This window comes from Pararge aegeria, chromosome 13 (assembly GCF_905163445.1).
Source record: "Pararge aegeria chromosome 13, ilParAegt1.1, whole genome shotgun sequence".
Taxonomy (NCBI): domain Eukaryota; kingdom Metazoa; phylum Arthropoda; class Insecta; order Lepidoptera; family Nymphalidae; genus Pararge; species Pararge aegeria.
This window is the reverse complement of record NC_053192.1, coordinates 1612488-1744389: the sequence shown is the minus strand read 5'-3', so window position 1 is coordinate 1744389 and position 131902 is coordinate 1612488. Positions and strand designations below refer to the sequence as shown.

The 131902-nt window shown below is 35.6% G+C and overlaps 1 protein-coding gene across 1 annotated transcript; it reads left to right on the top strand.

Moving 5' to 3' along the window:
- Positions 1–10410: 10410 nt before the first annotated feature.
- Positions 10411–99012, top strand: LOC120628748. The gene is made up of 6 exons (XM_039897354.1): positions 10411–10737; positions 44653–45478; positions 52666–52771; positions 64296–64392; positions 95963–96076; positions 97927–99012. Exons 2-6 carry the CDS (start codon positions 44779–44781, stop codon positions 98911–98913), a joined length of 2004 nt encoding a protein of 667 aa, XP_039753288.1. The 5' UTR covers positions 10411–10737; positions 44653–44778; the 3' UTR covers positions 98914–99012.
- The last annotated feature ends 32890 nt before the right edge of the window (positions 99013–131902 follow it).

The following is a 131902-nucleotide window of genomic DNA, read 5'->3' as shown; positions in this document are numbered from 1 at the left end:
TAATTTGGCTCTAGGATCCTTAGCCAAATCTTCAACAGGCGTCTGTACTGTGGTGTACAACTGTCCATAAAAGTTCTCAACCTCACCCAAGATCTCAGGTTTGGAAGAGACAAGACTACCATTATTGGTCTTCAGTCGCATCAACTGGCTCTGACCGATAGACAGATCTCTAGCGAACACTTTAGAGCCTCTGTTTTGCTCGATGGCATTTTTAATACGCTCTGTATTGAAGTGCCGCATATCACGAGTCTGTGATTTAGAGATCTGCCTATTAATCCGCCGGTAAGCGGACATTTATATTACAATATTTAAAATAAATGTCACGTATGTGCCCACCCAGTGTGGGCACAGCCATTTTTTAAACTCAAATTATTTATCGATTTAAAAACAAAGCAAACCGTTCCGCTGTCATCTCAAACAAGATAGAACAGTGATTAATAAATTGTCAAATGATGTTGGAAAAGAGCAACTGCGCAGTTTCTTGCTTCTTCTCGGTAGTATCTGCCTTCCGAACCGGTGGTAGAGTCACTACAAACAGACAGACTTGACATAAAAACCTAATTGGCCTACTTGAAATAAATGAATTTTGAATTTTGATTTTTTTTAGAATTTTTATGTGTTGGAATCTTGAGTAGTGGTTACCAGAGACTTCGCGAACTAAAGTGGCGATCAACAACATCCGATGCAAGGTGTCGCACCGCACAATGTCAGCACCAATTCAGAGTAACGACTCGTGTCGGAAGGCATATAAATCTCTATTAAGGTGAAGCAGCGAACATGGTCAAGGGCAAATCTTCTGTTCTGTTGTTACGGTTAATACATGTTTTTTATGAGGTGGCTAGTGTTGATGCAGTCTAAGATGGTAGCGGGCTAACCTGTCAGGAAGTATAGTAGTTATACCCCTAATAGGTGTCTGCGCGACATCACACCGGAACATTACACTTGGCCATTTTTTATTCGTTTTTCTGTACTGACATATTAACCGAAAGTTGACGATTGCACTGACAAAATCATTCCCAAGGAGCGGTTTGTGTCAAAACTAAAACGTCAAGTCTTTCTTCAAGTTTGAAGAAGATCCTATTATATATATATCTGACGGCCGATTGGCGACCCTGCTTTCTGAGTCCAAGGCCGTGGGTTTGATTCCCACAACTGGAAAATGTTTGTGTGATGAACATGATTGTTTTTCAGTGTCTGGGTGTTTATATGTACATCATAAGTATTTATGTATACTATTCATAGAAATATTCATCAGTTATCTTAGTAGCTAGTCCCAAATTAAGCGTAGCTTGTGTTAGGGGTAATACAAGCTACGCTTAATTTGGGACTAGATGGCGGTGTGTGTATTGTCGTAGTATATTTATTTTATCCCATATACCGTGTCTTCATCACCTTTGTGCGTGACCGCTTTCACGTAGCTCTACTTAGAGATGGACTAATGTACAATATATTTTTTCTTAAATTACTCTGGACCCCCAAAGTAGGATATCCCGTGTCTTGGGGGTCAGTGTCTTCCCATATGTGAAACGAGATTAGAGAAAAATTTGTTGTCTGTAACGTCAGCTTACTGACGATAGTTGAACGTGACAACGTCGTAAGAATATACTGATGGAATGGTTGCATTTTTCAAAAGAAAATTTTATAGATAGTATCGTTGCTATAAATAATTGACACCACATTCACTTTTCACTGCACTTCATACTTGCCGAAAACATGTAAATGTATTATTGTATAGCAGCTGTCCACGCGGACGCATCGCTCACTCAAGTAGAAGAGAGACAGATGTCGAACACGGAGGCCGACTGTGCCTATTTGTCGTTCATTCCGCGCTCTCGCTTGCACTTCAAGCCTTGGGTGGAACGCCTCAGAGCGAGGTAACGCCGCATACGTCATGTTTTTTCGTGCGTGCAGCCATCGAATCATAAGACGTTGTCACGTCAAAAACAGACAGAATACATATTAAGCATACACGTAGCTCTACCTAGGGATAGACCAATGTGTACGTGTGTTACTGTGAGGACGAAGTGCCAACTTATAACAGTACTTTATCGCAGTCATTTGCAGTTCTTGCCACGCGACTATGGAATTCTCTTCCATACAATATTCTATGTGATAACCCATCCCTGAGTGTGTTTCAGTCAAGGCTGAAGAAGCACTATCTGACTAATATACATAATTAGTTTATATCTCTACATAATTAGTTTATCTCTATATACTAAAAGGCAAAGTTGACTGACTGACTGACTGATCTATCATCGCACAGTTCTAACCATTTGACGGATCTGGAAAATGTTTGTGTAATAAACATAAATGTTTTTCAGTGTCTGGGTGTTCATATGTATACTATAAGTATTTATGTAAATCATTCATCAGTCATCATAGTACCCATAACACGACGCATGCTTTGGGACTAGATGGCGATGCGTGTATTGTCGTAGTATATATATATTTATTTGAGTACTTTAAAACCACACAGTTTTAAATGAATGAACGCCATTACTCTAGGCTAAAAAAAAATTTTCCGATAGACAAAACATAGATAGAACTAGTAGAGGTTTTTTGTGACAGAGATCGTCCGGGGAAGTACTATCGCCATGTTTTATTTCTGCCGCTAAGCAGCATTATTGCAATGCTGTGTTCCGGTCTGAAAGTCGTGGTTGCTGGTGTAACTACCGGCTCATGAGGCTTAACATCTACGCCTCAAATTGATGGACACAGGGCGGCATGTTGCAGGATGTCCTCCTTGCATGCCCTGTGAAGTTCTGCTACTTTTATAGGCGATGGTTCTCTACTAACCATCAGATGCGCCATATGCTTTGTCCGTCAATTATTACTTAAAAAAAAAAGACAAATTTTATCTAACATCATCAATCGAACCCATTTTTTTTTTTTTGTCATGTTGGAAAAGCTTTATGGCTACCTCTGTCCTTTTGGGCAGGACAGAGGTTATGTAGGACTCGTTTACCCGAACTAAAAACCACCACGGCATGTCCCTCTCGTTGGCTTTATTGGACGTCCGGGGAACCCGTTGTATACTTCCCAGACGTCTACCAACACCCCCAACTGATTGCCAGGGCTACTACGCTAAGGAGGAGGGTTTCAGGACAGCTTGACCCCCCCTCAGACAGTAGGGAGACTCATATAGGGACGGGTAGCTAGCCCAATAACTACCCGCCGCCTCCCATAGTCAAATGTGCCAACCATTGAATCAACAAAAAAATCTTTTTTCATATAGGCCTATCACAGGCACTTATGAAGCGTTGATACAAATACGTTTACATAATTGTAAGGGGATGGTGATAACTACGTTCGCCAACTTAAACCTAAAGCTGCGATGGTTCCAAACGCGCCCAGGTCTAAGAAGAGCCAACAACAAACTAAGCCGGGTATTTTTTTGTTCTCACCATCTCACAGTTAATTAATATTTAGCTATGAAGTTAGAGCAATTCATACCCATGCTTTTTTGTCGCTTAAGTAATATATAAAGTAAAAAGAGTTTATTTGTTTGTTTCCTTGAACGCGATGATCTCAGGAACAACAGCATTTGAAAAATTATTTCCTTGTTGGATAGCCCGTTTATCAAGGATATTATCACGCTAAGGACCAATCGGAACATTGCTCCAATGAAGAAATGTCACAAAATCGGAGTTTTGTTTTCCTTTTCAGAGCTTTCGTGGCGTGCGCATATAGAGTTAAAGTTTCGTTAAAATTGAGTATAACAAAGTTGTTCTCCCTTTAAAAGCATATGTCTATCTTTCAAGGTTGACTTATAGGCAGACGAAGTCGCGAGAGACCGCTAGTCCTTGATATGAGGCAGCTACGTATGCGTTTTGAAATATAAGAATTTTATATTTGAATACTGCGATTTGTTTGAAAAGCCCCGAGCACAAGTGAACTTTCCCCAGCAGTCAGAGGGGGAATCTTAAAAACTAGGTTAGTTTAAGCATTGTAAAGAATTATTGCGCCCCTCATTCCTTCCTAGTAGCCTGGTACCGCGTCTCGTACACGAGTTATTAAGTTTTGTTTTGTTTTAAAAATATCTTTATTAATTAAATATTTGTAATACAGTTCATATCCTAGTGACTAGCCTAGGTTAAACCAATAAATAATATACTAGCGGAGCCCAGCGCCATATGTCGGGCTGATTTGTGAATCTAAACCATCCAGGGTGCCACCCAAACGCATACCAAAAATTCATTCAAATCGGTCCAGCCGTTTAGGAGGAGTTCAGTGACATGCACAAGCGCACAAAAATATATATACATATATATATAAAGATTACTTACAGTTTAGCACGTTTCAACACACAGAATATTGAGCCACATACAGGTGATAATAACTTGTTTTACGTAGAACTTAGTACAGACACACGTTTATTGACATACTTACAATGTGCCATGTTGTGACGGCATATCAGAATACAGTTGTCACCACCCCTTGTCTTCTCGCGGGTGTCGTACGAGGTGACTAAGGGAATATTCCCTTAGTCGCCTCGTACGACACCCGCGTAGCAACAGAGAATGGGTAGCTTAGTCCTCTGTGCTACTACTACCATTTACTGCTGCTAAACCCTCCTCGTTGACATAGTCCTCTAGTCCACTAGTGGACTGTCATAGGCTATTTATGAAAGTCGCGCAGGCGATCTAAGAAATTCCTTTCTACCGGAAAATAAATAAAATAAAATAAATAAAAATAAAATAAAAATAAAAAAGCCTTTTAATTCTTGCTTATATCAAAAGAATAAGTAAAACATACACCATTTATTAATTAACACCAATATGCAGGTAAGTATAATAATGTTCTTTTAGCAGGAGTTATGCTAATACATATTTATAGAATGCAATTGATATATCTGAACATTACAATAAATAGGACGGTACAGGATTAACCGTTTGTAGGACTACAAAATCCAAACTGCTGCAGGCTCAATACGAACGGTAATCTGTTATTAAATAATCCTTAATACAATACCGAGGTTACTTATATTTTTCCAAATACGATTACAACATTTGCATGCATGCGGCCAACTGAATAGAAAAAGCTACCGCCTTCCCGCCATTTTTCCAGCCGTCGTACCACCCGTTTTTCGTTTAAGCCCGCGCCGAGCGCGCCGCTAGTCCAATGCTGCCACCCACGTGACCACAGATAACGCACAATATCCATGGACGACAACACTTACAATACATAGATTACATTGCATTTGGGAGGAGACCCGTGCCCTGTGGGCCGGTAAAGGTATGATGGTGATAAATAAGACCCTGACTGCAAATCAGCTCTTGAAATTGATAAATTTAAGGATTTGAGCATGTTCCGGTGTTGGTGCGAAACGTGCGTAGAGAGTACATTGCGGTTTGCGGATGATCGGTTTGGTGTGGAGTATTTGAGGATATAATTATAAAATAAACCGTACACACTCGCCTGCTTTTCGGGACGTGGGTTCACACTACAGCCTCGGAGGCGTGCGAACTAATCGCCGTTCGAAACCCTCCAATCGTTGCCTGAGCCTGGTTCGGCTTCACATGAGGCGCCCTAAGGCCAACGCTTCCTTCGCTTCTTCAAGCCCTAGGGTCCTAACTCTTCCTGGCAGAGCCTCATTCCGAGGTTTGCCAACAAGCACGCGTTGCGCCTTTTAAATCATTAGGTTACACACGAGCCGAAAAAAAGGGGTTATGGAAAATTAAGCTAATGTTGAGGGTAATAATTTTTGCAATTAGCTTACCAATAATTAAAATAAAACAAAATGATAGTTGTTATTTTAAACATATTATAATTTATACTGTAATTAATGAAGATTTTAGCTTAAAACTTTAAATAATTATAAAATTTATGTAGGCATTAGGTAACCAAAAAGTATTTTTATGTGCTTACATCATCGGCCTACATTTTATTTATAGACGTAGATTGTCTATTACAAAAATAGTACAGTATGAGATGAGAGGCGGTTCAGACTGTTCTCTTTTGATTTTTTTTTATTTACAATTGGGTGTTTTCCGCCCGCAGTTAAATGCCATTTTTCCGAACTGAACTAATGAATTTTATTATTGAAGTGAAACTTCTTTATCGGGGTTGGAAAAAAATTTAGTGTAACATTTTTCAGTTACGCGTCACATTTTTTCGTTACGCGCCGTCTTTTTCAATCCAACCACGGTTGATTCGAGTTTATTCGAACTTCAAATGCATTGCAAAATTTAAACGGCTGAAGACGTAAGCATATATCATAATACTAATGATGTTGTTAACATTGTAACTTCATCAATAGATTTTTCTGTTCTTTCTCCTGACTTATGTATGGCTCAATACCAAATGGAAAATAGGATGAATATTTTGATTGTTGCACTTTATATATCTCCAAATCAGAAGTTGGACGATATTATTAATTTTTTTCTTCCTCCTCCCTCTTCGTGCCTCTTTACTCGGTTGCAATTATGATAAAAAATCGATCTGCATCAGGGAAATCTTTGAAGCTAGTTGAATTTTTGAAAGATTATTTGAATTTCATATATTATTAAAAAAAAGTCCTCAAACATTAACAACAAGATCAGGCACTAAAATTGCTGGAGTTTTTATGGAATGTAAACAATATTTGACGGCCGACTGGCGCAGTGGGCAGCGACCCTGCTTTCTGAGTCCAAGGCCGTGGGTTCGATTCCCACAACGGGAAAATGTTTGTGTGATAAACATAAGTGTTTTTCAGTGTCTGGGTGTTTATATGTATATTATAAGTATTTTATTTATATTACCTATTCATAAAAATATTCTTCAGTCATCTTAGTACGCATAACACAAGCTTACTTTAGGGCTAGATGGCGATGTGTGTATTGTCGTAGTATATTTATAATAATAATATTACAATTAAATTGAAGCTGTAATAATCTTAGTAGTAATAAAGTAAAATGACATAATTGTATTATTTGTATTCATGTCCATGATAATAAAAGCCTTTTGTTAAACTTTATCTAATTTAACTTTATTTAACCAGTGTCTGTAAAGTTGCAGTAGATCATTTTTCAAAAAATAAGGTCTTTAAGAAGTTTCACTTTTTACGTGCGTACACTAGTACACGCACACATTTTTTTTTGTTAGTGTTTTTACCTACACTTGGAGGAATTATCAATTTTATAAATTTAAAATGCATATAAAATTTTTCGGCATCGGCGGTAGGAGAGCCGTAGCTTAATTGGAGAAAGCGCTCAGGCCGCGATTGCCAGAGAGTCGCAGGTTCAAAACCTGACGGTTCCGAAAATTTTTATATGCATTTTAAATTTATAAAATTGAAAGAATAAAAACATTCTGATATTGGAAAAGAGCAACTGCTAAATTTCTTTGTAGAATCTGCCTTCTGAATAATATAAAAAAGTAAATTCTCTACTAGTGCCTACGAGTACTACTGCGATCGCAAAACCATCAGCTCAGCGTATAGTGATTGTGGGAAAACCCTCCGTTGGCAGAGGCGTTTAGTCCAGTAGTGAATTTGATTTAACCAAACCATTGATGAAATGAAATATAAAATCTCAGTCGAGAATGAATTTTCTTCTGAATTAAGTACCGTATAAAACAAAGTGTAGTACCCTCGAATATTATAATTTTGGTGAATACTCTCTTGAAACTACCGAAATGAATATAATTTCCGCACAGTCTTTAATAACCATTGAATAAACATGGTTTATTCAAATTAAGAACTTAAATTTTTTGCGCTAATTGAATGTCCGTATTATATATATAAAAAAAAATTCTCATATCTGCAACTTGGCGCAGTCATTAAACTTTTTTTAAACGACTTCAAATAAGCTGGATGCTCTATATTCGGTGCATTTTTGGTACTCGTATGTACACCAATTTCTCAGACGTTGCAAGGTCCATTTTGTGTGATCCTCGGGAGATGTTGACTTCACAGTGAATATTAATAATTCGTTGTAAAGTCGACATCACCTGAGGATGCTCCTGTGTCTGAGCGAATCGTGCTAAGATATATAAGATATAAATTATATTAGTCTCATAACTCTAATCGGTTTATACGCGGCATCGTATCTAAATGTTAAATCCCCCGACGGCATGTCGTTTTCCGTGGTTAGAAACTAGTCAAAGCCAAGCCTACGAGACTCGACCAGTGAAATTTAGAAATGATAAATACCCGATTTGCTGCTGCACAGGATTGAAACCGTGACCTCCACTTATCAGGATTTCCACTTATCAGACTACAACTCACATCACTGAGTCGGGATGCGCAAGAGGGGGTCCCGCAATGTCTATGGTAAATTTCATGAGAGTCGTTTTTAATTTGTACACAAATATATATAGGTACATTTACTATGAACGATTCGGTTTATGGATTTTTCGTTTAATTTTGCTATAAAGATTATTCAAGGTTAGCAGAAAGAACTCGAAAAAAAAGTTTTGGTTCATTTTCAAGTGTTCAAATATGCGCCATAAACATCTTTATCTTTTGATTGCGTTTAGTTTACAATTTTTATTGTTTACAGCAGTTTCAGACCCGATATTAAATTTAATTTGGATCCCGTTCCTGAAAAGATATTGTCCAAGAGACAGAATTACAAACAGATGGACAAATCACTGATTTTATTTATTTTTTCGCCTTTCCAGGGAAACAAACAGTACTTTTACACATGAGAGTAGTATATTTTTTATAATCTCGGAAACCAATAAATTTGCCATAACTTAGTCACATATTAACAAAATTAAAATGAATTTGCTACATATAAAGGTTCTTTTTTATTTTCTAAAAGTCCGGTATCCTAAACTCATTTATCTGGTTGTTGCGGATTGTAGCAAGTTAAGCTTTATGTTCGTATTAAATACGTTTTAAATTTAAGATAAGGACGCTCGGTGCGTGAGTTTATTCGTACTCGGCCGGAATTTTTAAACATTTCGGTTACGTCCCTAGTGAATAATATACTCGTAATTCAGATTTTGTTCCAACGTTCGCATTTTATGCGAAGTTTTATAAAAGTTTCGAAGCGAGTAACGAATGAGTTCTTTGTAACTTTGTTCTTTACATTTAATTCTGTCTGAATCGGTTCAGGCGAACTGGTATTCCATCTTGATAAGTGTGTTTAATGTTTGATTTTTATCAAAAGTTAACTTAGGCCTATTTATATTGAGAGAAGCGGTAGGCGGAGATTACCTAGTATTATGTGTTAGGAACATCGTTAGGAAACCTGCACACAAAAATGTCCTCCATAATGTTCCTTGGCCAGCGTAGTCAACTACGGCAAGAACCCTTCTCACTCTGAGCAAAGATTTGAATATTGTAACGTTAAAAAAATTACTGTTTATTTTCTTTCTCAGGATAAACTTCTGCACTGCTGCATCTGTCTTTATAGAGTTGTAAGATTCGGAAGTACCTACTGTCTAGGCTTTATTTTTCCAAGATAAAAATTTAACCGTTTTCGATGAATTTTAAGGGAAAAACATGGTCCTTTAGGAAGTAGTTAACAATGAGTGTTTAAGTCTACTCAATATAACGAGAAACTGTAAAACTAAAATTGTGTACGGTCGGAATCATAAATACCTAAATTTTAAACCTTTATTTGGCTTGTATATATCTTAAACTTTTATTAATTTATAACTTCTTTAATAACATTTAAAGCACAGATTCCATAAACTCACTTAGCTTTATTACTTAAAGTATATTTAAAATGCAAAACCTATTAGAAGATTCATTATTAAAGATAAGATACCAATATACTCGCATGATAATTTTGATTTCTTGTTTCAGCACCTGGCTTATTTAAAATATAACAAGTAATATGATATTTTTTCAGGTACACCTGTTACGAACAAAGAGACAATAGACAACCTTTTATTCTTTAAAAGCAAAATGCGAAAAAACTGTTGCAATAAAGACGTCTTTTTAAAATTCGAACGTGCCTAGACAACAAATTGAGTGGATTATATGCAGTCACTTCCAATTGCAGTTGTCTCTTTCGTTTATAGGTGTTAAATGTTACCCTCTCGCTCCAATTTTCCAGTTGACGCTTGCGCTATGAGGCTTTTCCCGAAAGATGTGGGTCGGTCGAAGCTGCGTAGGCTGTTCGATTTTAGAAAAAAAAAACACTTTTTCCTTAAAATCCTATCTATACATTTATTTAATTTTGGCTGAAATCTTCAACGGTTAAATAACTTGTATTATATTTCACATAATTATATTACTTTACCAATCTGGTTCTAATATTTAAATACGAATTATAAATGTAATATTTTTTACTTAAATGGATAACATATGAAACATTTCCAGTAAGTCTACATTTAGTATGTATAAAACGTTACACGACCCGTGATCCCGTGGAATTATCTAATTTGTAACAATTGTTACGCAAGAGACTGCGCAGTCTACGAAGCTTCGAGCGACCGGCTCGAGTCAGCCTCTGGAACTCGGCGAACGTCCCGGGCATCGGGGCAGCCTGTGACGTGAATTTCCCTGCGCGAAAATTCGATACCTAATTTTAATCCGATAATAACTCTGTGAGACATTATTTTTAAGAATTAACTCTGTGCTATGGTATTTCCGAACGAAAGCTCTGTACTTTTTAAATTTGGAACGATTACTTTTTTTCGTGGGAAGGTCTGTGAATGAAGGCATTCAGCTTGCCAGCCAGCGTGTGTGGATTTTACGGACGTGTTAAACTTGACAGTTCTTTTGTGTCCTATTAATTATATACAGAGCTCGTACCATGAAGAGTAGTCGCTGCGGATTTTTTCTCTATGACGAAGGAATTGGTAAGTAAATTAGTTAAATGCTTATTTAAAAATATATATTATGGTGTAGAAATATTTTTTATCGTAAAAAATCTATGTTGGCTTTACATCATTTTGTTTTGAAACGACTAATTTTTAATTATTCAATAAAATTGCTATAGATATTCCCACAGAAATAGAAATAGGTAGGTATTTATTTTTCTGTGATATCCTCATACCTGCGACATATTTTTAAACAATCTATACTTTTTGTTAGAACTATCCTTTTTTGAAGTAAAAAAAATGTTAGTAGGTAGGTAACTCAATTTAACATAATATCATGTTATAAGGTGATTAGAAAAAAAAAATACAAAATTTTCTTCAAATGAGGCAGTATAGTTCTGGATCTTTGCTTTTCAGGAGGGAAAATGTCAAATACCATAAACACCATTTAAAAAACAACAATAAATAAAGATACTCCTGTATTTTTCTAAGTATACCGTAGTTTTACATTTATCTGTACCTATTTATCTAGATTAAATACTTTCAGTTATTGTGATATTTGTCAAGAAATTATCAATCGGTATCGGCCCGGAACAAGGTTTTTTTTTGTCTATCCCTGTAACCTTGAAGAGGAACTTTCGTGCCTGGTTATTATCCCTTAACTCCGCTGACCCGAATTGATAGCCTGGGTTAAGCTCTAAAACCTTCATCATATGAAGGCACAACCGTGGAACATTAATACGCAGATAAATATGACGATAAGGAATCTAAGTGATCTGTCTGATTTTCAATTTGGGATTCGAGACCTGGGGATGAATGAATGAATATACTTTACTAATTATTGTATACCACACAGAAAACCGTGATAAATTAATATGCAGAGAATCGTGATGATAAGGAATCTTAGTAATCTGTCTGATATTCAATTTAAAATTCGAGACATGGTGATGCATGAATGAATTAATGAATGAATATACTTTTAATGTACACAAAACAGAAAACCGAATATGGTTATGTGATTTACATAATTAAGTAAAGTTTCTCGAGAGAAATAAATATTCAAATAAATGTCGAAGTTGTCTTAAACGAAAATTTGCAGTAAAGTTTTCTAAGCTATTTATTGCAATTTTGGAATAAAATAAAATCTACTACATAGGGAGAGATTATTGTCTATTTTTGTTATATAGTAATTAGTAAGTTTAAGTGAATAAATTGCAAAAAAAAAGTGAAAATGGAAAGTCGTTCTTCGTAGCATTAACGTGGTTTAATTTCGTTTGTTGCGTTTTGAATGACGTCAACTTATGTCAAATAGAATACTTTAATTTTAAAATAACACACACTGCTTTATAAAAACTAAGCTTTATTTGCTATAATCCGCGAAAAGCAGGTGAATCTGTATGGCATAATTTATAATGTATTCAATCTTTATACTCCCATTAAGTATAAAGATTGAAGAGATTATAAATTACGCCATAAAGATTCTCCTGGTTTTCTCGGAGTATAGCGAATAAAGCTTAATTTTCATAATATACTAGCTATTGCCCGCAACTTCGTCTGCGTTTGATTTTGTTTTTAAAGTATTCAGTATCACTAAGCCTTAAATGAGTATAGTAGTATATATATATATATATATATATATATATATATATATATATATATATATATATATATATATATAACATGTGACTGTCAATTAATTATAGACAAATATTTTGCAATAAAATAAAATTGCGACTATAATTAAAGATCTAAGCTATCCTATCTCTTAAGTTGGACCAGAATGCTGACGGTGTGCCAATTTAATTTAATATCGGTTAAGTAGTTTAGGAGTCCATCGCGGACAAACATCGTGACAGGAGATTTATATATATTAAGATATTGGGCTTCCGCAAAGTAACGCCTATTTATATCCAATACACAATGCTTTAAGCGATGGTAATACGCCTACAGTTTAATAACACGCGATTTATGAATAATTAATTATTATGTACGACATGAAGGTACGTTAAAGCGATTGTACATCACAGCCTTTATGCTTTCAATTGGAATTGATTAATGATTTCAATGAATAATATTATACATTATTATCATAATGCTTATTCAAATAACATGTTTCAACAGCGAGATTAATAATTTCGGTATAATATACTAGTACTAATCTTACAACCGTGTACTTCTCATGTAATTTACGCATCAAAAGTGCCAGCTATGGGCCTACTTGATAAATAATATACTACATGTCGATGTGGCGCTGGGAGCCGCTGGTAACAAGCGGCCCGGGGCCGTGGTACTGAGTCTAGGCGGTCAAAATTTTCCGGACGAAGTCGCAGGCTATAGCTAGTATAATTATAATAATAAATAATAAATATAGTTCAACGGGTACATACCACAATAATATTTATGGATTTGTCGATATTTCGATCCATGCAACTAGGTCAAAATATCGACAAATCCAAAAATATTATCTTGGTATGTACCCGTTCAACTATATTTAAGAAATGTAGATAAACCACGAAAATCTTAGTTTAAAATTTTAGTAAATAATAATTTTAATGAATCCTTAATGGTAAAAATATTACAAATACCAATTTTATATAATTTATGATATAATTATAGCTATATTTTTCCGGAAATTTCCTGATAGGTTCAAATTCAAAGTCAAAGTCAAAAATATCTTTATTCAAGTAGGCCCATAGGTGGCACTTTTGATGCGTACATAAGAATTATACGGTAGTGAGATGATGGCGATAACCACATTCGTAAACTTAAAACTAAAGCTACGAGGGTTCCAAACGCGTCCTGGTCTAAGAAGAAGCCCACCACAAACTTAGCCGGGTGTTTTTTTTGTTATCACCATCTCACAATGTCATTTTAAATTATTAGAAGAGCAACCTGGTTAGAGCAATAATTTACACCCAAGCTTTTTTATCGATTACGTAGTCCTTTATACTATAATAGGACTTTTCTATAAGCTTACGTTTAATACAAACTTTGAAAACGTTCAGTAAACAGTTACGAAAGAGAGCATGTTTGTAACATTATAAAAGAATGAATTTTGCTCCTTTTTTCTTTCTTCTCTTTCTAGTTAGTGTGTATACCTCCGCCAGGTGTAACTTTCACTGGAAACACCAACAGTGTGAGAGTGTAGTTCTCAAGTTCTCAAGTGCGCACTCTTGAGCACGTATAATTAACGAGGGCGGTTCTTGGTGTCTGACGAGCTGAGTATAGCATCATTATATTTCGTTAAGTTGCCTTACCACGGGCTTACCAATGACTGTTAAGATTTAATCAGTCATACATTTGCTCAGAAAGTACTATAATATGTATAAAAATGTAAACTTCTGTGTATGAATGCTTCTTCATCACATCAACATATTACCGGACAACTGCAGAGCACGGGTCTCCGCCAACAATGAGAAGGGTTAAAGGTCGTAGTCCACCACGCTGGCACAGTGCGGATTGCTGGACTCCACACACCTTTGAGAAAATTATGTAGAACTCTCAGGTCACGCAGGTTTCCTCACGATGTTTTCCTTCAACATGATATTTCAATTGCTTAAAAACACACATAACTTAGAATTTTGAAAAATAATTTTGAGTAAAGAATTTTGAATTTTGAATTTGTCGAAGGAAAGTTACCGCTTTTTATATTTCCTCGAGCGTGGTATATTTCTATTTATTTCTTTTACTCATTAATAGCCAATGTGAATGTCTAATGTGTAAATATACTACGACAATACACACATCGCCACCTAGCCCCAAAGTAAGCGTAGCTTGTGTTCTGGGTACTAAGATAGCTGAGGAATATTTTTTACTTATAATATACAGATAAACACCCAGACACTGAAAAACAATTATGTTCATCAACATTTTCCAGTTGTGGGAATCGAACCCACGACCTTGGACTCAGAAAACAGGGTCGCTGCCCACTGCGCCACTCGGCCGTCTAAAATAAAGCAATAAAGTTAGAGATTCAAAGTATATGCCATGCTGTGTAGAGCTAGCTTCGTAGCACAAAATACAATTCTTTTATTTGCATAAAACATTGTAGGTACACCTATTTAGTCATAATCTATGACATGTAAATCTTTATTTAAACAAATTCATGTGTATAATAACTAAAAAAACCTTCAAAATAATCAAAATATGTCGGCTGAATATGATAAAAATGTCATTAATTTTACCGTATGGAATAATAAATTTATAATCATGGAACGTCACTTAAAAATAACTTATAAATTAAATTAGTACCTAAAATAAATTATTAACTAAATTTCAGCTAACCTGGGCACTATGTTAGACCACACCACTCTGTCGGTGGTGATTGGTCTTAGGCTTGGCGCCTCTATAGTTCAGCCTCATTGCCATTGCGGTGACAGCGTTGACACCTACGGTCACCATGGACTCTCCTATTCAAGAAGCGCTGGTCGCTTCTCTCGCCATAGCACCATCAAAGACATCATCTGACGATCTCTTGCTACCGCTCACGTACCAGCTGTATCAGAACCTATTGGTTTGGGGCGGAGCGATGGCAAGAGACCTGATGGTATGACGCTCATACCTTGGCTGAGGGCTGGGATAGGCTGGGAAGGTCACTTGTGTGGGATGCAACTTGTGTCGATACCCTAGCTGCATCACACATCTAGGCCACCTCGTCAATGGTGGGTGCGGCTGCTACCAGTGCCGAGCAGGTCAAGAGGCGTAAATATGAAAACCTGGAAAGCAGAAAAGTCAGTTCCTTGGCCAACCAATTTGTTTGGCCATCCAAAGGGGCAATGCTGCCAGCATCTTAGGAACTGCGGTGGTTTCGAAGACGTATTAGATTTTATTTAGTTTAAATAGTTTATTTTAGGTTATATTTATAAAACAATTATTTTAAAGAATAAATAGATAAAGTACCTAAATCTTAATATATATAAATCTCCTGTCACGATGTTTGTCCGCGATAGACTCCTAAACTACTTAACCGATTTTGAATTAAATTGGCACACCGTGAGCAGTCTGGTCCAACTTAAGAGATAGGATAGCTTAAATCTTTAATTATAGTCGCAATTTTATTTTATTGCAAATTATTTGTCTATAATTAATTGACAGTCACATGTTATACATATATATATATATATATATATACTACTATACTCATTCAAGGCTTAGCGATACTGAATACTTTAAAAACAAAATCAAACGCAGACGAAGTCGCGGGCAACAGCTAGTAAATTATATTTTAGTATCCAAGAACTCTCTTACGTCACGTAATTTTGCCTTGAATTTCAAAAATGATTAATCTTTAAAAGCTATAGGCAATTTGTTGTTCACACAGTTCTAGTTCAGACGCAGCCTTACTTGCCCTGGTGGAATGTAATTATGGTTTAGCCTGACATCACATTCTGCGCAGTAACGACCGTCCAATCTGTCATGTTTAAAACTTTTTAATTAAAAAAAAAAAAACTCTAGATTTTGCTCATCACGGAGCGAAGGCTGTATATGCGTTTGGAGGTCGTCGTTAAGCCAGGATGTATTCAATAGATTTTGAATACAGTCTGTAAATCGGGCTTTTAGTATGAAACGCTTTTAAAAGTTGTATATTCTTATTGCGTTTGTAATTTTTACAGCAATACAATCGACTAGTATTTAGAATACATTTTAACTTGTTATCTATTACTATTCGGCTGACGGCCGAATGGCGCAGTTTGCAGCGACCCTGCTTTCTGAGCCCAAGGCCGTGGGTTCGATTCCCACTAGTGGAAATGGTTTGTGTGATGAGCATGAATGTTTTTCAGTGTCTGGGTGTTAATATGTATATTCTAAGTATTTATGTATATAATTCATCAAAATATACATCAGGCATCTTAGTACCCATAACACAAGCTACGCTTACTTTGGGGCTAGATGGCGATGTGTGTATTTTCGTAGTATATTTATTTATTTATCTATTTACTATAATTTAATTTTTATTGCCGCATTGTTCTCAGCAAGTGTGTTAAAACCTTGTCCTTTATTTTATTTTTTAATATTTTACTATTTTCGACATTATTTAAACCGGCTGTTTATTACCGAGTTATGCCTGAACCACAGAATTAAGAACATACAGAAACCGTGTACACTCTACTTTAGAAGTGTTTCTCGAAGGAGTCTACCATTCAGCAATTGACAGTAATTATTTTACCTCTAATGTTCTAAACGTATTCCAGAAAATGGGAAAATGGGAAAATGGCTAGATGAGGAATTTGTATTTTTCTTAATTCTTTGTCCCGAACATATATAAAAACCCTCTCCTTTTTGTAGTTGTTTAAAAAAGTTTTAAACTAAAAACAATTAATTCTATCATTCAAAAAGTATAATTATTTTTGAAATATTTAAACCGTCTATATATTATGAAATAATGCCCGAACATACATAAAATAACCTTTTCCTTTTTGGAGCAGTTAATGTACAACTATTGTATAATAAGGGGTGTCACATTTAGGGTATTTTAATACCTTATTATAAACAGTTGCATACAAGACTGTTTCTACTCCCGTGCTTTAAGAACTTGAATCGCTCTATTTTTGGAAACAAAACAAACTAAAAAAAAGAGGGAAAATAAATTAGCGAAACGCGCGTGAATGACTGTTTGTTTTTTAAATTCATTAAGATACCACGGATCGAGCAGTAATAATTTGGTTGTCTGTACAGTAAATCCTTTGCGCAGAAGGGATTAAAACAAAAACGAGTGTTTTTATGAAATTCAGTATAACATTGGATCATTCAAAAACTAAATATACAAAAGTTTACTCAAAAACCTAATAGTTTTTGAGTAAACCACTGCTATACTGAAATAAATCAGATACAGCCCAGCCCTAACTTCACATGTAAAATTTAAATCATGAGACTCCTGTCACTTTATTAGTTACGCGTCGCATAACGCTACTATGCGCGTGTCGGTCCTCCATCTTCACAGGGTTGTCATAAGTAAACACTTAAAAAGTTTTGAATTCGTTTGTATGGAAAAATAAATATGATACTTTTGATTTAATATTTTTACAGGGTGTTTCCTTATGAAATATACTTATGAATCCTTCAATATTATTTCGTAATTACGTTACACGTTGTATATATATATATATGTTTCTTACTTAACTAAAGGTGGTGTTTTTTTATATGTCGCTTATGTATGTTAAAAAAAAAAACTCATGTTAGCTCTAGCACAGACATTGGTATAATTGAGCTGCATTTTCCAAAACGCTAGCAATGAAATAGCGAGTGCTTGGATTTTATCAGGTTTTGAATGGTGTTCAGTTTGGACAGCCGATTGGCGCAGTTTGCAGCGACCCTGCTGTCTGAGTCCAAGGCCGTGGGTTCGATTCCCACAACTGGAAAATGTTTGTGTGATGAGCATGAATGTTTTTCAGTGGCTGGCTTATATAAATTTATAAGTATAAACACCCAGATATATATAAGTATTTATGTATATTATTCATAATAATATTCACTAGTCATCTCAGTACCCATAACACAAGCTACGCTTACTTTGGGGCTAGATGGCGATGTGTGCGTTGTAGTAGTATATAAAGTATATAAATAAAATATATATTGAAAATAAAAACAAATAAATATCAGTCAAATTTTTTTTATGAACGCTTCCGATACGGCATTCCACTCGCGGGAAGCAAGCTGAAAGGCGTGATTCAAAGAACGTGATCGCGTGTCGAGTGGGACTGGATCGTTTTACGATCAACGAGAGACCGAGTAGCGCTATCGATGTAATCAAGCTGAAGATGGTAGATTGATTTTTCCTTTAATTAAGTTATCCTACCGTGTCAGTGCTAGGCTTGTTTATTTTGCGTACTTTCATAGTGTAATGTCGTATGGGATCTTGTTATGGGGCAGAGCTGCTGATATAGAAACTATATTTATAATACAGAAAAGAGCTGTGCGATCGATATATGAACTAAGATCACGCGAATCCCTTCGTACCAAATTTAAAGAAATAGGTATACTTACAGTAGCCTCGCAATATATTTATAATAATATTATCTTTATTAAACAAAACATAAGTAATTATAAACAAAAAGTCGATATAAACAGTCGACTAACTAGAAACGGACATAAATTAGTGATATCTGCATATCGTCTGAGAAAAGTACAGAAATCCTTTGTGGGGATGGGTATATGCTTTTATAACATGATACCTAAGGTAATATTAGATCTACCTTTACCTAAGTTTAAACAATATATTAAAACACATTTAATAAATCGTGGTTACTACACGATTGATGAAGCGGAGTGGCCTGCTTCCAAGCAGGCTCCCATCTCTCACAAAACAGAAAAATTCTAAAGATTGTTAAACTTTAAAATTATGTTGGAAAAAAGCAATCTGCTGAGTTTCTTGCCGGCTCTTCTCAGTGGAATCTGCCTTCCGAACCGGTGGTAGAGTCACTACAAACAGACTTGACGTTTAATAAGTGCTTATTAATTAGGCCTACTTGAAATAAATGAATTTTGAATTTTGAATTTTGAATTTTTGAGTGAAAATACTTTTTAGCACACTTTGCCGATCTCTGTGGCGCAGTGGTGATGCCCTATGATCTTACCGGGAGGTTACAGGAAATTTGTACGCTTTTATAACGCAATTCCGAATGTTATTTTGAACCTACCAATGCATAAGTTTAACAATGTATTACATTAACTTAATGATTGCTTGGAAGCAGCTACGCTCTCATCTTCCGCAAAATAAAAATAATATTGTAAAATATTGATGTTGGAAAAGAAAAAGTTTTTTAACATGCATAAGCGACATATAAAAAAAACACCACCTTTAGTTAAGTAAGAAACATATATATATATATATATATATATATATACAACGTGTAACGTAATTACGAAATAATATTGAAGGATGCATAAGAAATGAGTTTCTTGCAGGCTTCTTCTCAGTGGAACCTGCCTTCCTAACCGGTGGAGTTAATATATACAGACCGACTTGACGTTTCGAAGGTGCTTATAAAAAAGGGCTATTAGAAATGAATGAAGTTGTTTATTTTAATATGAATGTTCTCCGGTTAACAATAAATATTTTTGGTCGCGGCAAAAATACGTGTGACTTTATGTCAATGTGATTATCATAAACGCCTCTGCTCGGAAGCGTTCACCCATCCGCGAAAACAACCCACACATATTATGTGAAATGTAGTAGGTATCTTGCTTATATATTATTATAAATAATGCAATAAAATAAAATTATAAATGATTCACGAGAGACACCAGTGAGATTTTTTAGCACAAATCGCCTGCGGGTGTTTTGTGAAAGTTTTTATCATTTTTGTCCGTCTGTCTTACCGTGAGATTTCCGGGGGGGGGGGGGCCCTCCCCGCCTCGCCCTGGGTTCGCCGATGAATACATGTATCACAAACATACATATCAAGAGTTCCAACGAAAGTGTGCCTGTTTTTTACTTACTATGTTAAAAACACATTTCAGCAAAATATATGTTCTATTCTATTCAAAATTTAGACTTTTGTAACGTCAAGTCTGTCTGTTAACCGGTAAGTAGCCTTAGACAAGATTTACTAGCTAGCAATCGAGGAGTCGTTTTCTTTATATCGCCTGTTATTTTCATTTTTGTTTTACAGCGTTTTGTCAAAAGCCCGACCTAAAGAATTGTAGGCAAATTTGTGCTTTAATGCCATGCAGATAAGATCCCATTACTGCGATGTTGAAGAATTTCTATACTCGAGAACGACTCTTCGATAGCGAAGGAGCAAATCTTGAACTAGGTTCCACATCAGGTTCCTTATATATATAGCTTGCATCCTGGATATTTCTGTAAGCACCAGATAACATTACCGCGGTATTTTTAAATAGTTTTTAAAGGCGCAATGTTTCCCGATTCTGATAGCCCGGATGCCGAAACATGTTTTGGTGAAATCATAGAGATTAACATCGTACGGACGGACATAGAATAATTTGAATCCCAAGAATTAAAATTGGTTTTCGCGAAATTAAAAAAATAAAGAAATAAACAGCTAGTACCTTATCTAAGATAGTTTATTATTAAATTATTGTTGTCAATACTGCTATTCATAATTGTCTTAACTAAACTAAATAGATACGTCTAAAAACAGTGTCCTCCCAGAGGGCAAAGTATAATAAGGACAACACTACTTTTATAACTGACACTTTAATCTAGCTAAAAGATTAGTGCAGGAAAGAATTAACTCCACTGCCACAATCAATATTTAAAAAAAATGTACACGTGGTTAAAAGGTTTGCCTTTCCTGAGTTGTATGTAACCCAGTTGTTTCAGATAACAACACTAGCGTACGTTAAACTAAAAGCTTTCACCCAGATATTTATGCTGGAGTTTTCCCTTCAGCCTAAGGTTATACGGTACAGCTTCTATTTATAGCGTGGAAAGCTTGTTTTCCATGTTTAACAGCCAGTAAAATTGCTGTATAAACGGAAGTTAATAAAAACTTTTAATAAAAATTGTTCTTTACATTTTATATTAAAAGTGAGAGGTGTTTTTTTTAATGCAAATATTTTTTATTATGAATGTCTATTTTTTCATAAGCAATTGAAACATCAAGTTTGTCTGTTCGTGGTGATACTCTCGGTGTGAGTATCACCACGAACGGCGAAAGGCAATTTCTACAAAGAAGGAACTGGTACGATACTCAGCATTTGGTCTCTTAAAACAACAAAATTTTACAATTTTATAAATTGTGCCATTACCATATCTTTTGCAAGATGCTACCAAGCAACCTTTACGTCAAGAAATTCTTTAATTTATAGTAAGTTTAGGTGTATCATGTATAGGTTTAATAAAATTTTATAACAGGTTAGCCCACTACCAACCTGGCGTCGTCAAACCCCGTGCTTTGAAGAGCAAGCCGTCGGTGATGATTATTATCACTGACTTTTGATAAAAGTTGTCAACACCCATGAAACTGGGTTGGAGTAGCGTGGTGGGTCTGTGCTCCAAAGCCCCCTGGGAGCGAGGCCAGTGCTCATACTTGGTACATTCACAGGCCGAGGATGAATCTATAACGACATTACCAACTTCACGCAATCAATAGCTAATATTATCTGCCGAATTTATTCAGCTTATACGATCTCGTTGTATTGAGTAGAAGCAAGAGGGCATCTTCAGAAACAACTTGTTTGATTTCCAAATGGCTTCGCTTAACGCCATTCCGCACTCTGCTTCAAAATGGAAAGCGATTGCCTTTGAAAAGATTTCATTTCAACTTGGCAATGGCTAAGGGAAATTGTAAAGGTTTCGCGGAAAATTGCCGGAAAATAGCAAATGGTCTAGGAAATTTTGAGCGTGAATGAAATGTAGTTTATGATTAGATTTTCTGTGTGGCTTGGGTTGATTGAGTCAACTTGATAGATAATAAGTAAATGGTGTGGTCTAGTGGGAGACTTAGTCCGTGGCTAGTTACTACCCCACCGAGCTATTCAAGCGATTTAGCGTTCCTGTACGATACTGCGGTTTAATATAACCGTGTGTATGTGTTGTGGTGACGGCCGATCAGAATATAGTTATCACCACCCCCCCTCTTTCCGCGGGTGTAGCAGTAATACGTGTTACTACCATTTTCTGCAATCAACAACCCGTCTGGCCAGCGTGGTGATTATCAGCAAACCCTCCCGTTGGGAGAGGCCATCAGTTAGCCATCGGACTGATATTAATGATAAATCTATACTTATTACTTATAATAAAACTGTAACTGGAAGATTTCTGTACATTTAATATGTTTAGAAATTTTTTACCGGGGGATGCTTTATAATCGATACTGAGTCCAAAATAGATTTTTATTTAATTTTTGTCTGTCTGTCTGTCCGGGCATCACGTGAATACTACTGAATGAATTTAAATAAAATTTGGTATAGTGTTAGCTGATATTCCGGGTCAATAAGTTTCTCCGGGACTGATTTTTTTTACCGGGGGATGCTTTATAATCGATACTGAGTCCAAAACAGATTTTTATTGAATTTTTGTCTGTCTGTCTGTCTATCTGACATAGACAGATCCAACTACTGAATGGATTTAAATAAAGTTTGGTAAAGTGTTAGCTGATCTTCCGGGTCAATAAGTTTCCTCCGGGAAATGGGAAGAAATTTTATATCTATTTCCCTTTATAGCTCCGTTAACTTTGAACCGATTTTAATAATCCTTTTTTTATTTGAAAGTGAATACTATCAAACATGCATTGTCTAATTTTAATGAATTTCTAATAAGAAAAATTTCTAAATTTCTCGGAGATGAGGGCCAAAACTCTTCACAAATAACAAGAGGTAGCAAGGCATATGGGACAACAATCGAATGCATTCGTACCACCCTACTAATATTATAAATGCGAAAGAGAGGATGGATGTATGAATCAATATATCAACTAAAATAATGACAACTTTAGTAAGTTCAACTCAGTATACCACGTAAAATAGTAGTAGGTACATAGCTAGCTACGAATATTATGACGTTAACATCAAATCTATTTTAGCTTCTCGTTCGACTCATACGCGGACGAAGTCGCGAGGGTCCGCTTTTGTTAAATATACTCGTAACTTCACCTTACCATCTTAGATATTACTGCATCATAACATACCACCAGGTCCCTCTAGTGGGAAACTAACGCACGAAGCAACGCAAAAAGCAACAAACAACACAGTTGGCAAGAAACACGTCCTACATAGTGCCATCCTGTGTCCTTAGGTGCATGGGTGTTAAGTTTTTGTGCCTTTGATTACATCGGCAACCATTTCCTTCAAATCGGAACACAGCAATGCTGCTTGGCAAAATTCAAATTCAAATTCAAAATTCATTTATTTCAAGTAGGCCTAACATAAGCACTTTTGAAACGTCAAGTCTGTCTGTGTGTAGTGACTCTACCACCGGTTCGGAAGGCAGATTCTACTGAGAAGCCGGCAAGAAACTCAGCAGTTGCTCTTTTCCCATATCAACAATTTACATTTTAAAATTCATTCTTTCTTATGAGAGATGAAAGTGGAGCAGGATGCTTCCAAGCAACCTTGTCATTAAGAAATTCATCAATTGTATAGTAACCTCGCTGTAATTAATGTGTTTCAACACATTCTTTTAACTTATGCATTGGTAGGTCCAAAATTACCTTAGGAATCATATTATAAAAGCGTATACTCAATCCCACAAATGATTTCTGCACTTTTCGCAGACGATATGCAGACTGGCGGCAGAAATAATCATGGTTATAGGTAGTTGGTTCCCGGACGAGCTGCCTCGAAAACGGTTCTACTACAAACTAACTAGAAAACTAGGTTTTGGGGCTTCGGAGAACTAACGGTATATAGTTCCCAGTACACCAGGTAGGTCATCAAAACTGGTGGTGGTTTTACTAGTAGTTCTTATTTCGAAAAAAAAGCAGAAGTCTCGACTCCCCGACCGAGACTTCTGATGTTAATATAAGGGTGAGGAGTAGTGGCGTGCATAGAGGGTATGCACAGGGTATGCAGATGATATAAGATGAAGGAAATCTCCAGTACGAGTTATAAATATTAATCTTTTTATAACTCTTACATTGCCTATCGTCAAGTTTTTTATAACTCGTACTGGAGATTTCATTCATTTTATGTCATCTGCATACCCTGTGCATACCCTCTATGCACGCCACTACTCCTCACCCTTATATTAACATCAATATCATACAAATAGTACACGTTTGTTTACGTACTGTACTGTACTTAACGCTACGTATTAGCATAATGAGGTCGCAACCCAATTTAAATTATACTTTACATTTAACACGGGTCGGAAGTACCGGGAAATACGCCCCGTTTAAATTTTGCACATACCACGAGTTTTACCGAGCCGAGATGCGTTGGCTATACATTTGGATCCTGACTGAAAATCAGCGTTGCTGTATTTCTTTGCACGTACCTACTGCTTTGATACTGCCATTGACCACACCGACGCAAAGTACTTCTTAATTATTGTTTGTTTTTCCTTATCATTATTTTATATTTATTTGTATTTTGTTGTTAGGTTATATTAAATTAAATTATCGAATTTCTTCCCCTGCGGGAAGAAGATTACCCGTTATAATGGGAGATATATTTTATTAAATGTGCATTACAGAACCAAATTAGGAAAATTGTCCCCTATACCTCGTATCTCGGATTGCTATAATAAGTGTGTGACTAAGCTTAATGATTTAGACATTTTTCATGACAGTTACAACGAAAAGTTATAGATATTTGTTCTACTAATTAACCTGACTTACATTTTAGTTAGCTAAGTTTAAGTTTAATTTTATTTTTTAATTTTTAAGACATCAATATTAATTATTTTAATCCGCTTTAATTCATTTTTGTTTTGTTTTGTCTCCTAATAATTGATTAAGTTAAATTTTTCATTGTAATTTAGCTTTAAATATTTATACTTTTAAAGGTTTATATTAACTGACTAGTAATTAATTGTAAATAATTTATAAGAATGACTTTTTACATTTTAATGCATGCTGTGATAACCTGTAAATAGTTGAACATTTACTATGTGACTCATTCCAAAAAAAAGCAAGTTTTAATGTATCTACTGTTGGTTGTTCATTATAAATAAATAAATAAAAAAAAAAAAAATAAATGAAGCACTCCAGGCTGGGGTTTGTGGGCCTAAGAATTCCGAGAAATCTTTTTAAATGAAATTAAAAGGTTTGCATTTTTAACTGCCCGTTTTCACTAACAACAGACTAGGCTATGCTTAAGAAGGTAACCAAAGAAGATTCCTAGGCTTACATTTAACTTTCGCCCATCGATTTTCACTAGGCAACTCAAAGGCATGTTTAGTGTACAGTGGCGTGCATTGGGTTTCTTACCAGGGTATGCATACACCAGGAAAATTGCACAAATTCTCCTCCTATACGAGTCCAAGGTCGCTGACCAACAGCGGCCTCACCCCTTCTTATTCTGAGAGGATACCCATGCTTTGTAGTGGGGCGGTAATGGGTTGCTATTGGTGACAATGACGATCACATACTCCTAGTAACACAAATGATGAGACCAAGCGCAAACTTTTCAAGGAAAAAAAGAGCAGATTTTTCGTTTCACAATCTTAGACCGTGCATTTGAGGTTTTATGGGACGCGGCACCGGCAACGTAAACTTTTAAGCCCCTTATCGGAATGAACTTCGGAGCTTTCTCGAAATTAACCTACAAAGTTGAGAATTTTAGTAGCTTTTATATACAACTTGAGTATTTCTGTGTAGCGAGGGAAGTCTTTAAGGGTGTGCAGAGTACTATGATATGCTATGTATAATATAGATACACCAAAGTCAGGGTGCTGTTATTTTTTTTTGACTTCTGATGTGGGTGGATATAAACACAGCGAAGTAAAAGAACCGGGAACTACATATACACAAATATTTCGGTTTTAGTTCCATGAGAGCTAAGAAAAGACTTAAATTGAAAACATTCAAGTTGGCCCAGTTTATATGGACATTTGAACCGTCAAGTCAGTCTGTTTGTAGTGATTCTACCACCGGTTCGCAAGGCGGATTCCACCGAGAAGAGCCGGCAAGAAACTCAGCAGATTGCTCTTTTTCAATATCATTTTACAGCTTACAATTTTTACAACTTTCTTTCTTGTGAGAGATAAGAGCGGAGCCTGCTTCCAAGCACCCTAGTCCTTCTTGTTAAGAAATTCATCAATCGTATGTCAACCACGGTTTATTAAATATGTTCCAACACATTGTTTAAACTTATGCATAGGTCCTACTAGGTCCAAAATTACCTTGGGAATTATGTTATGAAAGCATATACCAAATCCCACAAATGACTTCTGCACCTTTCGCAAAAGATATGAAGATGACACTAACTTATCACTTAGGTCCATTTCGAGTAAATCGGTTGTTTATATTCAATTTTCGTTTATAAAGAGTTTTTGTCTCAGGTTGTTTATATCTACTTTTCGTTTATAAAGAGTAATCTTTTGCCTTACAAATACTGTATTGTTATAAATATATTGTGAAGCTATCGTAAGCTATATATATAAAAGAAAGTTGTGTTAGTTACACCATTTATAACTCAAGAACGGCTGGAACAATTTTTATTATACCTATTTCATTTTTTGGATTTCTCTTAGTCCGGAATAGGATAATAAGTACTAAAATATAACATCCATAAAAATAAAAATCCGCGGTACGAAGTTTGCCGGGACAGCTAGTGTTTAATAAACTCGTAAATTGATCTTAGATCTAAGATAAAATAATAACTTGATCTAAGGTCTAAAGTAAATGGCTAACCTGACTTGTGGGGTAGAAGAGTTGCGGAACCCTAACTAAAGCGAAATATCGCGGTTCTATTGCCAGAAGCAGTTGCCGCGATCCACTGGGTCGGAAGCAAACAACGGAGGCACTATCGTTCGCCACACCAATAAATATTTGCTTTGTTTTTCCCATGGGGAATTCTGTTTATTGTTTTCCCATTTAAGCCCACTTCAATAAACGGAAAGGGTGTTTTTTTTATATAAAATCTATTAGTGCGCCTTGGCTACAAAATCGAACGACATGCAGTCACGGCAAATGATACTGCAATTACCTCTTCTGTATTTTTTTATATTTTTAATTTTCTTTAAAGGTTTGTTGTTTTTTACTTATAACGTTACAATAAAACTTATTATTAATTTAATTACTGTAAAGGTCATGGTCGCCTGGAATGGTTCCAAAAATTCTGACTGCATTTCCGACATTTGAATCAGCCAGGCTGATTCTGTGCGCAAAAAAAGAGACAGCCTTTATGTGGGGATACCAGATGAGGCAATATAATTCTATAATTAATATACCTATTAAAATAATACAAAAAAAAATATTAATGTAACTCTTATTTTTTTTAATTAATTTTTACCATGATGTTTGACAGTGGGCGGGAGCACCGTGCCAGCGACCTTTTTTTTCTTCCTTAAATATGAGTTATACAGTGCTTAATTTGCTACACTCCGCAAAGCTCGAGAATCTGTGTGGTGTAATTTATAATTTCTTCAATATTTATTCGTAGTGAGATGTTTATCTATGTTTACTTTTAGACTGCATGAGGATTAACTGCGGAAAGTGCGCCATCTAGTCAAAATACTGTGAAACAGTATTGTTACAAATGGCGATATAGGTAGATGGGATAGGAAATCTCACACTACGCACCTTGGGCCCTGTTATGGGTGTAGGGTGGCCAGATCGATTCTTCCTCTTATCGGGATCAATAACCGATTTTTCGGAATTTTAGGGCATTTAGTTGGGAGAAATAAAAAAATAAGTGAATAATATTAATTATACATAATGTATTTAGTAAACAAACATATTTTTGCATAGCACTGTAGATATAAGAAATAAAAACATAGTAGGTATTCGTGACACATAAGATAAGAACCGAATGAGCATGTTTATTGCTTTTGTTCTTGCCATAAGTATTCGTAATTTTTTCTTGTGTGTTGTTTGCAAGTTCCGTTTGACGAAAATGTCAACTTAAAATTATCGAACTTATTTTTCGGGAGATTATTTGCTTTGTCGGGAGTCGGGAGGACATACAAATATTCGGGAGAATCCCGCAAATTCCCAACCGTCTGGCAACCCTATATGGGTGTCTTGTAGTGCTTACTAGCTTTTAGTGTCAGAGCTCGTCTATAAAGTACTAACGCCGTGCTTATTTCTGCCGCGAAGAAATTCAAAATTCTAAATTCTAAAAAAAAATCGGCCATGAAGGCCGATTGGCGCAGTGGGCAGCAACATATGCCGTGGGTTCGATTCCCACAACTGGAAAATGTTTGTGTGACGAACAGGATTGTCTTTCAGTGTCTGATGTTTATATGTATTTTATAAGTATTTATGTTTTTTTTAATTTATCAATTATAACAGTTACATTAAAATGGTTAGTATAAAAGCACCGAAAAAAACCGCAGAGGTTTGTCTTTGGTGCCTATCTGCAACGATTACCTTAGGTGTTATTCAGAAGAATAAAGCCAGTTGTGGGAAAAAACATACTGCTTAATTGTAGAACGATAGAAACTAAGTGAGCCTGTAAATTTTAATTTTAATAGTAGTTGAATAAATGAATATAAACTATACGAGATACAAAAGAGTCCGCCAACCAACCTCGCTAAAAGTATTCTTTGAGTTTACGCTAAATGTTTTTAATATTTACATTTTGGATCGACGTTGAAGGTAGTTCGTTCATGAATCGCGGAACTAAAAAGGCGGTCGTTCGCTCACCGTATGTATTGTTAACGTGTGTATATTATTCATAAAAAAATATTCATTAGTCGATAGCACCCATTACACAAGCTACGCTTACTTTGGGGCTAGATGGCGATGTGTGTATTGTCGTTGTATATTTATTTATTATATTTATAACAGCCTCAGGTTGATAAACTTTTGGTGGCACTTTGCAGGACGACCTTGCATGCCTTGCAAAGTGTTTATCTGCTTATAGGTGATGGTTTTAAAACCAAGTATTTAAAAAGAATATTTATTGGTTTTAGTTATTTGCACACCACTCAGAAAAACGACAGAAAAGAAAAGAACAAACACATGAAGAATGAAGCATAGAATATAATAGTTTATTACAAAACATTAACTTTTTTTGGAACTACCCGTAATTTTTTGTATGTAGCTTTAAAATACTTTACCTACTTATAATTCCGAGCGCTTAACGATGAATACCGGTGTACGGATAAACCCGACTGGGTTTTTGTTACGCCGTAACAGATATTGTTATGTTAACATAAAAAAATGTATATTTTTCATTAAATAATAAATAAATAATAACTTGGCAACTCATACGTTACCTGCGGCCGTTATATTAGGCAAAGCAATGTTTATTATTAAGCACAGCCTGTCTCTCATTAAACATGCATATTGCCCGGCTAATGGAGCGACACTCAGAGATGAGGCGTTTGAACAATAAGCCTTATCCCAGTACAACTTACATTTCAGTAAATAAATAATACTTAATTCAGCTTAAGCACTCTTTTGTTGAAGGAGTGTTCGAGCTGAATTAAATATTATTTAAACTCCAATAAACATGGTTTTATGGAAGGAGCGAACAGATTTTAATAAATAATAATAATAAATATATTACGACAATACACACACCGCCGTCTAGTCCCTAAGTAAGCGTAGCTTGTGTTATGGGTACTAAGATAGCTGATGAATATTTTTATGAATTGTATACATAAATACTTATAATACATATAAACATTCAAACATATACAAACATATAAACCCAGACACTGAAAAACATCCATGTTGATCACACAAACATTTTCCAGTTGTGGGAATCGAACTCACGGCCTTGGACTCAGAAAGCAGGGTCACTGCCCACTGCGCTAATCGGCCGTCAATCATTTTAATCGTACCCAGCACTCTTTACTTTTTGCAAGTGGTGACAAGTGGCTTCGGCTTCCCTTTCGGTGGACCGAGTTTGATCTCCAGCACGCATCTTTAACTTTTTGGAGTAATGTGCGTTTTTTATTTAAGGAATTGTTCTAACGGTGAAGGAAAACATTGTGGGGAAACCTGCATGCCTGGCCTATGTTACATTCTCAAATTCGTGTGTAGTCTACCAATTGTGTTACCTGTGTAATTGTGTTACTCGCCCAGTGTGATTGGTGGACTGTAATGGCCTGATTGTGAATTAATCTTGATCATCATGTTGAAGAACGTGTGGATAGGACTTGGAATAATACTATTTTGCACTCTTTACACTTGACATATAATCGAGCAGAGTTTCCCCCTACAACTACTTGAATGAATCCTTGAGAAGGTAATGCTTCTACTTTTATACGGCTCAAGTACCGTTTACAATGTTAACAACAAAAATAACCAATAATAATATTTTACGATATTAGTTTCCGGTAAGTTATTTCACAAAATATATCGTTATTATTCTATTTGAAAAACATTAAATATTTACACAAGTATTATTACGAATTATATAAAGCAAAATAGAACTATTTAATCAATTCTGTATTAATGAATCTTGTAGTGACGTCACAACATGTTTATGGCGTAGCGCAGGTATCAACCAGGGGGAGCAACCGCTTACATTCATCAATTGCTGGTTTCCTAACGGTGTAGGAAAATATCATTAGGACACCTGCATGCCTGAGGGCTATGCACAATGTTCTCCAAGTCGTGTGAAGTCTACGAATGCCCATTTGGCCAGCGTGGTCGAATATGGCATAAGCCTTTTTCCGAGAAGAGATACTGCTGTAGACTGTTAATGAAGATGATGATGACGATAAATATTCTTGGCACAGTAGAAGAATCTGCAACGAGAGATGCTGAAGTTAGTTCCAAGATGAGTGCTTGATAGGGCAGGTGGTTCCATGATCTCTTACCGCGAGTCGTTAAATAAATTAGTAAATTCGGGACTCGCGAAATTCTTTGAGTCTGGCGCAAATACCGACAGCGATGAGAAGTCACCCAAGGTGAAACGAGGCCGCACGAAGAGAATCGACGTACCTCTCAACACTATAAAGCTGTGAGAAAATTAAAGAAACAGATATACTTACTGTAGCTTCACAATATATTTTTATAGTAGGTATTTGAAATCAAAATATTAATTTTTATAAACAAAAAGTGGATATAGACAATCGACTTATAAGAAATGGTCATAAATTAGTGTCATCTGCATATCGTCTGCAATACAGAGGTCATATTTCGTGGGATTGAGTATACACTTTTATAATATGATTGTTATGGTAATTTTGGACCTATAAATGTATAAATTTTAAGAATGTGTTAAGACACATTTATTACAGCGAGGTTACTGTACTGATGAATTTCTTAACGACAAGGTTGCTTGGAAGCATCCGGCTCCGTTTTCATCTCTCTCAAAATAGGAAAATGTAAAATGTAAATTTTTGATGTTGAGTTTCTTGTCGGCTTCCTCTCGGTAGAATCTGCCTTGCTGCAATCAGTCACTACAACCAGACTGACTTGACGTTTTAAAAGTTCTTTTAACCTAGGCCTACTAGAAATAAATGAACTTTGTATGTTGAATCCTTGAAGCGGTGATAGCTCAGTCGGTAGGACTTCGACTTCACTTTCGTGGGACCGAGTTCGAATCCCAGCACGCCACCACTTTTCAAAGTTATGTGCGTTTAAAACAATTCAAATATCACTTGCTACACCGGTGAAGGAAACCTGCATGCCTGAGTGTTCTAAATAATGTTTTCAAAGGTGTGTGGAGTCCACCAATCCGCTCTGGTGCAGCGTGGTGGACTACGACCTTAAGCCCTTCTCATTGTGGGAGGAGACCGGTGATGGGTTGATATGATGATGATGCTGAATATTCCCCTCGCCTAGTTTCGAACTACTACGCGAGCAGTGTTTGGCGTTTTAAACAAAGCAGTACTGCATACCTACTTATAACATATAGTTGGCATGACGTAATAATGAGCACCAAATTTGCATGATGAGGCCGCAGCCCGGTTTAAATAACATTTATCGGTGCATTTAGAGGATTTAGGTGAAATCTGCTGGAGTTAGAAACGGGGTGTTTATTCAAATTGTGCTATTCTCATCTCAGAATGAGTGGGAGTATAAGCAGTAGTCTACCAGGCTGGCCAAATGAGAATCGGCAGTCTTCACATGCCTTTGAAAACACTATGAAATCTGTGGTTGACTACGGCCTAAACACTTCTCATTCTAAAAACTGTGCTAATAATAATCTTTAATTACAGACATTACATCTTTTTTAATAAATAAATAAATAAATAAATATACTACGACAACACACACATCACAATCTAGCCCCAAAGTAAGCGTAGCTTGTGTTATGGTTACTAAGATGACTGATGAATATTTTTATGAATAATATACATATAAACAGCCAGACACTGAAAAACACTTATGTTCATCACACAAACATTTTTCCAGTTGTGGGAATCGAACCCACGGCCTTGGACTCAGAAAGCAGGGTCGCTGCCCACTGCGCCAGTCGGCCGTCGGCTTGGATGAATTGTCTGTAAATAAAGATAAAAAAATATAAATGTTTATAAAGAATATGAGACGTTTTAACTCAGGGGTAATTCTGTTTTCGCCGCTGCCTTAACCTTGGTCGTAATCGGGATTTATCGTAACAACGGGCTCCCGGCTCCAATAACTTATGCCATTGCATTATCCCCATGTTGAGCAATCTTTTAGATAACCATTAGTTGTGTGCAAGGTTAACTTGCCTTCCTTCATAATCAGTTAAAGTACGTTCAATTACTCCCTGCAGTAGCTTTTAGAAAATGAGGTTAGAAAAAAGCAAATTGCCTCGTTACAGATTTGTCCAATTTACCAGTACATGTTTCCATTCGCTCGCGTGACCCTCGCCTCGCCTGGAAACTATAGAGTTGGGTAACTTTTATCTATAATTCGATAATAAGGCTGAAATACACTTACGAGCGAACTTACCTACACTTGGAGAAAATATCTAAAGTATACGACAACATTTGAACCTGCGACACTGAGTCAATCGCGGTCTTTTTTTCTTAAGGTTCTTAATAATAATAATTATAAAATATTTATTTTAGACGTGCTCCATAATATGTTAGTAATAGATCTTGACCTCTGTACTCGTATCATAAACTTGAAAATAACTTAAAACTTACTAGAGCCCTCCCTGGCACCTTGTCCCAGCAACACCAGAGTGATCTATCCAGCCTGCAGACGAATGTACTGAGAAGGGTTGGTGCTGCTCAAAACAGGGCAATTTAATTTGAGACACATAATTTAGTCTCGGAACTCTTAAGTCTGAGTAAAGTACATTCTATAGATTTCAGCTAAGCAACTGTTTGTTTTAAGCTTTTAAACTCCCGAAAAGCTGAAATAATTTTAATATCTTTATTAGAATGGAAAAAGGAATAGTATAAGTTCGTATCAAATATTTACTTGTACCTACTAAATGGCTGTTTGTTCTTTTTCAAAATTCAAAATCCATATATTTCAAGTAGGCCTAGTTTATGAGCTTTTTTGAAACGTCAAGACAGTCTGTTTATCGTGACTCTTTCTCAGAAGAAGACGTCAGAAGACTTTGACTTAGATTTTTTTGTGTGATTGGAATAACACCTTAACTATGTGGGAAAATTCGTCTCGTTTGTAAATACAAATTAAGAAGGCATATAATTTTTTAAATGAAATGAACTTCATGTACTTGAAATGCGTTCATGTGATGAGGTAGCATTCTGCATAGGTCAACTGTACCTGCTCAAACAGCAAGTATTTTTTGTAGTAAAATATCGTTACAATAGAGGAGAGATAAAAAAAATATATACCACACAGTTTTGTCTGCTTGTTGAACGTGACATGAAATTTTTCCTCATACAATATTTTCATTGTTAGATTCTAAGTTTTCTCATTAAAAAAATTGATTTCAAATTGGTAAAATACACAAAATTCTGTAAAAAATATCGATATTTACTCTCACCCCTACACAGTACACATTCGTAGGCAAGTGTGTCAATCAAAAACATCATACAGTAGTCTATGGCAGAGGTATGCAAACTTTTTGTTTCTCGTTTCTATTTTAACGTACAAAATTCACGTGAATGCTATGGAAAAAGACATTGATTAAATAGGGAAAAAGGTGTCAATTAATTCATGTTTTTTCGTTTTAAATTAAATTACTCTTACACTACTAATAATCATTGTGAATGTGTGCTTTAAGCTACATCCTTTTAAAATATAATAATAATAGAAGCGGTGGATAAGTTCTACCCAGTGGGCAGTGGGTAAAACTTTGACTGCACTTTCGGGGGGCCGAATTCGAATCCCAGCACCTCTAACTTTTCTAAGTTATGTGCGTTTTTTAAGCAATTAAAATATCACTTGCTTTAACGATGAAGGAAAACATCGTGAGGAAACCTGCATGCCTGAGAGTTGTACATAATGTTCGCAAAGTTGTTTTGAGTACACCAATCCGCACTGGGCCAGTGTGGTGGACTGCGGCCTTAACCCTTTCTCATTGTTATGGTTTGGTATGATGATGATGGATCATAGAGTCTAATTGTATCGTAGGGAACGAAAAACAATCTGTATCTAAAATAATCGTTCGCACACCTGCGTTTGCACGGCATGGTGGGTCTCAGCTCTATAACCCTCACTTTTGAGTACAGGAAGCCTGATCCCAACATTGGGACGCTGATGATGTTAATCTGAAACCGATTAATGCTATGATCGTTCCGTGAACGGTCAGTTTAAACTCACTTAACTCTCACGTTTAACGAGTTAGGCAAATTGCGCTAACTTTGTCTAGCGGGTTCAGTTATCACTAGTAAAAGTTAAGCTTGTTGAAACAGTTGACCTAATGGCTGGTCTGATCAAATAGAATTTTGACCTAACAAACTACGGAATCTGATGGCCTTATTTGAATTGCGAGTTAAGTCTTTGAAGCGAAATATGAGACATATTTTGCGTACTTTATTTACTACTAGCTGTTTTTATTTTATATTTATGGCCCAAGCAGATGGCGCACCTGATGGTTAGTGGCCTATAAAAGTAGCAGAACATCACAGGGCATGCAAGCAGCACGTCCTGCAACATGCCGACCTGTGTCCATCACAAACAAATATCCACACTTTCACATTTATAATTTTAGTAGGATAGTAGGATTAGAAGGATAATATAAATATGGGTGGTTTTAAGAAAGTTATTAATAACTAAAGGCATGGCAAATGTATATCAGGCTAAACAAACTATGTTTCTGCAAAACATACTTTATCTTTTTTGTTGCCACTTTTGTACCTTATTTGCACGTTGGAAAGCAAAGTTGTATGTTTGTAGTAACTCTACCACCGGTTCGGAATGCGGGTTCTACCGCCTGCGGATTGTTAATTTGCGAGGAACTCTTGCAACTTTTCGCTACTGGAACTTTTTCTTTACCGGTGCACATAAAGACGCCGCTTTTTCAAAAACCAAAACAAATGAGAATGGGATGTTGTAGCAAGTAGTTGAGAATAATAATAAGACATTCGTAGGAGCTTTATGAGGCAAATAGATTTGGCAATTTAAGAGTATTCCCCCGCTATTTATATATCTTTAAGTAGTAGTAGAACTGTTTGTGACCGTCGTCCGGGGAAGTACTCTCGCTCTATGGTCGTTCCTTCAATACTACTACATTTTGCAGGATGTTTTCCCTGCATGCCCTGCGAATTGTTGCTCTGCTTATCCAATTGTCACGATGAAAAAAGGCTTCGTTGGACCTCTGTACTTCAGCATCATCACAAATAGCATACAACAGTCCACTATGACTGTAGGATATATATATATATATATACTAGCTATTGCCCGCGACTTCGTCTGCGTTTGATTTTGATTTCTAATGTAGCATTCAATTTAGTTGTAGTTTTAAAACATATAAAGTATTCAGTATCGCTAAGCCTTAATTGAGGGGTTTGCTGCTGTCCGCTGAGGAGTTCTGTCCTCAATCTCCAACCACATCAATCAGATCTACACAAAGTTTGGGCAAAATTAAACACTTATTATAACCTCTATAGTACAAAAATAATTATTTAAATCGGTTATAATTTGTCGGAGCTATGGTGTAAAATCATCAAATACTTTCATCCCCTCTCCCAAATGATAACAGCTTAATGTCGGAATAAAAAGTATCCTATATTAATTCTAACACTTCCAAGAATATGTGTACGATCCTCATGAAAAGTTTCATGAGGATCGGTTAAGTAGTTTTTGCGTAAAAGCGTAACAAACAAACTTATATTCACATTTATAATATTACTAGGGATAGGGATAGGGATAGGGATGTATGGCCTTAAAGATAGAGTGACTATGGGCAAAATTACAAGCTGGACAGACGGGTTGACGGGATCACAATAATTCATTATTTAAAATATTGAACACAAAGTTAGGTACTCTTACTTAAATTTTAACCGTAATTATAACATTACTTAAACTATATTATATTCATCTTGGCTTGAGATACAGGTTCTACCTAGTTCAAGCATCAGTCCCCAAATTATAAATGTGTAACAAAATAGCCCGTAAGCAACATTATATTGTACTTACTTATACTTATAAGTAATGTGGAGAAATAAATAAATCATTCATTCATTCAAAATAGAAGTAGCATGATATAGTCTATAGAGTACACCAAAATGCCCCTTCCCCGCACCTCACCCTGGCGTGTACCTAGGAAGCTACTCGAATAAGCATAAATTATTTTTAGTTACGTTCAAGACCCGGTGCGCGAAGCACGAGCCATATAGGTCCGTGCTACTTTCGAATTCGTACTTACAAAACCCGAACGATATTACTGTCATTTATTAAAACTGAACACGGACTCTCATTGAAGAAACTTTCCCGACAGTATTTATTTATTAGGAAACAATGCATACAATTATTTTAAATAATAACTTTTGATATATGGACACATTTAACAATTGTTTTATTTTGTTTATTTTGTGCACACTCCGCTTAAAGGCTAACCCAGCGTGTATAACATTGAAAAACACTCTTTGTTTAAATCTTAAAACTAAATATGTACTGACATAACAAACAACGATAAAGATAAAAGCTATGATTTAGTAATTTAAAGAAAAATTTAACCTCTTTTTGAAAAATATCCAAGCTGTTAATCAAATTGTATTAGGTGACATTTTTCGGACAGGCGTGAGAATCTGCCTTATTTATTAATAATAATAAATAAATAAATACACTAGAACAATACACACATCTCCATCTAGCCCCAAAGATAAAGTACACATAATGGCTACTAAGATAACTGATGAATATAACTTGTAATATACAGATAAACACCTGTGGGTGTTGACCACACCACTGAATAACATTCATGTTCATCACACAAACATTTTCCAGTTGTGGGAATCGAGCCCACGGCCTTGGACTCAGAAAGCAGGTTCGCTAGCCACTGCGCCAATCGGCCGTCAAGATTTGAGCCGTATATATATTTCCCATAGCCGCCAAGAAATATCCTGTTAAAAAAATTGTAAAATCCCATTTTAATATATCATAAGCTCTAACTTTAACGCTAAACACTTTGACGGCCGACTGGCGCAGTGGGCAGCGACCCTGCTTTCTGAGTCCAAGGCCGTGGGTTCGATTCCCACAACTGGAAAATGTTTGTGTGATGAGCATTAAGTGTTTTTCAGTGTCTGGGTGTTTATATGTATTTTCTAAGTATTTATGTATATATAATTCATAAAAATATTCATCAGTCATCTTAGTACCCATAACACAAGCTACGCTTACTTTGGGGCTAGGTGGCGATGTGTGTATTGTCGTAGTATATTTATTTATTTATTTATTTATTTATTTAAACATTAATTTGTCTGAGATGGTGATAACAAAAAAACCCGGCTTCATTTGTCGCGGGCTCTCTTTAGAAGCCTTCTTAGGCGTTTCGAACTCTCCTAGCTTTAGTTTTAAGTTAAAGAATACAATTATCACCTTACATTAACGGTAACATGTTATATGAATGAACGCTTCATAAGTACCTGTGATAAGGTCTACATGAATAAAAAAATTGTGAATTTGAATTTTCCTTGTACGACACCCTCTAAATGAAGTGACAATCATAATCATATTTATCTAGTCTAGTTAACAAGTGCTTTTGGACTAACTTTTTTCAGCAGTCTCCGAAAATTATGATCGCGGTGTCATTCGCTTTGGAATGACATCTAGATGATTTTTGAAAATATAAATAAAGATTTTTCAAAACTGAAAAAAGGATAAAAAAATAGGATAAAATTTCCTAAAAAATATTTTTAATTTTCAGAATATCATTTTGAGAATATTTATAATTTTCCCAAAGAAATGAAAATACGGCTGAAAAAGGGTACTCTGGCTTGGGCAAGCTGCGCCCACTTTGGACACTCTAACAATAAAAATGATTTAAACATACTAAATATGAAAATAAAATATTTTAAAAAATGCAGACACTAACTGAACAGATGAATAGACAATAATCCGCTTGAAAAAGATCATAATTTTCGGAGACTGCTGGAAATAGTTGGTCAAAAAAGCACTTGTTGGTGAGACTAATATACAGACTATCCTTATTATATAGATATTAGTACAAATCTGCAGTAGAGGAGTTAAAAACAAAACATTTCCTGCCACTGCAAATGGCCGGCGGCGTATTGTGCAGTCTTAATTGTGGTGAAAAGCTATTAATGCTCGCAAAAACTTCACTAAGCGAAGTGCGGAATTTATCTCTAATAAGTTTAATTAATTTGCAAAAGCGCTATCTTTTTCGATAACTAAGCAGGTGTTTTTAATAGGCTAGAGCGGGGATTAAAGAGTATCATTTATATCACTTGATCTGAAGAAATCAATCAAAAATTCTTTAGTCAAATAAGCCTATACCAGACACCTACATATTTATTTCATTATTGTGAGTTACAGAATGATAATTCATATGGACATGTCACTTACCTATTGTTACGGATGTGATTTGTAAAAATTACGTAAGAATAAAACAATGAGGCTATTATTTCATTATAATGTGTGATCGCCATCGTCACATCAATACATTACCGGACCACGGTGAGACATCGTAGTCCACCACGCTGGCCCAGTGCGGATTGGTGGACTCCGCACACCTTTCAGAGCATTATGCAGAACTTTCAAGCGTGCAGGCTTCCTCGTGTTGTTTACCTTCACCCTTGAAGCAAGTGATATTTTAATTACTTACACATAACTTAGAGAAGTTAGAGGCGCGTGCTGGGATTCGAATTCGGGCCCCCGAAAGTGAAGTCGTGCACTAATGTGCTATCACCGCTTCTTTATAATGCGTAATTTTAAAAAATGATAAAATATTTTAACATTTCGAAGCTTTAAAACATTTAACGAATCTTAACACAATATTCCAAGATGTTATAAAATTTTCAGTTTTTAACCTTAATTTAGGATAAGTATGATGATGAAATTCCCTAACCGACCCGAGCGGGAATCGAACCTAAGAAGTAAAAAAGATCTCTGATGATAAACGACGACACATTACTCGTATATTAATCGTGAAAAAGAGGCCCGAGTTGATTTACTTCTGCCGATCAGATGACCGGGGAAAAATGTAAGAAAGCAATAGCCGAAATAAGACTGATTTACGAGGAAACCGGGCGAAGTTCAATCCGCCTTTGCGTATTAATGTGTATTTTGTTCATTTTATTAGTGCCTTTTTGGTCCAAGCATGTATGCATGAGTGTGTGTGTTTGTTTGTGGCATCGTAGGTCTCAAACGGATAAACCTATTTTGGTTTTTTTTTTGTTTGAAAAGTAAATTAAATTGAAGTGTTCTTAGCTATATTTTATGGATATCCATCGAAAATAGCCGAGATCGAGCGGAAGAAGAATTATTTAAATCTGTTAACATTTTACGGAGTTATTGTGTAAAGTTGTCAAACACTTTCATCCCCACAGGGATTTAGCTGAATTTTGGGATAAAAAGTATCCTTTGCCCTACCTCTTAGTTAAAGCTAAAATCGTGCAAATTTTCATTTGAATTTATTCAGTACTTACAGCGAGATGCGCGGCCCAGATGACGACGAGACGCGAATGAAAACCAAAATTTTGAATTTGAATTTGAATTTATAAATGCACTTATTTACGTCTTACTCACATTAGAGGGAAGCTTTTTAATAATTAAAATATTTTGTTTCAAAATATTTTTCTACGAGAGCAATACAAATTAAATAAAAAATGTTGAAAGTCGGGGGGTTTTTAATTTGTATTTATATTACTAAATATTTTTTCTGATATTCCTAAGAGCGGAAGTCGTGTGACAGGTTCCCATAAATCACTAATACAATACAATACATACTATCACAAATTCCAAATCCAAACTGGAAAAACTCCCTCACAATGGGTACCAAGAAAGGGCTAGACTAGTAGAATAATGTACATATGCTGAAAGTGGGGGGCTTTTAATTTTTAATTAACATACAACGTGCAACAGAATTACGAAATAATATTGGAGGATTCAAATTTATATTTCATAAGGAAACACCCAGCAAAAATATTAAATCAAAAGAAGCATATTTATTTTTCCATACAAATGAATTAAAAACATTATACGTGTTTACTACGTGTTTACTACGTGTTTACTAAAAGACCGAGACGCCCATAGTACCCACGTTACGCGACGCGTACCTAATAAAGTGACAGAAGTCACATGATTTTAATTTTGTATGTGATGTAAGGGATGTACCTGATTTACTCAACAACTATTCGGTTTTCGGTTACACGGATAAGTCTCAGAGACAGTACATAATGTACCTCTAAAGCCTGTGAAGTATTATTTCGGTTTACATTCACACGTTGTGTTGTAAATGTAAACCGACAACAACTTTTCGGTTTTCGGTTACACGGATAAGTCTCAGAGACAGTACATAATGTACCTCTAAAGCCTGTGAAGTATTATTTCGGTTTACATTCACACGTTGTGTTGTAAATGTACACCGACAACAACTTTTCGGTTTTCGGTTACACGGATAAGTCTCAGAGACAGTACATAATGTACCTCTAAAGCCCGTGAAGTATTATTTCGGTTTACATTTACACGTTGTGTTGTAAATATTTTTCCCTATACTCCTAAGAGCGGACGTCGTGTGACAAGCTCCCATAAATCAGCCTATCACAATAAATATTGAGTTATAGTCAGTTATCAGCCGCGATCCGCATCGCCTTATTTGCGATACGGTTTTATTATATTTTGATGCCCTCCACTTTGCCTGATTATGATTTATAGCCCTGTTGACGTCTTCCCGCGTTGGGTTCAGTTTAACTACGGATCACGAGGACCTATGCTCGAATCCTGGGTCGGACCAATCATCATCATAACATCAATCCATTACCGACCCACTACAGCACGAGTCTCCTCCCACAATGAGAAAGGGTTAAGGCCACCACGCTGGCCCATCGGTACGCACTGGCGGATTGGTGGACACAACACTTTTTAGAACATTATGTAGAACTCTCAGGCATGCAGGTTTCCTCACGATGTTTTTCTTCACAGTTGAAGCAAGTCATATTTTAATAACTCAATGAAAACGTACTTAACTTAGAAAAGTTATAGCTGCGTGCCTCGAACTCGGCTCCCCGAAGGTGAAGTCTAGCTTCTATGCAATACGCTATGACCGCTTCAATACCGTAGGTCAGACCAATACTTATTAGGTATTGGGTTCTTCGCTTAGAAAATTCTCAGTACCAGCTTGTAGTGAGGAAAATGGCGGTGTCAACCCCCGTGCCTTGGAGAGCACGTAAAGCCGTCGTTCTCGGTTATTATAGCTAACTTGTGATAATACTTTTTTCTCTTTTCTTTTCTTTTCTTGGGCCTGGCTCCGTACTTGGTTGGCCGATGATGTGGCTTCTCTTGATAATACTCGGAAGCATACTAGCAATACGTGCTTTGAAAAAACAATACATATCAAGATGATAGATTCGAAGTCGGATAGAGAAGAAACTCTGACAGATATACTCTTCAGACCTCTGTCTGAGTATGCCGCGTACAAGAGTTCAGGGCAGAGTTCAAATCTAGGCGAGTTACGCCTAGATTTGAACTCTTGATCGCGACCAAAATTAATGGTAGTTAACGGTACATTCAAAGATAGTGTATTCAGTATTAAAAGATTAAGTCAAAACAAGTCAACAGTCAGTTTCTTTATTCAAATTGGCTCATATATGACACTTTTGATGCGTTGATTATGTACAAAATGTATACATAGCAGTGAGTAGTGATGGCGATAACTGCATTCGTTAACTTAAAACTATGACTACGAGGGTTCCAAATACGCCCTAGTACGGTGTTATTTTTGTTATCACCATCTCACATTGTAATTTGAAAATATTAGGAAGTAACCTGGTTAGAACATAGAACATAGACCAAGCTTTTTTATCTGTGATAGATAAGAGATATAGGAATAGGCGTCGGTCCCGGTTATAATAGCTAACTTGTGATAATACTCGTCAAAGCCCACAAATCTGCATTGGACCAGTGTGGTGGATCTATGCTCTAAAGATATCCTTTTTAAGGCAATTTTGACGGCCGATTGGCGCAGTGTGCAGCGACCCTGCTTTCTGAGCCCAAGGCCGTGGGTTCGATTCCCACTACTGGAAAATGTTTGTGTGATGAGCATAAATGTTTTTGTGTCTGGGTGTTTATGTGTATTTTCGAAGTATTTATGTATATAATTCATAAAAATACTTATCTTAGTACCCATAACACAAGCTATGGCTTACTTTGGGGCTTACTTTGGGGCTAGATGGCGATGTGTTGATTGTATTTTTTATATTTATTTATTTATTTAATTAACAGGCTAAGGGTGACGACTTCTCTGGCACAGTAGTAACAGCTGTGATCTGTAAGTGAAAGGCCCCATTCGGTACTCGATGGGGTCTAATTTTAGTTATAAAGGATGCATGTGTGTATTGTAACCTAGTGGTTAAAATGTTTAACAACGGCTCAGGAGGTACTGAGTTCGCTGTTTCACGTTAGATCATTTGTGAAGTTCTCTGGTGGTGAGGGTATCTGATCTGGTTTTGGTGAGAGGCTTCGGCCGTGGCTAGTTACCACCACACTTATAAAAAATTTCTAGTATGGTGCTGCTTAGAAACGGGTTAGGGGTACGGGTTTAAAATAATTGCAATACCATGAACTGGTGGGCCCGCTACTCTGTTAAACAATCGTAAGGTGGGATGACTGACCTTGACTTCACCAAGGTCTAATAAAACGTCATAATGTCCATGATTCGTGAAACGTCTAAAAATAAAAGACTAAAGTTTCAATTTAACAAACCAACAATAAAAACAGAATGAACGTATAAAAATAAAATTCTAGAGAATTACTTCATTTTTGCAAGTTCAAACAAATTCACAGCTCTAGAAATAATATTTATGAAAGACTTAAAAAATTCACGTTAAAATTTTCCGTAACCTTTTTTCGCGGCTACAAATAATTACAACATTTTCAGCCCAAAAGTATACAGATTATGATAATGCTGTTTGGGGTAAACGTAGCGTGGAAGGGACACTTAAGGGTTGGGTTTTTAAGACTTTCTGTTTTTCGAGTAGTTTAACCCGTTTCTCATCGGCTTATTATTCCACTACGGGAGGGTATCTGTTTATGAGAGAATTAAAGTTCTAGTTTAATCTCGCCCCTACTAGTGATAAATGGCGTATCGATTAAAAACAAACATGTGTGTACTTATGTACAAGCCTTAGAATTTATACTTCTATGGCATAACAAGGTAAAAACTTTTCAAACATTTTATCTTTCGCCTTATATACGTTTGTAGAAATAACGACACTAACAATAGAAAAAGGGTATTTAATACATTGAAAGTTTAATAATAACGCATTATCTAGTTATCTCATTATAGGACAACCAAGTTTCAATCAACATTAAAATTTGAGATTTTTGTACAATTGATTCGATGAAATCACCGGAATGAGCCCGCAGACTTTGACAATAGAAAGTGTACACCGTCAAACCTTTTTAAAAAAACTAAAATTTTGAACATAGTTTACTTTAGGGTGTCGGTTTTTTGGTGACGGTGTGCGCGCGCATCGCAAAAATTTACACTCATCATTTTTTTCTAACGCGCCAAAAGAAGTATAAGAAATTAGGGTTTGCATTGCCCAAAATTTTTTTCAGACTAAGATAAAACTTAAATTTGTTTAATTACACCGTTACTTAATTTTCTCCAAAATATTTATTCATTTTAATATGTATTATGCTCTAAAGCTCTCATTTTAATACAATACTTATTCAAATGAATAAATATTTTGCAGAAAATTTGTTTCGTATAACACAAACTTTATATCTTGTAAAATGGCCATCGCTACGCAAAATACGCTACGACTTAAAAATTTCCTCCTCCTTTCAAAGTTTAAGTTATTAATGAAGTTACAAAAGTGTCTATTTTAGAAACTTTACCGTTAAAATCTGATTATAAACTTGCATAGTTAATAGTTTCCTTTGTTCGCAGATTGGGTGCACGGCTACGATGAAATGAAAATGGAGCTACAAAACTAGAACAACCTCGAGCTTTTTCTGCTTAAGCAAAAAAAATGGCAAAAAACATTTGACTAAAGACGTAAGAGCCCGAGGAAATATGACGAATGTGAAATTAAAGCTAATGTTCTACCTACTGAACGCACTATTATCGGCGGATTTAGTACATTCCAGGCCGTATTCAGATTTCAATTCAACAGATAGAGTATCGAGTTTTTCTAATCGCAGTCGATTTAACATACCAGTAGATTCTAATTCTGATACTCTCATAGTAGCAAATGAGGATGAAACGCCGGAAGAAACTCATAAAAACTCACAAACTAACATGGAAGCTATAGTGACCGCTGAGCAGGATAGAGATGAGGCGTTCTCGAGAAATAACAAACAAGACCAAATTAGCATACTAGAAATACCGAACAACGAAGCGGGTGCTTTCGAAAAACAATTAAACATATCAAGTCCTTTACTAGAAGAGATGATAGATTCGGAGTCGGATAGAGAAGAAACTCTGACAGATATACTCTTCAGACCTCAATCTGAGTTTGTTAGCTCGCCTAGATTTGAATTCTTGATCGCGGCCAAAATTAATGGCAGTGAAAACGGTACATTCAAAGATAGTGCATTCAGTATTAATAATTTAGATAAGAGATATAGGAATAGCACGGATGTTTTGAGGAAAGTTGACTATGTTGAGTTGGTTGAGGTTCTGAAGCCTTCGAATACCAATGAAAATAAGAGTGCATATAATCTAGCCAATATAACAGCTCATAATGTTGAAAATGATGTGGCTCCAGACACAAGTGAGTAGACACTCTTCCAACTGTCTTTTTAAATTGTAGAACTATTTGTTCAAACTTATTTTTATATTTTATTAGATCATTAAACTGGTAACAATCAATGAAATTATCATGAGAATATCATAAATAAAAGATAAATACACGAGAAACCTCTAGAAGGTTTCAATCTCCTGTCTTTCTCTTGCACACAGCACAGCATGCTTAATTAAAATAATCTAAAATCTATTCAATTAACAAAGCAAAATTTAAAACTGAATACCTGCAATAGTATACAAAGAAAAAGGATGATAAAAAGTAAAACAAAATATTTATTTTCCATAAATTTAAGTTATGTAAGTACATGTTTGACATGTTTTTTGAATGAGGTCAAAGAACTACTAAAGATGTCACAGTTGTTTCTCTGACACTATTGTAACTTATAGTAGTAACTTATCTATTGTTATTGCTTTTCCTACATATTAAAAAAAAACCAGTGTGCAATTCACACATGGCAGAAGTGAAACTTCTGAAAAGTAGCCTACGACAGATTGATATCGAGTATTAGAAGTATAAGAAAAATATAAGGTTAATTATTTTTACCAAGCTTAAACATTATTCAATATTTTAGTGTAAAGAACAAAACAAAATGTGTGATGTATTGCATCTTATTTTCTCCTATACATTTAGTGTTTGTTTCTTTATCTACCAGATTCCATGGTAACATACATTTATGTGTTTCTTTTTTATCGTGACGTATTTTCAAATCACTACGATTTTAAAGAAGTCTCACTTCAAAAAGATCAAATCTGTCATACCGTTTCTGAGTTTTACGGAGACCAGGGAAAACAATTAATTGTTATAGATAGATAACATAAGATAGATTAGGAATTCGCAAGTTATGACAAGCATTATAATATGCAAACGATATTACGCGAATATCCCAAATGCGGGACATTTCCCGGCAAGAATTCGAGAATTTGTTTCATCAAATATGTATTCCAACATACTGGCCATAAATAAGGGCGGGTATCACGACTGCGGGTCATTTTTGTTTAGGGTCGAGTTAATTCGGTGTTAAGGGCGTCACCTGCCACGTTTGAATGAATTCATTACTTAAGCACTTGTGGCATGCGCGTGTGGTTAACCATCAATTATGAACAAGCAGTTTGTGTCGACCTTTCGGGTACAGTATTGAGTGCTGTGGTTCTACTAGTGGAAGATCCCCAGTTCAATCGCTGACTAGGGAAATTTGCAATTTCTAAATTTTCTTTGTGGTATGCTTGGAGGCTTCGATCGTGGCTCAATCAGCTACAGACAAAGTTGTTAATTAAAGTCTTTGGTTGCTTGAAACTCTTAGAAGAGATCTCTATGTATACTTGTTTTCTGTTACATTTTCTTTGTGCCGTGTACAATAAAAGTGTATTGTAACGAAGGAACTAACCAATATGCACTCCATATAAGATTTAATGCAACGGATTACTGTGGGATAGTGACAACAGATGGCAACACTAGTCTTATACCTCACGCTATCGTTTGTCCCTTGCCAAAAGTATAAGTACCGGGCGTAACACAATTTTTTAATGTTATTGGTTAGGAGCTTAGGTCGAAGTAACAGGTGTGAAGTAACACATTTATGAAGAACCTTGCAGATATACAGACGTACAGTCCATTACGAAAATTTCCTACACTAAATTTGGAGCCTCGCTTCACTCGCTCCAATTATCCAATTACAGTATTAATTGCGTTTGTTCAGAAGAGCGTGTTTACGAGGTGTTTACCCATCGGGTGCCCAAAACCGCTCGATTGAACCTTTTTGAGATATTAACGAGTGGCACAATTTATGGTGGACCCTTGTTTTTTGGGGGATTTGTATTCGGGCTCATCCTTAGGTCTGTGAACCAAGTCAAAAGCGACAGCGTGCAAACATCAGTTTTATTTGAAAACGCTTGTCTTTGGAAAAATCAAAATTTGGCTTAGTGAACCACCCATCAAAAAATAAGTAAATAATATACTGAGGCAATTTTAGGTAAAAAAAAGGAGAGGGATCAGTAAGAGTCCCCGCACACGGCCCACTGAGCACAACCACAGAACGCAGCAACCGACATATTTTCTGTAGTGAGCAGCATCGAGTCTAGTAGTAGTAGAGCTTTTTTGTGACCGAGCTCGTCCGGGGAAGTATGATCGCTGCTTATTTCTGCCGCTAAGCAGCATTGGCATGATTGCCCGTGTAATTACATACACATGAGGCTTAACACCTACGTCTCAAATTGATGGTCACAGGGCGGCATGTTGCAGTAAGTGCTCCTTGCATGCCCTGTGAAATGTTGCTCTGTTAATAGGAGATAGTTTTCCACTTACCATCAAGTGGGCCATCTGTTTTGTCCGTCAATTATATTATAAAGTTATCTCCATCAACTCACTTCTATGTCATATTTTACATGTAATGTACGCATCAAAAGTGCCTCTTTGGATAAAGAAATATTTGACTTTGACTTTGAGAGAAAAGCGACAGTTTGTATCGTGTGACCACCAGTGAGTCCATATAAAATGGATGAAATTCCCATGTGTGGGGACACTTTTGCCCTCCATTGCAAATACACGATTAGGATGAATAAACGTCACTGATTGTCACCGACCAAAACTGTCTTGATAGCTGAATAAAACAAAAGTAAAATAAAGCAGATATACGAGTATTTACTATTAAATATCAAGAATAGTTCCTTTATCTGACTAAATAAGTTTCTGAGTGAACCGGCTAAAGACACATATGAACATCCCGTGAAAGTATGAAAAACAATGGTTTAATAGACATCGAGTTAAATCGCTTAGTCCTATCCCTTAGACCACACACCATAACTACCAGAAGCATCGATACACAAACAATAATGAGTAGCACAGCCCCCGCAGCCATTAAATATGCTATATCTGATAGGAATACTGTTATAGGTTCTTCTAAATCGATTTACTGAGACTTATCTTGCATTGGCATGCCACGGTTATTAAGCAAAGATTTCGTAGCTGATGGAGATAAGACATGATACGAAAACCTGTCCACTGCTGGACTAAATGAATGTTTTTCAGTGTTTGGGTGTTTATCTATACTAATATATAAATCTATAGAGTTTTTTACGGTTGTTCCGTTAAAACTATAAAACTGTACATCCTACTGATTGAATTGAAATTTTGCATCCATGTTGAGGATACATTGACTTAATGGATAGGCTAGCTTTCTTATAAGTGTTAAATCTCCGAAGTGTATAGCGGGGGCGTTAATGATTAGAAAAAATCATAAAAAACTAAATTTTGAATTTTAACTCTTTTAGACATGAAATTTGGACAGAAATTTTTTTGGGCTATGTGATGCAAACAAGAATGTATTGAATTAAGTTTAAATCACAAAATCGGTTACGGGGGTGCTAATGAATAAAAATGAAAATTTTATACTAAAATTCCCACAGACTTAAAATTTAATAAAAGTTTCATGTTTGTTAAATTAAGGTCACTTACTATCAGATTTCGAAAAATTTTAGCCCTAGAGTTGTATGTGAGAGTTAAATTATTTATATAATTATAATTGTTGATAACATCCTAAAGGTTTTTTATAGTAATAAACGGAACGCAGCTTAGCAGCTTAAATAGGCATGGGGGCAGTAGGGACTTCCCTGGACAAGCTTGGCCACAAAATGATTTCATAGGTGCTACTACTAAAACTTTAAGTGCGGAAGAGTCTATGTAAGATTTGCAGTCAATGATTGCAACTACAGTGGACCCCCGGTAGTCCGGCCCCTGTCTAATCCGGCGCCCCCTGTAATCCGACATGGTCTATTATTTATTATTGAATACGTATTCGCTAAGCATGATTTAACAAGTTACAACTTGTACGCACCATCACTATTGTGGTCGGATTACAAGGTACTCTTTTGTAAAAAATCCGGACTATAGGGGGTCTTAGGCAGTACTCTATAATCCGACGAATTCGATAGTTCGACACTGCCCTGCAAAATGTTTGTCGGACTACCGGGGGTCCACACTCTAAAAAAAAATTGGTTATTCCTAACAAGATAGTGATTGTTGTGATCAAGCATATTCCATACGAGCCTAACAAGAACATAGATACATCAAATAAGATGATAATGATTGTTTATCATAATTCAATGGGCTGATCAACTGTATTGCTCCTATTATTGTTACTTAACTAAGGCATATTCTTAACTGATTCAATTTACGTACTTGTTTAAGCTAAATAATTAAAAATGATCTAATCATACAAAGAAGTAAATAATAATAGAAACAACGTATTTATTTGTTAGAATCAATGAACATACCTACATTGTTAGCTCGATCTATAATGAACTTGCTGCTATAACTAATCAGCTTTTGTTGTTATGTTTATTATCATAATTATTATAATTTATATAACGTCAACTAAGAGAAAATCTCTCTTAGTTGGCTTTCTTTTTTAGAGTGCACTATATCTATAATTTCCAAATAATACCGGTTGCCTCTGGAAGTAGGAAGGACATCTTTAGTACTAAAACGCTTGTGAACGCTTTAAAAAACTCAAAAAGTATTGCAATGATCGGGCTGAAATTTTAGCATGAAGGATTGTTTTTATCTATTTTACTCAACCATTCAATCACAATATGCCACAGCGAAGCGTAGCAGGGTTCAACTAGTCTGTATATAAGTTTTTATGTGTATAAAATTCATAAAAATATTCATCAGCTATCTTAGTACTCATAACACAAGCTACGCTTACTTTGGGGCTAGATGGCGATGTGAGAGTGTATTGATGATGTAGATGTGTATTGTCATCGTATATTTATTTGCTATACGCCGCGAAAAGATCTTCCGCGCAATTCTTTTACGCGTAATCAGCGAATACGATTCGGTGTTCTTATTACTATTTTTCTATAGTCATTTGGACCACACTCCCAATAGCACGGACAGCCGATAAAAACGAATAGCACCCGCGGCCTTCGCAGCCATAAAATCTGTTCACCCTGATGGAAATACCGCTATACCTACTTCGCTAAACCGATTTACCGAGTAATATCTAAACGGCACGGGCGCCGCATTTAGGTAGAAACGTACCCAGCAAAGCCGTATCGCCGGGCTATTTAGGTCATGTAGAAACCAATTAGACTTATTAAACGGAAACAGGTGAGCCCCTACAGAATAACTGTATAAAGGTAGCACAAAACCAAAAGGTTGGAGGTTCAATCTTTTGTGTATTATATTTGTGTATAGACATTGAAGCGGTGATAGCCTATTGGGTAGGTGCTCTAGACATTACATTCGGGAGGCCGAATTCGAATCCCAGTACAAGCTTCTAACTTTTCTATTTTTTATACTTATTTAATGGGTATACTGTTTTTAATGCTTTTCTAGGCCTTGTCAACTGCATTGACGGACTACTGGAGCAGTAGGCAGCGACCCTGCTTTCGGAGTCCATGGCCGTGGGTTCGATTCCCACAACTGGAACATGTCTGTGTGATGAACACGGATGTTTTTCAGTGTCTGGCTATTTATATGAATATTACAAGTATTTATGTATAAGTATTATTCATAAAAATATACATCAGTCATATATACCAATAATATAAACCATGGAAATACGCAAAGTAACACCAGTGTTTGTCGGTCTGCCCGATTTAAAGAGACAGCTAGAATGCTGCATAGGCTAAAATTTACTCCTAAAGCAATGCAATGGGGTTTGAAAGATGTATGAAATTCTCGTTCCGATATTTAAAACATTCAGTTAATCTAACTGACAGTTAAATATACCATAATTCCGCCGGGGCTTATCATTATCGTGCTTTATTCCTTAGACGTTAAGTCTTTGTAGCGGGTAATTACGTAATTGCGTCGCTAGATTATCCCAACATTAGTGTGAGCTTCGTATCTTACTGCGCAATAAGGTTTAGCCTTGCAATATTTACGCCCCTATGTGTTCCGGCTCCCAATACATCGTCAATACCCGAGAGACGTGCTGGGGGTTTTATTGGAAGTAGTAATTAACGCTGATCACACATTAACTACTATCACGAACGTTAGTCGCTGAATCGCTTTTACCCGTATCCATTAACAATCCTACGAGTATATTTCGTAGCTATTCAACTTTTATTAAATGAGGAATACAATAGCGAAGAGCGAGACAGTTAATGAGGTAAATAAATAAAACTAGTCAAAATGTCAACTAATTTCAAAAAAAAAAGGTGTGTACTTAAGTACACGCGTAAGAAGTTACACTACTTTGGCGTAACAAGATAAAAATCATTTCAAAATTTTATCTTTCGCCTTATTCTACGTTTGTAGCAAAAACGACACTAACAATAGGAAAAAGGTATTTAATACATTGACAGTTTTATTATAACGCATTATCTAGTTATCTCAATATCGGACAACCAAGTTTCACTCTAGTACATTAAAATTTGAGATTTGTTTACAATTAAATCGCCGGAATGAGCCCGCAGACTTTGACAATTGGAAGTGTGACTTTAGCTAACTTCATGGTGTCGGTTTTTGTGACGGTGTGCGCGCGCATCGTAAAAATTTAATAAGTATAACTTTAAAAATATAAATATTAAATTGTAGATTCATTTTCCTAATTAAAATAATTATATTGTTAAAAGTTGCCATAGTAAACCGGATCGTTTTAAGAAATTTTACTGCGCCTGTTGAAATTATGCCGCAATTAATTTAAAAGACGTGTTTGCTTTATTTATTAGAATTCTTAGCAACTCAAAAATTATAATTTTGTGAACCGTATTAAGACTTACGAATGAATGTATTCTTAAGAAACGATTATTTTTAAATTCAACCTACTGAGGCACTAACCTCTATAATGAATTATTATTCTAATTTACTTGCAACCTGCCAACGTTCATTATGGAAAAGAGCAACTTTCAACTTAAAGACCAACAATAGAATCTTCCTGCCGATCTGGTGGAAGAGTTACAAATAGACAGACTTTACTTTTCAAAAGTTTTAAAAACTGATGGTAGATTCACCAAATACAGACTTGACCTTTCAAAAATGATTTTTATGAAGAAAGCCAATTAGAAATGAATGAATTTAGAATGTTGATATTCAAATATGCTCTTAGGTCGATATTATTTCAAGCATGTTACATGTATCATAGAGGTTAGTGAAGTGAACCCTCAAACGCGTGCCCAATAGGCAGCATGTAGGCATGTGACCTGTCGCAGTTCTATCCATGTTTTCAGGTTTCACGGACATGCAGACTCTGTTCCTGGCATGCTTCGCAACCTTCCTGCCACTACTGACGGTTCTCTTCGCGACGCTTCTTATCAGGTGAGACTTGAATCATTTTCATTTACCTACAATATAATTTGTCACCCATCCCTCAGCCACTGATGGGTAAAAGCCTCCTCTCTCATTGGAGCGACGTTCTTTTAAGTTTTTTATTTCATCAGGAAAAAAGCCCGTATAAGAATCCAATCAATCAATCAAGCCCGTTCAATCCTTATACGCCACATAAAACAGATGTCGGCTACATTGCCGAAGATCTGATGTACGCATGTTTCGCTCCGAAACCGGACCATCCTCAGGAGATGTTGACTTTGTAATGACTTTGTTCTATAGTTTTATGTACATATAAAATATTATTTAAAAAAAACAAGATATGATGGTTGAGAAACAGCAAATAGGTACACCATCATCAATGGTCTGTAATAGTCCACTAGCTGGACTAAATAAATAAATTAAAAAAAAAAAAAATATACTACACACACCGCCATCTAGCCCCAAAGTAAGCGTAGCTTGTGTTAAGGGTGCTAAGATGACTGATGAATATTTTTTCAATGAATAATATACATAAATACTGATAAAATACATATAAACACCCAGACACTGAAAAAAAATTCCTGTTCATCACACAAACATTTTCCAGTTGTGGGAATCGAACCCACGGCCTTTGACTCGGAAAGTAGGGTCGCTGCCCTCTGCGCCAATAGGCCGTCAAACTAAACTAACTAAAGGCCTCTCTCTTCTTCTTTTGCCCATAATCACCACGCTGGGTCGACGGATTTGTGATCGCAGTAGATGGAACTACCAACACAGAGGACGCTACTGTCCGTTCTCCGTTATATTGCCTTAGTCACCTCGTACGACCCCCGCGGGAAGAGTCGGAGTGGTGACAACAGTATCCTGTACATACAATTATTATAATGAGGATTAATATAAATGAGGAGTTTGCTGTTGTCCGCTGAGGAGTTCTGTCCTCTATCTCTGACCACATTAATCAGATCTAAGTACACAAAGTTTGGGCAAAATTCCTATCTTAATATATATAAATCTCCTGTCACGATGTTTGTCCGCGATGGACTCCTAAACAACTTAACCGATTTTAAATTAAATTGACACACCGTGAGCAGTCTGGTCCAACTTAAGAGATAGGATAGCTTAGATCTTTAATTAAAGTCGCAATTTTATTTTATTGCAAATTATTTGTCTATAATTAATTGACAGTCACATGTTATATATATACTACTATACTCATTTAAGGCTTAGCGATACTGAATACTTTAAAAACAATATCAAACGCAGACGAAGTCGCGGGCAACAGCTAGTACCTATATATATTCCAAAACATCTATAGTACAAAAATAATTATTTGAATCGGTTATAATTTGTCGGAGTTATGGTGTAAAATCGTCAAACACGGGATGTCGGGATACTATTTATATTACTTCTAACACTTCCAAAAATATGTGTACAAAGTTTCATGAGAATCGGTTAAGTAGTTTTTGCGTGAAAGCGTAACAAACAAACTTACATTGACATTTATAATATTAGTAGGGAAGTAGGGATGTACTGTATATACTAACCTATCAAGTATCACCTACCTACCACCTACTTACCACCTATAATATAACAACTAGTCTGGTTTGGTTTATTATTTATTGGCACAGTAAAGTTATAATAAGCGACTTTAACCCCTTCTCATTGTGGAGGGAGACCCTTGCTATGTCGTGGGCCAATAATGGGTTTACATGATGGTGATGATGAAGCGACGGTTTAAGTGCTCTCCGAGTTACAGAGGTAGACGACGCCAATTATCAAACTCCATACTGGTTCTGACCATTCTTAACAGTAAAACTCAACACCAAAATTTGTTGACCCAACCAGGTAATCAAACCCGAGGCAGTCTACAATGTTAGGTTATTTATATTCACGTCGCACAGCTCTTTCACCGTTGTAATAATACTTCCTCGTAAAGTTGCAAAGAAACTATACTTGCTGTACAAAAACTTTTGTGTCTAAGAATTGGTGTTTGGAAATATGTCTCTTTTGGCTTCATTCCAAAAGAGAACGACAATTACTATGGAGATATTTGTGAGGCTCCAAAACACACTATTGTGATCCCAGAGGTGGAATGTCAACTCATGAATGCCCCACGACTGGGTACAGTTTATCCTGCACGCTTGAGAGTTCTCCATAATGCTCTCAAAGGCGTGTGAAGTCTACCAATCTGCACTTGGCCAGCGTGGTAGACAAAGCCCTTCTCATTCTGAGACGAGACCTGTGCCCTTTAGTGGCCCGATAATGTGTTGACGATGTGTTGGAAAATATTTGTTACATTTATTTTGAACAATAAATTAAATTAAAAAAAAAACCTTATAGTATACATATAAGCACCCAGGCACTGAAAAACATTCATGTTCATCGCACAGACATTTTTCAGTTGTGGGAATCGAACCGACGGCCTTGGACTCAGAAAGCAGGGTCGCTGCCCACTGCGCCTGTCAGCCGTCAAATTTATTCATCATCAGTCATTTATTGGAGTCATGATTGGTCATTTCTACTAGTTTTTTTTAAGTTCTCTAAGAGAAATCAATTCCACGGTAAATTGGCTCGGACTAGATCCATTAACCGGCACCGTAGAGCATATACGGTCGTGCCGAGCGGTCTATTGAGTTATCCGTTCAGTCGCTCACTCGCCTGGACCACTGGTCGTTCGAATATGAACCCTGTTCGGATATACTTTGAGTGATTATTTGCCTGAGAGATTGTAATTGGTGACTCTATTGCTTCTACAAGATGAACCATCTCGATTGACGCCAAATTCGATTTGATTGGTTGACATTGGTTAAGTGCAGTAGTACTTAACGCAAATAAAGACAGAATCATAGTAGGATGGATGTCTAGTTTCAAACCAACTAAGGATAGTTATGTTAAATAGCTTCGATGTCCACTACATACATGTATGACAAAAAAGCTTGGGTATGAATTGCTCTAACTTCATAGCCAAACATTAACTCGACTGTGAGATGGTGATAACAAAAAAAAACCTAGCTAAGTTTGTTGTGAGCTTTTAGACAAATAGGGCTAGCACAGGCAGGAGACAAAAATTATATCCCCCGTATCCCCTGACAAGGGGTATAATTAACTTTCCACCTGCTAAAGTCCGGGAACATAGAATAGGAGAAGCTTACCCCCGTTTTTTTTTGTCTATCATTTATTATTTTTCTTTTTTTTTTTTTTTTAAATTATTAACAATGCTTAAGAATAAATTAAAAAACACTATTAAAAATTTATAAAAAAAAAAACTTCCACCCTCCGCTTGAGGGGCTTTTGAATGCCCAAGCAACCGGTGGTCAGGGCTCCAGAGTGAGAAACCTCCTCACAATACGCGACGTTTCAAGGACTACTGCTTTCTGTATCCGACCCTTGATCCAACAACCAAGCGAAAGCTTCTTGAGATGTTGGTCGAAGCTTTTCGCGAGAAGACCATTGACTGAAACGACTATCGGAACAACAACGGTCGACTCAACATATAATAAATAAACATATAAACATATAAACAACATATAAACCCCCGTTTATTATTACAAATATATTATTTAGATATTATTTCCACTGGTGACTCAGAGCTCTGAGAGTTTATAAAATACTTTATAGTGTTGACATGTTCAATGTATGAACGCTTCATAAGAGCCTTTGATAAGGTCTACATGAATAAAACATTTTCGTATTTGAATTCTGAATTTAGTTTTTTGTTTTTATTATTAGTTATTTTATTTATTAAGGCCGTAGCGGACTTCTTGGTGGACTACGGCCTTAACCCCTTCTCTTTGTGGGAGGAGACCCGTGCCCTGTCCCTGTCCTGGTCTGTAATGAGTTGATATGACGATGATGATGTAGGATATGCAATGAATGCTACAAGTCATCCTGCCTGGTCAACTGTAGGGTCTACAATCCTTTTACTTAGAGGTATTAAGAAAAAAGTATCGTAAATAAAAAAGTATCGGAGTTTGAAGTTAAAAAGCGCGCAGAGCAAGATGCTAGACGTAATGTGAGAAAGGCCAGACCATCGCAGGCCATATAATACAATATAATTGGTGGAGTACTGACGTGCTGTCAATGTGATCGCACATTTAAAACAAAGAGTGATTGTGCCAGTCACTTGAGAGCACACCAGGTACGCTCATAATAGCTAGAAGGAGTCGCTGTGGTCGGATACGGCCAGGAGGTATATATAAGAGCAATTATGGGTACCATTGCTCCGGCCAGTCTAGAACACGTTGTTCTCAAACTAGTTAAAATTGTTAATTTAATTAAGCTAACTAAAAATTGCAAAAAATTGTCGTAATGGGAATATGTACAATACGCACAGCGGCGTTCTAGAATTGTAACCGGTCATGCTGCGCTCTTTAAGAAGACAGAATAATTCCACTCTACGATTTCGCACGGTGTGTGGCGGAAACCCAATTACCAGTACAATATCCATTACCCTCGTGACGTCCGGGTATAATGGCGGCGTATCCGGGCATCCGACCCGCTGACTCAGTTATCTGAATGCGGTGTTCAATTGAGTTATGGATTAATTGGACGATGATTTAATGGGATCGCGTGGCTGAGACGCGATAGCGATTCGAAATGCACATTCAATGCAGCTACGAATCCGAGGCGTGGATACCAATCTGACGTGGCTAAAAACATGGCGTTTATTTAATAGCGTGACTAAAAAAAGGAAAAAAAACTGTCTCGAGTTTACGTCTGTTTAAATAGTGAGGTGGAAGAGTCACTACAAAAGTCAGTCAAAAGTGCTTATATTGGGCCTTCTTGAAATAAATGAATTTTGATTTTTTTTTTAATATAGAAATTTAAAATAATTCAAACAAACTGAATACACACAATGACAGCGTAACAAATCCTTACTAATATTGTAAATGCGATAGATAGTGTTTTTCTATTTGTTTCTCCTTCCTCAGGAATGCAAAAGTTTTACACCATTACTTACTCACTACAAAACTAGCTGTTGCCCCCGACTTCGTCTGCGTTTGATTTTGTTTTTCGATGTGGCATTAAATTTAGTTTTTGATCCAAATAAATTAAAGTATTCAGTATCGCTAAGCCTTAAATGAGGGATTTGCTGCTGTCCGCTGAGGAGTTCTGTCCTCTATCTCCAACCACAGTTTGGGTAAAATTAAACACATATTATAACCTCTATAGTACAAAAATAATTATTTAAATCATCCCCTCTCCCAAAGGAACCGAGCTTAATGTCGGGATAAAAAGTATCCTATATTACTTCTAACACTTCCAAGAATATGTATAAAAAGTTTCATGAAGATCGGTTCAGTAGTTTTCGCGTGAAAGCGTAACAAACAAACTTACATTCACATTTATAATATTAGTAGGGATACATTCAAATTCCAGATTCAAAATTCTTTATTGCGACAAATCTTAAAAAAAAACTAATCAATAAATGTAATTTTTAATAATTGTTATAACTAAAACTGTACTACTAATTTCTCACTTCAATTCATAATATTTCTTACTTCTAATAGAACTTATCATTCTAGATATTTTATTAAATTAAATAACATTTTAACAAATGTGCTGATAATTCTTATTTTTTTTAATAAATAGTTTTGAAGAAATAATTAAATTTATATTTGATTTACTGTCGGCCCAATGTCATGAACATTTCATGACATTGTGCCGTGCATTTGCGTCTTGTATGAGACTAAAGACGATGTAAAGATGTAACCTAACGGTGACTTAGTCGTTATCACTACAGTATCTATTCTTTATACTGTAAGATAGTCCCCCAGGCCTTTCAAGCGTCGCAGACAGAATTGGAATTCTATTTCGGCTGGGATATGGGACATAATAGCTTGGAGCGACATATCAAACGATATTCTATACTGTTTTATTGGATTTGGCTTAGCGCGCCCTTCAGCTCTCTCATATAGAGTTAGTGAAAAAATATTCTCAGTGTAAATTCAGAATATACCTTTATCTTATACAACTTATTTAGATTGCTTTTGCAATAAGGCCGCCTTTGCGCTCAACTGTATTTAACTTTTTTATTATTATTTTCTTTAAATTGTTTTAAATTTTACTTATTTTTTTTGTTTTCTTGTGTGTTTCTTGTATTGTTTCTAAGTTTGTGCAATAAAGTATTCTAAATAAATAAATAAAACGTGACATTATATAAATAATTATAGGTAAAAAAAAAATTTCAATTTGTAATATCAATTCTTATAATAAACTAATATAACACGTGGTTATACACATATACATAACCTAAAATCACGGGAATTGCCAGAACTAGGTCGCTTTTTATGGTTGGAGGTGAATCTGAGATGGTATAAAACGTTTAAATGAAAAACGAAATATTACTTCACAGGCATTAGAGGTACATTATTTACTGTCTCTGAGACTTATCCGTGAAACCGAAACGTCAATTGTTTTTGAGTAAACCATTGCCATAGTTTTAAGTGAAAGAAATCAGATACACGACTTGCATCGCATGCAAAATTGAAATCAAGCGACTCCTGTCACTTTATAAGGCGTAGCGTAGGTACTATGCACGTTACGGTCTCTTAATTTTTTTTTAAATTGTTTGTATGGAGAAATAATTTTTTTTACAGCGTGATTCCCCACGACCTGTACACCCTTCAAAAGTATTACGTAATTAATTTACACTTTGTATATGTCAAAGTAAAAGACAAAAATATCTTTATTGAATAAAAATAATTTTGACTTTGGTGGCACTTGCGTACATAAGAATTACACGGTAGTGAGATGATGGCGATAACAACATTCGTAAACTTAAAACTAAAGCTACGAGGGTTTCAAACGCGTCCTGGTCTAAGAAGAAGCCCACAACAAACCCAGGTGTTTTTTTTTGTTATCACCATCTCACAATGTCATTTAAAATTATTAGGAGAGCAACCTTTTCAAGCTTTTTTATCGATTACGTAGTCCTTTATACTATAAGACTTTTCTATAAGCTTACGTTTATAAAGAAATTACAATCGATGAAATCCGAAAGAAACGATATAGATTTAAAAAATGCAATTCTGAAACGTCGCAGCATAAGTGTTTCCAGCATTCGTTCCGATCGCTGGCACTAATTTATACAGTGACGTCCGGAGACTCGGAGCACTGACAGAGCTTGCGTCCGTTAGACCAAACTTCGGAACAATATAGATCCAAATGTACTTCGATAGGGGCCGACCAACGCTGCGTTTACCTGTGCGGGGTCGCCATTCCAGCACCTTGGAACCCCAACATCCATCGGTTCTCTGAGCTATTTGCCCCGCCCATTTCCACTTTAGCTCTGCGACTCGCTGAGCTGTGTCGGTAACTCTGGTTCTTCCAGCTCTCTCCATCACCCGCTGATTGACTCTGAGCCTTCTTATGAGGCCCATATAGATATATATAGAGCCAGACAATAGAAATTTAAAATTACGGAGTGTGATATTGAATCCAATATCTGTAATATTCATATGAACTGGAAACCTCGTGACCCTTTCTGAATGCTGTAGCCTTAGTACAAAATAATCGAGGAGTCGTTTTCGAATATGGAAATACTTGAACATCGGAGTAAAAAGGATCTAAGTTGCATTTCACCAAAGTTCAAATTTGCCTACAATTCTTTAGCCCGGGCTTTTGACAGATTGTTGAAAAACAAAAATCAGAAGTCCAGGATTTGCAATTCTATAACATGTGACATTAGGTTCATTTTACTTTGACGATACAGAGTAAGGTATACATAAACGGCTACTCGATTGCGAGCGGGCAAAGCTTGCACTAAGGCTTCCGAGCTAGGTCTGGTTTCATATAATGCGAAAACTCACTATTTGCACGGTCCCATATCGGGCGCCAATATCTAGTAAGCGAGATCGCATGATGAAATACAAATCTGGTCTATCTTATGAATAAAATTCAATGCGAAATTGATTTTTATGAAGTTTGAAGCGATTCCAATAAAGCAAAAGTTTTTACATTTCGTATAAGTATTTTCTTGTTATTGGAACTATGGACATTTTGTCGGGAATCCTTCTTTACGTCGTAAGATAGTGTTGCAGTAAGTTTATCTAATAGTACCTCAAGTTTGCTATTGCCGTTGTTACTCTCTGGTCTTACTCCTGAATTAATTGAAGGAAAATGAAAAAACCATTGTCTTTAAAACATAATTTACAAGGGGTTAGGGCTTCGATCTACTTTTGGGGGCTGAAGGAATGGGAAGGGGTATAAACGATCCGAGGCCCGCAGCTCTTAACTTTTCAAAGTTATGCGCGTGAAGGAAAACATCGTGAGGAAATCTGCATGCCCGAGAGCTATTCTTAATGTCAAAGGCTTGTGAAGTCTACCATTCCACGGCCAGCGTGGTAGTAAAATAAGTTTGTTTTTCAGAGAATAGCAAATTAAGAATGAGAGCCGTAAGCTTGGTCATAATGCGCTCGGGCCTCGATTGCCAGCGTGCCGCAGATTCAAATCCTGTCGAATCCGAATTTTTTATATGGATTTTAAAATTTAGGAATTTGCTATTCCCTCCAAGTGCACGTTAGACCATAAAAACCAAAAAAAATAATCTGACCGTTTTTATTAGGAATCCTACTATTATAAATGATAGTGATTTTAAAATTTAGGAATTTGATATTTCCTCCAAGTGCAGGTACGACACTAAAAAATAAAGAAATAATCTTACAGTTTTTATTGGGAATCCTACTATTACAAATGACAAAGTGAATAAGTTGGGAAGGGTGATAAATCTAGACGAGCCATACGTGAGATTTGGCTGCGTTCCAGATGGTAGCTGAGGCGGCAGACAGCTTCCGTTTCGAACTTAACTTTGATATACGAGTATCTTTCAAACATTTTAAGTAACATATTGAGGAGGGATTCTAATATAATATTTGCCTGACTCCGATCTCAAATGATGGATTCACATTAAAGTGCCGCGATGTATTCTACATATATGATCTACAGTTTTGCACGTTCAACTACGGACCACAAGGTCTTGGATTCAATTCCCGCGTTTGAGCAAATGAAATTCGGGTTTCTGTCAATAAGTTTTGGTAGGTACTGGGGATGCCCGTGGATAGGACATTATTATTACTTTTACTTTTTATTTATTATTCAGACGTATTTATTTATTCGATTTAGCCACGTAGGTCTTTAAAGACATAAAACACACAATTTTTTTTGTACCTACTTTTTACTACCTAAAATAAATGAATACGACGGCAGTACACACATCGCCATCTAGCCCCAAAGTAAGCGTAGCTAGTGTTATGGGTACTAAGATGACTGATGAATATTTTTATGAATAATATACATAAATACTTTCAATATATATTTAAACACCCAGAAAATGAAAAACATTCATGCTCATCACACAAAATATTTTCCAGTAGGTTTAGTTAGCTCCTTTATCGGGTTCTTCACCACTAGTCTGTGTTATAAGCAATTGTATAAGCACAATATGGTTTTACGTAAAGAGATAAATTAATTAGACACGAACAATATAACTCTGAACATAATCTGTCATGTTAGCAGCACATCAGAGTGGTCTTTAAAAATCATCGTTAAATCATGATATATTATGAAAATTAAGCTTAATTAGCTATACTCGGCGAATAGCAGATGAATTTGTATAGAGTAATTTATAATTATTTCAATCCTTATACTCCACACAAAACAGATCCTCGGCAATGTACCCTCTACGCACAATTAAGTCAACAATTATTAATTGTAAAGTCAAATCTCCTGAGGATGCTCCGGTTTCGGGGCGAAACGTGCGTAGAGGGTACATTGCCGAGCATCTGTTTGGTGTGGAGTATAAGGATTGAAGAAATTATAAATACAAAACATACAGATTCTCCTGCTGGTTGCAAAATATAGCAAATAAAGCTTAATTTTCATAATATATTTTGGATTCCCGCAAAAGTAACGCCTGCTTCTATCCCATACAATTTAAACTTTGAACTTATTAAGAGACATCTTAGGGATTTCATCTGGTAATTTGTTATAAATGGATGTACAATTATGCCTAGTAAACTACACTACAAGTTTATTTTTACTTCTTATACTAATATTATTACAGTCCTCTGCCGTTCCATTTTCTGTTGTCAATCTCCGCTCACTAATTCTTAACGCACATTAATAAGACAGCATTACTATATCAAAAACCAAAAACGTATATTAAATCAAAACCTCTAAGTCCACCATTTGAAAATAATGAATACAAAAGTAGCAACGAGATTGCTTCGAGAATGAATAGGCAATGTATTATTTATCAACTACAACTTGGCCTGCTCGCGTCCGCGCCTCCTCAATGAAAGACCTGTTGAATCATTTGAGTTTATGACACCCTGCTTTATAATGTCTCTTTAACCTATTTTGCCGTTTAAACTGTCGTGAGTGGACTCGGTAATGTTGCACGAGACATTATGTATTCCACGCGTTTTCTATGCGCAGGTAGAACCCGTTATAGTTTCTAAACTAAGGATTTTTCACAACCGACTGGCGCAGTGGGCAGCGACCCTACTCTCTGAGTAATAGCCGTGGGTTCGATTCCCACAAGTGAAACAAGTGCGACGAATACAAAATTTCCTTCTTTAAATGGTTATAAGTATCTCTAGAGTTTAAAAACTATTATATTAAAAAGAAGACAAAAATAAATTTTTGTATATTTTCTTTAAGGACTTTTTGTATATTTTCTGACGGCCGACTGGCGCAGTGGGCAGCGACCATACTTTCTGAGTCCAAGTCCAATTCCCACAACTGGGATATGTTTGTGTGATGAACATAAGTGTTTTTCAGTGTCTGGGTATTTATCTGTATATTATAAGTATTTATATATATTATTCATAAAAATATTCATCATTCATCTTAGTACCCATAGCACAAGCTACGCTTACTTTGGGGCTAGATAGCGATGTGTGTACTGTCGGAGTATGATTACGTAAACTACATTTAAATTTTTTTATTTGGTCGTTTGTCTTAAAATCTTTAATATCAGTTGCAGTTATGCGTACGTTATAATACATAAATTATTTTTAAATTTAAAAAAAAAAACGACTTTATCATACGCCAAGGAACTAAAAAGGATAAAAAAAATTGCTACCTTGAGTTACATTATTGTTGTTTTTTTAATAACCACTCGACCGATTTCAATTAAAATTGTAGTGGTAAACCTGGAAAGTATGTCCTTTAAAACAATGAAATTGTTTAAATCGGTTAAGGCGTCTTCGAGTAATCGGCTATCAAATAAAAAAAAAGATCCCGATGAATTCCTCTTCCTTTTTCAAGTCCGATTAAAAATATAGCTGAAAGGCCTCTGCGACCGTTGACGACTGTTCCACATATAAAGCGTATCTTTTGTGCGGGGTGGAGCAATTATGCAGTTATCCAAAGGTAACTAAAACTAAACTAAAAAAGCAGTCCACAAGCCTAAGCCAGTAAATTGAGATGGTGAGCTTGAATACTAGAGTCCATCTGTGCTAAATTAGGCTAGTGAGTAGGAACATTCAGTTTCATAGCTCTGTTTTAATGTTATTAAATTATTTTAAAGGTGTGCCGTGCGAAGATGGTGCCCAAGTTGGTGTAAAGCAGATACTAGCTCCTCCGCCTCCGTGAGCAGTGATAAGCAGGAAAATAATCATCAACAGGTTAGTCTTATGTTATTAATCTTTATTACTTTAAGCAGTCTAAGTTTCGGCAAAAATGGTAATATTTCTCATTTATATTGCACGTAAAAAAACTGTGTAATTCTTTTGAAAATTTAACAGCAATGTCACATTCATAACATTTGCTTTGTATCTATTCACAGGCGCTAGTCATAACGAAACAAAAAACATTTGCATTCAATTTTATACAGGCGCAAATGATAGTGTCTAGCTTTTTGCGAACTTCATAATATTTGATTTATTACGTTGTTAAAAAAGAGTATTTTGTTGAGTTTCTGGCTGGCTCTTCTTGGTAATTCTGCTTTCCAAACCGATGGTAGAGTCACAGACTTGACGTTTCATAAGAGCTTATAAACTGGGCCTACTTGAAATAAATTAAATTAATTTCTTTTTGTATTTACAATCCAGTTTAATAACAATTTCTTATTGAAATATTACAAACTGTAATAATGCAAAAAAGTCTCTATATTATGACAGGTGTCTAGTTACTGGTATAAATAACCTACACGTAGCGAGGAAAACATTATTTATTCAAATGTGACAAAGTAGGTATCTGTTTTCTAGGTTTATTTCTGTCCGGGGATGCTTTGAATGTATTTGTCGGTATGAGTACTTTTCATACCGTCTCATTACTGGGACGATATTATTTCCTTTGAATAAAACAGCAATCCTTATATTTTTGATATTGCTGGTAGGTATATTTTGTATGTTTCCAAAGTAAAATGTTTTCTTAGGGGTATAGTTCTACTGTTTGTTGATTGGAAGCAAAGAAAGTCCAGGTTTGTTTTTTTTTAAACTTTAATCGTAGTATCGTGAGCCAATTCAATCATTTTTTAATTATTAAAATAGATCACATTTGATAAGTAGGTATAATTATATCATTTTCCATTAATAACTTGGTTATTTAAATTTAATTCCGCTTTTAGAGCCAAGAGTAATCAAAACTAAAGCTTCACAAGGTAACATAAAATTTCTAAGCACGTACCAGTCTAAGAAGAAGCCCGCAAAGCGGGGTATTATTTTTATTAATATCTCCATCGAACCGTATTTTGTGCATGGTCAAAGGAGACGTATCTAAGTAGGTATTTGATCCACCACGTTGCACCAATGCGGTGGGAAACTCATCGTTTTCATTTCGTCTCCAAAGTCTAGTACTTATAATGGAGTTTTATTCACACATATCCAACGACCAACAAGTTTTCCCGACGAGTTTGCCGTTTTGCAGAATTTATGATATCCCCCAAGCGGAAGGCCGTTATTACAAAGTTTTAATGAATTGTATACTTTTTATGGAAAACCCTGAACGATGGAAAGCTTCATCGCATCAGAATAAATTAAAAAAAAACGAATATATAGAAGGCAGAAGGTTTCTAAGGAGGGAAGATCTAAACTGAAAGGGGTACGTCCTACTGCTCGGTACAGGCATTCTCTCTAAAATGAGAGAGAGTTGTATAGCATAGACCCACCACGCTGCTCCAATGCTGGTTGTTGGGCTTTAGCGACGAATATCACAAGTAAGTGATAGTAGACGCGACTATATTCAGGCTTCCTAACTATTTAAGCAACCAAAGAGGAAGATATCAGAGATATGTTCGAAGTTTTGCTTGAAGAACCAGATGGATGCTGGAGGCTTAAGATGCTTAAGATGCAACCCTTTTTCAATTCATTTATTTTTAGTAGGGCTATTTTTACTTACCTACTCTAACGCACTCTGTTATTAGTGACTCTAACACCAGTTCGGAAGGCAGGTTCTAGCGAGAAGAAGCCGGCAAGAAACTCAGCAGTTGCTCTTTATTTCATATAAATAGTTGGTAGACTCTGCGTAACATGGATTGACATCAACCGAGCCAACAATAGCCTTCGACGGTGATAGCCCAGTGGGTAGGAGCTCGACTTCACATTCGGGGGGTCGAGTTCAAATCCCGGCACGCACCTTTAACTTTTCTCTCTTATGTGCGTTTTAAGTAATTTAAATATCACTTGCTTTATTGGTGAAGGAAACCATCGTGGGGAAACCTGCATGCCTGAGAGTTCTCCATAATGTTCTTAATGGTGTGTGGAGTCCACCAATCCGCACTGGGTCAGCGTGGTGGACTACGGCCTTACCCCCTTCTCATTGTGGGAGGAAGCCCGTTCTCTGTAGTGTACATAATCATATCAATCCATTATCCGGTTCAATGGAAAACGAATCGAAAAATTAAAAATATTGTCACAGTCTTCTTCTTCTTTAGGTGCTTCTCTAACTAGGGAAGGTAGTCAGTTTTTAATACTATGCTATTTCTTTCGCGAGGTTAAACAGGTGGATGGCACTCGTAATCCCAGTCCACTCTCTGATGTTGCGAACCATGATTTCCTCTTGCGACCGATGCGTCTGTTTCCAGCAACTTTGCCCATCATTATCAGTTGCAGTAGCCCGTATATGTCATGCTTAAGGACATGTCCGAGCTATAAGCATTTTTTTTTGACTCGTTCCTCAACAACAAGACTTCCTCATTGGCAACCTTAACCATAACTCAAATATTTCTAGACGTTTCCTTAGATCCTCTTTGATGGTCCAGGATTCGCATTCGCAAAGAAATATTGGCCATACGTAACAATCTAGAAGGCATTTAAGTAATGCGATGTTTGGGCGGCATCACATTATCGTCACATTACAAGTCTTTAAAACATTTTATGTCGTCGAAATTATTCATGTACGATGTATTCATAAAATAAATCACCACTAAAGTTTCCTCACCTAATCTGTTCTTGAGTACGTACAAAAAAGAAAACCGAAAAATGCCAAAAAAAATCATCATTGCACCGCCGCTCGCTGCATTTTTGCCTGTAAGTTGTATAGATGTATGCCTATCTCGCTCTAGCTCGCGCGTGGGAGGGAGACAGGTGGGTGCGCTTGACCTATGCGCTTACGCCGCAACGACCGATTTTGGCAGTTTGGCTGAGTGCGGGAGTGCTTAAATTCTTAGTGTACACTCGGCAATATAAAAATCTAAGTAATAATCCGAAAATTCATACAATTAATGTTACTACTATTAAAAACGCGATAGTTTGGATGCCAGAACGGCTGAACGGATTTTACTGAAAATTAAATAAATAAATAAATAAATGTACTACGTTTATAAACCTGTCACCATCTAGCCCCAAAGTAAGCGTAGCTTTTGATGAGGGTTACCAAGATGACTGATGATTATCTTTATGAATAATAAACATAAATACTTATAATAAAATAGATAAACAGCAAGACACATGAACATTTTCCAGTTGTAAGAATTGAACCCACAGCCTTGGACTCAGAAAGCATGGTCGCTGCACACTGCGCCAATCGCTAATGGTTCTCCTACGAGTATATCTCCCTTATGAATTGAGTAATCAAGTTCAAAAAAGATAATTCCAATCCAAAAGACAGAGAAGTTTCAGAGATTAGCATCTTTAACAAAACAATAAAAAAAAACTTCAGCTTTATTATTAGTATAAAAGCAAAGTTTGTTGTGGGCTCCTCTTAGACCAGGGCGCGTTTGGAACCCTCGTAGCTTTAGGTTTAAGTTGGCGAACGAAGCTATCACCATCCCCTTACAATTATTGGAAACTTTACTTAACTTTACTTAATTATGTCAACATAGGTAGATAGATAGAAAATCTTTATTGCACATACAGTAAAAAAAACAAATTGAACAAAACAAAAGGTAAATAAATATATATGCGCAAAGGCGGCCTTATCGCTTGAAACGATCTCTTCCAGACAACCTTTAGTTTATGAAGCATGTTTAGTACAGAAAACGGGATAGTGCAACATTCAATTTAAAAACAAATAATTGATATACAACAACAATTGTAAACATATATGTATGAACGCTTTATAAGTGCCCGTGATAGGCCTACATGAATAAAGAAATTTGAATTTAAATTTGATCTTAAAATGAATCCTTTTCTTCTATGCCATTCGTTAAAGTTTCGTTAAAGTTTTTATGTTTATCCATTTTGAGACGCGAAAAGAAATATACGAGAGATACCTACCCATCAATTAGGAATGGCATTGAAATCACTAATAAACCTTCATTAAAATTTGCTCGATCAAAGATTTTGAGGGTACTTGTTTAATTGAAGACTCAGGAAGCAAGCGATCGTTTGCTCTGTAATTAAACTAACTAGATACCGTCTTTCCAGAGAGGTTGTTTAAAGTTGTTTTGACAACTGTAGTGCCCGAAGATACGCCGTTTTAATCGCACTGCACTTTACGAGACTCTAAGCTGTGTAAACAACACTTCAGTAAAAACTGAAAATAAATAAAAACCTTTCGAATAGGTAGGTACTGCATTATTTTTTTTTTATATTTAATATACTACGACTTTACACACGTCGCTATCTAGTCGCAAAGTAAGCGTAGCTTGTCTTATGGGTACTAAGATGACTGATGAATAATTTTATGAACAATATACATAAATACTTATAATATATTTGTATTATAGCCTAAATATTCAGTAATACGACACAATTATGTCTGACTGTACATCCAAAATCTATACATACACTCGTTCTATCCTCTAGTACTTACGAATAATGATTGCCTTCACGCACACATATGCAGTATTTTAAAAACCTCACACACACAACACTCACTCCTACATACGTATTTCTCATATAAGCGCATTAAAGTACGCCCGAGAAAATACGGTGCTGCTATTGATTATATTACCTATTTCGCGTAGACGACGGACTGAGAAGCTGTTATTTCAAGGTTTCAAGTATTCGATTCATTTTCAGTAGCTTTACGAGTATGTGCGCTGACTTTAACGATATTAAATGGCTGAACTGAAATAGGAAGCAATTGAAATGCAGTTCACCGAATAAGTTTCAACTGAATTGAATGATTACTGTAAAATATATTGCTAACATAAATAAAATAAATAATAAATAAATATAATACGACAATACACACATCGCCACCTAGCCAAAAAGTAAGCGTAGCTTGTGTTATGGGTACTAAGATGACTGATGAATATTTTTATGAATAATGTACATAAATACTTAGAATATACATATAAACACCCAGACACTGAAAAACATTCATGATTCATGATCAATTCCAGTTGTGGGAATCGCACGCACGGCCTTGGACTCAGAAAGCAGGGTCCCTGCAAACTGCGCCAATCGGCCGTCAAACAACATTCAGAATCCGGTGATTGTCTCAAAAACCTGAGAACTTACTTTAAGTTATAAATAACTTGTAGTATTTCTACGCGTACTAATGTTTAATGGTAATATGTGTCGTAGAAAAATTAGACAAATCGCGTCTTCGCTAAAAACCGAATCGTAACCGAACGATTTCATATTTTTTTCTTAAGTTTGTAACCAAAATTTAAAGTGAAAGACATCATCATAATCATCATCATCAATCCATTAACGGCCCACTACACGGGTCTCCTCTCGGAATGAGGAGGGTTTACTTCACACGCCCTTGAGAAAGTTACGGAGAACCCTCAGGGGTGCAGGTTTCCTCACGAAGTTTTCCTTCACCGTTTCAGCAAGTGATATTTAATTGATTTAATTGTTTGTGTTACGTTTTTATATTTTCATAGTTTTTAAATTTATTACTTATAACTAGCATGGATCAATGCGGATTAAAAAATCTGTTTTAGTTAACATTAGTTATCCCCTCCTTTACTATGTTCATCGTAAAAAATCGAAGTTCCATTACCCTATGTCCTAAGTGTCTTCAAGAACAAAAATTCCTTTTACAACTCTATCGTTCGCATGAGCCGCCATTATTTAGATTAGACTATAGTTATTACCCGTTTTGTGTACCTAACTATAAATAAATAAATAAAACATCCTACGACACATGTAGGATGTGACATCACCTGACTATAGACCGTCATACGTATCTTCCAACTGGCATTCCCTTTAAAGAAACCTTCTTTATTTATATTTATGTTAGATAGAACAGGCGCTACTCTGCGGAATTCGATGATATACAATAAAAATTAACTACGTTCCTTATATTAATTTACTTGAATGAACTACTTACGCCAAAGGTCGTCTGAGAGAGATCGCTTTAGCGATAAGAACGCCTTTGCACACCTAAACTAGTTTTTTTATTATTTTTTTATTTGTTTCTCTTTGTATTTTGTTTTTGTGTGTGCAATAAAGAATTCAATAATAATAATAAAATTAAGCTTAATTTCAAATCTTACTTCGATCTTCATACTCCAACCCCAAGCGAATCTTTCAAATTTTTCTCTCTACGCATGATTTGCATCCACAGATGCGACTTCTGTTTTTTTTTGTGTTCTTTATTTTTTTCCTCCGACATGGTGATCGGAGACTGTTTTAGGTCGGTACTATAGTGGGTTTTTTGGTTTTTTTTTACCTGTTTATTCTAATTCTATTGGACTACATACTACTTATTATGAGTGTTACAAATTATCTTTACAAATACCATCTGCTAAACAACACAAGTTTTCTCTTTTTTTGTCTCTTTTCTCTCCTTTACGCATTTTATTTTTTCTTGATATTATATATTTTTTATTGTTTTACAAACATTTACGAGTAATTGTGATACGACTTTTAGTATCTTATCCACTTTCCGATGAATAATGGCTAAGTTAAATTAAAATTATCATGCTTAGCAACTATGCTTTCATTGCATTTTTATTTCTGATTGGTAAAATGACGCGAAGTTGTATTTGCACTCTAATTTAGCGTGTATCGTATGCAACACAAATTATTGCCAAAATTTCCCTTTGCCCTTTGCGCGTGTGTGATGCGCCCGCGCAACCGTGTCTGTGCGCGTAGCTGTTTACGTGTGTGCGTGTCAGCCGGTTCGGTGGAAAGTACATTTAGGGTTCCTATAGTGAAAAGCTATTTATAGATAGGTGGCCATTTTTGGGTACTCGTTTTTGCAACTTTGTTACATCGTGGTCCCTAAATTGAACGATAAAACTTTAAGTGTTATTTGATTTCTGCCTATTATATTAGTATGGGAGTCGTACCATGGGATTCAGAGTTATGGTAGGTGATCGTGGATATACCGATAATAAATCAGAGATTTTTTTTCTCTAATTTTTCCATTATTTTGAAGGCCGATTTGCGCAGTGGGTAGCGACCCTCCTATTTGAGTCCGTTCGTTTCAGTGAGTTCGATTCCCACCACTGGAAAATGTTTGTGTAGTGAACATGAGGGCTTTTCAGTGTCTGGGTATTCATATGTATATTATAAGTATTTATATGTATAATTCATTAAAAAAAATATATTCGTCAGTCTTGTTATTTCCCATAATACAAGCTATGCTTACTTTAGGGCTAGGTGGCGGTGTGTATATTGTCGTAGTATATTTATTTGATATTAATTAGTATTCTACCATTCTAACATCGCACTGCAAGGCACCGGGCGGTTTTTCACCCCTATGTTGTTAATATCCCAAAAACTCGCACGAAGCGATTTCGACGCATCTTCTTTTCTTATACGCATGGCTGGGGTGTGGAACACCCTTCCGAGTTCTTTGTTTCCTTATTCTTACAACCTGGGTATCTTTAAAACAAGAGTGAATAGGCATCTTCTAAACAAGCGTGTCCCATCTTAGGCCACATCTATACTATTTATCAGTTGAGATTGTGGTCAAGCGCTAGTCTATTACAGTTAAAAAAAAGAGCTCGCTTACAATAATACAGTAAAATATTATAGTACTGAAAGTAGGCCCTGATTGTCTATGATTCAAAGCTCGCGCATCCACGTAGGTAGAATGAATACTCTTTTTTATTATCTGTCTTATAATCTTTTCAGAGAAACGTGCTAAACGTGCTAATATGTTAAACATAAAATGGGAAAATGGGTAAAAGTTTGTGAGCTAGCAACGATCCGTGGGTGTGAAATGAGACGTGCGCGGGGCGTTTTCACTGTTTTGGACACACTCTGCATAGAATAATCCCTAAATAAGGATTCTGTATATTCTTAATTCTATGCGTCTATTGATTGATGCAGAATAAAAGTACGCGGAAAGTAAAAATGCTTCCTTCATTTGAGATTTAATGTAAAACCCTTTTTTTTACCCTGGACCCATCCTTTCATATACAGCAAGATTAAAATTTCCCGCTTTCTGTACGGAAAATATAACGACATATTCAGATTATCATAACAAAAAGGTGACTCTTATACACATCCCGATACCATTTTATGCGTCTTTCGGAAAATCAACGAGTTTTTCCTGTTCACCGCGCCATTAACGACACGCACAAGGGTTGGAATACGTGATTCCGATACCTCACACCTGCAATGGCCATAAAAGTAATAAAAACACCCCGTAATATTTTTTTTCCTTTCAAGTACATAGCTTTCAGTACGTGGGTTTTGTCTTGTATCAACCTTATCTGTTAAAACAAAAACATGTCTTCTGCCATTACAGAAAGTACAGAAGTCATTTGTGGGGTTGAGTTTATGTTTATGTATTCATAAGGTAATTTTGAACCCACCGATCTTCATATCATTGTTATCAATTCATTCTCGGCCCACTGCTGGGCGTGGATATCCTCTCAGAATGAAAAAGATGAGTTTAGGCCGCAGTCCACGACGCTGGCTTTGTGCGGATTGGTAGACTTCATACGCATTTGTTGAGAACGTTATGAAGAACCCGTTTTCCTTCAGCGTTAATGTAAAGTAAGAGGTGTGTGCCAGGAATCGAACTCAGTCCTCCCGAAAGGACGATCAGAGTCCTAACCAGTAGGCTATCAACGCTTCACATACCTACGGACCTACTAATAGTTACATAGTAAACATTTTAAACTAAGATTTTAGTGTTTAATCAATATTTCTTAAAAATATGATAATATTATGGAATTGGTTGATATTTCGATGTCAAGTTTGACGTCACGGGCCGAATCTAACCGACCGCTTTCGTGTTCTTTTCATTGGTATTTCACGAACTGTTCGGCATACTACACTGGCAACGTCACTTTTAACTTGAGAAGCTGTACGATGCTTTATAGTTTCTTGCTTTGCATAATTCTACCACTGGATTTCACACACTTGCTAATTTAAAAACGTCCTCACGATTGAAATTCAAATCAATTGAAGATCGAATTTTATATTTTTAAGAAATGTAGAAATACGAATAACTAAGTTAAAATAGTTTGCTTAAATACATATAGGGTGAGGAATGAAGAAATTCATGAATTTCTCAATGATTAGGTTTGTCAGAAATTACGTCCACTCCTATTACACGAGCACGTTAATCTGTCTGTCACGGTAATTGTCACTAACTTCTGACAACTAAAGCCCGCCAATCCACATTCGAACAGCGTGCTGGGTTAATAAAAAAACGTGTTCGTTCTGTAATAGCCGAAATTAGGTAGTTAAAACCGGAAAGCAGAAACCACAATGGAATGATGCTAATTCGATACAAACCCTTTTTTCAAACAAACAAATAAAATCATGTCCCGACACTTTTTATTTTTCTTCGGAAACGAATTTCTCCGTAGTTTCTCGTTAAACTCATTGTCTCTACTTTCAATACGATATTTCCACCAACTTATTTCTACACCTAGCGAAATAAGAATCACGCGAAACTGAGTTTTCAAGTTTTGTAATAAGGTGCTATTTGTTGTTTATAAGCTGCTTTAAGGGTGGCTGTTCAAAACCACAGCATCTTTGTTACCGGCGTTTGTTCGGGACTAACGGTAGATCTGGTTTCGAAAGATATATACCAACCTATTGAGATATATTATGTAGCATACTATGTGTGTATGAGTGTGCCTTGAATGCTAATTCAGAAGAGTATGTGTTGAGTAATGATTTGGCGACATAACACACGGATCTTGGGATTCATTCTTGGAATTTTCTTAACTGACTTCGAACGCAAGAAAGACGAGGAAATTGTTTATTTTCAGCTATTATATGTTGCTTTTTAGACGCGCTATATTGTGTTACTCATAGTTTCGATGGATTTATTTCATTTTATTTGGATCTTTTGAAATATTTTCAACTGGTGTTAATCTTTGTAGATCGGTTACAATAGTATTGTTTTATAAGCAGTGGTGGTCTAGTCGGTAAGGCTTTCCGTTTTGTGATTTATTTCGGAGTTATGTGCGTTTTTATTCTAATCAATTAAAATAGGTACCAATTGTTTTAAACGGTGAAGGTAAACATCGTGAGGAAATCTGTATGCCTAAAAGTTTTCCATTACGTACTCAAGGGCGTGCGAAGTTCACCAATCTGCATTTGGCCAACGTGGTAGACTATGGCCTAGGCACTTCTCATTCTGTGAGACTCGTGCCGTGATCGTAAGGTATCTTTGGATCTACTAATGCATAAGTTTAAAGACTGTGTTAAAATACATTTATTACAGCGAGGTTATTATACAATTGATGAATTTCTTAATGACAAGGTTGCTCGGAAGCATCCGGCACCGCTTTCATCTCTCACAAGATAGAAAAATGAATTATAAAATGTAAAATGTAAATTGTTGATATTGGAAAAGAGCAACTGCTGAGTTTCTAGCCAGCTTCTTTTCGGTAGAATCTGCCTTTTGAACCGGTGGTAGAGTCACTACACACAGACAGACTTGGCGTTTCAAAAGTGCTTATATAAATTAGTGACATCATAGTAATTAGGCCTACGTTAAATAAATGAATTTTGATTTTTTTTTTCTCGGTTCATTTACCGGTTTAGACTAATGTTTAGTATTGGGTTTTTCTATTAAGCAATTCTTAGTACCAGTCCGGAATTTGGAAATAGGAGTGATTCACCCCCGTGCCTCGGAGAGCACGTTAAGCTGTCGGTCCCGCTTCTGATCTCCTACCGGTTGTGACCAAATCGGAATATGAGAGTGAGCGAATAACGAGTGCACCTGTTTGTGCACATACTTGTGCAATATAATTTCTTCTCACTCGTAGTAAATATCTGGAGATGAATTTTAAATGACTATCGTGTCCGAGATCAGCAGTGCTAGCACGGGCGGCAGATAAAAATTATATCCCCCGATTATATCCCAAGGGATATAATTAACGTGCCCACGTGCTAAATCACTGGACTATGGAATAGGAGAAGTTTACCCCCGTTTATTAATACACATTTGGATATTATTTCCACTTGTGTGCCAGTGCTCTAACAGTTGATAAAGCTGTGGGAGAAGATTAATCTATGTCCTTTCCGGGGATATAATTGTCTCCTGCCCATGCTTGCCGTAGGAGAAATTTATATACATTGAATTTCAATGGAATTTATACATTACCAGCCTTTTCCCGCGCATGCCTACGCGGTTTTCAAAATTTTCATGAATCCTGCGGGAATCATATATTTATCCGGGATAAAAAGCAGCCTATATGTTCATCCAGGGTATTATCTATCTCCCTTCCAAAATGCAGTCAAATTTGTTCACTAGTTTTTGCGTGAAAGACTAACTAACATTCAATCATCCATCCATCCACACATACAAACGAACTTTCGCATTTATAATATTAGGAAGTAGGATTAAATTCATTCTAGCTGCAGCGGTTAGCCATTGCCGAAATCAAACTAGACCAAAGAAAATTCATGAATTATGATTTCCCAATCTTGAACCTCGGATCACAGGGAACACCAAGAAAAGTCGGCTAAACCATAATGGCAAAGCATTTTACCAGTCAACCTACGTACGAAAACGCGTGGGAGTGTGCCTAAACAACGTTTTAATTAACCTTATAACAAGCTATATTAAAATATAAAATCCTTCAATAAACTAAAAAAAGGAACATGTTTTAAATTTTTTATTTACATAGAATAATTTACGCATGTTGCATGGCCCTGTGTCCATCAATTTGAGGCATAGAGAAAATAAGAGACAAACTATGTGTTAGACTATACGAAACAAAAACGCGTTTATTTAATTTATTAGCATCGTATTTTTCAAGTAACGTTACTCCCAATACAAAAGGGACCCAGTTACGTCGATACACGCCGGTTTATCGGTGACCTTTTATCTCGCAAGTCGATTCGATATATTCTTGTTAGAGCGTTAACGAGAGAAAGCGGCCGCGCCTGCTTCGTGGAAGCTGCGAGAGCTGTCCATAGATTTCAATGCGCGAGCACTTTGTGTGCGGAGTGAGTAAGAAAGTAATAAGTAACTAACTACAAAGCAAATTCACATAACGGTTTGACGTCTAACGACCTCCCGGCTCCGAAGCGAAACGGTGTTCTATATTACGTCGTTTAAGAGCTTGGTATGATTTCAGGACTTTGCAAAATGAAACGCGACCTTAAATTCTACTTGACCGTTGCGAACACTTTTTAATATGCACTTCAGTATGTTTGAATTTTTAGTTTCAACTATAATTGGTGCAGTAGGTATATCTTTATATATATATATTTCTTGTGTGCGTGTGTATGTCACTGAACTCCTCCTAGACGGCTGGACCGATATGAATGAATTTTTCGGTATGCGTTTGGGTGGCGCCCTGGATGGTTTAGATTTACAAATCAGCCCGACAGATGGCGCTGGGGTCAGCTAGTATATATATATTATTATTAGCCTCAAAATTTTACGCATTAAAACAATGAATTATTATCAATGAATAATTATAAAGAAGCGGCAGACTGTGTAGGACCTCGACTCTATCTTTTCTAAGTTATGTGCGTTTTAAGAAATTGAAATATGACTTACTCAACTGGTAAAGGAAAACATCGTGAGGAAACCTGCATGCATAAGAGTTCTCCATAATGTTCTCGAAGGTCTGTGGGGTCCACCAATCGGCGCTGGGCCAGCGGGTAGGGCTACGGCTTTAATCCCTCATTATGGGAGGCGACCCATGCCCTGGAGGCTGGTTATAGTTGATATGATGATGATGTGGATATATAATAAAATATGTTATTACGTCTATTACGTGTGTTTCTGTGGTTCAACATTAACACAAAATTATTGTTTTACCAGCTTGTTACCAGCGTTTTTCGTCCGCGTTCAATATAATTTTCTACAAATCCCGTCGAAATCGTTTGTTTTCCTGAGATAAAGATTAGCCTTTATTACTCTTCGTTCTTTCAACTAACTTTGTGCCAAAAGTCAAGTCTTAGTTGGTTGCTAAGTTAGGGTGTATTTATAATATTAGTTAGGATGTTTTTGATAATCTGTTAAAGACAAACAGCAAACGGCAGGCGGCACAAGTCATTCGGAGTTAAAAATTGTCGATATAGAACATATACAAATATATAAATAAATAAATAAACAAATAACTCAATACGCACATCGCCATCCAGCCCCAAAGTAACCGTAGCTTGTGTTATGGGTACTAGATTAACTGATATTTTTATGAACAATATAAATTGATAGGTAGAAACTACGGATAGGCCTACATGAATAAAGAAATTTTGAATTTGAAAAAAAAAAAAAAAAAAAAAATTGGATACGCACCCAGATACTGAAAATCATTTATGTTCATCATACAAACATTTTTCAGTTGTGGGAATCGAACCCACAGCCTTGGACTCAGAAAGCCGCATTGGCGCAGTGGATCGCTGCCCACTGCGCAAATAGGCCGTCACATAAAACATAATATACAGGTAAAATGAGGCAAAAGTCAAAGTCTACGGAGTTAAAATTTTTCGATATAATAAAACACATATAAATACATACAACAAAATATGTAACAGGTTAAATGAAAGACCGGACTTACGAAAATAATATTTAATAACTTTCACGAGCACTAACTCATTTGGACTTTCTCAGCGATTTGGCTAAACGTCTGCGCGATCGTTCGCCATTACCACCGCAATGCCTTCCCATTAGTGAAGCTTTAATTGTTTTATACGACTTAAGCTTCTGACTCTGTCTGCTTTAATCAGGAAAGCTTGACTGCGGTGTTCATAAAAAGCATTACGCTTAGTTTTTACACAAATTCCCAAAAACTGCACTCTGAAAACATACCACTGGAATGTATTCAGTGCATTAATAATAACGAAATCTGAGTATATCTCAAATTCAAAATGGCGGCTGTAGGGCGCCATATTAATATGTGATATTCGTACAGAGATCGGCAGACATTTGTGTCTATTTAAAAATAATACGTACATGTTTTTTTAAATTTATTCTTTGGATGACAAGTAGATTTCTTTAAGTAGAACTAGAGTTTTTTATGACAGCTCGTCCGGGGATACCATGCTTGTTTCTGTGACCAAATAGCATTGCTGTGTTCCGGTATAAATGGCATAGTTGCCAGTGTAATTACACGTAACGTTTAACACTTACGCCTCAGTTTAATGGACACAGGGCAGAAATTTCAAGACATGTTCCTAGCATTACCTGCAAAATGTTGCTCTGTTTCTGACGGTCGTTTTTCACCCACTATCAGGTGGGAAATCTGCTTGTCTATCAATTATTACTAGAAACAAAATTACAATTAGCGCTCTGTTTTGTCTGATGGTGCGTAAAGATGAATCTCATATACCTTATGAAAGCGTGTGTATGGAAAAATAATTGTTATAATTAAACATAATGACATGAAATATATAGAGATCACTTACCATCAGGTGACTCACTTGCTCGTTTGCCCGCTATTAATATAAAAAAAAAAAGAAAAAAAAAGAGATTTGGTATTAAGTATGTTATGATTATGAAAGTTAAATAGTACTAGGCCAACCTTATTGTAAATTCCGTCGTAGACCACGAATCCACGTAGCTTTAGTTTCAAGTCCACGAATGTAGTTATTACCTTATAATTCTAAAAATTTGTATATATACTTCAACAGCATCTGTACCAGGTTTGGTTAATTAAAACAGATTTAATTTCATTTGATTTAATCAGTTTCCGCGGGGATTTTATCGATTTTTATTTATAGAATTTAGTAAATTAAAATTAACATCTCTGACGGGCAAATATTGAGTTTATTGGCAAGAAATTAAGGTTGCAGGATCTTTATTTATGTATCCAAACTAATATTATAAATGTTAAAGAGTGTTTGTTTGTCCTTTCTTCACGCAGCGACCCTGCTTTCTGAGTCCAAGGCCCTGGGTTCGATTCCCACAACTGGAAAATGTTTGTGTGATGAACATGAATGTTATTCAGTGTCTGGGTGTTTATATGTATAATATAAGTATGTGCATTACCTATTTGTAAAAATATTCATCAGTCATCTTAGTACCCATAACACAAGCTACGCTTACTTTGGGGCTAGATGGCGATGCATGTTTGTAAAAAAAAAAAAAACAACTTAATTTCGGCGGAGATTTAGTCGAAAGGAAGGAGAGTAACATAGGCTACGTTTTATCCAAGGAAAACACGCAAAAAAAACGTAGTATATGCGGACAACGTACATACGTATACGCGATAACACCTAAAATGCTTATGTAGGTAAAAAACCGGTATAAATTCGGTAGGTGTGTTTGTCACCTAACTCCTCCCAAACGGATAGACTGATTTGGATGATAATATGTGTTTACATTGAAATGAGTTGTCTGGATGGATCCGGTAGGTGGCACTGCTTTAATGGGCAGGAAGACATCCGCCGGGCAGGCTAGTAGATTTATGAAAGGCGGTCGATGTTTTGCTATTTCATTCGCATTATCGCATATCATTAATTTTAATTTTAATTATTATTTAAAAAATATTCGTTAATTAAATAAGAGTTATAAGCGCATTTGTAAAAGTGCTAATGTAAATTTATTAAATTATCTAACTAAAACTTAATACAGTGAAGTAAAAAAAAATTGACACACTGGTGTCCCATGTATAATCCTTATTATGAGTACGTGAAGGTAATTCTTATAAAGTTGTAGTTTTTAAAATAACTAAGGTAAATTAAATTCTAGAGGATGTACATCGGTACTTTTTTATTTTGTAAAAGAATACTCAGGAAATTTTAAAAACTCCTAATCCGATCATAAAACCGTATAAATAATTTCAATAAACGGACATAAGCATGTAATACATCTCTGTATATATGAATACCTTCTGGTTTTTACTCCTGCACGTGTCCTTAATTGAGCAAATGAAATGCTTCTTACTGCAAAGTTCATGGTTCTTAAAAAATGACTGATTTATATGTCGACTGATGATAAGACTTAATAATCGATGTAATGTAACAGCCTCAATACTGACGTCCTTTCTGGCGCAGTGGTGTGGTTTTAACTCTGGATATCCTAGACTCGATTCCCTGTTGGGCAACTTTTCATACAACTTATTTATTTTACATTATTCTGTATCTATATAAAATTCAATATAATAGATCTTTTTTTTATAATATCCATAACATACTGAGTGGAATTTTCTAATGCTACCTGATGGGAAAGTACTCTTGATACCGTATATAGAAAATGTTACTCAAAGAATACATTCCTTTTTTTTTAAATACAAAGAAAATGCATTCAAAGATTTTCGAAAATTCGCTTGCCACACCTGGGAATCGAACCGACTAAAATCTGTTTAAATTATGAATATATATATATATATACCTGTAATTTCATTGCATCGATTATTAAGGTCAATTATAATGAGTCATTGAGAGATATATTTAAAGATTTTAAAATAATGACAGTGTATAGTCAGTGGCTATTTGAATTTAATGTACGTTCATAAAAACATTTCGAAATTTAAGAAAAAATGTGACTGCCATAATTTAAACATTAGAAGTAAGAATAAACTTACAGTGCAATATACTAGTTTACATAAAATTCATAATTCGTTTAAAGAAAATTGCATACAATTCTACAACAAACTACCAATTGACATCTTGGAGATGTCTCTTAAAAAATTTCAAAGTTTGTATTAAACGTAAGCTTATAGAAAAGTCCTATTATAGTATAAAGGACTACGTAATCGATAAACAAGCTTGGGTGTGAATTATTGCTCTAACCAGGTTGCTCTTCTAACAATTTTAAATGACATTGTGAGATGGTGATAGCAAAAAAAAAAAAAACACCCGGCTAAGTTTGTTGTGGGCTTCTTCTTAGACCAGGACGCGTTTGGAACCCTCGCAGCGTTAGTTTTAAGTTTACGAATGTGGTTATCGCCATCATCTCACAACCGTGTAATTCTTATGTACGCATCAAAAGTGCCACCTATGGGCCTACTTGAATAAAGATATTTTTGACTTTGACTTTGACTTTGATGAAATCAGTACAGTATTAAAAGTACTTTCCCTTCAGGTAGCATTACCAAATTCCACCCTGTATTGTTATCATCATCTCTATGATGATGCAAAATTTGTAAAAGATAAACTGAAATGACTGGCTGAGTTTAAAAAACTTTTGCTTCCAAAAATATCAGATTTTCAATTAGGTACATACTTGATATGACATTGCCGCTTGTATCAGCGTCGAATTACGTTAAAATGTTATTTAAGCAGGAATATCAAAGAGTGAGGATTTATTGTGTGAGCATGGAAATGTAAATGTAATGAACACGATATCATATGACATTCAGGATTATTGTTTAATAGGTCAGAGTGAAGGCTTTGCCCTTTAGTATTTTTTTAAACTATAAGCATCGCTTGCCAATCTTAAATAGCTATGGACGGTTCTGGAAGCTTGAAGTTTGATTGTTGATGTTGGAAAAGAGCAACTGCTGAGTATCTTGCCGGCTTCTTTTCGGTAGAAGCTGCGTTCCGAACCGGTCGTAGAGTCACTACAAACAGACAGACTTGACGTACCAAAAGTGCTAATATTAGGCCTACTTGAAATAAATGAATTTTGAATTTGAATTTAAGGAGCCCATAGTGTGATAGAGTGGTAAAATCAAATTAAATATAACAGGTATAAAAATAATATAGTGAAGGTAGCCTAAAATACAAGTTCATAAGGTAACTTGACGAATTTTAGAATTTAGAATTTTGAAGGAAAGATAGACGTTGGAGTTTTAACGTGCATGATTTTCTGCACTGAAAAATATTAACATTTTAAAATCCTTCCTAACTTGGCAGACGATATTAAATCGGTCGTAAAAACCTGGTCAAAAGCAGTCCAAGAAATTTGAGGAACCTAACGAGAGGTCTATGCCCATCGTTTGATATGACTAAGGTTGCCTGGCAGAGATCGCTATTAAGCGATAAGGCCGCCTTTTGTATTACTAATTCTTTCGATGTTTCTGTTTTTGTTATATTTTAAATATGTTAATGTTGTGGTATACAAATAAAGAGTTTAATAATATGATATAATGTACTTTTTAATTATATGATTGATCGCAACAGATTTTGAAATCCTCTGATGGACTTTTGAAAACGGTTGGATTACTTAAACGTTTTTGACGACCTCCCTGGCGCAACGCCGGGCGCTGAGTTTAAGTACGAGGTCCCAGGTTCAATTCCCGGCAGGAGCTATTTGTGAATTTATTATTACGGATTTTCTCTGGTCTAGACTGGTGTGAGTCTTTGGTCTTTGACGGTAACTAGCTACCGTCAAAGACGTGCCGCTAAGGGATTTAGTGTTCCGGTGCGATGTCGCTTCGAAACCAATTAGGGGTATGACTACCATGCTCCCTAACAGGTTAGCCCGCTATCATCTTAGACTACATCATCACTCACCCCCAGGTGAGATTGCAGACAAGGGCTAACTTGCAGTAGAATAAAAAATTAGCAGTTTTTTAAAGAAAAAGATTAATGAAAGCAAGCGGATTCGCTCTAATTTCACAAAATATAGAACATTGATTGTCAAACTTTAAAATATAGACGTAGGAAAAGAGCTGGATTCTTTGCGGGTAGTTATTTGTCTTCCAAACCGTTTGTAGAATTAATGAGAATAGAATCTTCGAAAAATATAAAATCTTTTTCATTGGCCGATTGGCGCAGTTTGCAGCGACCCTGCTTTCTGAGCCCAAGGCCGTGGGTTCGATTCCCACAACTGGAAAATGTTTCCGTGATGAGCATAAATGTTTTTCAGTGTCTGGGTGTTTATATGTATTTTCTAAGTATTTATGTATATAATTAATAAAAATATTCATCAGTCATCTTAGTATCCATAACACAAGCTACGCTTACTTTCGGGCTAGATGACGATGTGTATTGTCTTAGTATATTTATTTATTTATTATTGTATTCATAGCGGAATTAATTATTACATAATTCATTTTTCTATTGATACTGTAATAGCGGATTGAAGCGGTAAAATTAAAGTAGTTACTAAAAAGTAGTTAAAGTAGTTACGGGATTCCGTAGAGTGTCGTAGGCGTAGAACATTGTAGAACACTAGATGAGGAGCTACGATCCCTACGTCTGCAGCTACAACATCTACGAGGTGTCTATGACTATTTTTCGTAAGAAATAGTTGTGTTTTTTTTTCATTAAAAATTACTACTATTTTCAACCAATAATCAAGCGTCTAAGAACTTTTCAGATTTAAATCCAAACAAAAAATGCGATAACGACCTCGCTACAAAGTAAAAGTAAATAAGTTTAGACCTATATTATATACGTGACATCGTAGCGGAACGCGAAATCGCTTAGCCGTACGTCTTTATCAGTTCGGTGGTACCTAGCCTCGGCAAAAGCCAATTGTATATATACCGATCTCACTACAAACCAGACATTGTAGTGAGATGATTGTGATTACATTCTTAAACTTAAAGCTTAAGCTCCGAGGGATCGCGCCCTGTGTACATTAGTTGATATTTTGCAATCAGAATTTGGCTTAGCTTAACGAATAAATTGGCATCACACAAGGCGTAAATTCAAATCACAACGGGTTTAGTGGAGAAGTTGACCAAAACTCGCAATAAAATAATTTAGAATCGCGATCCTGCGCAGTTTACGACGAACACTATAGATACGATCGGCCGTAAATACCCGGCTTTACGACCAACTGCACTGAGCTGCTGTGAAATTTTACATTAGACGTAAGTTTCGATAAGAAAAAAAATATGATTTCCTTTAAGCCACGATTTAATCTTGAATTATTCATACATTTAGTTATCACCATAATGAATTTACTCTAGAAAGTAGCTAAGTTTTTCTCATTTGTTAATATTTTAATTTCATTTAATATGTTAAAGATGTATTAGAATGATTCAGGCCGCAGTCCACAAATCTGGCCGAATGCGGATTGATGGACTCCACACACCTTTGAAAACATTATGATAACTCTCAGGCATGCAGGTTTCCTCACTATATTTTCCTTCACCGATATTTTAATAGCACATACTCTGACAATTTATATTTATAATTCATAAAATAGTTTGTGATTTATAGTTTTTTGTTACTATGGATGCTGGGTTCTTCTCGGTAGACTCTGGCTTCACTACAAACTGATAGACTGGAAGTTTGAAGAATGCAAAAGTAGGCCTACTTTAAATAAATGAATAAGTATTTTATCAATTTAAAATGCATATAAGGCATATACTTATTCCGGCATCAACGGTAAGAGAGCTGTAGCTTAAATGGTTAAAGGCCGCAATTGCCATAAAGTCGCAAGTTCAAATCGTGTCAGTTCCGAAAATTTTATATGCATTTTAAATTTATAAAATTGATAATACCTCCAGGTACTAAGTCACAAAAAACAACACGTTGCAACACCAATGCCGCTAAGACAGTGTTAAGGGATTGTTCTCATTCTTCTTTTTATTTCAATTTGATTTTTGAATTGGTTTATTTGGATTAGATTTAATTTAGTTTTATTTTTTATTATTTTTTTTAAATTTAGTTTTATTTATTTTTGACATGTATTTATTTTAATTGCATTATAATATAATATAATATTAATATAATATTACAGAAATCCAATCGGTACTCACTCTTGAATTCAAAGTGAAAGTTTTGATTCTAAGACCACTAATTTTAATACGCACTTGTCTAAGCGAACTTTGTACGAGCCAAATCGAATACGTTTAAACCAGCAATTTTTGTACCTTTACATTTTATGTTAGTCTCGGAAACGGCTCGGGCGATTTGGAGGGTAACAAATCGATCTAGTTTTGTTTCATTTTTAGATGTCGGTTTATTGTTGTTTTCAGGCAACAAAAAATTTCTTCAATATCATAACAACATGAAGATGATATCTCATCATGTCCAAATCAGAACAATTCCGAGCATAGCTCTCTTTATCGCGCGCTGAGTGACCCTTCGCCTTTTTATAGAGCCCATAAGTGTGATATAATGATAAAAGCCAATTAATATTTAACAAGTAAAAAAATAATATAGTTAGAGTGGAATATCCTAAAATATAAGTTCATAAGGTACATTAAAGTAAGCCGAATATAAAGAGCGAATACCTTCCGGGTGTTGCTTGTGTACCGATCCGACAGAGTTCGATATAATCCAAGGGCTAGTGGCATGTGAGTAGAGATAGTAAAAAAAGCTTTCAGCAAAAACTTTCGCTTAGTACCAGTTTAAATCTTCATTAGTAAAATTAATATGTCATGATTGTACAGGAGTTGTCTTTGATTCATACTATAATCCATACTACGTGTTATAAATTCGAAAGTATGTTTTTTTTATCATTATTCCACTCAATTAATTAAATTATGTAGGTTTTTTTTTAGACAAGGTCGCGTTTCGAACCCTTAAAATTGCTATCGTTAAAAGTTAACGAATATACTTATCACCTCATAACAATGGTAAGATCTGTTAATATGCATCATAGGTGTCTGTTACAGATCGACATGAATATATTGTGCTTTAAAATAAGGTCAACCCTTTATTTATTTATTTAAACACTTTATATGCACACAAAAAATACAGAAGAAGAATAAAAAAAAACACAGACAGAAGCAGTATACAAAAGGCGGCCTTATCGCTTAGTAGCGATATCTACCTTAGGATAAGGAAAACAAAAGAATAACAGACTGCAGGACCACAATCATTAGTTTAGAAACCAAAAAGTTTTTCCATGCATAAATATGCTATTTTAATAACTCTTACAGTTTAAGCACAAAAATTATATTTGTTGTATTAGGAAGCAGGTAGGATTAGTTTGTATTACAAAATTTTTCGCTGATTTTGCAGACGGTACCTTCAAGAACCGCAGGGCCTGTTTTCGCAGCAATTTACTGTTGGAGAATGCGCCGAAAGAAGGAATTATATCTTAATCGGTTGCATAACGCCCATTGTAGGCTTATAGGTGTAGCTTTCGGATATTTCTGGTACCCACTTCATATGAGTGTATAAAACTCTATACATAGTTATATGACATACTGGCTGTGCATCACATAGCATCTATACACGTATTTTTTTTAATTGTAATCACGTTTACAGCCTAAGTTAGTCGCACCAAAACGATTGTTTTAGCTTATTCCCGTACAGTTGAGTTTTTCACAAATGGCGCACCATAGCATCTTTTCCATAGTAAAAATAGCTTGTGTCAGTCAATCTCAATATAAAATTACACTCCACCAATTATATTTTTGCGTTAAAGATTTATTTCGCGTAAATTTATTCTATAATTTTTTTTTAGGTTCACAAATTTTAAATCAATATTATTGGACCGGTAAAAATTGTTAAGACCTTTATGTCAAGTAGAAAATGAGATAGATAGATAAAGTCTTTGTTGCACAAATTAAAAGTGAAAACAGGAAATGTGGAATAACAAAACAATAAAAACATATATATATATAAGATCTGACAACCCTTTATGGTAGAGAATTAGGTTCGGAAAAACGAGATAGTGCAACCAGTGATACAATTAAATTAAATACATATAATTATAATATATACTTACATATGAATATAATATATATATATATATAAATATAAATATATAACATGGATATATAAACATACAAAACAACATATAATATTAGATAAATAAAATTCTTTTAGACGATCTTTAAATATGTTTACTGTCTGTGACTGTCTTATATCTCTCGGCAATTCATTCCACAGATTTACCACTTTTACAGTAAATTATGAGATAATGATGTTTGTCTGAACAGTGGGCTAGGTTGTGTGTGGTCGATCAATAATAAAATATCCAAACAAAAAAAGAAAGCTGTATATTGATTAAAATATGCTGTGCAACAAATAGTCAAAGAAGTTATAGAAGCATGCTTACGATCAGAGTGTTTAGTGCACGCTTTTTTCTGAAATAATTCGTTGTGAAACTTATGGTAACAATGTGAAAATGAGTGAAAAGTAACAGAATAAGCACATCCGATACAAGCTTGCAGAGTGTACCGATGGAATTTTCATTTTTTTTCAATATGTCTGATAGTAATAAACTTGTTTCAATTTCATTTGTTTTCATTACCACTTTTTGTCATTATAATTATAGTCGACTAATAACTCATTATTGTAATAGCAGATTTGGGGATGAGACCTTCTTAAATTGAAATCGCATCAAAATTGGTAAATTCGTTTGGGAGCTACGTTGCAACAGATAGACATACAATGTCACATGTTAAACTTATGGCATCCGGTGTTCTGTGTTTTAAGGTGAAAAAAGGAATGTTTTAGTTCAAACACTTTAGTTATATACTTTACTTTAGTCAAACACGTTATATATAATGTTTTAGTTTCCGCTTTAAGGTTTCATATTTAATTTCTTTCGTCAGTAAAAATTGTGTGCTATGCCAGAACTCTCACTGCAATGACTTATAAATCTGATATCGCTTCACAATAAAACCTCTTTAGAGTCAAAGCATATATAAATGAAAGAATGCAAAAACCACTCTAAAAAGGACTAACGTTTTTTTGAACGTAAACCTAATAAAATTTCATTTTAACACAAAGAAAATCTGAAGCCTATCGAATAATGTGAAGGGAGAAAAAAGGCCTAAGTCGTCAAAAACTCATAAAAGAATTCGGCTGAGGCATGCGGGGGAGCAGGCGCGGCAGGGCGGGGGGAGGGCTGCCAAAAATCTAGTCTGACTGGCTTGTGTAGTGCAATGTACTGTGCAACGAATTTGGGCGGCACAGAGGTTGCATGGAGCAGCTTTGGCTGTCCAATTTTTCAAGTGGTAATACATCATATGATTGTGCTGAATTAAGCCATCAAATCATTATGATTAATTAACCTGTCATAAATTAGATTACTGTACCCAGGCTTCAAATATCCTACTGCTGGATTAACAGAGAAGACCAATTTTTTAAGATTTTTTTATGCCACTAAAAGTTAGCCCTTGAATGCAATCTTACCTGCAGTGATGATGCAGTCTAAGATGGTAGCGGGCTAACGTGTCAGGGAATATGGCTGTTATATTTAATCCATACACCTAATCGGTTTCTACGCAACACCGGACCGCTAAATGGTGGTAAAGTGGCACGTCAAAGCCTCCAATCAGACCGGACCAAAGAAAATTCCAAAATAATAAATTCCCAAATCTCCCCTGACTGGACTCGAATCTAGGACCTCCAAATTAAAACCTCAGTAGTCACTGCTGCGCCAAATTGCGTCTCGTCGACAAAATCTATCAAACACACATTTCATTGGATAGAAGCAGGCTTTACTTAACCGTGTTCCAGAATATTCAATAAACATTTACCATATTTGCGACAGTCAGCAAAAGCCAGGCAAATTTGCACGGTGCCATTCAAACTTCTTTAACCTGTACACCCTACATACCAAAATCTTTCGACTCTTCTCTTCGATCTTTCAAAATGAACTAGGGTACATTTTAATGTGCATTCAATTTGATTTGTAATGACGTTTTTTTAAATATTTTCCTTTACAGAAGCCTTACTGTTTACTTACTATTTGTGAACTCGCTATCCTTACATAAACTGTTTCGTTTATAACGATGGCGTAAAGAAAAAAAAACACTATGAACGTTTCGCTATGACACTGGATCATCCTGAGCTGTTGACTCTACAATATGCACGTTCTAGACAATTGCACCATGCAGATTTGCCTGGTATTCGCGGCAAAATCATGCTTATATTTAATTCTACATTTTATTTTTATTTCCAAGCCGGGTCATTGTCAGTTCCGTGGATTCTTTAGTCCGTCCGACTTCTAAAGAGCATCGACCGAATGCCCTCTGCAATTGATAACTTCGAACAAGTAAGACATTAGGTTAGATTTAACAATGACCTAACGTATACTAACAATTAATAACAAGCCCTCTAAACAAGCCAAGTCAACGATCTTGTTCACCTCAAGTTCCACATACGGATTTGTTTATAAATGTCACTATAGTTATGAAGTGCAGTGGTGTATCCTGGTTTTAAGACGGTTTTATTTCAAGCACCTTCGTAATAATGTTTCGCCAGAGATTTGCAATTTTAATATTAACTAAGCTAGCGACTTTGTTAGAGTTTATATTAATTTTCTAAATATTCCGCCAGAACCGTTAGTTTTAATATGGTGTATAAACAAGTATAAAGACTTATAACATACAGATATACACCAAGACACTGAAAAACATTCCTGTCCATCACACGAACATTTTGTGGGAATCGAAACCACAGTCTTAAACTCAAAAAGAAGGGTCGCTGCCCACTGCGCCAATTGGCTGTCATAATACCATATGTCCATCTTCAGGATGCTCTATTAATGATTTTCATCCAGATCAGTTATATAGTTGAGGTCAACAAAGGGAAACAAATAACAAGAAAATATACAAACTCACATACTTTCGCATAAAAATCGTTGGTCTGACTTTTTTTTAACAGTAAAAACATGATAAAAAAAATTGTTTGTTTTAGTAGCTCAACAAAACCCTCGATACGAGAGAGAAGGACAAGTTTGTCTCTTTAGCATTAACCCTCGTGACATTTAGGTTTTACAGTTTTTTAATTAGTTATATGTAATTGTACCTTTTATTTATAACATTACCTAAATTCTAAGTAAAAATTAAATGAAGGTATACGCTCCGACTTATTTGGTTAAGACGACGGTGTTTTTAAGATTTTTATCACAAATACTTCATCGACTGTCTTGGCATATATATAGATTTAACAGGCATTCCATTGTTTTTATTTGTAAACATATTTATACACTCTAAAATAACAGAAACTCTAAAATATTTCATTTTTCACTTTATGCCTGCGGGATGAAAAATCTATCCCATGATGGGACAATAATGAAATTCTCCAGATAATGTAAGAGCACTTGGAATTTATTATCCTCCAGCATTAGTTGAAGCAGCATTGCCATGAAAATAAGCTTGTGCTGTTTAATTAAGTGGATGTTTAATTTAATTAATATTTACCGATTTGTTATTGATATTCTTTATTTTATTTTTAGTTTCAATTATTTTAAACGGTTGTTGGACCTTTAATTTAAGTACCTACACATTACCATACGAATCTAAATATAATATATGATATTCAGTCTAGATATTTTAAATTTGGTTTAGTATGTGCGTTGCGCAGAGTTAATCAGAAAGTTATGAAAATTAAGCTTAATTTGCTATACTCCGCGAAAAGCAGGAGAATCTGTATAGTGTAATTTATAGTATCTCCAATCTCTACGCACGAGGGTACATTGCCGAAGGTATGTTTGGTGTGGAGTTTAAGGATTGGAGAAATTATAAATTACATCTACATAAGCTTAATTTACATAATATATCATGGAATTCCGCAAAGTAACGCCTGCTTGCATCCAAATCAGATAGTGTTGGAACTTTTATAAAGTTACCTATCGATAGGAAGAATAAAATATTGGAACTCCAAGGTTTTTGTTGTCCGGTCGTTAGATAGTCGTATGGTCAGAGTAGGTGCATCTAAAAAGTGCAACGCGATCGCGGGAGGCTGCGAGTGGCGGGCGAAAAAATAAAGATGGCCGAAATCTGCGCGGGCGTCGACCGGTCAACGACCCCGGCACTTAGACCGCCTAGGCTTCGCAAGGTGACTTTGTGCTAACGCCTAATGAATATGCGATATATAGTGTCGATGACTTTAGTGACACACCGAAATTTTAAAAGGTATTTTTTTTAGCCGAGCACAGACGATGGTTATGATTTTAATGACGGTTTATGGTTTTTGTTTATCCGTCTGATTGTCTATTGATTAATCGCATCCTTGGTATTCCATGGGAAGTACATTTCTAAGATTTTAAGTAATAAAAATAATAGTTATTTCAGATTCCGTTGACTTCGTATGCTATAGGCGTCTACTACAAATTTAATAGGCATAAAATCCAAAAAAAAATTAACACAATATTATTGACTGTGTTTGGTATGAAATGAAAGGTCTTACCGTGTTTATTCTTTAAATAATATAATTAATGAAGGAATAATCAGTCAGTTTTTAGTTTAGTGATGAAAGTTGTTTTGAAACTTTATTGAATTGCATCCTCATCTTTTCTAGATGTTTAATGTTTTTTTTTTAATTTCCGTAACTAAAATTGCTAATCATGCTATAATCATGCAATACTTCTAAATCTTATATATATGGGGAAATTCGTAACTCTATATCCCATAATTTAAGGGTTTCCATAGATTTCCTAGAAATTAATTAATTAATTATGGACGTATGGTCAGATAAAATTAATTATTTACTATTATTATTACTAGTTGTTGCCCGCGACTTCATCTGCGTTTGTTTTTACTTTAAAGGATCCGAACAGTTCATTTCAGAGATGCCTGGCTGTTTTTTTTAATTAATTTTTTTTTTTTTAGTGGTCAGCCTAGCATTTATGCAGTATACTGTCTACGCTAATTCTTAAGTGAGGGGGTCTGCTCCCCGCTGAGAAGTTCTTTGTTCTACCGACAATAATATTGACCAGATCAAAATTAAACTAATAACAACCTTTCCGGTGAAAGAAGAATTGTGAAAATCGGTTTACGTGTAGCGGAGTTATGAAGTAAAGTCGACAAAAACTTTCAATGCATATCCTGAACGAACCCAAAACGTAAACGTATTTCGGGATGAAAAAAATGTTTTAATTTAATCCGAAGCGTCAGCTATAAATGTACTAAATTCCATTCAAATCTGTTCTGTAGTTTTTACGTGATGCGCGCACAAATCAACAGCCATACAGACACGGCTAGTCTACGATTTTATGTGCCTATGCATATAGATTATTATTGGTGATTCTAATTTGCTCACAGCCGCTGTTGTAACGTATGGATGGATGTCTCGCGTGGGCGTAGGTACAGTTCCTCAATACTCGATTCATTAGCGGGCGGGTGTGCCACGGTTCGTGGTGCCAGATCTTTTGTGTGGCTCCGGTCGCCGCATTACTCATACTGCTTACTGTGTATGCTTAGATACAGGGCTGGCTACAACAGTTTTTTTTATTTAATCATAACACACTCAAATCTGAACGCTAAAATCGGTTAGTGGCACGTCTTTGTCAGTACGGTGGTAATCACCCAACACGTTTAATTCCCAAATGCCCCTACCTGGAATCGAACCGGGGATCATCTACCAGCCACAGGTCGTCAAACGTTAAAGTAAGAAGAGGAGGAAGGAGGTTTAAAGAACTACCTCAATAGGCATGATGCTGGTAACAAAGAATCGCTAAAATATTGTATGTATCTAATGATATTCATGTATTATGAAAAACATATTTTTTGTTGCGATTCTTTGTTCCTATTACAGGAACATGAGGCTACCTAACTTCGCCTCAGGTTTCTGGACACCGGGAGGCATTTTTCACCTTAAACTTAACACCAGCGTGACTTGTATAGGCACGATACAAATAGTTAATCACTTGTTTATGTCCAATGAAATGGGATGATAAATATATTATATTAATTTTGGTAGTTAGTTTTTTTTTTTTCATGGTCTTCGGACACGAAAAATTTTATTAACATCATGTCCCAAAAATTGTTCCTTACGTCTGGTGACCCAAGAGCTGGCGCTTATTTAGCCCAACGGCTAAGTCTAGCAATTCAAAGGTGCAATAGCGCCAGCATTTTGGGTACCATGCCCATTAGTGAATATTTGATGAATAGTTATTGAATAGTTTGATGGCTTATATTTATTGTAAATATTAATTTTAGTTTGTAATTATTATTTCCCTACAAAAATATATTTTTCGTATGTTTATTTTTTGGTAGTTACTTATTTATTTATTTGTATTTAGTTACAAGTATTGTTTTATACATATTATTTATATTTTTATTTCTTCTTCTTCAGCATTTTTCGACCAAATTGGTGAAGGCTTCCTACAACAACTTTCAATTCTCTCGATATTGAGCTGTGAGGATCCAATTCGAACCGGCTACCGGCTTTTTTTCTGTATTTGTTTTCTTCGCCATTGGTTGCCTGGAAGAAGTCGCTATGAAGCGATAAGGCCGCCAAATTGTATACGTTGTTTTGTTATACTTTTCTTTTTTATGTACTTTATGTGGGGTGCAATAAAAGTATGTTCATTCATTTATAAAATTTGCTTGTCCACCTAAAGCAAGTTTACCACTGTTTAATATTATTAGGATATATTTTTATTATTTCAACCAATGATCGGAGAGTGGATAAAACTGTGGGAGAAGATACACATTTTGTCCTTGCCCCGTGAAGAAAATGTGTCCTGCTTTCGCTAGCTCTACAAGTAAAGTTACAGTTGGGGGTGTATATCTATATATCTGTAAAAATAAGAAAATATGTATGTTTACACACGTAAGAAGTGAAACTTCTTTATGACATCATGTTTTTTAATTTCTTTATTACAATTAATTGATGTTTACTAGATTAACAGTCGTATTAATTTGTAAATTGCTATTATTTACATGCTCTGATATTTACAATCAACACTAAGGTTAACCTGATGAAAGTTTTAAAAAATGTGACTTAGAAATCAAGATGGCGCGTAACATAAAAACGTTACATTGCTATAAAATTTCTCTCGGTAAAGAAGTTTCACGTCTAAAAGGTATTTTCTATCCCGAAAAAATACACCATTCTAATGGTATCTCATAGGTAAAATAGACTTTTCACTATTTATTTAAATAAAGAAATTTTCTTTTTGTTTTTCTACAAGTAGGTATATTTGATCAGACAAAAACAAAAATGTTGAGAAAATAATTTCAAACTCACTTAAACTGGAAAATCTTGTTTGTGAGATGAGAGATGATGAGTATTTACAGCGGGCCTGAGTTTGACAATTCATAAAAAAATATAATTTCATTTCGCTAACGTCACTTTTATGTGACAACCCTGATTGAAGAATGAAAGAATTACAGCGTGTTCGGAGTGTTTATGAATGTACATAAAACATTTTTTTAGATTGCATACCCCGAACGTGATCTCAATGTGAATGGCTAAAAAGGTTACATGTAAACGTAAGGTTCTTATTACTTCCTCTATGTAATAAGCGCTCACGATTCCAAAGGTTTGCTCGAATCCGGGTATGAATTAAGAAATAATGACGTTTTCTATGTAATTCGTGGTTTATACTGGTGTAGAGTATACGTGGCGAGGTCGCAGATGTGGCACTTCTATAGACTGTTTGGCAAATTTTTTGCTATCTAATAGACTAAGTCTATTTACGTTGAATGGGTAGTCGCGTGGTATTAGTAGCAACCTTACTTTGTAGCAGCTATAAGTGAGGTTGACATTTTATGCCGCTTTAATGTACTAAGCACAAACACACCTTGGGTTCCTTGGAATTGATTGTATCACAGGCTTTATTGAACGAAGTTGGGTAACTATTCTCCCTAACCAAGAATATCCGACATTTATAACGATTGCTTAAAAAAAAAAGAAATAGACTTATGTCATAGTAAATACATTGACCCTAGGCGTTAAATTATTGACACTTTTTTCTTATATATATATATATATATTTTTTATATATTCATCAGCTCTCTCTCTTAATACCCATAACACAAGCTACGCTTACACTGAGGCTAGGTGGCGATGTGTGTATTGTCGTAGTATATTTATTTATTTTATCCTAACATTAAAACCCAATAAATAATTGATTAATTGACCAAATTATTTTGCACAACCGCCAACCTACAAAATAGAACCTAAATGTTGCCAGATATCGGAGCTGTGTTTCAATCAATTATTTATTAGAAATCGATTTAAATTACGATACTTTTTGAATAATTAAAATGATTAACTACTTGGTTGAACGAATAACGTGAAATCGAAAATTGCTTGAATAATTACGTCCTAAACTAACCTTTTTCTAATCAAGGGAAGCTACAATGATTCAAATATCATTTTTCCTTACAAAATAATGCAATAATGAATACTAATAACGATTAAAAACGACTTAATAATAATCGAGTAGAAATAGTTATATCTAGTAACACCATATATAAACATTCGGCCGGTTGCGGCAAGTAGTTTTTGTTTACATCTTAGATAATAATAAGATATAACCTCAATTTCAGCAACTTAAACAAAGATTTATCTTAAACCTGGGTGAATAAATCAAAATAGTTAGCAGAATTTTGAAAGATAATTGTTTTTCTACGTAATTTTATTACGTAGAAAAACAATTATCTTGTCCACCGTGACATAACATTATGTCATTAGTGACCCAAAGCTCCTAAGAAAATGGGCAAAATTCTTTAAATTTAATTTTTTTTTTTTTTTGTTCATTATGAGTTACTATTCTACATCTGATCATAAAATCAATAATTTATCCTAAGCTTTGGTTTTTGTAATCGTTGTAATAATAGTGTCAGTGATGGTGAAACAACCCTAGCCATGATTCCATGGCTTAGCCTAGATGAGATAGGTAAAGCTCAGCCTCGAGGCGCATACCTCCGCTTGACCTGTCCATCCGGAGATGACCACTGCCCTACCACTTACGCAGTTTATCTTTTCGTTCTAGCTGAAGTCTTCAGACGACGGTGGAACGGATGGGGGAACACCACCAGCAAATGGCTCCATTTTCACCATGACCCTCAAAAATAATCATCTTATCGTTGAAACGGAAGAAAGAAACGTATGTATAGAAATTAAAATTGCACGTTATTTATTTGTGGCGGGAACTATAAATTGGCATTTACACGTGTATGTGTTTGCGTATGAAAGTATACGTTTTGTCCATACGATATTATCTAGCAACATACGTTTTTTTGTGTTGCCATAGGCTGCCATAGTAATCCGACCCCATTTGACTTTAATATATACACCAAAACATCAGCTGATGTTTTGGTTGTCACTGCGTAAATTATTATTATTTATTTGTTTATTATCAATTATTTAATATTGTGAAAATTTTGTACGGTTATTCTTCTCAAAGTATCGAATTCAGGAAAAAGGTTGGTAAAAATTATTATCATCAATAGTCCATACCAGTCCAGTACTGGCTTCTTGCAACGAGGTTTTGTCTATAATCATCAAGCTGGCCAGACGGATTGGTGATCACAGTAGATGCTGTTAGTACCGAGGACGTCACTGCTACCCGTTTTCTGTTATATTGTTTGTCGCCTTTTGATACCCGCGGTAAGCAAAGGGGTGGCGACAAGTGAATTCTGATCTACGGCCACCACACGGCAAACAAGATGCAACGGGGATTGAGGTATTATAGGTAGGTCTTGTACAACGTGTTACAGAATTACGAAACAATATTGAAAGATGCATAAGTATATATCAAAAGGAGTCACCTTGTAAAAATATTAAATTCAAAGAAGCATATTTATTTTTCCGAATTCAAAACATTCAAAGTGTTTACTTATGACAACCCTATTGAAGATGAAAGACCGACACGCACATAGTACCTATGTTACGCGATGCGCACCTAATAAAGTGACTGGAGTCACATGATTTTAATTTTGCATGTGATGTTAGGGATGTATCTGATTTCTTTCAGTAAAAACTATGGCTGTGGTTTACTTAAAAACTATTAGGTTTTCGATATCCATATAAGTCTCAGAGACAGTACATAATGTACCTCTAAAGCCTGTGAAGTATTATTTCGGTTTTCATTTACACGTTGCATAAATGATTCAGATATTTGAGTCTGAGAGTCATTAAATGTCGATTGAACTAAAAAAAAACCCTTCTATTAAATGTGTTCATGAGCAATAATAAACCGACCTCTAACAATATATTTTAGAGTTTGTATTCCTCTTTTTTATGCTTCGTACCACCCACCATAACATCTTGTGTAATTTTGGTGAAGATAAGTTATTTACAATGTCGTATATCAAATTTTTAAGAGATGCCATTAAAAGTTATCACGAATAATTATTCTTTGAGGTTATTACTGCGCCCAAAAGATTGAAATCTTGTGTGACAGTCTAACAAGTCATGAATTTTATATTCTGATTATGTAGTTTAAAATGCAATTATTTATAACTCCAAAAATATCTTAAAAACTGTGTACATCTTCATCATCACAATCATCATTACCAGTCTTATAAAAAGCGAGTGCTATAGACCATAGACCCATCACTCTGCTCCAACGAGGGATGGTGCGCTTTGGTGTTTGAAATATCATATGAGATAATTATGCCTATCCATGGTCGTAATGCCTATCTGCCTATCCAGCTTTTGATGTATGGGGGTGAGGGGGATTTGTTTTGGGCGTTGTATTTTTAAGTTTATACATTTATTACGAGATTTCTAGCTAAAGATTCCAGCAGCTGCCCTCCCCTAGAAAAAAAGATAAAAACAAAATAGGAACAAATGTAGTTCAAGTTAGTCCAAGAATTTGTCAATCTTATTTGTTTTTTTATACACATACAAAGCGCACTGAACTACTTGAGACTGTGCTCCAGAAAGTAGGGTAAATGTGGAACTCACCTATGTAAAGTTGTGCAAAACCTAATTTATTTTTGTTATTTTCAGGACATAACCAAAAACGGTCGGGAAACGAAAATGAAGTATTCTCCAGATAATGATGGTATATTCGTCGTTGAGGTCCAACAATCGACGGCATACAGACCCAACAACAAAACAATCCACTGCTCTCCACACCACGACCCTCAGATATCCACCAATCAGGCGCTAATCCATCGAGTACCTGAAGAGTTAGATAGTAAAATCATCATAGAAGAGGACAGTGAAAGAAGCAGTGGTAAGTTCGAGAAACAAGCCTTAGCGTTATCAAGCACGGGTCTTTCAATTTCCGACCTAAGTATGTCTTCTATAGGGTCGCATAATGTTAGCTACTCATACAGCAGCCAAATAGGTTATGACCAAGGTCCTTTTGGGTACCCCATATATGCTGGATACGACACATCTAAAGACGATATTGGTGATGCGATAATACATGATAACTCCCAAGAACCATTGATAGGCAAAACACCAACGGATCCAGATAAACCAGTTGTCACAGCAGCTATATTTAAACAAGACTCCATAATAAGCAATGAAGTTTTAAAAGGCCCTGGATATTGTATTGAAGGATCCACTGATGGGCCATTACTCTCTGATGTGCAAGCTCGAGAGTATAGCTTACAGCATTTGCATGATCATAAAGAAAAGAAGCTGGAAAACGGTGTTGCTGTACCCATAACTGATAGAGTTGATACTAAAACTTTTAGTAGAGCTGATAGTTTACCCATGACTTTAGAAGATGAGTCAGAAGTGAAGGTAATGGAGACTATTGCTGAAGATATACCGTCTAAGGACCATTTGAAAGGTAAGAGAGCTTCTTTACCTGTTATAACGACGGATATGTACGAGTCAGTGAAAGAAGTTATCCAGACCGGAGCACCTAAATTCGAAAAATTTACCAACGAAATGTCACCAGGAGAGAGCAGTTTTGACAGTCCTCCCATGATCACTATAACGGAGGAAAGCGAATCCTGCAAGTCTGATAGCACCAGTTAATTCATCTCAATTTTATTGTAAATAGGTGTAAGTAATTATGTGATTTGAAGGTTCGAAGGATATTAAAAAAATTGTAGAAGTCTATATGCAATACCAGTAAACATTTTTATAAATCTCTTATAACTGCAATTTTCTTAATCAAATTTTACTCTTTTGGAATGTTTGTAATTTAGAAACACCCCATAATAATTATTAAATGGGTATTTTTTTTGTTAATTTTTGTGGCTAGGCATGACAAGTTTTGGTATTTTTAAAAAACCCTAATTCCAATCAATCTTCGTTACGCACTTTGAGCCTATGACTACGTAAGTCTTTAATTAATGGCGAGAAAGCTAGTTGTGTTTAAGCTAAGCAAATACAAATTTTTGCCAAATTATTTTCTCAATATTGACGTCAGAAAAGATTTTAAAATGTTTATTTAACTGGTGCGGAAATAACTGTGTAAGTCCAGACTCACGAGTATTTCTTCTTCAGGCGATTTGCTTAGATCCTGCTATTGGTGCAATGCAGGTGCCAATTTCCCGTAATGAAGACTGGTATTGTGTATGAGGTGTAGGCAACAATTTTGTAAAATTTTCTTAGTAAATGGTAGTTGTTCACTGTAAGCTTCTATAATCTTGTTTATTAGTTTATCTTGTAATTTGTTTATTGAATGTTGCCGTCTTTGACCATGAACCTGTCTGGATAGACTTTTTTTCGACCATTTTTAGTTTCCTTACCCGAAGAATTCCAATGGAACCCTGTTACTAAGCCTCCACTGTCTATTTGTCTGTCAGAGCGTTTCTCATGGACTGTAATAAGTGTATTTAGATTTTCATAGAATGTTAACTTGATGTCGCAATTACTGCATCACCTTGTTTAGAAGAGCAACACGAAAATACTATATAATATTCACTAAAATCTTATTGTCTAGTCGGCAGCGTAGGTTTATCTCGTGCTTCCGCCTGCACGGCCAGAATGTGCAGGAGACAATTATAACCCCGGGGGAAGAGAAAAATGTATCTTCTCCCACAGCTTTATCAACTCTCAGAGCACTGGCGCACACTTGGAAATAATATCCAAATAATATATATGTAATTTTAATGGGGGTAAACTTCTCCTATACCCTTTACTCGTGCTTTAGCAGGATGACACGTGAATTATATCCCCTTTTCAGGGGATATAATTTTTATCTCCTTCCCGTGCTCGCCCTGCTGCTGCTCTTTTGACGTAGAGCACCCAAGAGTGGGTGCAATTTTGTAAGGTCAATGACCCGGTCCATACGCAATCTTTTACTAATTCAATAATCCTTACTGTATGTGAATATAATGACAAAAAGAAAACATTTATTTTCCTTCCTTCTAACCTTCACAAACAAATTGTGAGGTGCGGTATTTTTGGACCAGTCGTATGTTGTTGATATGTAACCAAATACTTAGCTGTTTATTTAGTTGAGTTGGCCGCGGTCAGGTTTTTCTTTTCAACAGCAATATATGTAGTTTATCTAGACAGGTATATGTTCAAAGTTATCTGTACCCTCAGTGCAAGATTTGTTCGCGCGCGACGAGTTGCTTTCGATTCCCGAAATACTTGAACACCAGGGAGAAAATGAATCTTATTTTTATTGAATTAAAGCTCAAATTTTGCCAACAATTTTTCATCTAGGGATTTTGGCAGAACGTTTGTTAAATAACAGAAGTACGCGACTAAAGCCCATACTTCATAATGTTTGTTTTGCCAAACCGAATGGCTAATGATTTAGGCGTTGACCAATTCTTAAAGTCAAAGTCAAAGTCAAAATTATCTTTATTCAAGTAGGCCCATAGGTGGCACTTTTGATGCGTACATAAGAATTACATCGTAGTGAGATGATGGCGATAACCACATTCGTAAACTTAAAAACTAAAGCTACGAGGGTTCCAAACGCGTCCTGGTCTAAGAAGAAGCCCTCAACAAAATTAGCCGGGTGTTTTTTTTTGTTATCACCATCTCACAATGTCATTTTAAATTATTAGAAGAGCAACCTGCTTAGAGCAATAATTTACACCCAAGCTTATTTATCGATTACGTAGTCTTTTATACTATAATAGGACTTTTCTATAAGCTTACGTTTAATACAAAGGGCATAACTATTGGTGAACGGTTGATGTATGCCTAGCAATCTCCTTAGATCAAGCATTATTTATTAAGGCATTGCCTAGTTTCTGAAAACAAGCAAAATACGAGTACAATAAGGTTCATTTTACTTAAACGGGTTTAGGGTTTGATTTGCGAAAACGACTCCCACATTGCGAGTGAGTAAATCTTGTTACTAATTTTTAAGGTTACTGTATTAGAGATTCTAACGTAGTTCGTACCTCTGTGTTTATTTATCGCTATACGTGTCTTGAGATAATAGAAGGTAATGTCTAACGTTTGTTGTTTAAGACAAAGTTATGTTTTTGGATTGAGAATGTATTATTATCAACACCAGGGCTAAAGAAAGCTATAAGAGATCTATTTCGTCCATCACATGGATCAAACCAACCAACCCAATATCGGCCCATTACAGGGCACGGCTCCCACAATCACGGAGGGTTAAGGAAGTACTTCACGCTGGCCCAGTGCTGATTGTAAGATTCCACACACCTTTGTGAACATTGTGGAGAACTCTTAGGCATGCAGGTTTCCTCACGTTGTTTTCCTTCAACGTTAAAGTGAGTGATATTTTATTGGTTAAAACACACATAACTTACAAAGTTAAAGGTGCGTGCTGGGATTCGAACTCGGCCCTCCAAAAGTGAAGTATAATGCCTACCCACTGGGCTATCGCCACTTTATTAATGAAAAACAATTTAACAGAACATTTATCGACAAAAACATTTAAAGAAAAACTTAAGAGCGAAAGATAAACAAATGCTCGTTTCAGAAATATGCTCTTACACTTAAATGTAAGATAGATCTTATGTCTCTTGCTATAGAAATGCAGGTGAATTTATGCAAGAAAAAATCGTCAATAAGGTCAATTTTACTATGATATTACTGTTTTAGATACTCAAAAGGGATTGCAAGCGTGCTTGAATATAGAATGATATTGGCATGTCATAAAAAAGAATACCTTTGTCTTAATCCACAAAACTTAGAAAACCGTATTAGTATCTACTTACATCTTAATATTCTATCAATGTAGAAACATAGTGTTTAATTTGTTATCATGTCCGTTTTTTGTCCGAATCTCTTCCTTTTCCTCCTAAAATCTGCTTCGTATAAATAAATGAAAATATTCAACGGCAATCGACACCGTGTTATATCAGAGAAGTTTAAATGTTCCTATATTACTGTTATTGTCACAGAATTAAGAACACACAGAATCCGTACTCGACTAATATTGAAGGATCAAATCCACTTTAGTAGTGTTTCAAGAATAGGCGGTTAGTCACTTTATTCCTTTTAGGAGTTGACAGTTGACATCTTACCCCTAATGTTCTAAACGGTTACCATGAAATGGGGAAAATCGGAAAAGTTTCTGAGCTAGCAACATTCCGCGGGTTGAACGTGCGCTGGGTATTTTCACTGTTTTTATGGCTGAATGAGGGTTCTTTGTGTTCTTATTTTGTGGTTATTGTTTATTTCAATAAAAAAAAATGTTTTTTATGTTTACGTTATATTTAGGTTATATACTTGTCTGGAATGTGTACTTTAAATTATCCAATGACATACTAAAAATGATTTCTGGTATAAATATAATATAAATGCATTTTATTGTGTTAGTTTGTTTGTTTATTTGTGCCTACTATCTAAATATACTATCAATTCAGCCTACCTTCACTGACGCAAAGATATACCGCACCTGAGATATATATATATGTGTGTATACCCGGTGTTATATTGTTTATCTTTTTACTAAACCCATGCATTTTAGTTTTTAAATTTAAATATTTTATTATGTTTGATACAATGAGATCTCAAAGTTGTGTTATGTTTACAAAAAATGTTTTCGCTTAACTTTGCAGTTCACCTCATTCTAAAACTAATTTTCTTTATATTGTGGCAATTTCTATTTTAAAAGTTGATTCAGGAAGATATAAGCGATAATATATACAATTTATAAGAATTATCAAGTGTTTGAACCTAAACTTTTAATATTTGGCAATTTTTATACATACGGAGAATTTTGTGTCATGTGTCGTTTAAGCTAAATTGTGTCTGAAAATAAATTGTGCTTTTTGCTATATTTTCGACTGGTATATAATCTAAAACTTCTGCTATGTTATAGAATATTTATTTTGATTTTAGCTATTTTTGATTTGAGGTATAAAATCGTTGCATAAAATGAATATTAAATTAAATCGTTTTGTAAATTAATTATGAATAATTAAAATTATTGTAAATATAATAATTTAAATGTCAAATCTCTTCTGGGCTCTTCGAGAGCAACAAAGTGCAAATAATTATTATTAACAAATAATTTCCAATTGTTCAAATATAATTTTGCAAAAATTACATCAATTGAGGTCATAATGTGTTATGACTATTTAAACAATAGCTGCGGATGCCTAATTTAGTATTGCGTAAGAAATATTGATTTTTATGCGTAATGCAAAATCACAAACTAAATGAAAAATATAGACAAGATACGGCAATTTTATTAACATCGTGTCCCAAAACTTGGTCTTGACGTCTGGTTACCCAAGAGCTGGCTCTTATTTAGCCCAACGGCTAAGTCTAGCAATTAAATGGGGCAATAGCGCCAGCATTTTGAATACCATGCCCATAAGTGAACAAATAGACGGCTTATATTTATGTGAATATTAATGTTGTTATTATTATTATGTGTTTTCTAATTGGATTTATATTGAGGCCTACTAGAAATAAACTATACTAGATACGGCTCATAATTTCAAAAATAAGATGTACGCTAGCGCGATTCAAAACTATCAACCGTGTTTACCAATATTTTTAAATGCACCATGAATTCTCATAATGCATTATTATGCCCAGTGATAGTTTCGCCACAAGTGATGAAATGCACACTTTGCTGCTGTAGGTAAAAAGTAAAATATATCATAACACAACTGGCCGGCTAGCTTATGCAGGAGACAATTATATCCCCGGGAAAGGATATAAATGTATCTTCTCCCACAGCTTTATCAACTCTCAGAGCACAAGTGGAAATAATTTACAAATAATCTATGTGTAAGTAAGGGGTTCAGCTTCTCCTATTCCATGTTCCCGTGCTTTAGCAGGTGGACACGTAAATTAAATCCCCTGACAGGGTATATATTTTTTATCTCCTGCCTATGCTAACCCTGCTAGCATCACCTGGCGAATAAATAATAGTGTAGTAGTAACGTACATAACTTTTGCTTCTGTACGTCAGCCTTTCAACAAAGTTACTACTCAAACAAGAAAGAAAGAAACTACTCAAATAAGAGTTTTACTCGTGGCTGCGCTTTGTATCGCACGTTAATTCTTATCGTAGTTAAATCATTCCATTATCTTAAATATATCAAATATACAAATATTATATTTATTTAAAACAAAAAAAAAACGTTTATTTTGGAAAATAAATGATTATTTATTTAGTTCCTGTACCTTTATAAGTCTTAATTGGCCACATTACGCCATATCACTGAATACGCCTTGCAAAGGGCTAGTAAATATTTTTGACTGGCTCATAAGAGACGCTACTGGCACTATTTAATGAATTGTGTTTTTGATTGCTTGGCAGCCAAGAAGCCATGAGCTTTATTTAAACCAAAACCACCACTGAGAAGTAAACACGAATAAGAAATATCCTGGTGTGAAAAGTTGAGCTAAATTTCTGGATTTGTAAATTTGTATCCATTTGATTGATCCTACCAATCTCGGATTGTTGGATAGTCGGATATTAAAATACTGAGTTTTATTTCTATTGTTCATTTGACTGTTACCGAGGCAGAGGCGAATTAGGGAGGCATTTTGCATATTATGAGCGAGAGTAAGAGTTTACGAGCCGCAAAAATCGAGCGCTCCATCTATCTTTTTCCTTTAGTTTGCGATCAAAATATGAAAACAGCAATTATTGGAGCTTGCTCAATTTAGTAAATAAGTTGAAATGACGTAACTATGTTATAATTTGTAAATTAATAAAAGTAGTTTATTATTATTGTTATTATTATAAATAGTGTCAATGTTTACGTTCATAATGTTAATTTTGAAGTAAAACTTCATTTTGTAAAGGTTACTAAGGAATACGTAATTTAAAACATAACATCAAAAGCTGGGTCAGATTGGAATCATTTCGGATGGTCTGGGTTCGGATGGGACACATTGGCGAGACTTTGTAAAAAGATAATCATGTCTACAAATCATCTCATAGAAACAGGGTGAGAAAACGGTAGATATATCCAAGTGTCTCGACACCACCGTGGCTAGGGTACGCCTCGGGTGTGACCTAGACCGTAACCGACTAACGCAAACTTTGCAATATGTTAATATGTAATCAGATAAATGAGCTTTCATATCGAAATTTAATAATTTAACACGATATTTAAAAGCACATTTATCTGCAAAAATAATTAAATGAAACAAAGAACTAAAACGCGTTAAAACTTAGTTTTGTCGGTTTCGCCAAGTTGACTTATACTAGCTTTACATGTGACATATCCGCATGTGGGAAGGAATGGACTTGGAACAGACCTGTGCCGATCCAATCTGACCCAACTAGACTAACATACCTCTGCTTGTATGAAACAAAACACAAAAGTTTTATTTCTAAAAACAAAAGCTTTATTTATAAAAACAAACAAAAGAGTATTCTTATCTTCATGAGTACACACCGATGCAACTATATTTTGTAATTGTAACTCTAAACTGATTTACGAAATTTTATTTTGTCATAATCTGTTCGACGGTAACGAATATATTACTTGATCGTTAATGTTGAGAAGAAACAGCAAGCAATCACAAATTTAATAAGATATTATTTATCGTCCGAAATAAAAATAACACAAATGTAAAAAAGGCCAACAAGGGTACGGTTTCAGAAAGTCGGGTTGTGCAATCCTAGCCCTAATTGAAATAATGTTGTCTAGGCAGTTGCAGTGGTATGCAGATGAAAATAAAGAGAAGAAAATCTGCAGTACGAGCTATAGAAAACTTAAGGATAGACATTGTCAGAGTTATAAAAAGCTGGTAGGCTATTTCTAGGTCAGGTATTTATAACTCATACTGGAGATTTAAATCAATTTTATATCATCTGCATACCCTGTGCATACCCTCTATGCACGCCACTGGGCAGTTGTTTAGGTCGTATAGGACATCTAGGGTGAACTCTTGGCTCTGATTCTCTTCAGATTCTACACAGTAAATTCTTCACTTTTCAGTTTATGACACTTTTTAATGTCAATATAAAGAGGTACAATAAAATTTGAATAAAAAATTATAAAACCCCCGACTTTAATATAATGCACATTCTATTAGTCAAACCTTTTTGATTGATATCACTACTGAGGAAGTTCTGAAAAACTAATTGTCTTTCTTGGTTTCGGCTATACTGGATTTGAAATTTGTAATAGCGTATACTTTATGACAGCCGACTGGCGCAGTGGGCAGCGACCCTGCTTTCTGAGTCCTAGGCCGTGGGATCGATTCCCACAACTGGAAAATGTTTGTGTGATTAACATGATTGTTTTTCAGTGCCTGGGTGTTTATCTGTATATTATAAGTATTGATGTGTATTATATTCATAAAAGAAATATTCAACAGCTATCTTAGTACCCATAACACAAGCTACCCTTACTTTGGGGCTAGACGGCGATGTGTGTATTGTCGTAGTATATTTATTTTATTTATTTAAAGTCAAGGCCTTTTATTTGATACCTATATTGAGGGAGTTGTGAAAAAATACGTGATCGGCCATTTTGTTGCGCCGATCATCTTCGACTGATTTTCATCAAACATAGCTAAAACCACTTCCGACTGATTCACCTTTCAAATAATTAAAAACTAAATCAAAATCGGTTCATCCGCTCGAAATCCACGATGCCACAGACTAGGTACTGCTTACCTACCTACACGAGTAGGTGCTACTGCTTGGTGGCAGAATTCAGAATGGCGGGAGTAATTCCCCGGACGACCTCTGCCACAAAAGGTTTACACAAGTACTTTACTTTGGTTAGATATATAAATAAATATGTTACGACATATATACACACTTCCATACTCAATCGAACCACAAAGTAAGCGTAGCTTGTGTTGTGGATGCTAAAATATGTAACGGAGTCGGCGCATGATATGAGTGGAATTTACTTTTTCCTATTTCTTGTTGACCTTTTGAAATAACATAATATAATTATGATTATTATAATAATTTATTGAAAGGCAATATTTTGTGTTCTAGTTAGTGCCGTCCTTAAAACAAACGAAAGCTGTGCCAAGCAAAAATTGAATTCTATTTACGTTGTCTTAAGCGCTATTCTATTGTAAATGTGAACTACGTAAGGAGATTAGAATATGGAAATATAAAGAATAGATTATATTTTAATTTGCATTAATAAAATAATTTAATTTAATTTGTATAATTACTTTTATAAATAACTAAAGTATTTGCGAATCTATGCGTGTTTTATTACGGAACCCTCTAACCCATTTATTACGTGAGGTGATATCGACTTTTTGACCCCTCCTCTGTTTTAAACTGAATTAGATTAAAATGCACACTTTTCATCTAATTCAGTCCAAGGTTTACTTTTATTTAACCGTTTCAATAAAGACTTAGCTAAGATTTCTTACATTTAACCCGAAGTTTTCTCACAATTTTAAACCGTCACTCGTATTTGCTGAAAAAAGAATTATGTTATATCTGCCCAGATCCCTCTCTCGACCCCTTGCCAAAATCGACGCAACCCCCACCCCCCTAAATGCCTCATGTTATAAATGAGCGCCCCTCAATCATCTTTAAAATAGGAAGATGATTACTGACCATTGATCATCCTTAGCCTATATTTAGTGATCCCGCTGGATGTCATATTTTTTATGAATATACATAAATACTTTTAATATACAAATAAACACCCGGACACTGAAAAACATTCATGTTCATCACACAAACACTTTCCAGTTGTGAGAATCGAACCCACAGCCTTGACTGAGAAATCAGGGTCGCTGCCCACTGCGCCAATCGGCCGACATAATCTCGTACATCTGATTTTGTTTTACAAACGTTCTGCCAAAATCCAGAGTTGATAAAGCTGAATAATTTTAAGCAAATCCAAGCTTTAGTTCAATACGAATAAGACTCTATTTTACTATGATGTTCAATTATTTCTATGCTCGAAAACTACTCTCGATTGCGAGCATACATCTGATTTTGTTTTACAAACGTTCTGCCAAAAGCCAGAATTGATAAAGCTGAATAGTTGTAGGCAAATCCAAGCTTTAGTTCAATACGAATAAGACTCTATTTTACTCAGATGTTCAATTATTTCTATGCTCGAAAACGACTCTCGATTGCGAGCGAGAAAATTCTTGTACTAAGGGTACAGGTCGATTAACGAGTAAATGAATGAGGAGTACTTCCGATTTTAAAGGAAAAACTTTTTAGGCTTAGCATATTGGTGTTTAGGATATAAAGTTCCAACATATTCTGTTAATACATCAACATGCTAAATTTAAACATTAAGTTATATTAATAATAATCTTATTTGTTATCAATCATATAAAATAATGTACCTATTATCTCTTTTAAGTGATCAGGATGTTCTTTTTGAGAAATAAATATCTTTAAACCGAAGACCCTTTCTATAATATAGAATTTGCGTTGTGAAACACTGAAACTCAAAGTGAAATGTACTTAATTCTTTACATATTAAAGACCTAAATCCCGAATTACCAATTATCATTTTATAAACGTGCCGCTAGGAGCGTCAGATGTACGTTATATAACATGGACCAAGCTTTAAAAAATCCTTTTAAAATAAATATACCTTCTTCGCCTAAAATTACGTGTTTTTTTTATAATAAATTAAATTAGGTCTAGAGAGGAAGCGGAATTTTTTAGTCAGCGCTGGCAGAACTTTTTAATCATATCTACCGCGCCATCTCTGGGGTGGTGAGGAAAACACAGAGAAAAACATTTCTGTACGAACCCCTATTGCAGTTCAACTTTCAAGAATGAAGGTAGGTCCCAAATAGAGCTTGTAATACGGGCGATAAACGTTAGATGGCGTTGAACAAATATACTTGTTTACCAAACGGTATTAGAAGGAGAAGAAGAACTACTTTATTAACACACAAAATGAAAAAAAAGTAGTAAAAAAAAACATTTAACGCATGCAACCTCTGACAGAAAGGAACAGCGGCAAGAAAGCAGAACAGTACAATTATATATATATACGAAAATATATTGACTTGCTTTTAATAGCTAAAAAACACTACGTCTATGCTCTAAAACCGGTTAAGCGATTTTGTAAATCAACTATATAACTAAATAATAAACTGACAAACTTTTTTGGGCTCTACTTATTACCACTTGACTTCAATGTACGTGTATAATGTATATGACTCCTTGGTTAGTGATGATGCACGCTTGACGGCTCGTAGGTAGGGTGGTAGCTAGCTATGACCGAAGCCTCCCCTAAATAATAAAGGTCGGGACCACATTTTCCCCATTTTCTAAGACGTACAGCACTCCAAGTTGCGGTTACATACCATGACGAGATTGGCAAAAAGAAAAGAAATGTGTAGTTTACACATGATATAATCATATAAGCGTTGGTTGCAGAGTATGTAGGACTTCGAGTTCACTTTCGGGAAGCCGAGTACCGATCCCGGCACGCACCTCTAACTTAGGGCCAGCGTGGCGGACTACGGCCTCGACCCTTTCTCATTGTGGGAGACCCGTACCCTGCAGTGGGCCAATTAGAGGCCGGTGAGAAAATTATGGAAAACTCTCCACACGATGTTTCCCTTCACTGTTGAAGCAAGTCATATTTTAATTGCTTAAAACGGATACAACTTAGAAAAGTTAAAGGTGCGTGCTGGGATTCTCGTCCCCCCGAAAGTAAAGTCGAAGTTATGATATAAACCTTTAAAATATTAATTAATATTTAGTTTGTTTAACCTATAAGGGTTACGTGTTGTACAATCATAGACTTCTTATATAATATTATCTACTGCATACTTATCGAAAGTGTCATTAAACAAAGAAAACATAATAACTAAAATACATAAACTACAATACGAATTTTGCACACATTTGTGCGCAAAAATCACCGTTCCAAAATTAAAAAAAAAAATTCAACTAGGCCTAATACACTTAGCTTAAGCACTTTTAAGACGTCAGATCTGTCTGTTTGTAGTGAACGTACTATTGGTTCGGAAGGCAGATTCTACCGAGAAGAAGCCGGCGAGAAACTCAGCAGTTGCTCTTTTCTAACAATCTATCTTGTGAGAGATGAAGGCGGAGACGGTTGCTTCTAAACAACCTTATCATTTAGAAATTCATCAGTTGTATAGTTACCTCGCTGTAATAAATGTGTTTTAACACATTCTTTAAACCTATGTATTGGTAAGTCATATCACATTATAAAAGCGTATCCACCCACAAATGACTTTTGTACCTTTCGCAGACGATATGCAGATGACACTAATTTATGGCCATGTTGTGGTCTTCTAAATAAGGTGCCGGGTTCGATTCTCGACAGGGGTAATTTCAGAATTTTCTGTGTCTGGTCTGGTGGTATGGGTCGCCGTGGAGTTACCGCCCTACTGACAAAGACGTGCCGCTAAGCGATTCAGCGTTCCGGTACAATACAGTTTAGAAAGAACTCAAAATTAGATCGCTACCATCTTAAATTGCTTCATCCCATCCATTACAAGTCACCCTTAAGGATCAAAGGGTGACTTGTAATGGAAAAAGCAAATGTCGGTCATAAAGTCCTTATTTTTTTTATTTGATGGACAAACATTTAATTTCGAATTTGCTAAATGAAGTATAGCTCTTAAACGTCCGTGTCTCGATTGCTCCAGCATCCAACAGCACCGATATCATCAGACTGGCCCAAAACAATAGGTAAAAAAAAAAATCAACTCCAAAATTACCATCCAAATAAACATAAAGGCGTCGTCAACTACCCTCATCTCGCTATTGATTCACTGCGGATAATTGAGTACACGCGTGTCACCCCCCTCTTTAAACTCCCTCGTAACCCCCCCACACACGTCGCACCTCATTTGATTACAACGGAAAAAGCGACGAAAAATCGAGTAGATGCAGTAATCGGTCGTCGCTATAGCAACCGATATTAACGGGAGGTAATGTGGCTATTAATGGGAAGCGGCCGGGACATTCCCGGAATTTACCGGAAGCTTAATATAAGACGATTGCCTGCTTTCTGAGTCCAAGGTCGTGGGTTCGATTCCCACAACTGGAAAATGTTTGTGTGATGGACATGAATGGTTGTAGTGCATAGATCAACCACGCTGTTCCAATATGGGTTTTGTTTGCTTTAACGATTAGCAACACAAGTTAGTGCTAATAAGCGGTGATTGACCAGTGGGTAGGAGCTTGACTTCACTTTCGCGGGGCCGAGCTAAAATCCCAGCACGAAACCTTAAAGTCATGTGCGTTTTAAGTAATTCAAATATCACTTGCTTCAACGGTGAAGGAAAACATCGTGAGGTAACCTGCATACCTGTGAGTGCTCCATAAAGTTCTCAAAGGTGTGTGGAGTCTACCAATTCGCACTGGGGCAGCATGGTGGACTACGGCCTTTACCCCTTGCTGTGGGAGGTGACCCGTGCTCTACAATGAACTAAATTTTCAGTGTCTGCGTGTTTATCTGTATATTATAAGTATTTATGTGTATTTATAAAATATTATAAAAAATTAGTATGTATTATATTCATAAAAAAATATTCATCAGCTAACTTAGTACCCATAACACAAGCTACGCTTACTTTGGGGCTAGATGGCGATGTGTGTTTTGTCGTAGTATATTTATTTGTTATTTAAGTCAAAGTCAAAAATATCTTTATTCAAGTAGGCCCACGGGCGGCACTTTTGCTGCGTACATAAGAACCACACGGTAGTGAGATGATGGCGATAACCACATTCGTAAACTTAAAACTAAAGCTACGAGGGTTCCAAACGCGTCCTGGTCGCGATATGGTGGTAGAAAGATTTTCAATTTTAAATTCAATTCAATTCTAAATTCAAGTAGGCCAAGTTTATAAGTACTTTTGAAACGTCATGTCAGTCTGTTTGTAGTCACTCTACCACCGTGCACCGGTTCGGAAAGCAGATTCTACCGAGAGGAGCCGGCAAGAAACTCCGCACATTGCTCTTTCTCAACATAATTTTCTAGTTTAACAAATCTTTAGAATTTTTCTATCTTGTGAGATATGAGAGTGGAGCGGCTTCCTTCCAAGCAGCCTTGTCGTTAAGGGATTCATAAATCGTGTAGTAACGACGATTGATTAAATGTGTTTAAATACATTGTTTAAACTTAGATGAAGATAGGTCTAAGCATATACCAATCCATCTCCAGAAATGATTTCTGTATTTTTCTCAGTCAATTTGCAGATATCACTTAATTAGCTAAGATAACGGGGGAACCTAAACGAATGCTTCCTTAGCACACTCCCCAAAATATATCCTTTAGATTATTGATAGTATGTTGACCTTACGAGGCTATTTCAGACTTTTAAGACGTTGGTCTTTGACTTAGGCTTTTGACTTTATATTAGAATACAAAAAGCCTAGATAGAGCCTTTGATGACTGGCCAGGCTCTACCAAGATATCCTGATCTCCAATAGCCGCCTACTAATCAAGAATAATAAAACCAATTCAAAGGAACCATAGGTGTCTGCCATAGATAGCAGAAGTGTATTTTTGCTTTGATTTATAAATCCATGAATAAGCCACATTGGGAGTAGCACATCCTTGACCGATATAATTTTTAAACTAAAATTATTACGTTAAGTCTACCGTAATTTATACAAATATATACAAATTAATTATTATGCTAACGCGATAATATTTCCGGATATCATATTATACAACAAAATAGACGTAATAAAAATGATTACAACAACAATAATTCACAATAAAATATTTTAAACACGTACATTTTAATTTCGGCACGTCCCGATTCATTACAAAAAATTTGGTCACGTTACCCGTAATACATAAATAGATTCCACGCATAATACATCCGATTCCACACACCCCCTCCCACCCCACCTCATTTTTGTGCCCCGCTAAAAAGCCTAAAACCACCCTCGTCCCAGTTTAAACACCCCCTGGCTCATGCAGATTAGCTAAAACTACGCATTTTTTACCCCACTCAGAGGGTGGACCTTTTTTCTCATTTTGCCCTTCTAACTACCGAAATGTGGAATGGGGTGGTGTGGAAAAGTTTACGTTTTAAATATGTCCGAAGGCACGCATTAAAACGGTTTGCGAAATACAAATCATTAGTGGACCTTTCTCGGTTCTGGCATTTTTGTTTGTTTTGTTTAAAATTTTTGGCCCTAATTAGGTCGTCCTTAGTCGGTTTTGTTGGTACATTGTTTGTATTTAGGTACGCATATTCGGTTTTTCTAATGAATACTAAACTCGGCTGGCTTTGATACATCATCATTTATTACAGCCCATAAAGGCCTCTAAGCCACTAAAGGCCTCTTCCAAGCTTGGCCAATAATCACCAAGCTGGGCAGGCGAGTTGGTGGACGCAGAAGATGGTAGCAGTACCACAGACGACGCTGCCCGTCCAGCTTTATATTAAAAGTCCTGCAGTCGCTACGTAAGACACTCGAGCGAAGAGGAGATGTGGTGACATATATTTGTGTTCCTTTTTGTATGAGATAAGACGAGAAAATTGATAAACATAATTCTATCAAGCTGTGTTTCTTCTTAAATCTGTAGGAGACATACTAAGAATAAGCGCAATTGAATAAGAAAAAAATCCGAGTGATATTCATCTTGTTATTTCACAGTATCACTTGGTTCGATTTTCTAGTCGAGGTAAAAGTTGTTAAGCATTGTTTTTTCTTTTAAGAAATTCGCAGCATCAACCTCTAGTTAGGTAATTAGTATTGTTTTAGCCCAGTGGGTAGGACTTCGACTTTGAATCCGGGCACACACCTCTAAACTTTACTAAGTTATGTCCGTTTTACGCAATAAAAATATCACTTGCTTAAACGGTGAAGGAAAACATCGTGAGGAAACCTGCATACCTGAGAGTTCTCCATAATGTTCTCAAAGGTGTGTACCACCAATGCACACTGGGCCCTCGTGGCGGCCTTAACCCCTTCTCATTGTGGGGGAGGCCCGTGCTTTGTAGTGGGCCGGTAATGGGTTTGTAAGATGAACCGTTTTAGAATGTTAGCCGTTGGTCAGTGCTCCAAAGAGTCTAAGCTATGAGAGGACGTCTATACCTAGTTGTGGGACATTAATAGGTTGATATGAGGATTATTATATTGGATAGAATAATTACTCTATAGTCTGCACTAAGCTGTCCACAATGTAAAGGAGCATTAACTATCGTTGTCATAGTATATTTATCACTGTTTACTTATTATCTGTATATTATAAGTATTTATGTGTATCATATTCATAAAAATATTCATCAGCTATCTTGGTACCCATAAAACAAGCTACGCTTACTTTGGGGCTAGATGGCGATGAGTGTATTGTCTTAGTATATTTATTATTATTATAGATATATATTTATATTTATTTTATATAAATATTTATTATATTATTTTTATGTATTTTGTATATATAGTATCTTCAAATTTTATTGTATTAGTATGTAGAATTTTGTTATTATTTAGATAAATTTAATATCCTTAGTAGTTATTATGTCGTACCTTTATTTGACCTATACCACAATTAAATCATCTTACTCACATCCTATATTTTTGAGGGTTCTTTTATTTTATTAATTTTTTTAATTTTTTTTATTTTTTTAATTAAGTATTTATAGTAGCTTATTTGTATGTTTATATGTTTGTATATATGTATGGAATATATTTTATATTTTTGTACATATCTTTAATATGTTATGTTTAGTATATACTATGTTTTATGTTTTTTTTTTTTTATTATTTTTTTTTTTTATGTTAATTTAGTTTTAAGTCCTAATATTTAATTTTGTTTGTTGTACCACCTACTTTTTTCTTATAACATTTTCTTGTATGCCTTTGGTTGCCTGGAAGAGATCGCTATTTAGCGATAAGGCCGCCAAATTGTACGTTCTACCTTATTGTGCTGTTCTATTTGTATCTCTGTAAATTTTCTCTGTGGTGTACAATAAAAGTGTATTCATTCATTCATTCATCCTGGGGTAGCTGGAAGAGATCTCTTATAGAGATAAGCTTTCGATTGTACACTTCATGTATCTTATGTTCACAATCATAATTTATGGTACATAAATAATAAATAAATAAATAAGCTGAAGTTCAGTTATGGCGTTGCCAGAACTCTCTCTCTCTCTCTTAAGCCAGTGTCTCTCAAAAAGAGCCCGCAATCATACGACAAAGCAAAAGTTTGTCTGCTTGTTTATTATGCGCGTCATAAGATAGTTATGTCTTCTTGTTTTATCAACATCGAAATAAGACGAGAAAACGGTAGATATAATTATCTCGTGGTGCGCCTCTTAGGTCAATTGGAGAGGCAAAGACTTTACAACCCGGAAAACAAAAGATTCCTTCTGAATTAAAAACAAGGAGTGCCTCTGTACTGTGGCGTAGTATACAAAAGTTACACGTGCGCAAAGCCGCAAGCTAGTATTCCATAAATCTATCGCAGGTAATCTTAATATATATAAATCTCTTGTCACGATGTTTATCCGCGATGGACTCCTAAACTACTTAACCGATTTTAAATTATATTGGCACACCGTGAGCAGTCTGTTCCAACTTAAGAGATAGGATAGTTTAGATTTTTAATTATAGTCGCAATTTTATTTTATTGCAAATTATTTTTCTTTAATTAATTGACAGTCACATGTTATATATATATGATACTACTATACTAATTTAAGGCTTAGCGATACTGAATGCTTTAAAAACAAAATCAAACGCAGACGAAGTCGCGGGCAACAGCTAGTAACTTATAAATCACAATAAACTTTCACAATTTTTCGAAAGCAATTACCCCAACCGGCCAGCAATTATATTATCTACATATAGCAACATTAACGTAACGTATGTGGCGGGGCTGGGATATTATTTCCCGATTTATTAGTTGCCCTGCAAACCCTCTGTCTAATTCCTATAGGAGTACTCTGTACGCGTTTTATTTCTAAAACGATTTTAGATAGGGGTCGGCTCCGGAAGGGTAGGGGCTAATGGGTAAGGTTGGAGCGGAAAATGCCGTTCTTATTTAAAGCTATTATTAAACCTGCTTCATTGTTACCTCATAGCTGACGTATTTTATGACGTAAGTCTGAAACGACAATGTTTCACAAATTTGCCCAAGTGTTTTCTGAATCTCCTGATGACCCTTTTTTTGTTTTTTTTTTTATTGAAGGAGGAAATGGTTTTGGATGTCAGCAGGCTTTAACCAAGTTAACATACCCGACTTCACTAGGAGTGGAACCACGCCGTGTTCTACGGACTAAAACCACCTACGTTCGGTGATGAAAGGAGCAGTTATGAGCCCTGTGGTCTTATAACTTATAAGTGTAATGTTCTCTGTGGTCCAGTGGGAGGCTTCGACCTGGCTAATTACAACAATATCGACATAGACGTGCTGATAAGCAATTTACGATGTCGCATAGAAAGGATATGTTAGCCCGTTACCATCTTAGACTGCATTAACAATAACCATCAGATGGGATTGTAGACCAGGCCTAACTTGTAGGTAAAATCTTGCTTTATTCTTCCGACATGACTGACGTCTGTCATGATATGAGTCTGACTATCACAATAATGTTTCACGTGTTTGCCGTGGTTCATTTCCATTCCTATTTTGAGTCCAGACTAAAATAATACAAAATGGTTGAAACCCTTGACCTGTTCATTCTTTTCTTGAATAAATACCAACTCGGAGTTAGGGATAATGCTGTCCATCACACTAAAATTACTCTCTCCTTTGAGTAAGGTGACCGGCGCTCACTAGTCACATCTATTCCTTTTTTAAGTTCTTATTTTGATTGGTACTTGTGTGTGAGAGTATGCCGAGTCCTATTTCAGACTATTGGCTGTCTGTTCATCGACACTGGAACAAAAAATAAAATAAGAACCTATGACATCTGAAATAAGTTTATTAACTATTTCAGTTACATGTAAGTTTTAATGTATACATTTAATTATAGATCTCTTTGTAGATAAAAGCTAATATATGGGTTTATATGCCTCTAATAAAAAACTTTATTAAAAACAAAAAGCCATGAAGCCACATTATTCCCTTTAAGGAAAATAACATCAAAATTTAAAATTCATTTATTTCAAGCTGGCTTTCTTAATAAGCACTTTAGAAACATCAAGTATATCTGTTTGTCGTGTCTCTACCGGATCTAGAAGCCGGCAAGAATATAATAATAATGTAATATATATGAAATTGTAATGGACTTGTAATTGAATAAATAAATAAATAAGAAACTTAGCATTTACTCTTTTCCAACAGCAACGATACTCAATATATCAATACATCAATAATGTTATTAGCACTCGTGCTATATATATATAAAAGAGAAAGTGTGTGGGTATGTTCCGTATAGGCTCCGTAACGGCTGGACCGATTTCAATGAAACTTTCAGGGAATCTCCGGATTGACGTAATCCTGTAAAGTTTGGTGACGATCGGAGCACTCCTATTTTTGAACTGTCAAACTGTCAAATGCAGCTTTTATTTACTATGATGATATTCTATTGTTGGGTGTACGCTCGAGAAGAGAATAGAAGAGAATGAATACGGAGAGAAATAAATGATTTAATATATTATGAGACTTAAATTAAAAATTTAATGCTGTAAGTTTATTGTTTAAATAAAATAAAGCAAAATCTAGCCCGGCGAAGCGGGCTGGGTACGCTAGTAGATAAATGAAACAACGCAGTCGCTTACTCTATGCACCACACCACACATGGCCCAATATGTAGAGGTCGATGTCGCCCCGAGGCGTCGTTACAAACGCCAATAATGTTTTTTTCAGGATTCCCTCGCATAGATCGCGAGCACTTTGTACAGTATGAGTAACATAGTGCCGTCAAAATGAGATTTATTGGCGGAAAAATTCAGTGAAAGTTTTATTTAGTTTGACGTTTTGACTGTGTTGTTCGGTTGTTCTGTATTGGTTTCGTTAAACAACAGTTATATCGCGAATTTTGCATCGTTAGCGTGTACTTTTTACGTGTATTCTATCCCTATACTAATTAAAGTAGAACAGCGGTCTTTTGACACGAGCGTGGTCCAACTACATCTAAAAGAAGGTTGCGTATTTTGTTGTTAAGTTTAAGAAATTAAAAAAAAATCTATTTCAATTTGGTATTTGCTAACAAATTTCTGCTAACTGTAACACGATTAGATAATTCTAATAAATATGATAAAAGTAAGGTTAACGAGTAGATTGTAACTTCCGAACAGAAAAACACAATACTAAACTTGCTGGAAGACGTTATTACATAATTAGAACCAGGCTATACAAAGTAAGAAATAGAGCTAAAAATATAAAGATCCGAATGAACTGACCTTTAAATCAAAATGAATGTTAAAACCGTATAAAAGAGGATTTAACAATCATCTTACAGTTTCCTTCACCGTACAAGCACCGACATGAAGTGTTGCAAGATAGGTGAATCAAACTTTCCCGCTAACATATTTAGGATAGTGTTCCAGCTTTCAAGAGGGATTTTATAATGCCGTTTTTTAATAAGTCTAAGCGTTAATTCCTTCTTTCCTAAGAGGCCTGTTCCCAGCTGTGGGACATTCATTTTTTTTAAATTTTTTTTTTTATTATTTATTTATTAACTCATTACACATAATATACATCACAGGTCTTAATTTAAAGGTGTAAGCATAAACTCAATAGAATATTTCCGTACACCCAGCCGTTGACAAATTTTTGCTTTGTTAGTCTAATAGATTAATATTAACAATCTGGGTACCTTCGAGTCAAGAGTGAATAGGCATCTTCTAGGCAAGCGCGCTTTATCTTAAGCTGCATCATCACTTAACATCAGGTGTGATTGCAGTCAAGCACTTGTCTATATATTTAAAAAAAAAAAAAAAACATTCACACAGTTATTTTTAAAAGACAAAGATATGCAAGAAGCACGTCCTGCAACATGGCGCCCTGTGTCCATCAATTTGAGGCGTAGGTGTTAAGTCTCATGCGCCTGTCATTACACCGGCAACCACGCCCTTCACACCGGAACACAGCATAGCAACAATGCTGCTTAGCGGCAGAAATAAGCAGTAATATCCGCGAACAAGCTCCGTGACAAAACTCTTTACTACTACTACTCATAATAATAAATAAATATAATAAATAGATATACTACGACAATACACACATCACCACCTAGCCCCAAAGTAAGCGTAGCTTGTGTTATGGCTACTGAGATGACTATTATATATAATTATAAATAAAATAAAAAAGCCATTTATTCTACTACCAATAAATAAAGAAATACATATTACATTCATTCACATAATTAAACTACATAACATAATTAAATTTATACATATTTTAACAAATTACATATTTTATTTCATTACATTTATTTAATAGCTAGTCTTCAATTCTTATTTGTTTTGTTGTGTTGTGGTAGAAGTCGCCTCTCTGGCGTAGGCCTCCTCCAGCTCTCTCCATTCCCTTCTTTCCTTAGCGTTTCTCATCCACAAAGGTCCACATACTCGAGTAAAAACGTCCGCCCAGCGTTTCCTTGGTCTCTTTTCCTTTTCTTATTTCGTGGCAGCCACTCTGTCAATATTTTCGTCCATGAAATGGTATTTGCTCTATAAAATATATATATAATTATACATTACATAATACAGTATATATATAATTATACATTACATAAATACTTAGAAAATACATATAAACACCCAGCCACTGAAAAATACTTATGCTCATCACACAAACATTTTCCAGTTGTGGGAATCGAACCCACGGCCTTGGACTCAGAAAGCAGGGTCGCTGCCCAATGCGCCAGTCGGCCGTCAATAAGCTCAGTTTGATTGTAGTAGCACTAGAGATTAGCGGCTGCTTTTGATATTCAAACGCGGCTATATACAGTCACGATTTCTATCAAATTAATCCATTTAATCCTCCCAACTCTGCATCCGTGATTATGTAAATAGGATACACGCTAAGTGGGGATGGGGGGGTTGGCAACTTTTCACTTTAAAGGGTTTTTTCGATGGCCCTCCGTCCCGGGGTGGGGCCGCGGTCACCCGGACAAATACGTGGAAAGTACAAGGACTAATTCGATTTTATTTCGTATATTATGTCTGTGGAATGATTTCTGGTGGCCGCGTAGAACTTTTGGTTCTTTGTTTTTGCTTTGTTTGTCGGTTCAAATAAAATGTTCGATTCAAATTAGGACCTTAGTTAAAAAAATTGTTTCGTTATTCGTGGAGGCAATGCTTCCATGCGTGGTAGAGTCACTACAGACAGACTGAATTGACGCTTCAAAAGTGCTAATAATATATATGGGCCTGGACCTACTTGAAATAAATGAATTTAAATTTTTTTTGAATTTGAATTTGCCAGCATCTCAAGCACTATGTCTCGTTGCGAAGACATTTAATATTTAATTAAGTATTATTAGTAGTGTTTCACTTTGATATTTTTTTTTTTGTTTATAAATAATTTCACACATTTGTTTGTTTGATTGTTTGATTACTTTATTGCAGCGACAAACAAATACAAAAAAATAAATAATAGAGAAACACAAAAGTTTAATTGTGCATCGTCTCAGCTTACAGTTACACCACCCCTCCTTTGCCTTAAATTTGATAGAGCTGAGCATTTGTCACTTGTTTTTCAGTTTCATTTTCATCTTTCTAAAAAAATAATGTTTTATTTTACTGCCTCTTACGAAGCGGCAAACAGCAGAATGGAGAGTCGTAATTTACTGCTTTGCTAATATTATATCTTTTACTGTACTTAATCGTAAAGTTTAATGATATTGGAGCTGTTTATTTTTACTATTCATTAGTTTAATGATATACTTTTTAAGTAAATGAATTAAAAAGTATGTTAATCCAGTTTATAGAAGTGCGAAATTTTATTTAAATCCTTTATGACATTTTGCGTGATTGAATAATAAAGGACATTAACACAACAGAATCCTATAAAATAATTTAATAGGATAGTGAGTAACGCAAGTAACATTTTTCTGTGATTGGGTTTTAATGACATTGCAATCTTCATTCTGTCTGAAGGTAGCCACAAAAGAACTATTAAGAAAGCTCTTCAAACTAATTGAAATATTCGTATTATTGCCAAGTACCTAATCAATATTTATTATTATTAGTGATTAGTAATTTAGTCTTCGAAGTTAAATGTGTGTTTTATTTCTTTCTTTTTTTTATATTAATGAACCAATTCGTTTTTCTATTCCTTTGTTGTTTTTATCAGCACTTGAGATTTTTGCATTAACTTGCTATGATAGCTAATTCTAATTTTTGACTAGGAACGTTAGGTGCCTACAGTTAAGATTATCTGTCATAGTAAGTGTTACTTGTATCTACATCGTATCGCCCTGCTGTTCCTTACAATGTTATGTGGATAGTGTTGTGGATTACATATTAACCCTATTTATTTGTTTAAATTTAAGAGCTATTCTTGTAATATATAATTGTTTTCTGTCCCTAATAAATAAAATAAAATAAAATGTAAATTTATAAAAAAGGAGAAAGACGTGTGCTTGGAGTCTCATGGAACGAATTTCGCACCAATATTTCGATTATCCGAGAACTTGACATCAAGCAACGTGTTTCAACTTTAGTGCAAAGCCGCATATTAAAATTCTTCGAACACGTCTCCCGGAGAGACAACAACTCCATAGGACGCCTTGTTGTGCTGGCAATATGGGAGGCAATGGAGTGCGCGGGAGGTCACCCAAGCGATGGACCGATTAGATCAAATCTTCAGTGGGAGGTTCCTTGTATGAGTGTACCAGACTATCTGCAAATAGGGAAAAGTGGGGAATGATCGTGAGGCGAGTAACAACTGCCATTAACAATATCCCGACCACTCTGGCAAGAGTGTTACGACAAAGAAGAAGATAAAAAAATGACATGAATAACTCGCATAACAGCCCAGAGAAAATCCGAAATCTACTTAACATATTTTGACTCGTATACGATCGATATAGATACAAGTCGGTATAGTACCGGTTACTAACGAGTAAGCAATAAACGTCAGAACCGGCTACTGCAAGCGAAGCCGCGTGCGTTGCCTAATGAAGTCGTAAAATGACTTTTTGTGGAACATCCTCTCTTAACTGTATTACGCACTTGCGTTATGACGTACTTTATAATATTGTAATCTGTACGACACTCAGAAATGTATTGTTGGGATACGAGTTTATTTATTGTCGAGTTATTGTAACTAGTATTGATATAAACTGGTGATCGGAACTTAACGAATAATATTGTTTTTTGTGTATACATACAGAACCTTTAAAATAAACCTTTATGTATTATTGATAACTCTCGGGCATGCAGGTTTCCAAAAGACCAAGTTCGGAACGACCTCTTACTTTTCGCCAAATTCTCCATAAAAGAGCAACTGCTGAGTTTCTTGCCGGCTTCTTCTCGGTAGAATCTGCCTTCCGAACCGGTGGTAGAGTCACTACACACAGACAGACATGGCGTTTCAAAAGTGCTTATATTAGGCCTACTCGAAATAAATGAATTTTGAATTTTTTGACGTTCTCTAGCGCGTGTGAAGTCCACCAATCCGCACTTAACCAGCGTGGTGGACTACGGTCTAAGCCCTTCTCATTCTGAGAGGAGACCCGTCCCCGGTAGTGGACCCGTAATGGGTTGGTGATGATAATGATTGGGATTCTGTGACTTGAATCATAGTTATGTAGTTTAACTACAGTAATAAAAATAACTTAGTAAAACAAATAAATAAACATACTACGATTACCATCTAGCCCCAAAGTAAACGTAGCTTGTGTTACGGCTACTAAGATGACTGATGAATATTTTAATAAATAATATACTTATAACATAAAGACAACTACTTCCTGCTCTTCCAGCTCCCATTTTCCCCAGTTCTTACAACATGAGTACCTTAAAATCAAGAGTGAATAGGCATCTTCTAGGCCAGCGCGCTCGACCTTAGGCTGCATCATCGCTTACCATCAGGTGTGATTGCAGTCAAGCGCTCGTCTATAAATATAAAAAAAAAACACCCAGAACCTGAAAAACATTCATGATTATCACACAAATATTTTCCAGTCGAATCCACGGCCTTGGACTCAGAAAGCAGAGTCGCTGCCCACTGCGCCAATCGGCCGTCATAATACATAAATTGACAAACAAAAAATAACATGTTACACGTGTTTTCTTGTTTTATCCCAAACGATCTCGTGATTTTGTTGATCTCAAACCACCCCTTTATACAGAATGTATTATAGTACTCTTGTGCCAAATACGAATCGATTGACACCCCATTTATCAAAACCACCCTATAATAGGGGTGACGCTGCAGTGGAATATCATTCTGTCCTGTTAGCATTATTTTTCGTAAGCGGATCTTTTGGGTCATTTGACTTAAACAGAGTTTCAAGCACGCACTTCTAATTTTCTAAGTTATGTGCGTTTTAATGAACATGTTAATTGCTTTACGGTGAAGGAAAGAATCAATGGCTGAAAGTTCTTCATGATGTTCTCAAAGGAGTGTGAAATCGAATAATCAACAATGGGCCAACGTGGTGGAGTACATTTCTATAGTTCTTCTTCTTCTCCTTTTTATACTTCATCATCATCTTCATCAACCCATTGCTGGCCCACTACAGAGCACACACCTCCTCCCACAATAAGCAGGAGTTGAGGCCATAATCCACCACGCTAGCCCAGTGCGGATTGGTGGACTTCACGTACCTTTGAGAACATTATGCAGAATTCTCAGACATGCAGGTTTCCTCGCGACGTTTTCCTTCACCGTCGAAGCAAGTGATATTTTAATTACGTACGACGTAACTTAGTAAACTCAGAGGTGTGAGCTGGGATTCGAACTCGGCCTCCCGAAAGTTAAATCGAGCTCCTACCCAATTCGCTATCACCGCTTACTGTTATATTAACTATAACAGTTAATTTAAAACAAGTGAACTTAAGAGTTACCATCTAGACAAACTGGAGAGCCAGTTTGATTTCGAACTAATTAAACAAGATATATAAAACGAATGCACTTCAAGAACGCACATATTTTGTAAGGACAATAAATGCGGTGTAATATTTAGTAGCTACACTAAACAATTAGTGAAAGAGTCCTCAAAAAAACCTCCTTTCATTTACTTTTAAAGGCTTCACTGACCTTCTTCATCTTTGTTAGCCATTAGATATTTTTAAATATTTTTGGCACCATTTAACAAACAATGCATGCCCGTTTTCACTAAACATAGGCATCGCATAAATCGAATGCTTAATGATTTAGGCGATGACCAAAGGAAAGAAACGTTTCACAAAATCTTAGGTGGTAACTTATAGGAACCAGTTGATGAATGGCTAGGAATCTCCTTAGATTGGGCATTGCTTAGTTATGCATTGGCTTGTTCATCTTTAATGAAAATTATTGCAATAATAACTATATTTAACTAAAATCTTATTTTTTTCAATAGTTATTCGTAATTTTTTTCAGATACCTAAAAAGTTATTTTTTTTATTTTCTGTCATTTATTTATTTTCATTTTATTTTTATAAAGCACTGTTAAAAATTTAAAAGAAAAAACATCCACCCTCCGCTTGCGGGGCTTTTGAATGCCCAAGCAACCGGCGGTCAGGGCTCCAGAGTGAGGAACCTCCTGACAATGCGCACCGTTTCAAGGATCCTTGATCCAACAACCAAGCGAAAGCTTCTTAAGATGTTGGTCGAAGCTTTTCGCGAGGAGACCATTGACTGAAACGATGATCGGAACAACAACGGTCGACTCAACATTCCACATGGCGGTAATCTCGTGAGCAAGGTCCGAGTATTTAGATACTTTCTAAAAAGTTATTTCATTATTAATCTCCCACTTAAAGAATATATTGCTCCGCGCTGAATAGTACACTACACATCTACAATCAATTTTACCCTCCTCTTACTTCACCGGGTCAGGAGCATTTTAAAACGCAGTGTTTTAAATTTAATGTTCTCAATTTCGCAAGTCGTATGTTTGAATACCTAAACTATTTTCGTCCAACGTTAGCATTGAGAGGGTAAAATTCGAGCTATAGTCAAAGAACACCTGGCTTGAGCCCTTGAAAGTCTAAATTTACAGTGCATGTGATTAGAAACCTTTTGTGCAAGGATTCATTGCTCGGTTTCCCAGAACGCGCCCTGTAGGGCGGGGAGAGGTCATCGGCCTAGGTACCCGAATTTCGAAAGGACTAAAAAACTTTTTCAAAATGGCCGCTGAGACCTGTTACCCATGTAACATTACTCTATGCCAGAGGTTAACGACATTTTTTAAGTGTGCCGACTTTTAGTTTTTATGGTTTGTTATTATGTCGTATTTTTTATTGTAGTATGTGACAGCAATAATGTTGGAATAAAAATATTTTACAGCCTTTTCCAAGGTAAATATTCATGGGTTTAGCTTAAAGTTACGTTGAGTGAATCAACGTGCTAAAGGCTACACAATTACCCGGCACCCTGTAGATTTCTATCTAAATTATCTTTAACTCTATATATTTTCAAGAATCCCTTTTTTACTTTGCTTTTTTTTATTTTTCATGTTGTATTATTTTGTTACGCAAACATATGCTTAACAGGTGGAATGCTATGATCTTATGACAAAACCAATGACAGTAAAAATATATCTAATGATAAGTTTGGAAGTTACTTACAGATGAATTTACAAACATATGTTGCAAAAGCCCATAATGAAATATTCCCATATAAAAATATCGATCGTTTAACCAACTCTATAAATAAAATATGCAAAAGAGATTTCTTGTAAGAATAGTTAATCTTAAATTAAATCTCTAGGGTAATTGTATCGACACATTTATAAACAAAATATAAATATCAAATTTAATTCTAATCTTACTGTCGCTATATACATTGTTTATTTTATTCCTTTTTTTTCTTAAAAAAGAAATGCCACATAATTTCTAACATAAATTACTAATTTATTCAAATAATACTTTTAGAAATGTAACTCGACTTGTTCATACTTTTCTAGAAACATCCATTCAATAAGAAAAGTTTGAACAACTTATTCAGAAAAGTACCCCTTGCGTACACCTGCCATAACTAAGCAAGTATTTAGAATACGTTGCGTTTAAATGGAAGGGTGTTAGTTTACACTACCGTGTAGAACCGTATTTTTTTGTATTTAAATTCCAGAAATGCTATGAGTTCTAGCTCACAGGGAAAGTTAACCTTTGAACATAGCCTGTGGGACTGAACCTTAGCGTAACGGCTGACGATATAAAACCATGATGATGATTGTTGCGACAAGACCACCTACATTATTTTGTATATATGTATTATATACCTATATTTTAATTTATTTATACTTTTATGTGTATATTATATGCAACATTTAGCTCTTTCCTGTAGTACTTAGGTTTTCTATGCAATTGATTGCCTGGAAGAGATCGCTATAAGGTTGCCCAAACTTTATACGCTGTGTTTTGTAGCTGTTAAATTTTTTTTCTGTAATTTTTTGTGTCATTATTTATCATACAATATTGTTTCATATCTCCTAGACTTAGGGTTTATAAAGGGATTTCTAAATTCGGTTACTTAGTGATAAACGCCGCAACTATTATAATATACAAACTTGCTCCTACATTTACACCGACGGTTTGACGGCCGACTGGCGCAGTGGGCAGCGAACCTGCTTTCTGAGTCGTGGCCGTGGGTTCGATTCCCCAACTGGAACATGTTTGTGTGATGAACATGAATGTTTTTCGGTGTCTGGGTGTTTATCTGTATATTATAAGTAATTCTGTGTATTAAATTCATAGAAATATACAACACCTATCTTAGCACTCATAACACAAGCTACGCTTACTTTGGGGCTAGAGGGCGGTGTGTGTAATGTCGTAGTATATTTATTTATTATTTATAATATTAGTGTGAAATTTCTAAAACAATGTGGTTATTTATATAATATTAATAGTAATTATATATACTTTGTAAAACACCGTGGAAATGTTATGAAGAGGAAATATTAAAAAGAGAGTCGCGAGTTGGTTACCCCTGGCGCGCCTACTTAGAACAAGTTGCATTTCACCCGGCACGCACACACGCACACATTTCGTGTTCGCGCTACGCACTACGCAACAATCATGGTTTTGCTCCTGTGCTCATTTATTAGAACAACTGCATTTTCTTTTGAATTTTCGAAAAATTATTTCTCCGTCGGTTTTATTTTCTGTTATAGGCCGTCTTAGTTGTATCATTAAATGAATACAAACATCGTTATCTAGCGCCAAAGTAAGCGTAGCTTGTTTTATGGGTACTAAGATGACTGAGGAATATTTTTTAAAGAATAATATACATAAATATTTATAATATTACAGATAACCATCCGGATACTGAAAGTGTTGATCACAAAAAGTTTTTCTAGATGTGGGACTCAATCCCATGCTTTGTATCGCGATAACCGATATATCTTCTGAGTCTGTTCCGGTTTCGGAGCGAACTTGGAAAGACATCGTACTTGAAGAATCTGTGTTTTGTTTGGTAATGCAGTCATTTGTTATACGGAATTAAAAGTATTTAAATAAGGCAAAACGGGTGTAGGTCCTCGGGACGGGCATTTGCGATTGGCTATATTTACGTGATTGAAGGTTTCAAATAGTTAGTGACTTACGCTCCACGAGCAAGAATACGTAGGTATATTATTCGGCTCATTTGTTTAAATATGTCGAAATACTATCTGTGTATAATATCATAGGTTTGTATATTTGACACTCCGAGTACGATTTAAAAAACTTAAAAAAGATTGTTTTTTTACGACTACTAATTGGGAGTTTCCCCCCTTCTCTATATATTTAAGCGATATCTAGACTGCGAGTTCGCTAGCCCGTTCAAAACAGCGGTTAACACTAAGTCAGCTTATTGCTTACACCGTTACCTTAGAACTATCTGCGTTCTAACGCATCTTGTGTTAATTTTTTTGGTTGTATCTATCGTTCATTTCGCACTCAAAAATTACAATGTTAAGTTGTTGTTGACATTCAACTTAACGTTTAATGTTAAACATAGTCCCAATTAGTAATTTCATAATACTAATTACAAAGTAACATTTAAAAAAAAAAGTTGTTGTTTTTGTTTATATATGTTTTACAGTAGGGATTTATTGTGGTAGGTGTAGACTATTTAACAGCAGTAAGCAAATTACGCGGGCGAAGCCGCAGGGCACATCTCTTAAATATATATAAATATAAAAAACGCCGCATAGATTTCTTAGTGGCCACGGAATTAAACAAATGATGCTATGCGTTCATTATTATATCAAGTGCATCTTATAACTAGCGGTTCATAGCCAGCCAAGAGTTTCGATTTATGATTAACCGCAGACAGATCAAAATGATGATCCAAAATACAAAGTGTGTTCTTGTAACCTTTACGCGCGATTGAAGTAAAACTTATATTATTATTTATTGATGAAAGAGTAAAATGTTCCTGAGACTTTCTTCCATTAAATATTTTTTTTCCTCTTTCATTTAATATTCACTATTTTATTTTAAACTAGCTGTTGGCCGCGACTTCGTCAGCGTTTGTTTTTTGACGTGGCATTAAATTTAGTTGTAGTTCTAAAAAAAAATTAGGTACTTAGTATCGCTAAGCCTTAAATGAGGGGTTTGCTGCGGTCCGCTGAGGAGTTCTGTCCTCTATATCTAAACAAACTTACATTGACATTTATAATATTAGTAGGGGTTCCATTTAAAATTTATTAATACCACTTTCACATTTTATAAATATTTTCATTTGTTAAATAGAATAATTGAGAGTAGAAAATTGAAGGTTAGATCAGCACATGTCAATATAAACTTGTCATTGATTATTTTAGAAGGTCGCAATAATCAGGAAATTTGTTAATAATTAAGTATATTTAGAGATTTTCAAAGAACTTAATTAACTAAATTAATAAATAATTAAAAAACTTGCAATTTAAAATATATTTTTTAAAACTGTTGAATTTTTATTTACTATTGATCCGTTTGAAAATATTTAAAATAAATAATCTTAATTGATTATGATATTTGCCACTAGCTGCCGTACAAGTCAAGAACCGTGAAGTACGCTACGTACGTTATTTTTAAATAAACGTAACTACACAGATGTCTGACGTAAGCGTTACTTCCGTCAGAAAAATATCGTCTTACTAAAGAAGTTTTACTTCCAAAAATCAAATTGCGAACAGTGAGGTTATCAAATTCTATTTTTGCTCTTTAATTAACAATGGCGGGTGCGTTGGAGAAGTTAAAAGCACTAACGGCAATGGAAACGCTAAAAATTATGGAGGAACCGAAACATACTAAAGCCACTAAGATCCGGTGGAGAACCTGGATTTATTATTTTGGAAATGACCTCGATTCTTTATCAGCGATATTAGCACCGATATGTAGCTAGCGTCCTGTAGAGAATCCGTTTTCTCCAGAAAAACACACAGGAAGCGTTCCCGCCAGCTTAAGAATGCCTGTATTACCTATGCAGGACCTAGCTGAGTTGTACACTCATCTGTTTGGTGTTACAGACAGACATTCTGCTACTATATTAATATAAGATGTACTGTTTGTACTGTACATGAATTAATGTATTTTCTTTCTCTCTAACCGCATAAAATAGCAACTGCTGAGTTTCTCGCCGGCTCTTCTCAGTAGAATCTGCTTTCCGAACCGGTGGTAGATTCACTACAAACATACATAGGTACTTGACGTTTCAAAAGTGCTTATATTAGGCCTACTTGAAATAAATGAATTTTGAATTAAATTTGAATTAACAGCTTAATTATTGTTTTCGATATTGCATCCATGAGATAGAAAAAAAGCGGTCGAATAAATGTGGAACAAGTCGCGAATTAGCTACTTAAAAGGATAAATGCTACTAACGCTAGTTTCGTCCAAAATTAACAATTGATACAAAAAAAAAACACAAGATGCGTTAGAACGCAGATAGTTCTAAGGTAACGGTTTAAGCAATAAACTGTCTAAGTGCTAACCGATGTTTTAAACGGGCTGGTGAACTCGCAGTCTAGATATCGCTTAAATATGTATATACGAAGGGGGAAAGTCCAAATTAGTTATCTTATAACAACTTATTTTTTATTGTTTTATAGCTCTACTAGTTAAACCTAGTCTGTAATTTCACGTAGTGAATGTGATGATGCAGTCTAAGATGGTGGCTGGCTAACCTGTTGGAGAATATGGTAGTCAAACCCTCTAAATGGTCTCTACGCGTCATCGCACCGGGACACTAAATCGCTTAGCGGCCAGGTGAGATTGCACTCAATGGCTGACTTGTAGTGGAATAAAAAAAAGTGAGGAAATCGGGTTTATCTCTCCCACTAAAACTAAATCAGATTGTCGTTGAACCTGCGTTGTTACATTTTATAGTATTAGATTAGTTTCTAGTTTAAGAATTATTCGGTATGAAATGGAATTGGGTCTAAAATTTGATTCTAAGCCAAGTGTCAACTTTGTCAAAGTAAATTAGTGTCTTAATGCAAAATGCTTTGCATTATTACAAGGCAATCTTGACTTTCTTTAATTTTTAATGAATTGCGAACGAAACCTAAAGATTTAAAGCCCCAGGAAACGCCTGGAGCAAAAGATAGTGCTTAAATACATGATTATACCCACCAATTTTTCTACGCGCTTTCGCGTTCTCACACAATCACATATCGCACACATGAGTCCGCTTCACACATTCCCGCAACCAATAAATAGATTGAACTAAACGGTGAAATTTAAAAAAGGAACAAAACCAACGAATCGCATTTTCGCACACATCAACACAAATGCAGCCCAATCATTAACCTACACAATCTGCAATCTACTTTATCCCGTTTGATATAAAGATAAAATTTGAATAGCAGCGCAGCGTTGGTAGAACTATCATGTTAACATTATGCACGCGTGGGAATGTCACGCACACTTAAGTTTAATTTTTGATTATCGGAACACCGAAATTTTCTGTAGTGTGTTCGATTAATGTGTTTGTGTGTGTGTTTGGATGCATTCTTTTTGCGGTTGTATTGTGTTTGTGCTCACGGGTGTGTTGCGTGCGGTTCGTTTGTGTGCGTTATTTTGTCGTTTGCATGATGGATTCGTGTGTATTGGACTTTTTTTTGCATGGCACACAGAGGGCCGGGTGAAAAAATAATTTTAACTGGCACACTGCAGTGTTTAATTTTTGAGCTCTCTGTCCTGCGAAATGGGACGTCATTACTTTTTTAAATTACAAATGTCGTCGGTTTTGTATTTCCATTTCGTGTTTATTTTATTTTTGTATGTATCCCGCGTTGTTTGTATGAAAATCTCGCGGACCTAATGAATTTGCTCTCGAGTACATCTTGTATGAACAGAAACGGATTCCCAATTTGCGATTCAATTTATTGGTGAAATTATTTTGATTGGGAGGTCCTCAAGAGATACTGTTTTATTGTAGGCTTTATTTCTGAAAAGTAGGCGTGTATTACCTAGCCTTTGTCTGACTTGTGGCTCTGAAAAAACCTCGTTAACTAATTGATCGATAAAAATGCTCAGAAGCACTCGGCGAACGATGTAGAGAGCTATGCTCGGAACTCTACTCAATCAGATAAGAAACTTAATTTAATTCATTTCAACGATAAAATTTTATATAACTCAACTTAATTAAATTTGATGCCTAGAACTCACTATCGAAACCCGTGA

Coding starts and splice junctions, on each gene's coding strand:
- LOC120628748 (XM_039897354.1), top strand. CDS start 44,779: ATGACGAATGTGAAATTAAAGCTAATGTTCTACCTACTGAACGCACTA. Junction 45,479..52,665: donor TGATGTGGCTCCAGACACAA/GTGAGTAGACAC, acceptor GACCTGTCGCAG/TTCTATCCATGTTTTCAGGT. Junction 96,077..97,926: donor TTGAAACGGAAGAAAGAAAC/GTATGTATAGAA, acceptor TGTTATTTTCAG/GACATAACCAAAAACGGTCG.